This window comes from Lactuca virosa, chromosome 6 (genome assembly GCF_052849685.1).
Source record: "Lactuca virosa cultivar CGN04683 chromosome 6, Lactuca_virosa_CGN04683_v6, whole genome shotgun sequence".
NCBI classification, from domain to species: domain Eukaryota; kingdom Viridiplantae; phylum Streptophyta; class Magnoliopsida; order Asterales; family Asteraceae; genus Lactuca; species Lactuca virosa.
Window position 1 is genome coordinate 271,607,472 of NC_136431.1, and position 144,179 is coordinate 271,751,650.

At 36.4% G+C, this 144,179-nt stretch overlaps 8 protein-coding genes and 1 long non-coding RNA gene across 12 annotated transcripts; 1 reads left to right on the forward strand and 8 right to left on the reverse strand.

Moving 5' to 3' along the window:
* Positions 1 to 27,964: 27,964 nt before the first annotated feature.
* Positions 27,965 to 29,701, reverse strand: LOC145119554 (tropinone reductase homolog). The gene is made up of 5 exons (XM_079055226.1): positions 29,539 to 29,701; positions 29,201 to 29,408; positions 28,880 to 29,096; positions 28,685 to 28,791; positions 27,965 to 28,413 (listed from the first exon to the last, which is right to left on the reverse strand). Exons 1-5 carry the CDS (start codon positions 29,613 to 29,615, stop codon positions 28,222 to 28,224), a joined length of 801 nt encoding a protein of 266 aa, XP_078911352.1. The 5' UTR covers positions 29,616 to 29,701; the 3' UTR covers positions 27,965 to 28,221.
* A 10,676-nt stretch (positions 29,702 to 40,377) lies between these two features.
* LOC145121248 (uncharacterized) lies at positions 40,378 to 43,723 on the reverse strand. 2 transcript variants are annotated; one of them, XR_013714557.1, is made up of 7 exons: positions 43,050 to 43,723; positions 42,583 to 42,718; positions 42,202 to 42,281; positions 41,988 to 42,029; positions 41,394 to 41,491; positions 40,800 to 40,858; positions 40,378 to 40,723 (listed from the first exon to the last, which is right to left on the reverse strand). It is a non-coding gene; the product is annotated as an uncharacterized LOC145121248 (long non-coding RNA). The 2 variants fall into 2 exon arrangements; XR_013714556.1 differs by having other exon boundaries at positions 40,378 to 40,728; positions 43,050 to 43,722.
* A 427-nt stretch (positions 43,724 to 44,150) lies between these two features.
* LOC145120510 (ubiquitin-conjugating enzyme E2 32-like) lies at positions 44,151 to 46,475 on the forward strand. Its single transcript, XM_079056317.1, has 5 exons — positions 44,151 to 44,403; positions 45,130 to 45,261; positions 45,415 to 45,499; positions 45,566 to 45,729; positions 45,807 to 46,475. Exons 1-5 carry the CDS (start codon positions 44,296 to 44,298, stop codon positions 46,212 to 46,214), a joined length of 897 nt encoding a protein of 298 aa, XP_078912443.1. The 5' UTR covers positions 44,151 to 44,295; the 3' UTR covers positions 46,215 to 46,475.
* A 572-nt stretch (positions 46,476 to 47,047) lies between these two features.
* On the reverse strand, positions 47,048 to 47,647 carry LOC145122538 (uncharacterized). The gene has a single exon (XM_079058127.1). It carries the CDS (start codon positions 47,645 to 47,647, stop codon positions 47,048 to 47,050), a length of 600 nt encoding a protein of 199 aa, XP_078914253.1.
* A 1,984-nt stretch (positions 47,648 to 49,631) lies between these two features.
* Positions 49,632 to 53,911, reverse strand: LOC145120008 (Adenine nucleotide alpha hydrolases-like superfamily protein). Its single transcript, XM_079055795.1, has 4 exons — positions 53,602 to 53,911; positions 51,495 to 51,607; positions 50,799 to 50,917; positions 49,632 to 50,020 (listed from the first exon to the last, which is right to left on the reverse strand). Exons 1-4 carry the CDS (start codon positions 53,777 to 53,779, stop codon positions 49,948 to 49,950), a joined length of 483 nt encoding a protein of 160 aa, XP_078911921.1. The 5' UTR covers positions 53,780 to 53,911; the 3' UTR covers positions 49,632 to 49,947.
* Positions 53,912 to 62,148: 8,237 nt separating this feature from the next.
* On the reverse strand, positions 62,149 to 66,565 carry LOC145118989 (Nucleic acid-binding proteins superfamily). 2 transcript variants are annotated; one of them, XM_079054634.1, is made up of 14 exons: positions 66,450 to 66,565; positions 66,135 to 66,358; positions 65,698 to 65,887; positions 65,221 to 65,293; positions 64,935 to 65,082; positions 64,616 to 64,716; positions 64,328 to 64,468; positions 63,899 to 64,034; positions 63,678 to 63,821; positions 63,415 to 63,572; positions 63,261 to 63,335; positions 62,942 to 63,083; positions 62,583 to 62,843; positions 62,149 to 62,471 (listed from the first exon to the last, which is right to left on the reverse strand). In XM_079054634.1, exons 2-14 carry the CDS (start codon positions 66,354 to 66,356, stop codon positions 62,349 to 62,351), a joined length of 1,914 nt encoding a protein of 637 aa, XP_078910760.1. In that variant the 5' UTR covers positions 66,357 to 66,358; positions 66,450 to 66,565; the 3' UTR covers positions 62,149 to 62,348. The 2 variants fall into 2 exon arrangements, with proteins under 2 accessions (XP_078910760.1, XP_078910759.1); XM_079054633.1 differs by lacking the exon at positions 66,450 to 66,565 and having other exon boundaries at positions 66,135 to 66,438.
* Positions 66,566 to 93,854: 27,289 nt separating this feature from the next.
* Positions 93,855 to 94,415, reverse strand: LOC145122539 (L10-interacting MYB domain-containing protein-like). The gene is made up of 2 exons (XM_079058130.1): positions 94,098 to 94,415; positions 93,855 to 94,022 (listed from the first exon to the last, which is right to left on the reverse strand). Exons 1-2 carry the CDS (start codon positions 94,413 to 94,415, stop codon positions 93,855 to 93,857), a joined length of 486 nt encoding a protein of 161 aa, XP_078914256.1.
* Positions 94,416 to 96,744: 2,329 nt separating this feature from the next.
* LOC145120220 (uncharacterized) lies at positions 96,745 to 103,232 on the reverse strand. 2 transcript variants are annotated; one of them, XM_079056029.1, is made up of 8 exons: positions 102,629 to 103,232; positions 101,844 to 101,992; positions 101,575 to 101,701; positions 101,353 to 101,421; positions 101,095 to 101,193; positions 100,793 to 100,995; positions 99,187 to 100,711; positions 96,745 to 97,262 (listed from the first exon to the last, which is right to left on the reverse strand). In XM_079056029.1, the coding sequence occupies exons 1-8, from the start codon at positions 103,010 to 103,012 to the stop codon at positions 96,936 to 96,938; spliced, it is 2,883 nt and encodes a 960-aa protein (XP_078912155.1). In that variant the 5' UTR covers positions 103,013 to 103,232; the 3' UTR covers positions 96,745 to 96,935. The 2 variants fall into 2 exon arrangements, with proteins under 2 accessions (XP_078912155.1, XP_078912156.1); XM_079056030.1 differs by lacking the exon at positions 102,629 to 103,232 and adding an exon at positions 102,105 to 102,590.
* Positions 103,233 to 109,639: 6,407 nt separating this feature from the next.
* On the reverse strand, positions 109,640 to 112,130 carry LOC145122540 (uncharacterized). Its single transcript, XM_079058131.1, has 5 exons — positions 112,126 to 112,130; positions 111,269 to 111,968; positions 110,582 to 111,168; positions 110,269 to 110,467; positions 109,640 to 110,005 (listed from the first exon to the last, which is right to left on the reverse strand). The coding sequence occupies exons 1-5, from the start codon at positions 112,128 to 112,130 to the stop codon at positions 109,640 to 109,642; spliced, it is 1,857 nt and encodes a 618-aa protein (XP_078914257.1).
* Positions 112,131 to 144,179: the final 32,049 nt, after the last annotated feature.

A 144,179-nucleotide genomic window follows, 5' to 3' on the forward strand; every position in this document is an offset into this window, starting at 1 on the left:
GCTAAAATACTCCTACAGTATTTTAAGTTGTATGTTTTGTTCTTTTGATACCTTGTTGTATGGATACTAGGTAAGATTTAGGCCTGTTGCAATACCACAGTCACTCCCAAGCACATGTTGGTCATGTCTCGAATAAATATAGTTGATCAGGCTATATTGACCCTAGACATGATTACATAACTGCCCAGGTTTAACCGCAGTGTTCAACATCCAAAATACTTTTGTTTTGTTCTACTCATGATATTGTTTCTGGTACGTAGGTATTACTTCTATACTTTTTGTAAAAATACTTATATTTTTAATAGTATACTTTTAGTTCAGAGCACTTCGGCCCCTTAGTGTTTATAGTTGTATACCATGTAAGGTTCGGTATACTTAGTTCACTATAAACAATAGCTCTGATACCAATCTGTCACACCCCGAAACCAGAATGGCGGAAACATTCTGGGGTGGAGGACGTAGTGCGTAGTATCACAACAGTTGTATCATAGTAAGTGAAGTAAACACAACCATTACATTATAATATGAATATTCACATTGTTTGAAAACGTAGTTTGTTCATAACAGTATATAACAAAAGTACAAGACGTGACTCCAAAATGCTCTGTCTTCTCCAAAAGTTGGCAAGAGTACATGTCTATTGTTGCCCTGAGAATACAAGCAGTTATAAAATATCAGCATAAAGCTGGTGAGTTCATAAGCGTTTAGTTCTGGTGAAAGAAATGTTTCTTTGATCCTTTGAAAAGTGTTTCCCAAGAAAATCCTATATTTTCTTATAAAAGTTGTTTGATTATTCATTCGTTGCTTGTTTAATAGCCTGTTTATGTAAGGTTGAGTTATCCCAGGAAAATCCTATATTTTCCTTAAAAGTTGATAGTTGGTTATCCGTTCTGGTATGAGGTGTACAAGTATCTACCATACTTGTATCGTTAGATATAGTTTCCTTGAAAAACCATGTTTGCTCTCTGTGAGATGTATTAGCCTTATTACATAAATAAAACTAATAAATAAGTAGTGAACTAGATCCTAAGGGTATTACTAATGCCCTCTAGTAATCAAATCGGTTATTACTTTGAGGTTAGTTGACTTGTTTCATTATTACAAAAGTAAATCTCTGTTATCTAGGTTGCGAGTTTTATAACCATACATTAAACTGGATATGGCACGTAACGGAGCCAGTATCTTTTATGACTTTGTCACCCCAGGCATGGCTGCCTAACTGTAGCTAGCAGTTTAGGTGCGGGATAGTCAGTCCCGTATAGATCTATACACAATAGTCACGCTCTCCCTCCAAGAGATTCTGGTTATAAGGGTTAGTCCTACACTCACGAATCCGGTGGAGTGTTACCAAGGATGTGTCTCCAACTTAAAATAACAAATTTACAAGTAATAATATAGAAAATCCTGTTTATGTCTTTGTATGAATCCTTTGTAAAATATCACATTTTATGACAAGATCCACAAGTTTCTTTGCTTTAGTTTTGAAAACTGTTTCTACGAATTAATTTCTTAATCGTTTGGTAAAACTGTTTTCTGTGTTAAAAGCATACTGAACATATAATGAAATAACTTGAGCACAAGTTTCCTTGTACTTTTGCTTGTATCCCCCCCCCCTTGAAAACATGAAAAACTCGAAAAAAGCGTAGGGGTATGAACTCACTGTTTGACTTGGGATTCGAGTGTAAGTTGCTAGGAATTGTTGAGTGTCAAATAAAGCCTCGGACACAAACGGATCCTATTTAGCATGTAAAAGTACATATATACAGTAGGTGAGGGCATAACACTATTCGTTATGGAAGGGAACCACCTTAGGGACTAGGAAACACTTAAAACTAAGTGTTAGAATCACATTCGATTGAAGAGGGGAGTTTGCGGTCGAAAAAGGAGTGTACGGTCAAGGGTTTGCGGCTCAATAGGGTTTACGGCCCATATGTTTATGGCCCAAGTGTTTGTGGTCCATGGGTTTACGGCCCATGGGTTTACGGCCTATGGGTTTACGGTCGTAAACACTTGGTGAAAGATGCGATTTTCGGCGTTTTCAAGGTCCTTTCTAGCCTTCTGGAAGTGTTCTAAGCCTCGTTTCTAGGCTTAGGAGGGTGTTGTGGCAACTTTGCACCACTTAAATAGAGTTTACGGTCAAGGGAGATTGCCTTGGCCGTAAACACCCTTTTGGTCACAATTTCTAGATGTTTAACAAGTGATTCTTGTATCCAACAAGCTAAGAGTAGTGTACTTACGTAGTGGAAGCTTGAAATGAGGTTTTTAGCCACCAAGAACTAGTGTGTGTTCTTGGTGAGAGAGAAAATCTAGAAAAAGATGAGATTTATGATCTAGGAACATGGATTTGCCACTAGAAGTGAGATAGAAACACAATCAAGGTGAAGAATCACTTACATTCTTGAGGATCCTTGGGCAAATTCGAAGTTTGTAGAGAGAGAGAGTAGAGAGTAGAGAGAGAAAGCTTCTGGAGTGTGTAAAGTGAGAAATGAAGGCCACTCATCCCTTATATAAGGGTGAGTTTCGGTCAAGGGGTAAGGTGGAGGGTTTACGGCCGTGAACAGGGTTTACGGACGTAAACAGGGTTTACGGCCATAAGCTGTGTTTGCGGCCGTAAGCTCCTTTCGAAGGGTTGTTTGGCCGGATGCTATGCTTTGACTTAGAAAACCTCGATTTTGAATATGAAACTCGATCGAACTGAGTTTAGAATATTCCGGTAGACCAAAAATAATACTAACGTGAACGGAAATAAATCAATTCGGATTTATTTAAAACGTAAAGTCCTTCCCAAACTAAGAAATTTGACGGAATTAACTAAAAACCCAAATTTTATAAACGGAAAATGTTTCGGGTTGTCACATATAGTATGGTTATAACGACTCACATAGGGAGTTAACAACATTTCAACTTTACGGGAAAATTTTACTTTAAAAAGGGGTTTTATCTATCCAAAACTGCATACATCGTTTTAAGTATGAAATACGCACATACACTCGGTCTTGGGATTTAAGACTACACGACTTTTTATAAGGAAAATATTGGATGTTTCTTGGGTACACATTACAATTACAAACACGTTATAAGTACAAAATACGCACACACACTCGGTCTTGGGATTTAAGATTACACGACTTTTTATAAGGAAAATATTGGATTTTTCTTGGGTACACATTACAATTACAAACACGTTATAAGTACAAAATACGCACACACACTCGGTCTTGGGATTTAATATTACACGACTTTTTATAAGGAAAACATTGGATTTTTCTTAAAGTATACGTTACGTTTACAAATAAAGGTTTTCAAACTCTACATCCAAAAGCTTATGAACTCACCAACTTAATTGTTGACACTCTTTCAAAACTACTTGTATTCTCAGGAAACCAGTGAAACATGTAACCAATAGCATTTTGAGGATGGGACGCAAGACGTCAATTTATACATTTTTGTCATCATAATGTAATTGATTTTGGAACATGTAAACTCATACTATGGTGTAACTTTTTCAATTATATTTATGATGGTTGTATTTACTATGAGCACTATTATACTTGTTGTTGTGATACTATACATGAAGTCATTCCCACCCCCGGACGTTTCCGCCATCCTTGGTTTGGGGGTGTGACAGATTGGTATCAGAGCATTGTTTATAGTGAACATAGTATATCAAACCACATAAGATATACAAGCTATAAACACAAAAGGACTAAGATTCTCTGTTTTAAATGTTTTTCCCTACAAATATACTTTTAAAAATAATAAAAGCATTATTTTTATGAAAAAGTATAAGTACATACATGCATACCGGTATAGTGTCACGTCTAAGGAAAACGCGAAAGTTAAAAATAGAGGAGTTGTGCAATATGATTATACCTTGGGATATGCAATCAAGTCTGGGAGGAATATAACATGATCAACTATATTCGTCCGAGAAGTGACTAGTATATGCCGAGGAATAGTCATAGTGGACAACAAGTCTAACTTACCAACACCCATACAAGAAACACGTTAAGAATCAAACACAACCGTTAAAATACTATAGGAGTATTTTACGATGCTTAAGCCAATATTTCAAGATTCATTATGTGCCTCTTACACCCCTATTCTCGTACAGACGACATGGTAGGATTTCATTTACCCGGAGACCCCTACTTTCCGAACCAGAGCAATGGTGGTTGGTTAGAAGCAAAACCGTAAGAGGATCCCGAGGAAGTATTCGAGGAGGAGCCCGAAGAAGACCCCGAAGAAGACGAAGAAGAAGAGGAATTGGAGGACGAATAAGAAGAGGATGAGCCGAAGGAAGAAGTCATCAACCCTCCTTACATCGCCAGGGTGCTTGGGAACCGTTTTGGCTACAACGGGCCTGAGCCCCGTTGGGCAACAGTGATCGAGAGATGGAGCCGTCAGCAACGACAACGATCACCATTTGGCGATCAACGGGGTTACTACGACCTCAGTCATGGGGGACCGGCTGACAGAGCCCTCCCAGTCGTGATCCAGCAAATCACGAACCTAGGGGACCAGAATAGGGAAATGGCAAATCAAGTTCGGGATCTCAACGCTGTTGTAGAAGCCTCAGATGCTCGTACCAGGGACTTGGAAAGAGACTTCTATCCCATGGACCAACTCATCGAGGACCTTACCACCGCTCGGGCGAAGGTAAGGGAGTACCAGATAAGGCACGCCGCTCTCGAGGAAAGAGTGATCGCGGCCGAACGCCGAATTGCGGAGCTACAAGGAGCCTCGACCTCGTCTCAAGGCCCGCAAGGGACCAGCTGATACCACCCGCCTCGAGTAGTTCTTGCACTACTCACATTTTGTTATAAATTAGGTTTACGAGTATGTGTTGGGGCTACTCTTTCCTGCAAGTAGTTTTGACCCTGCATCTAAGTGATTACACTAGTTGAAGGGTCTATGTGCTGTCAAAATTTTCCGTTACGTTGATATAAGGTAGACCTTCTATAAGGTCAAATTTTCCTAAAAACATGTACTAAATTGTATCAAGGAAAATTGGCATGCATTTTATTTTATTGAGAGTTTACCTCAGATCTCATAACATAGCATTACAAACGATTTGCTTATGGTAACTCTGAGATTATTTAATATATACCTCGAGGTTATATGTAATTAAGAGGCGATCGCCTTATAAATGGTGAGTCCGCCTTGGATCCTGTTCCTTGTTTGGTTGTGGGATCAGGGCAGACTCAGTAAGTTCGACGGTCTATTGAACCTTAGTTACACACAACTAGTATACATTGAGTGGTCTTATGAGTGGATCAGGCATGGACCAAAGATTACAAGATTTCATTTGAGTCATTACTACTGAATTCATAAGTTTATTTATATAGACTCCTACTATGAATTGTTTGCAAACATTTGAAAAGTCGGGAAATACTATAGTTGAAAACTAATAACCTAGTTCTACGACACCCGACTTATAATCATTACTAAAAGACTTATACTCATTTCGCCTTTAAAATTCTATGACAGAAAGATGCCACCTCGTAGGTCTGCTAGACGTACTGGAAGAACACAAACAAATCCACCACCGCCGCCTCCCCAGTATGATCTTGTTATGTTCCAGGCTGCGGTTACGGCCACAGTGGCAGCTGCTATGTCCCACATCAGCATTGACGGTGCCAGGAGGACAGGGAGCGGTACTAATAACTCCACTCAAGGAGGAATGTTCCTACAAGGACTTCACAAATGGCAAACCCGATCCTTTCAATGGAAGCGGGGGCGTCATCGCCTTGATGCAGTGGTTCGAGAAGACCGAATCCGTCTTCGAGATCTGTGCATGCCTCGAAACAACCAAAGTCAAATTTGTCACACCCCCAAACCAAGGATGGCGGAAACGTCCGGGGGTGGAGGACTTCATGTATAGTATCACAACAACGAGTATAATAGTGCTCAAAGTAAATACAACCATCATAAATATAATTGAAAAGGTTACACCATAGTATATGTTTACATGTTTCAAAATCAATTACATTATGATGACAAAATAAACTGTTTGACGATTTAACGTCCCATCCTCAAAGTGCTGATGTTTTCCTGTTTCACTGATTTCCTGAGAATACACGTAGTTTTGAAAAGAGTGTCAACAATTAATTTGGTGAGTTCATAAGAGTTTGGTTTGAGGAAGAAACCGTTTTCCTTGTAAAAGCGATAGAGTATGATTTCCAGAAAATCCAATATTTTCTTAGTTAAGTGTGGAATGAATGCTCCTATGTTATGCGATAATGAACCCTAGAAGGACCCATAGATTCCTTCTATAATCGCCCAGCGTACATAAGTTATATAAAATTTAAGTTAAATAAACCGTTCAATATAATGGGTCTGCCCTAGGTCCACAACCAAATAAGGAACAGGAGATAAGGCGGGCCCACAAATTCTAAGTCGATTGTGACTAAATTCTTATATAACTCTAGCATATACACTTAGCAATTATAGCTGAAGTCTAACAATTCAAGATGAAATGTAGTTTTAATAGAAATATGTTTCCAAAGAAAATCCAATATTTTCCTTATAAAAGTTATGTAGTCCTAAATCCCAGGACCGAGAATAAACAAGTATTTTTCCATACTTAAAGTAATTCATGCAAGTTTAGATCGACATAAACTCGTTTAATTTAGAAGTAAACCCCTTTTCAAAGTAGAATTTTCCATGTAAACTTGAAAGATTGTTAACTACCTATGTGAGTCGCTATAACCATACTATGACGAAAAATAACCTGCACAACGTTTTTCAAACGTTAAGATACTATGACTCTTGTCACCCGCAGACCTGTCGGTCCGGCTGTAGCTAGCAGCGAGGTGTGGGGTGTCAATCCCAATATAGATCTATACACAATTATCATGCTCTCCCTACAAGAGACTCTGGTTATAACTTACAGGAATTGGGACCCCGTACTCGAACGTATGGGGAGACAATTGCCTCACAACCTAAGTTAACTAATTTACACATAGTTTGATATTAAACCTCTTCCGTGGAGGAAGTAAAATCACCTTTTATGAATAAATTAGTGATATGAAATCCTTAAACTATTACTATTATAGTTTATCATGTAGTATATGAAAAACCCATTCGTTTTGAGAGTAAAACCTTTTTCATGTAGTAAAAATCCATAAACTATGCTTATTGAAGTTTATTATATGTGTTCGAAATGAATGAGTAAACCTTATCATGAATGACTAAATTTCAGTTAATAATGATAAACTAACAAGAAAATACATTTGATATTTAGAACTTATTGTTATGCACTTTGCTCAACATGCTACAAAGTGTTATGAAAGTTGTAAGCTGTTAACTAGTTTTTAACCTTTCTACACTGTTTTAGAAAAATTATAGAAAAATCATACGAAGTCGAAAACTGAATCCGTAAATTCTGAGAGTTCACAAAATGTGTCTAGTTTATTCATAATTTTTATTATGATTTTTAGAAGTCTTTAATTTGTGTTAAAATGTTCATATTCACAGACTGGTCCGAATTCGTTTATGAAATGATAGGCAGTTTTGTAAAAATCACCATAAATCTTAGAAAAATCATATGGAGATGTGCAAGTAGTCATTTTAAAGGTATGAACCTGAACTATTTTCGTATTAAACAGTTTTGAAAGATATTAAGTTTAAGGTAGTCAAAACAGTCCGTTAATAAGACTCAACTTTACTGATGAAAGCTGTTGTTTGAGTTTAGTTAAGTTTTTGGTGTTTTAACTTGTATTCCCCCCCCCCCCCCCCTAAAACTTGAAGAAAACATGAAAATGTAGGGGTATGAACTCACCTTGAGTGATTTCAGTAGATGGATGATGGAGAAAAGAAGTTTTCAACTCAAGAACACTTGGAAGATGCTTGAAGATTTGAAGATCTAACAACAAATATGACGATATTTGTGTAAGCAATCTATGATTTGGATGAAGGATAGTAGAATATCTAAGTGTAGGAGGAAGATACTTACCAAATGTGGAGGAAACACCCAAGACTTGCCTTTGAATCTCGAATTTTTAGAGAGAGAGAGAGAGAGAGAGAGAGAAAGTGGAAGAGAGGTGTTTGTTCTTCTTGAGAAAGAGTGAATAAAGTTGGAGGAGAGATAAGGATATCTCCAGCTTTTGTTCAAGATTATGGCTGAAAAAGAGTGGGAAAGGGACAATGATTGACTAGGTATGGGTAAATAGTGACTGGGGGTTGTACTATGAAGGTATGGGGAGATTGCTTGTGTCCTTGTCCAAAGGATAAGTCAACACTCCACCTAAATATCTCACCAAGTAGATTTTATTCTTAGGCAATGATTTTCCCCAAAATATAGTTAAAATATGAATATTTAGGGTTTATTATGTTAAAATACGAGTTTGGGTGAAAATCTCATGTTAAAATCTCGAAAAACGGGCTCAAAACGCTAAAAATATTGAAAACCGGGCAAAAATTGCCAAATTCCGAAATTCAGGGTCGGAGGTTCGGTTCCAGCTCATAGAACCGAAAGTGGATGAGGAAACCGAGAGTAAGGTTCGGCTGTGAAGGGTCGCCTCTCGGACCGAAGGTGCGAAGGGAAGAGCCGAAGGTCAGGTCTCGGTCTTAGCAGCACTAGAACCGAAGGTAGGGTTCGGCTGGTGCATTGGAACCGAGAGTAGAGGGAACCGAGAGTGGAGTAGGAGCCGAAAGTAGCAATCTCGGACCAAAGGTCAAGATCTCGGACCGAAGGTGGCCTCTCGGTCCCTTAGCAGGTTCGGTTCTCAGGAGGTGGTTTCGGTTCTTAGGAGGTTTCGGTTCCTTAAGGGAGGTTCGGCTCCTTGAGAGGGTTCGGCTCCTTAAGGCTGTTTTTCGCGTAGACTTCCGTTTTCGAGCTGTTTTCATCTAATTCGAGGGTCGGGATGCCCCGAGTGATTATAAGAAGTTGAGAGAGATTTTGAGAGAGATTTGGGAGAGATTTGACATACTTGGAGAGATCTGACATACAGAGAGAGATTTGGGAGAGATTTCACATACTTGGAGAGATTTCTCATACTGAGAGAGATTTGGGAGAGATTTCACATTCATGGAGAGATTTCTCATACTTGGAGAGATTTGGGAGAGATTTGACATACTTGGAGAGATTTCTCATTCAGAGAGAGATTTGGGAGAGATTTCACACACTTGGAGAGATTTCTCATTCAGAGAGAGATTTGGGAGAGATTTCACATACTTGGAGAGATTTCTCATTCAGAGAGAGATTTGGGAGAGATTTCACATACTTGGAGAGATTTCTCATTCAGAGAGAGATTTGGGAGAGATTTCACATTATTGGAGAGATTTCTCATACAGAGAGAGATTTGGGAGAGATTTCACATACTTGGAGAGATTTCTCCTACTTAGAGAGTTTTGGGAGAGATTTCACATACTTAGAGAGATTTGAGGTAGAGAGAGATAGAGTGAAAGAGATTGGGAGAGACTTCTTTGGTGACCTTTTTGAGTGTTTGGCTTTGTAACGCAAGGTTTGTAAACCTCGTTAAGTCTTGTTATGATTGTTATATGCCCCCGAGGGTTAAGGAATAATGTTTTATCGAGTAGTTTCATCACTTGCCCTGATTAGGGTTTAGAATTTCCGAACACGTGAAAACTCTAAGTGATACTTTGTATTAAGGTTGCGAGTAGTACAATAAGAATCATAATGGAAACCCTAATATACAAGGGTTAGATGAGTTGACCGGTTTGACTTGTTGACTTTAGTTGACTTTGACTTGGCCAAAAATTGACGATTGTCACATCATCCCCCCGTTAGAAAGAATTTCGTCCCGAAATTAGTGTTTCGACTGGGACTTCAAAAATTTGGAGGAAAGATGGGGGAACTTTTCGTAGTATAAGAAATTGATATGGTGGGGAACAACCCGTCTGATGTTAAATAACGACCTTGGAATTTCTTATTGTAACTTGAGCTGAGTCGATTTAAAAGGAGTTATTGTTTTGGGATGATAGTGTATTCAATGTGTGCCTTTATGCTCCCTGTTTTATCCTTGGTATTACTACTATGAATATTTTATAATGTAGTTAGCGAGTACTAGCATTACGAGTGTTTCAACAATTTGTGACGAAATTTGCATTATAAGTCCTACCAGTTCTTTTATAATCGCTTGGTGTAAACTAGTCGTATATCATTAAGATTGCAAGGGCATTCGGATGGGTGACCCCGCCTTAAGCCCGCAACCAAACAAGGAACAGGAAATGAGGCGGAATCACACATTCTAAGTCCACAGAATCTTAATGATATATGAGCATAATGTTTACACTAGCCATCATAGTTTCACTAGTAAAAACCCTGCGTTTTTATATAGATGATAAGACTTATTCGGGTTTTGCCGTGTTCTCGAGATGCTTTCAGCCTTTCTCGAATTTGTACTAAGTCATAAGTGATAACTTCTCCTCGGAGCGTTGCATAGGGTCTGCCTTAGTGTTTCTCGTTTGATTAGATCGGTAGGGAACATATGGGTTCGGTTTACACGACTAGACTTGTTCGGATGATAGGGCGTTCACTCGCACTCCTGGGTAACCTGGTCCCGAAGTTCATGGTAGGACTCGTACCTGGTCCATCTATCATCAACTTGCGCATATAGGTCGTATGTAATTAAGGTTGGCAAGACAGTTGGATGGGTGACTCTGCCCCAAGTCCACAACCAGACAAGGAACAGGAAATAGGGCGGAAACACACATCTAATGTCCGTAGAATCTTAATTATACATTATCCTCGCGTATACACTTAGTAGTGATAGACTAACCGTATTCGTCCCAAGCCTCTGTGCTTGAACCTTATCTGTTGCATCTGTGACATTCCGTAAGGGTCTTCTGGAGTTACTTGTGGTAAGGTTTCGGAAGGTATAATACTCCTCTGGTTAGTGTTTTGGGGTTTCGCAGCGAGAGATGACCCGGAGGTCCATGTCGGATTTGTGTTTATGGGAGACGAAGATTTCGATATTCAGTGGGTTAGATGAAGGGTCCTTTCGTAGATGTTTAATCAGGGAGGTGAGGACTATACCAATCGAAATCGAATGATGACAACAGTATCTTTTTAGGTAAAACATGTGTTAAGCTGTATTCGCAAGAGGTGTTCGTTAGAGTGATAGAGTATCTTGTGTTTCTTTTCAGTGTGTTCCGTTTTATTCGATGTTATTATTACCGTGGATGATTCATACCACAGCAGCTAGCACTGGTAGTGAGTGTGTTCTGATAGCTAGTAATGATACTTTATATTATGATCCCCGACAGGTCACTCTATGATCGAGCGGCATATGCAAGTCGCTTGAAATTTGGTATTGGTGAAATCGTCGAGTGAGTGGCTCTACCCTAATCCCACTACTCGACATGGAATAGGAGTCAAGACAGACTTATTCGCTTTAAGTCTTTAGTATTTTGATTATAATTGACCCCGATGTATGCACAAAGTCATCACAGCTTACAGGTAATGATCCTAAGGTCATATACGAGCGTCTTTGATTTGATTTGAACAAGGGAGTATTTTAACTACTTTTTGAAAGACGGTAATTTTAGCAAGCATACCAAATTCATTACAAACATATGGTACTTAAACGTTTTTGTTTGTTGGAAACATTACAAAAGTCCTAATAAGGTTTCCTTGTTGCTCCTGCTGGTTTGTTCATCATACTCCTCCTGCTCCCCCGTCATTCTTCTCAGTTGGACATTCTCTCTTGAAGTGTCCCATTTCACCGCATAGGTAGCATCCTCGGCCTACCCTGGTGTTGGTGGTTGAAGCGAGGTGTTGGGTCTGGTTTCTGCAGAAGCGGGCAGTATGTTCGTTCTCGTTGCAGTTTTTACAGTGCATCACCCGGCAAACCCCATTGTGATGGAAGCCACACTTGTTACACTTTGGGAGTGATCCCTTATATGGTTTGGTCGGTGCTTGGGTGACAGACCTTGTGGCTAGTGTCGAGGCATGTGTCGTGACTGATGTTGTAATGGAAGGGGTAGCCATGGGTTGTTGTCTTTTAGCGAATCTTTGAGATAGGTTGCGCTCCTTTTTTTTCCAAAACTTTCGTTTATTACTCTTAGGTTTGTGGTCTGAGGCGTCTTTGTTGGTAGACACTCGCTGGTGTCCCTTCTTGTTGCGGCAATTAGTATTTCCGGCATCGCTTCCACCTCCGTTGGCTTTGTTAGCATTGATTTGCGCCATGGCGGCTGTCACGGCTGTCGTGACTGCAGCTTGAAAAGTAGCAGAGTCTATCTGCAGGGTTGGCGCCTTGCTAGTTGGTTGGTTGTCTCTTGGTGAAGACATAGTTCTTGCCCAACACGCTTAGCTGAGGAGTTCTGATGGGGTCCGGTGCATTAATGCTGGTATGATCGCACCCTATAGGTCTACAAAGAAGGCACCTTTCAACCAAAATGTTTAAAGGTGAGACGATAATGAGTTTTTAGAATGGCTATACGTCGCGAGTTTTCTAACTAAGTTTATCTTAGTTCAAATTGTAACGTATTTCGGTTGTTTATGGTGTTCTGAAAATAGTTCATAACGAGAGTCTATCTATGATAAACTTATGAATTTTAGTAGTATTGCTCCCAATGAAATAATACGCATGCCCCTTTTATTTGTATGATTTTAGCATATTTAGTTTTTAGAGGAAGGTTTTGAGCCTGATGCAGGTCCACACCACATCATTGCAAGAAAAGTTTGGACCGCAAATAAATCTCTCGACTAGTGTAATCACTAACTCGCGGGGTCGGGCCTACACCTGGAGGGGAGTAGCACCAATGCATACTCATAGACCTAATCTACAAGGTCTTGTGAGTAGAATGAACTCTACTTACGATAATACGTCTCCAAATGCCGATTTGTTGCTGCTGATGGCGGCTCCATCCCTCGATCAATGCTGCCCAACGGGGCACAGGTCCGATGGAATCGAGATGGTTCGCGAGAGCCCAGGCTATGTGAGGAGAGTTGTTGACCTCTGACTCCACCTCCGACTTTTTTCCTCATCACTCACTAACTCTCCGGGTTCGGAAAGTAGGGGTCTCCTGGTATGTAAGATCTTGTCGTGATGTCCGTGCGAGAATAGGGGTGGAAGAGATAATTAATAGACGTCTAATCCTATAATTACTTATATGGGGTGATCCTTATTAGTCACGTCTATAATCACATAGTGCATACCAGTTATACATAATCTGAGATAGAATAGACCTTCGAATAAATGACTCTACTCTAAGTCCACAACCAAACAAGGAACAGGAAATAAAGCAATAGTCATAGATTCTGAGTCTATAATATCTTTAATTATGTATAACCTTAGCGTATGCACTCAGTCATTATAGACCTACTAATAGGGATCTTTAGTTTTCACATAAGTTGGTTAGAGAATCACCAAATACTCCTATAGTATTTTAATGTTTGTCTTATGTTTTCGATGTTTCTTTGTAGATAGAATTGGTAAGTTTTTAGACTTGTTGCAACACCATAACCATTCCCGGGCATATGCTAATCACTTCTGGGTTAGACATAGTTGATCAGGTTATGTCATTCCCAGACCTGACTATACATCCCCAAGCCTACTTGTGTCGTTCAACAATCACCACTTTTGTTTTGTTCTAGAATGATGATGACCTTAGTATGTATGCATGTATACTTTTAACAAGAAACTATTTATTTCCAAAAGTATAGTTATTTGAAAATGTTAAATCAGAGACCTTAGTCCGAATGGATTTATAGTTTGTATATCTTATGTGGTTCGATATACTTAGTTCACTATACACAATGCTCTGATACCAATCTGTCACACCCCCAAACCAAGGATGGCGGAAACGTCCGGGGGTGGAGGACTTTATGTATAGTATCACAACAACGAGTATAATAGTGCTCAAAGTAAATACAACCATCATAAATATAATTGAAAAGGTTACACCATAGTATATGTTTACATGTTTCAAAATCAATTACATTATGATGACAAAATAAACTGTTTGACGATTTAACGTCCCATCCTCAAAGTGCTGATGTTTTCCTGTTTCACTGATTTCCTGAGAATACACATAGTTTTGAAAAGAGTGTCAACAATTAATTTGGTGAGTTCATAAGAGTTTGGTTTGAGGAAGAAACCGTTTTCCTTGTAAAAGCGATAGAGTATGATTTCCAGAAAATCCAATATTTTCTTAGTTAAGTGTGGAATGAATACTCCTATGTTATGCGATAATGAACCCTAGAAGGACCCATAGATTCCTTCTATAATCGCCCAGCGTACATAAGTTATATAAAATTTAAGTTAAATAAACCGTTCAATATAATGGGTCTGCCCTAGGTCCACAACCAAATAAGGAATAGGAGATAAGGCGGGCCCACAAATTCTAAGTCGATTGTGACTAAATTCTTATATAACTCTAGCATATACACTTAGCAATTATAGCTGAAGTCTAACAATTCTAGATGAAATGTAGTTTTAATAGAAATATGTTTCCAAAGAAAATCCAATATTTTCCTTATAAAAGTTATGTAGTCCTAAATCCCAGGACCGAGAATAAACAAGTATTTTTCCATACTTAAAGTAATTCATGCAAGTTTAGATCGACATAAACTCGTTTAATTTAGAAGTAAACCCCTTTTCAAAGTAGAATTTTCCATGTAAACTTGAAAGATTTTTAACTACCTATGTGAGTCGCTATAACCATACTATGACGAGAAATAACCTGCACAACGTTTTTCAGACGTTAAGATACTATGACTCTTGTCACCCGCAGACATGTCGGTCCGGCTGTAGCTAGCAGCGAGGTGTGGGTGTCAATCCCAATATAGATCTATACACAATTATCACGCTCTCCCTACAAGAGACTCTGGTTATAACTTACAGGAATTGGGATCCCGTACTCGAACGTACGGGGAGAGAATTGCCTCACAACCTAAGTTAACTAGTTTACACATAGTTTGATATTAAACCTCTTCCGTGGAGGAAGTAAAATCACCTTTTATGAATAAATTAGTGATATGAAATCCTTAAACTATCACTATTATAGTTTATCATGTAGTATATGAAAAACCCATTCGTTTTGAGAGTAAAACCTTTTTCATGTAGTAAAAGTCCATAAACTATGCTTATTGAAGTTTATTATATGTGTTCGAAATGAATGAGTAAACCTTATCATGAATGACTAAATTTCAGTTTATAATGATAAACTAACAAGAAAATACATTTGATATTTAAACTTATTGTTATGCACTTTGCTCAACATGCTACAAAGTGTTATGAAAGTTGTAAGCTGTTAACTAGTTTTTAACCTTTCTACACTGTTTTAGAAAAATTATAGAAAAATCATACGAAGTCGAAAACTGAATCCGTAAATTCTGACAGTTCACAAAATGTGTCTAGTTTATTCATAATTTTTATTATGATTTTTAGAAGTCTTTAATTTGTGTTAAAATGTTCATATTCACAGACTGGTCCGAATTCGTTTCTGAAATGATAGGCAGTTTTGTAAAAATCACCATAAATCGTAGAAAAATCGTATGGAGATGTGCAAGTAGTCATTTTAAAGGTATGAACCTGAAATATTTTCATATTAAACAGTTTTGAAAGATATTAAGTTTAAGGTAGTCAAAAAAGTCCGTGAATAAGACTCAACTTTACGGATGAAAGCTGTTGTTTGAGTTTAGTTAAGTTTTTGGTGTTTTAACTTGAATTCCCCCCCTAAAACTTGAAGAAAACATGAAAATGTAAGGGTATGAACTCACCTTGAGTGATTTAAGTAGATGGATGATGGAGAAAAGAAGTGTTCAACTCAAGAACACTTGGGAGATGCTTGAAGATTTGAAGATCTAACAACAAATATGACGATATTTGTGTAAGCAATCTATGATTTGGATGAAGGATAGTAGAATATCTAAGTGTAGGAGGAAGATACTTACCAAATGTGGAGGAAAAACCCAAGACTAGCCTTTGAATATCGAATTTTTAGAGAGAGAGAGAGAGAGAGAGAGAGTGGAAGAGAGGTGTTTGTTCTTCTTGAGAAAGAGTGAATAAAGTTGGAGGAGAGATAAGGATATCTCCAGCTTTTGTTCAAGATTATGGTTGAAAAAGAGTGGGAAAGGGACAATGATTGACTAGGTATGGGTGAATAGTGACTGGGGGTTGTACTATGAAGGTATGGGGAGGTTGCTTGTGTCCTTGTCCAAAGGATAAGTCAACACTCCACCTAAATATCTCACCAAGTAGATTTTATTCTTAGGCAATGATTTTCCCCAAAATATAGTTAAAATATGAATATTTAGGGTTTATTATGTTAAAATACGAGTTTTGGTGAAAATCTCGTGTTAAAATCTCGAAAAACGGGCTCAAAACGCTAAAAATATTGAAAACCGGGCAAAAATTGCCAAATTCCGAAATTCAGGGCCGGAGGTTCGGTTCCAGCTCATAGAACCGAAAGTGGATGAGGAAACCGAGAGTAAGGTTCGGCTGTGAAGGGTCGCCTCTCGGACCGAAGGTGCGAAGGGAAGAGCCGAAGGTCAGGTCTCGGTCTTAGCAGCACTAGAACCGAAGGTAGGGTTCGGCTGGTGCATTGGAACCGCGAGTAGAGGGAACCGAGAGTGGAGTAGGAGCCGAAAGTAGCAATCTCGGACCGATGGTCAAGATCTCGGACCGAAGGTGGCCTCTCGGTCCCTTAGCAGGTTCGGTTCTCAGGAGGTGGTTTCGGTTCTTAGGAGGTTTCGGTTCCTTAAGGGAGGTTCGACTCCTTGAGAGGGTTCGGCTCCTTAAGGCTGTTTTTCGCGTAGACTTCCGTTTTCGAGCTGTTATCGTCTAATTCGAGGGTCGAGATGCCCCGAGTGATTATAAGAAGTTGAGAGAGATTTTGAGAGAGATTTGGGAGAGATTTGACATACTTGGAGAGATCTGACATACAAAGAGAGATTTGGGAGAGATTTCATATACTTGGAGAGATTTCTCATACTGAGAGAGATTTGGGAGCGATTTCACATTCTTGGAGAGATTTCTCATACTTGGAGAGATTTGGGAGAGATTTGACATACTTGGAGAGATTTCTCATTCAGAGAGAGATTTAGGAGAGATTTCACACACTTGGAGAGATTTCTCATTCAGAGAGAGATTTGGGAGAGATTTCACATACTTGGAGAGATTTCTCATTCAGAGAGAGATTTGGGAGAGATTTCACATACTTGGAGAGATTTCTCATTCAGAGAGAGATTTGGGAGAGATTTCACATTCTTGGAGAGATTTCTCATACAGAGAGAGATTTGGGAGAGATTTCACATACTTGGAGAGATTTCTCCTACTTAGAGAGTTTTGGGAGAGATTTCACATACTTGGAGAGATTTGAGGTAGAGAGAGATAGAGTGAAAGAGTTTGGGAGAGACTTCTTTTGTGACCTTTTTGAGTGTTTGGCTTTGTAACGCAAGGTTTGTAAACCTCGTTAAGTCTTGTTATGATTGTTATATGCCCCCGAGGGTTAAGGAATAATGTTTTATCGTGTAGTTTCATCACTTGCCCTGATTAGGGTTTAGAATTTCCGAACACGTGAAAACTCTAAGTGATACTTTATATTAAGGTTGCGAGTAGTACAATAAGAATCATAATGGAAACCCTAATATACAAGGGTTAGATGAGTTGACCAGTTTGACTTGTTGACTTTAGTTGATTTTGACTTGGCCAAAAATTGACGGTTGTCACAAAATTCGCAGCTTGCACTTTCACCGGTAGGGCCCTTACTTGGTGGAACGGCCACGTGAAATCTCTGACACTCGTCGTGGCTAATTCGAAACGCTGGGAAGACTTGAAAACTATGATGTTGAAGGAGTATTGCCCAAGGGGTGAAGTGCAAAAATTAGAGCAAGAACTGTGGAGTCTCAAGATGACGGGCTCTGACCTTGCAGCTTACACTGCCCGATTCAACGATCTAGCTCTCCTCTACCCAGCGATGGTCACTCCGGAAAGCAAGAAGGTGGAGCGATACCTCTGGGGATTATCTCCCCAGATTCAAAATAGCGTGTTGGCCTCACGGACAGCTACCTTCGACAGTGACAAGGAGTTAGCACAACAACTCATTGATCATCGGGCCATCCACGTCACTGTGACAACCACCTCCGGTCAAGCAAAATGAGGGAACAACAAGAGGAAGTTCTGGAACAATAAAAAGAAACAACTGGAACAGGACCCCACCAAGAGGCAACAAACTGTTACCATCCATGCTGCCACTACTCCTTCCACTCCAGCACCACTAAGACAATATGTTGAATCCCTTCCCAAGTGCAACTTTCACCACAACGGTCCTTGTCGTGAACTGCACTGCAAAAGCTGTAACAAAAAGGGGGATACCGCCCGTTTCTGTAAGGCGTCTGCCCAACCAGCCAACCCGGCCGCCAACGCCAGAGCAAGTCGAGCATGTTATGGTTGCGGGGAAACTGGGCACAACAAGAGGGACTGCCCAAAAGCTAGAAACGCAAACGCCGGCGGTGTCGGAAGGGTCTTGGCCTTAGGGCAGGGAGAAGCAAGGGAGGATCCCATGGTGGTTACCGGTACGTTTCTCCTCAATAACTCATATGCATGCATATTATTCGATAGTGGAGCGGAGAGGAGTTTTGTTAGCCACAAATTCAAACAATTATTAAAACAAAATCCCCAAACACTAAAAGATACATACGTCATAGAAATGGAAAATGGAAAGACAGAAAGCACTAACGACATATAATCAGGGTGTACCCTCACTCTAGACAATCACTCATTCAAAATCGATCTATTGCCGGTATCAATAAAAAGTTTTGACATCATCATGGGCATGGATTGGTTAAGCTCAAATCGTGCTGACATTCTGTGTTACGAAAGGGTCGTTCGCCTTAATCTGCCGAGTGGCGAAACTCTTGTCGTCTACGGCGACAAACCCAGTGCAAACCTACAAATCATCTCTTGCGCCAAAGCCCAAAAGTATCTCCGCAAGGAATACCACGCCTTCTTAGCCCACGTAGTGGATAAGAAACAAGAGGTGAAGAACGTCAAGGACATTCCGGAGGTCTGCAATTTCCCTGACGTATTCCCAGAAGACCTTCCCGGAGTTCCACCCGCACGACAAGTCGAATTCCGAATCGAACTAATCCCCGGAGCTACCCCCGTAGCCAAGGCGCCCTATCGTCTAGCGCCAGCCGAGATGCAAGAACTTTCCAGCCAACTAAACGAACTGCTGAGTAAAGGGTTCATTAGACCCATCTTCTCTCCTCGGGGAGCACCAGTTCTGTTTGTGAAAAAGAAGGATGGATCGTTTCGCATGTGCATCGACTACCGCGAGCTAAATAATCTTACCATCAAAAACCGATACCCTTTACCCCGAATAGACGACCTATTTGACCAACTCCAAGTAGCATCTTACTTCTCAAAGATCGATCTGAGATCGGGATACCATCAACTACGGGTTCAGGAAGAGGATGTTCCTAAAACGGCGTTCAGAACTCGGTACGGTCACTACGAGTTTGTAGTAATGCCCTTTGGGTTAACAAACGCACCCGCAGTGTTCATGGATCTGATGAACCGGGTGTGCCGGCCTTACCTAGACAAGTTTGTGATTGTATTCATAGACGACATTCTGGTCTATTAAAGGAGCGAGGAAGAGCATAGCCAACATCTACGACGGGTATTGGAGACACTAAGGGCGGAGAAGTTATATGCAAATTTTTCGAAGTGCGAATTTTGGATCCGAGAAGTGGACTTCCTCGGTCATGTGATTAGCGAGAAAGGGATACATGTGGATCCCTCCAAGATCAAGGCGATCGAGAACTGGTCAGCACCAAGGACGCCTACAGAAATCCGCCAATTCTTAGGCCTTGCTGGCTACTACCGAAGGTTCATCCAAAACTTCTCCAAGATTGCCAAACCACTTACCACCCTAACCCAAAAGAATGTGATTTTTAGTTGGGGAGAGAAACAAGAAACCGCTTTCCAAACACTAAAGCAGGCCCTGTGCAGCGCCCCGATTTTATCCCTACCCGAGGGAACCAAAGACTTTGTGGTCTACTGCGACGCATCAAACCAGGGTCTTGGGTGTGTGTTAATGCAACGAGGAAAGGTCATTTCCTACGCATCGAGGCAATTTAAAATGCATGAGGTCAACTACGCCACACATGACCTCGAATTGGGAGAAGTAGTATTCGCCCTAAAGATCTGGAGGCACTACCTTTACGGAACAAAGTGTACCATCTTTACCGATCACAAAAGCCTTCAGCACATCCTCAATCAAAAAGAGCTCAACATGAGGTAGAGACGGTGGGTAGAACTACTGAATGATTACGAGTGTGAGATTCGTTATCACCCAGGTAAAGCCAACGTGGTAGCTGACGCCTTAAGTCGAAAAGAATACTCGGTTCACCGAGTAAAGTCATTAACCATGACAATCCATTCGCACCTGTCCATGCAAATCAAAGAGGCCCAGCTGGAAGCTTTGAAGCCTGAGAATGTGACAGGTGAGGCATTAAGAGGAATGGATAAGAATCTAGAAGTCAAGGACGACGGAGCTCGTTATCTCATGAACCGAATTTGGACACCGAAATTCGGTGGGTTCAGGGACGTCGTCCTGAACGAAGCACACAAAACTCGATACTCTGTACATCCCGGTTCGGACAAGATGTACCTGGACCTGAAGAAACTCTACTGGTGGCCGAACATGAAAGCCGAAATCGCTACCTACGTGAGCAAGTATCTGACTTGCGCCAAAGTAAAGGTAGAGTACCAAAAGCCTTCGGGTCTACTACAGCAACCTGCGATACCCGAATGGAAGTGGGAACGAATAACCATGGACTTCATAACCAAACTGCCTAAGACAACGGGTGGTTTTGATACCATTTGGGTAATCGTCGATAGATTGACCAAATCCGCGCACTTCCTGCCAATAAAGGAGACCGACAAGATGGAAAAATTGACTAGGACGTACATCAAAGAGATTATACGACTACATGGTGTGCCGATATCCATTATCTCTGATAGAGATAGTAGATTCACTTCACGGTTCTGGCAGTCCTTACAGAAAACTCTAGGGACCAGGCTAGACATAAGTACGGCCTACCACCCACAAACCGACGGGCAGAGCGAAAGAACTATTCAAACCTTGGAAGATATGCTAAAAGCTTGTGTTATTGACTTCAGTAAAGCGTGGGATACCCACTTACCACTTATTGAATTCTCGTACTACAACAGCTATCATACTAGCATCAAGGTCGCGCCATTTGAAGCTCTTTACGGCCGCAAGTGCAGATCACCACTGTGTTGGGCTGAAGTGGGAGATACACAGTTAGCAAAAGGGCAAGTCCCTAACAGCACCCTCACTGGCCCTGAAATAATAAGGGAGACTACGGAAAAGATCGTACAAATTCGAGAAAGACTGAAAGCATCTCGAGATCGACAAAAGAGCTACGCTGATAAGCGACGCAAACCCTTGGAATTCCAAGTTGGGGACCGGGTGCTACTGAAGGTCTCACCATGTAAAGGAACGATACGTCTTGGTAAACGTGGTAAAATAAGGCTCTGTTTGATTTGTGTCTGACCTAGTCGAGTCAGACGTTCTTGGCTGACTAGGTTAGATGTAGGTGTTTGATAGATTAATTTTGGTTGTTTGACTCACAAAGAAATATCTGAGTGGGTTAGAAGAAAAAAAGGAGCTGAGCGAGAAAGGGTTTCTACGTTTCCAATTTTACCCTTGCCTTTGTAGAACTATCAGCGCCTCCATCCCCTTCGGTTTTTCTCCTCTTTCAACACGTTTTTCTTCTTCATAGAACAATAAGATCCTCAATTTGAAGTTTCGATTTTTATGTTCTGATTTGAACAACAAGAATCGTTGATTTGAAGGTTCGATTTTTTTGTTCCTCTTCTCATCAGGTAACTTCTTTTCTTGTTTAAAGATTCGTTTTTTTTTTATCTTTTTTGTTGTTCTTTTCCTATTTGGTGTTCCGATTTTTGCTATTATATAGCCGATTTTTGTTGTTTGTTGCTGTGTTATTGTTTGCTGCTAATGTATAGTTCCTTAAGACTGATTGGGTCATATTTTTGTTGTTTGAATTTCAGATTTTTGGTGTTCTGTTATTGTTTTTTGTTTGTTGTTATGTTGATGTTTGTTGTTTTGGTCAATTTGCAAATTAGCTGTTTGAATTTCAGATTTTGAAGCCTTTGTTTGATTCTTTAACAATTGATGAAATTTCAGATTTTGAAGCCTTTGTTTGATTCTTTAACGATTGATAAAAACGAGTGTTTAGTAGTTAAAATGAGTGAAATATGGCAATCTTTGAAGTCTGTATTTGCTTCAATAGTTCTTGCATTGCCTAGTGGACAAGAAGCTGGACAAGAAGCTGAGATTTTAAATGAATGGTTAGAAAATAAGCATATTTGGTATTTGTGAGAATTTTGAAGCCTTCATGTAATTGTTGTTATTATTGTTGTTGTTTTTTATTATTATTGTTCTTGTTGTTGTTGTTATTATTATTATTATATTGCATAGAAACGTGTAGACCGTAGGGCATCGGGGTACCATGGTCATTTTGCATCGGTCAGCACATTCAGTCAGATTTCCAATCAAACAGCATGATTTCTTACTCAGTCAGAATTTCTTACTTAGACAGACCTTTCTCAGTCAGCAACTATCAAACGGGGCCTAAATCCAAGGTACATCGGGCCGTTCGAAATCCTTGCCAGGATTGGCCCGGTGGCATACAAACTTCAGCTACCCCAAGAACTTAACAACCTACACCCGACCTTCCACGTGTCAAATTTAAAGAAGTGTCTGTCTGACGAGACTCTTGTGATCCCACTCGAGGAAATCAAGGTCAACGAGCGTCTCCACTTCGTAGAAGAACCGGTAGAAATCATGGATCGAGAGATCAAGAGAACAAAACAGAGTCGCATCCCTATAGTGAAGGTCCGTTGGAACGCTAAACGAGGACCCGAGTTCACCTGGGAACGCGAAGATCAGATGAAACAAAAATACCCACACCTCTTCCCAAACGCCTGAAGTCCCAGTCAAAACGCTAATTTCGGGACGAAATTCCTTCTAACGGGGGGGATGATGTGACAACCGTAAATTTCTGGTAAAGTCAAAGTCAAATAAAGTCAACAAGTCAAACCAGTCAACTCAATTAACCTTTCGTATGTTAGGGTTTACATTATGCTTACTTTGTACAACTCACTATCTTAATATAAAGTATCGCTTAGAGTTTTTCAATGTTCAGAAAATCTAAAATTCTAAAAGGAGTAAGTGATGCGACAACTCGATAAGACACCTTTAAGTACCCTTCAGGGGCATATAACACTCATAACAATGCTTAACGAAACCTACGGTCCTTGCACTACGAAGAAAAACACTAATAAAGGCCCCCGGCAAAGTCTCTCTAAATCTCTCCCATTCTATCTCTCTCTCTCCCAAATATCTCTCTCTATCCCAAATCTCTCCCAAATATCTCTCTCTATCCCAAATCTCTCCTAAATATCTCTCTCTATCCCAAATCTCTCCCAAATTTCTCTCATATCTCTCTCAAACTTTTATAAACATCCGTACCAACCCAATCCTTTCCTTTGTTAAAAACAACTCAAAATCGAAGGAGAAAAACCAAAAGAACCCTCTTGGTCCGGAACCGGACAATTTCGCACCTCCCTCAGCTTCGGAACTCACTCACTCCGGAAAGTGGCTCCGGAATGCCTTGCTTCGGATCATCTCGCATATGACAGGAGGACTTCGCCCGGACAGCCTCGCATCTCGGAAGCCTTGGATCCACTCCGGAAGCTGCAGACCCGCTCCAGAATCGTAGAAATGACTTCGGAATTTCCACCTTTGACTCCGGAATTGTGATTTTGACTCCGGAACCCTCGCAAATCCGAGCCCCACTCCGGATTTTCAACCATTTCGGACTTTTTAGTGATTTTGACTCTGGAAATTTCCTCATACTTGTAATTTTCATGACTTAAACTCTCCAAACTCATATTTTGATGTATAAGACCCTATATATTCATATTTTAATCACTTTTTAGGGGAAATCTTAATCTAAGAATAATATCTATTGTGTAAGATATGGACGTAGAGTGTTGAATTTTAATAAAGTATGACACAAGCTATCCTTCATGCCCACTTATGACAACCTTCAGTCACTATTCCTCTCTACCTAGTCAACTACTTGTCCTCTCATACTCCCTCCAGCAAGAGATCTTAATCAAAAGCTGGAAAACTCTCATCTCTCCTTCCACTTTACTCACTCTCTCACCAAGAAGCAAGCACCTCTCTTTCACTTTCTCTCTCTAAAAACTCGAGACTCCAAGGCTGATATTGAGCTTTTCACTCACTTTTGGTAAGTATTTTCATCCTACATTTGAACAATATTCACACCTTCACTCAAATTATGGATCTCTAATAACAAATATCGCCATATTTGCTCTTAGATCTTCAACTCTTCAAGCACTTACCAAGTGTTCTTGACTTGGAAACCTCTTCTCTCTAGCATTCATCTAAGGAAATCACTCAAGGTGAGTTCATACCCCTACATTTTCATGTTTTCTTCAAGTGTTAAGGGGGGAATACAAGTTAATACACCAAAAACTTAACTAAATTCAAACAATAGCTTTCATCAGAAACGTTGAGTCCTATTCAAGGACTGTTTTGACCATCTTAGACTTAATATCTTTCAAAACTGTTTAATATGCAAGTAGTTCAGGTTTATACCTTTCTAATGACTACTTGCACATCTCCATACGATGTTTCTACAATTTATGGTGATTTTCACAAAATTGTCTATCATTTCATAAACGAATTCGGACCAGTCTGTGAATATGAACAATTTCATAAACGTTAGAGACTTCTAAAAATCATAATAAAAATTACGAATAAACTAAACACATTTACTAAACTCTTAGAGTTTATGGATTTAGTTTTCGACTTCGTATGATTTTTCTATGATCTTTTTAAAACAGTGCAGAAAGGTTAAAAACTAGTTAACACTTTACAACTTACATAGCACTTTGTAACATGTTGAGCAAAGTGTTTATCCTTGATGACTCTATCTTTTACATGTGTTTTCTGTTGAGTTACATAATAGAAATTATTCACTGAATTGTAAGGGTCCTTTATCATTACAAACATACTAGATGAAACATAAGAAGTATAGTTTATGGGTTGTACTTTTCAAACATACTACATAAGAAGGGGATTTATTTCCACCAGACAAAAAGGTTTTATATTCAAACCACACGTAAACTCGTTAACGTAAGTTGTGAGACAATTCTTCAATTGTACTCTTAGAGTACGGGTTAAAAATTCCTATAAATTATAACCAGAATTTCTTGTAGGGAGAGCGTGATAATTGTATATAGATCTATATTGGGATTGACACCCCACACCTTGCTGGTAGCTACAGCGGGACCTGTAGGTCTACGGGTGACAAAAGTCATAGGATCTTGACGTCTGAAAAACGTTATAGCAGGTCCATTCTAGTTATAGTATGGTTATAACGACTCACAAAGGGAGTTAACAACATTTCAACTTTACGGGAAAATTCTACTTTAAAAAGTGGTTTTATCTATCTAAAACTGCATACATCGTTTTAAGTACGAAATACGCACAAACACTCGGTCTTGGGATTTAAGACTACATGACTTTTTATAAGAAAAATATTAGATTTTTCTTGGGTACACATTACAATTACAAACACGTTATAAGTACAAAATACGCACACACACTCGGTCTTGGGATTTAAGATTACACGACTTTTTATAAGGAAAATATTGGATTTTTCTTGGGTACACATTACAATTACAAACACGTTATAAGTACAAAATACGCACACACACTCGGTCTTGGGATTTAAGATTACACGACTTTTTATAAGGAAAACATTGGATTTTTCTTGAAGTATACGTTACATTTACAAACAAAGGTTTTCAAACTCTACATCCAAAAGCTTATGAACTCACCAACTTAATTGTTGACACTCTTTCAAAACTACTTGTATTCTCAGGAAACCAGTGAAACATGTAACCAACAGTATTTTGAGGATGGGACGCAAGACGTCAATTTATACATTTTTGTAATCATAATGTAATTGATTTTGGAACATGTAAACTAATACTATGGTGTAACTTTTTCAATTATATTTATGATGGTTGTATTTACTATGAGCATTATTATACTTGTTGTTGTGATACTATACATGAAGTCATTTCCACCCCCGGACGTTTCCGCCATCTTTGGTTTGGGGTGTGACAGAACTGCTAATTTAAAGAAACATATAGATTTACTTCATAAATAACATTATGAAAAAAAAATATTCTTAAAATAAAATACATAGTTTCAGAACATGAATGTAAACATCCATTAAATGGTAATTTTAATTTATATTGCTTCAATATTTGCAACTATTACAATGTTCCTAGTCTGAATAGTTACTAAACAACCATTGTTTATAACCAAATACGAACTAGTTTGCTCTCTCCCTCAACCATATGTGCAACGACCCTCCAAGAGTTCCTTTCGTTCATTTTTTTTAATAAAGATGGTGGAGTAAGCAATGACGTGAAGTAAAGAAATCGACGGGAGTTACGTTGTTACGCATATTCAATTCTTTAATTGAATCCAATTTACAACTATAGCACCTGAACTTTGATACATATTACAATATTCACCCAAACTATATTGAATATGATTTCCCCTTTTTAATTAACTTTAAACTAGTGGTGTACACGGGCAAAGCAGTGGCGGCGAATAGTTTTTTTCGGCGATATGTTTCTTTTACAAAAATATTATGTTCCAAAAGAAAGTGTATGTCTAACACAAGAGAATCCAACTTTGGCGTTATCTATGTCCATTAGACTTTGACGAGCTTGACTTGTTTCATCCACTGCTGTTAGGTCTCTCTCTAACCAAGATATCTACCAACTCTCTCATTTCGTGTATCAACTAGACGACTCACAACTTGTCTAACAGCAAGATGTTCGTTTTTAACTTGCCTCTATTTTCAAAACATCCAAGGTGAGTCTTTCAGTATCACCCTTCGATAGTCTACGGTTGAAACTCCTTGACCACCTCCATAAAAAATAGCCATCGATTACCTTGAGCCCTCCATCGCTTGAGACAATGAAACCTCACGCCTCCTCGTTAGACACATGCTCACCACAAAGCACAAATGATGGAAACAAACCCTCACTAAAAGTAAATTGGCCTTTCATGACACGTATTGTGTGTCATAAAAGGGTACAGATGACATGCAAATACGTGTCATAAAGGAAGACAACACGCATTTGCGTGTCGTAATCTTACAACGCGCATTTACGACATGCATTTACAATATGCAATGTGTGTCATAAAGGGGTATAAATGACACGCAATGTGTACCATTAAAGCCCTTGTCATAAATTAAGATGACATGTATTTGCGTGTCATAAACTTCGGCAGCCATTTACAATACGCATTTACGACACATATTTATGAAACGCATTTACGATATGCATTTATGACACGTATTTACGATACACAATTACGACGTTCATTTACACATAATACAAAAACACATAAACAAATATATACCAAAATATTTAATTTCATCCAATAACATCATGTCAAACAAGTTATCAAAAATATTGTACACTACATGTCAAATGCTAACTAACATTTAACATTTAACAAAAATATTGTTTGTCAAATACTAACTACCAACAAAAGATGACCATTCTTCAGGAATTTCATCAATATGCATGCTATCAAGGAAAAATTATTGTTTTGTAGTGTTTTAAGGATTTTGGGTTATAAGCCTATATAGATGAAATTATATCTGCCAATTACATGCTTTCCTAATCGAATTATAGCTTAAGAAAGAAACGTTTCACCCACTTATATCATCAATTTTAGTAGAGAAGATAAATATATTCCTATACATCCTCTCACTCATATAAACAAATAACATGTGGAATACACTGAGTCCCTCATTTAATCTTCTCATTTGATTTTGATTTTGATATTCATTTTGATCTAATAAATAGAAAGATTATAAGAACAAAAGATAAATTGATATTTAATTTCTCATTATTTTAATACCGTGTCTTTGTTGTTTTTTGGTTTGAGCTTCCACTCAAATTTCTCGTGTTGTGTGTTTTGTGATTTTGGGTGCTACAAGTATCATTGTTATTACAACAATATACCGATGGGTTTTATGGATATCAAATTCAATAGTAGCTTCTCCTTGAACCTTGTAATGTTATATATGGCGTAGTTTTCTAGCTTGTCGATAGTATAATGATCAGCTTACGATTTGAACCCACCAGCTGTGTATCCAGCATCCACAACAATAACTTGTCCAGTAATATATGATGCCGCCGGGAGGCAAAGGAATGCGACCAACGGAGATATTTCATCAGGTTCTGCCATAGATGACCGAAGTGGAGTGCGAGCCATCAGTGCCCCTAATGCTTCAATATTTTTTTCATCAACCTTCTCCTGTTTCATTATAACATACATTAAACGGGTTCTAGACTGTAATTAATGAGTCAATATATACACATGAAATTATGTATGTTTTAGAATGAATCATAGCCAGTTCGAAAGGATGCATCTGTTTGTTATGATTCACGTACAGCCAAAGACATCCATGCATGGCATAAGTTTCAATAGTTCCAAAAGCAAGAAAATTGCAGTATTGCAAATCTAAAAATCTTTGAAAAATGATAGTGTAATTAAGTGTGCTGCGAAGACCTTTTAAGGTTCTTACGGAGTTCATAATGGTGGTTCTGACACCCCATGGAGCGACAGTATTGGTCCGAATATTGTCTTTTGCCCACTCACAAGCCAAATTCTTGGTCAGCTGATTGATAGCACCTGGAATGAATTATCGATTTAACCAACGATATTTGATTCGTCTTTTATTCTTATAAAAAGCTATTAATTGAATAGTTTAATATATGACCTTTAGAGGCTGCATAAACGGACATGGAAGGAAGAGCCGTAACACCAGAAACGGAAGAGATGAAAACAACACTAGCATCACCGGATGACTTGAGCAGTGGGTGTGCTAGCTGAGTCAAATGAAATGGAGATTGAAAGTTCGTCCCCATTATAAATGTGTAATCTTCGGTTGTGTGCTCGGTTGCATCTTTAATTCGGGTAACTCCAGCATTGTTTATCTATTATAAACAAAAAATCGATATTGAAAAAATTAACACGGGTTATATCAATTTCTATTGATTCATAAATATCTAATTTAGTTTTAACTTTTAACACGACTTACAAGGATGTTGAGTTTGGCATCAAAAATGGAAGAGACCGTGTTCATGAGTTCCTCCCTTTGTTCTTTAGAAGACAAATCACAAACCGAACCAGTAACAACATACCCTTTGGCTTTCCATTCTTCCAGCCTTTCATTGATCTCTTTTGCATTTCTAGAACACGTATGTATAGATGCACCGAATCCTGCTAATTCCTCCACTATTGAATAACTACAACAAAAAGAATTGAAAACATCTAATATTCTAATTAAAACATGAATTTAATTACTATCGATCATCAAGTAAATGTTCGACCCGTAGTTTACAATAGAAAAAGCAGGCAAGTAATAAGAGGACTAACCCAATGCCTCTGGTGCCACCGGTGACAAGAGCAGTCATACCCTTCAGAGACCATCTTTGCTCTCGACTACTAGCCATCCTCTTCAATACCGTAGACTTTATTATTTATTTTTTTTCTCTAGTCGCTATGTGTGTGTAGTTTATATTCATAAACCAAACCTCAATTGAGGTCATGACAATTGCTTCTACCTATAACAATAGAAAGAAGTCAAAAAATAACTAGTGTGTAGGGTATTCTCCGCCTTGTAACTAATAAAAAATTAAAATAAATTATATGCATATGACTATATATTAAAATTTTAATGCAATAAAATTAAATATATAAATCAATTGGCGGCAGCTAGATACCTACCATTTCCTACTATGGAAGTTGTTGTTTGCGTAATTTGTTTTATTTGGAGAGCCGGCAATCTTAGGCAGCGTCGCGTCAGTTTGCTTTCTTTTGGTAGCATTGAGATTAGCCGGCGAAATATGTTTGATTTGTACACAAACTAGGGAGGTGTATTTAATTTTCTTTCGACAGAATAGTTCCATCGGTAATTACCACATAACGTTGACAAAAAGAGTTAGCCCAAAATTAGCAACGGAAAAGCATCAAATTATTGGCCGAGTTGGAACCATGGGGGTGCTTGCGATTTTTTTTTTTTGAAATTTTGAAATCATTTCCTACGGATTCCCGATGGAAACTAAAAAAAATTGTCGTTATTCCGTTGTAAAACTCCGCTTAGAAAAATGGTTTGGCCAAGATGCAAACTTGGACCAATTATGTGAGCATGAGTAACCACTTGCCGATTTTCTTATCAGGGCTCATTAATTTTCATTTTTTCTCATAAAAATTTAACATACATTCTAAGATAACTCATTCGTTGGTATTATGTCGTAAATATAATTAACTAGGATTTCACCCGCCGCACGTTGCGGCGGAAGTAATGGATTTAGAAAACTGAACTCTTTCAGTAGTAAAATAGAAACTTCGAATGATTTAAGTTGCGAAAACTACTAAAATCAGGGACCAAAACCATGCATAAAAATTTAGGAGGGCGTGAGTTGTCAAAGCATAAAATTCAGGGAACAAATCTATGTCAAGCGAAATGCTTAAAAGTAAGCATGAGAGCATAAAAAATATTTACATCAAAAGGTAAATAAATTCCACCAAAACGTAAAAAATAGTTACGTTGAAACATAGACAAACTAAAATTTATACCAATACATACATAAAAAAGCAAGTAATTTTTTTAAAAATTAACGAATGAAATTTCTAAATTTACGTCGAAACGCTGACCACTTCGAATTTATACCGATACATATATAAAAGTAACACATATTAAATTAGTTTTTTTATATATAAATTAACGAATTTTACAAACTTAAAATTCAAGAGGTTTAAAATGACATTTTACAAAGTAGAGGGGTGGCAACCGTATACAGGGGTAAACATATTAAAAAATGGAGCGGGTTAACGGAAATGATATTTTTCAAAATAAATTGGTGAAATATGTACATGAATTCAAAGTATAGGGAGTGAAAAGGAAAATTAAAAAAATAGTAGAAGTGAGGAAAAGAAAAGAAAATAGCACAGACTTTTGTATTTAGAAAATGTCATTAATTGACTATGTTTATGCATATATCTTTTTATGCATGTTTGATAAAATTAGTTTTTCATATCCTAAAATAATTTTGTACAAAATAAACATCACATGGAGTTTGGTTTTTCAAAATTGGACATAAGATGTAACAAATTATTATTTTAAAAATAAAACTCGGTTTTATAAAATCGTTAATAACGACAAATTTTGAAATACTCCATTATAAGTTTTAAAATGGTGATTTTTGTAACTTATACAAACTTCAAATATATAAGTAATAAAATGAAGTTTTATTAAAGATATAAAAGGTTCAAACGCATTCAAAATTAATATCGGTTATTAAAATTAAATTGCGTCAGATTATATAAAAACTAGCTTTTTATATAGAACCTTTAAAAGTAATTTTCTTTTGAAAATTGATACCTGTTGGGTTATGAGCATAACATCATTCCTATGGTGTTCAAGCAACCCTAATTGCTTTGATCTAGGTTTTCTAATTTGAACATACAATATTGAATACCAAAGCAATAAACCCTAATCTAGCATGCTTATTTCGAAATAGACATAATAAACAAGTTAGAATGATTACCTCAACTTGTTATGTAATAATAACAAGAACTCCTTGACCTTTGAAAGCTTAGTGCCTCAAATGTTGCACCTCTAATGGAATCACAAACACTTAATGCAACAAGATGACTTAGGAGAGAGAAGGAAATCGGCTAGGGCAACTCCAAGAAGCATAGGGCCGATTTCCATATACTAAGGGATCTATTTATAGTTGAGGCTATTAGGGTTTTATGGTGGAAACCTTAATTTCCTTGCTTATGGCTTAAGCAATCCATGGAGCCCATCTAGAAAGCCCTTGGACGAAATCCTTTTGGACTCTCCATAGATTTCGTCCAATCCCTTTCTATTAGGAATTCATAGCCCAACTAGCAACTATCAGATAATTGCAACATCAGTCCCCTATATTTAATCAGTCTCTTTTAATCACCAAATTAATTTCCGATCAATACTAATTAAATAATATGATTTCCAAATAATATATTAATCTTGTAATATATTAATAAAACCATTTTGAGTACAAATTTATTATTCATATAATAAATTCTACTCTCTCTCCTCTTGTCATCCTATCAAGTTGCATGAGTGAAGGCAACCCAAAAGGATCATGCTCATAATCGGGTCAAGTACATACCAAAATAGTTATGGGCTTAGACACCAAATCCAACAATACCATGGTTTATTATATGCATGTAATAACCATGATATCATATGTTTTTAAACTATAATTATAAACATATAAATACCTTTTTTACAAACCTCAAATCTATGCAATCCTTTTGAAAAACACATGCACGTCTCTTGTATGCACTAGTGGGATAAAGGATGCCTAACCGCTTAGTGTTGTCTTTTGATGGCCGGGGTGTCTTCGCGATTTCTATAACCAAGTTATAGGCCGATTACACAAGTTTTTTAAATTGGACGATTTGATCGGAAATATTTTGTGATAAATGATACCTAAGCAAGAGAGTTATAAGGCATAGATAGGATCAAACATTTCTAATTAAATTTGTTATTAGCGATCCCATAAATCTAGGAATTATATAGTAAGATATAATTGATAATCGATATCTACCGAGTTGAATTCAAATGGATGGGATAAAGGATACCTAACCATTTATTTGTTTTGCAACTTGGGTCCTAGACTTTGATAATTAATATTTTTGGAAACTAAAATGGTATTAATTATTAAAGATTAAATATTGAAAATACTAAATGAATTTTGTTGAAATTTTGTAGTTAAATAATTCATTCTCATTATCATGAATTGTCATTTTCTTTAATGACTAAATGAAACAATAACATTCAATAGATACAACTTCGATTAATGGGTTCATGTCTTAAGAGACAATCTCGTGAGAGATATGAAATTGTATACACTTAAAGCTCCTAGTCCTAAACTATTTGCTTTGAGCAATAAGCCTGAACATGATACCTAGTAAAGACACCACCGTGATGCTTAAGATGCTTCTAACATCAAGCTAGGAATAGTTATTCATGACTTCTAGGAAGTCTTGGATAATTTAAACATATATCTAATGATATAACAGGTCAAGCAATATTCCAATAAATACAGTGATATTTTATTTAAAACTAGTTTAAACATTGGAATCATGCAAAGCTAAAAGAATCACCTTGTGTGATCCAGGAGGCCCATGTTTTATGGACTGAACACCTTTAAGCCCAATAAATCTACTAAACCCACATGGATGAATCTTGTTTCTTTTAAGAAGAAACTAGACACTGGAAGACGACTTACTCCTCTTATTTGGAAAGAAAGTCGGAAAGAGACTAGTACTTCTTGTATCTACTAGATAGAACTCATATTTTTCATATAACACTTAGGTACTTGGTACTTAAATGTTAATCTAATATTTGTAAATGGCTTGCAAATGTTTATTGAAGAGTACCAGCTGAGCACAATCAAGTTGGAACTACACTCTCGGAGTTTAGTTTATTATTTATGCTTAGGATATAAATTACTTGTAATGTAAAACAATATTTGTTTTGGAACAAAGTATGTTTTAATTTAGCATGTCTAAATTTATGTCTCAGTTATTTTATTCAAATTTTTGATCATTTACTCAATCGTTTTTCATAACGATAATATTCATATTCTGAAATGATTAACTTCTATTTATGAGACTAGATCTTTTAATAGAATTATGAAGTAAATATCAACATTTTATAAATAAAATTAAGTTCTATATGCAAGTACTTTTGACTTAAACTTGTTTTAAATCAAACTCATCTTTGGCATTGTTATCTTTATTATATAAATGACATTCACATATTCTAACTTCAAGAAAGGGATCTTTGAAGGCAAATAATGTAGTTTATTTGACATATATGAACCTTATAACTTCATTTCTAATGAATGTCTGAGATTAAGCACAAGATACCAAATTAACTTTATTAACAACTATAGTAGTTTTAATTATATTTTACGTGGTAAAGCATAATTGTGAAATCTTGTTTGAAGGTTTCAAAAGTTGAGATGCAAACCGGTAAAAACCATCTAAGGTCTTAATGATAATAAATGATTAATTAAATCTTACTTGGTATGATTTACTTTCTAATCGGTAGAAATATCCTCCTTTAATCTTTTTGGGATAATACTTTAATCACTATTAATTGTATCTTGAATACAAAAACCAACTAATAAGTAGATTAAACACTTTATAAGATTTAGTATGGAAAGGCTCCATCATCATCTTACTTAATGTTTTGTGGATTTGAAGCTGATGTTGGACTAAAGCTTCTAAACCCAAAATCTGCTAAACACATATTTGTATAATACTCTAAATGTGGCTTAGATTATTATATGCAAACCTGCCAAGAATAAGTCATCTTATTCTTGTGAAAGCTAAGTTAGTATAAAGCAAGCTTCTAATGACAAAGCGAGTGGGAGGTACATGAAACTTGAAGCAGCTCAAGAACCATAACCTTATGTAGTAATAGTTGGCACTAGTTTTAACAAGGATCGTTAAAATTGAATAATATCTATTCACAAACACAAATTGTTCGCATTAATGGTAGAATTCATCTGTGACTTGAGAAATGTGGAATCTCTCATTGATGATATTTTATTGATGGTTTCTGGAAAATCCATCAAATACCAAAATGCTATGTCAGATCTCGAATCTGATAAATGACTTAGAGTCATGAACATGAGATGTAATCCATGTATGAGAATCAAGTATGAGCTTGATTAAAATCTGTCCCTATAGCAAGGCTAGAAGGAGTAAATAATTATTCTAGAAAGAATAAATTACATGGATAATCATACACATTTAAAGCAAGACTTGTAGTAAAAGTATTTTCTCATACTCGTGTCATTGACTGTGGTCTTCATCATACTCATGACATTGACTGTGATCAAACCTTTTTCACAGGTAGCTATGATTAGATCAACAAGGATATTATTTGCTATAAATTCATATTCTTAATATGAGATATAGTAAATAGATTTCAAGAAATACCATTTTTCTTAATAGACATCTACTGGAAGATATCTATATAGATTAGCCTGGAGGTTTTCTTAATTTATGTTATCCTAACAAAATGTGTCGATCTTGAGATCCACTTTTGGATATAAAGCAAACATCTCAATGTTACAATCATCATTTTATGTAAAACCACAAGGTATGTTTTTATATCAAAATGAATAGAACATGTGTGTTTACTAAGAACTAGTAGGAGCATAGTGAAATTCCTAATCTTGTATGAATGAGACATACTTAATCATTTGAAATCACATTCCGACTAAACAAGGACGTTTTCACCTTGACTCGAAAAGTATTTCTAAAATGAAAGACTTAGGAAGGAGAAGAGACATTCTTGGAATGTAAAATCTATAAGAGATAGATAAAATGAATGTTAAAAGTTTCATATCCTTATACATATATTGGCAATATCTTGAAAGGGATCAAGACACAAGATTCTTTTGGAGAATTCTTGGCATTGTCATATGGCACCATTTTGAGCTAGCCTCAAAAGTACATAGCTCATAGGTTTGAACTAGATGACATGATTTATATTCTATTTGCTTGGCAAATGAATTCATCATTTACGCCATATTATGCATAGGACATGGTATTTGATCATGCTGTAAGCATGTCATAGGATACTAATTGAATACATGGTTAAGTCACTGGATGACTAAGAGAGCATTCTAAGAGTACTTTAGAAGAACTAAGAGAATGTATATGAGACAATCAGTTTAGAAAGAATCTTTATGGAAAGAGCTACACAAGATGTTAATTTCTAAACAGATATAAATAATTATGAGTTATAATTGGATTTTGACTTCATTATGGAATGAAGGGTAAGTCTTGTTGGAATGAGGTCCAAGCAAAACATAATTTACTACAAAATAAGAATACACTACTTTAGAAGTTGAATTCAAATATGATTGGATGAATGGATCATTGAAAAACTATGTTGATTTCTGCCATTCAAGGATCACACAGAAATCTTTGTAACTTCAAGAGTATACTTAATCAAGCTAAGAGACTCTATGTCACGAAAGAACACCAATCATATTCTCCAAGATATTTAACTATACCTAGAGTAAAGTTAAGTATAGAGATGATAGTATTCACAGAATTCACACAAATTAAATTTTGTCAGATCCATTGATAAGGTCATTCTTTTGAGCTAAGTATGAATGGTCATACTTCAGCTATAAGACTTTATTATTCTAGAAATGGGTTTTGATTTGGATTTGGTATTTGGATATTGTAACATTATAACAACAACTATTAGATAATGTTATGATATATTGGGATATAGTCATCACATTTATACTTGTTGTGTTCTATATTAACATGTTTAATCCATGAATAATGTTATTATTCTACAAGTTCATAGTCGGTTATAATTGTGGGAGCAATTATGAAGTAAGACTAATATGAATTGGATTGGTTGACTCTCACTAGATGAAAGTAGGCAAGTGGTTGTAACCAAGTTTCATAGGTACTTGTCAGAGAACTAGTATTGAACTGGCCCGCATCAAGATCATCTCATGGATCGCTATCGTGAATGATACTTGATTAAAAGGTACTATCTTTGTATCCTTAACACCTGAGATACATAGTAGGACTTAAGTATATGGAGTACTATGCTTTGATAATGGACAAATGTTGTTCCTTAATCGGGCAGTTATAAAAGCCATTTTCAGGTATGGTGTGGACTATGCAAGAGGCTTATGTAGTCAAGATGGGATTTGTTCCTCTTATGTGCTGAGAGTTAGACATCTAAGGCGCCTTACCAAAAGTTGAACAACTAATGAGATTGATCGCAATCTGAATCTCATGTTCAACATGATGCGTGTGTGTGTGTGTGTATATATATATATATATATATATATATATATATATATATAGAGAGAGAGAGAGAGAGAGAAAGAGAGAGATGGGGGAAGAGAGATATAGTATGTTAAAAGTGTGAGGTGGGTTGAGGGTTGAATTTCAATTTTATTTTTTCTTTTAATAAAAAACATTAAAGTAATTAAAAAATGAAAAAAGAAAATATCAAGGGCAAAATCGTCATTATAAAAAAGTTCAAAAAAAATTTGACCAAACTCGCAAAAAAATGAAAATTTAAACCTGTGGTACTAGTCCAAACCTTTTTTGAACCAAAGTGGCAAGTTTTGTGTGGACACTAAATTATGAAACTTGAATGAACTCATGGATATGGATGGGTATACAAACAAAATTCGTTCATCAAATTTGGGCTCGAATTTAGTATTTAGGATATAGCATGGATAGGCAACACATGAAAATTAAAATATTATGCTTTATTCTTGATAGAACTTCAAAAGAGTCTTGAAATGTCTCCTAAAAAGGATTGATCAGTTTTGGATCTAACTGAAAGATCTAGTATGCTTAAGAGTCATATTAAAGTGATATTGCTAAATAACATATGATACTAATGGGTCACACTAACAACAACTTGATACAATTGATTATTTATTAGAAATTGATTTTAATAAATATTCAATAAAACTCTTATAATTAAATTGGAAATTATTTATTTCATGGAAATAATAATTTTTATTAGCAAGTAACATTATATTATTTCATATGGTATGAATTAATAAGTCATGCACAACTTTTTGGACTAGTTGAAAACTTTTTGTCTTTTACTCAAAAGACAAAGTTTATATTTTATAAACCTTGAGTTTATAAAATTTAAATGAACTTTCTTCTTCTTTATGCAATTTTCGAGATTTGCATAAAAAGAAAAAGTGTATGACTTGTTTAATCATGCTTTAAAGGCATGGGAGACATGCTTATGACGTTGGGGACAAGTTTGCTTAAAGTGCTAAGGACTAATGGTTAATACATTCACTTTTTGCATATAAATAAGAGGCTTGCATTTGGCTAGAATGCTCATACTTCACTTCTTGCAAATGGCCGAAATCTCTTCCCTCTCCCTCATTCTCTCTAGTTTTGGTTAGAAAACTTGAAGAACACTTGCATCTTCAAACCTTCTTTAAGTTCATATTGGTTATGAACTTAAAGCTTAAGGGTTTAAGAGTTTTGGACTAGCATGTACATCAAGTTGAGTCATTGTTGGTGTCTCAAAGGTTCTGCATTCTTCATCAACTTCCAAGCCTCCCAAGAGGACCCAAAGAACTACAAAGGTTGTTATTTCTTCACATCTTCTTTGGTTGGTGTTTTAATCTTTCTATAACTTGCAAGAAGATCATTGGTGGGTATAAAATGTTTATATTATTTCAAAAAAAATCAAAATCTTTCGTTGCCATATTTTTCTAGTTTATGAAACTATTTTTGAACTAAAACCCAACACTAACAAGTTGTGTTGAAAGCTTCAACCAAAATTTTAGGCTTAGACTTTGCTTGGACCAATAATATAATCTGATATAATATATCTCAATAGCTAAACGGTGGTCAAATTAAAATTTAAGGTCTTAATTAACACAATTAGAATTTTGGGAAATCTTCGAAATAGTCCTAATATTTTACTCTAATTTACGAAAAAGTCTCAAACTAAAATTTGTTTATGAAAAAACATGAATTACCGGTAAAAATAATTATTTGATCCATTTTTCCTGGTTTACCGGTTTCATTATTTACTTGGTTCCATTAAAGTCTCATTATTTTACCATAATTTACAAATAAGTCTCAAACTAAAATTTAGTGATGATTTGGCCATTTTCTCCATGTAACATACATATTACATGTTTCATTGCTGACATTGACACATAATCATTAAATAAGTTGATGAGATAGAAATGTTGGGCCATATAATGTTATGTTTACCATAAAACTTGATATCCTGATGTATTGTATATTTTTTGGAATATAAAATGCATCCACTAAAGACTACAATAATTATATAAACTAGTAACAACTTCGTCGTTTTTTAATTTTATAAGAAATTTCAAATTATCTATCTAATCTTATGTAACCCAGTATATCCATCTCATCAACTCATTTTCAGCCCTTTTTCTGGAAACATATATTTTACCGGTTTCATTGCTGACCTGGATACATAATAATAAATAAGTCGATGAGATAAATATTAAATTTTACGGTAAACTTAGCATTATATAATTCATCGTATCCATCTTTTCTGTTCATAAATGACTAGGCATCCAGATCAGTAATGACATCGGTAAAATGTATATTAAATTGAAAAAAAAATGGTGAAATCATCACTTAATTTTAGTTTGAGACTTATTCGCAAATTATGGTAAATAATGGGTCTTTAATGGAACTGGGTAAGTAATGAAATTGGGAAAAAAAAATGATTAAATCGTCATTTTTACCGGTAATTCATGCTTTTTTTCGTAAAAAAAAATTTAGTTTAGGAATTTTTTGTAAATTAGGATAAAATATTATAACTATTCCGAAGATTTAGGAGAAAAATGATGACAATTTTGAAACTTTGATGATTAAAAAATCAATGCTCCTTGAAGATTTTAAAAATCATATAAAAAGTGAATGGAATCATATTAGTTCACCATCTTATGATCCACCATCTTGCAAAACCGATCTATTGAAACTTATATGTTACAAAGACTAATATATGCGATCTATAATATATTACTAGAAAGGTTACCCCCGCTATGCGGTTACCCCCGCTATGCGGGAGCCAGAAGCTTTCAATGTTGTTTCCGAATTGATAAATATGACAGACATAGAAAGTGCAAGGATGAAAAGTCCGGGCTTTGCCCTGGACAAAAAATGTAAAAGTTTTGACTGCAAGGACCAGAAATGTGAAAATGGCTAAAGAATTAAAGGGGTAGAAATTAGCAACTTTTTAGAAAATGGATCAAAGTTGTCAAACCGTTAAAGTTTTGTGGCCAAACTTTAAATATTAAAAGGTTCCAAAAAAATGTAAAAATATTGATTGCAAGGACCAAAAGTGTCAAAATGGGTAAAGAATAATGACCAAAGTTGCCAAAAAAAATCCAAATTTAGTATTCCTAACTTCCAACAATAATACAGGGACCAATTCTGCCAAAAAAATAGGAAGTTGAATGAAACACAAACAAAAGGACATGAATAAATTAATTAAAGAAGTACATGGACCGGATATGTAAATCAAGGGACCAAACTTGGACAAAGTATCCCAAGTTTATTATTCTTTTCTTCCACAACTTTAATATATATACTAGAAAGGTGTCCCCAAAGTTTGGGGGGGTTGGAAGGTGTCACTTGAAATGGTAGCCACAATAAAGTACATTACTATTATCTGCAATTCGTCTGTACATTGCTATTTCTTAATTTTATTATTACAAATGAAGAGGTTTTCAAAGAATATTGGTTCTAACAGTTTTGATTTAAGAAAATTTTGAAATCTTGTCCTTTGACATGAATAACATCCACAATTGATTTCCATTCCTCCACTTGTTCCCCTGTTTATGTAAACTCCCATCTTTTTTTGTTTCTTGTTGGAAATGAGCAAGCATAGCTTTCGAAACAGCAGTTGGTAATTTCTTATGGAAATGTAATAAATGTGAACTCCTACGATTACAACTTATCATCCCTTGTGTACCATGCGCTTAGCTTGCAAAATAATGGAAAATAAACATAAAGATGACTTAAAATTGTTTTGAATGTAAAAATATAAAATTTACCTCCTCTGTAATGGCTTGAATGTATATGCTCCGACCATGGAGCATAGTGTCCTGTATATCTGCACATAAGTCATGAGGAGAATTATTTTTCAGTTGATTAAAACTACATATATGTAACTTTATATTCGTAAATTTGTTATCTTTATTCCGAAAGCTGGGCTACAATACCAACAATTTGATTGAAAAATCAAGACGTGGGTCCATTATGTTTAACAATGTTGTTACGTTGAAAAAAAAAGGATGTTAAAACATATAAAAGGGTAAAATCGTCATTTACAAAAATCTAACAATCAAGGAGTAACTGTAACTTTAAAAAAATATGCAGTTGAGCAGTGAAATTGTAGGGTTAACAAAACAAACCAACAAATTAGTTCCTAATCCTTCAAATTATAAATTCAATTTTGTAGTCATTAAACAAAAAACAAAAAGGTAAAAATCTAAAAATGTTAATGTTGGTCATTTTATTTATAACTCGTTTAAATAATCAGATTCATTCAAACACTTAAATAATGACTTAATTTTTTGTTATAACTCGTCATCTAATGTGTGATTATAGTTTAGGAAATGCATATTAATTGGTTAGTGTTAACATACTTGTCCGTAATGGCGAAAGAGAGTATAGATCTGCATGCTCATTTGGGGTAAGCTGTTATTCTAACTTAGGAATGTGTTTCCCTTGAGTACTTCTACCACTGTAAACACAAACAAAAAATTCAAGTATAATGAGAAAAATACCCCTAGAAGAATAGTAAACTTTTGGGTTTCGTGTGCCTCACAGTGAGCCCAAAGTTCATACCTATCGAATCCACTTTCACAGACAGTCCTTACATGTGAGAAGGGTAAAAAGGGTATTATAGGAAATATATAATCTTGAAGTATGCAACTATCTAACAATTTCATTTATAGAAACCACATTGTTCTTATCTAAACTGAAGAAATATTCTTTAGCCTTACTCCATTGTTGTGACCCATTTGCACATTTACCAAAATTGTAATGTAAATAAAAAAGAAGTTGTAAAGGCTAATAACTATGTAAAAAAATGGACAACAATCTTTATAAAATATGTAGAAAATGTTGTTCTACTTTCATAAAACAGGAGGTGATGCTGAGACGTGTTCTTCAGTAAATGGCAATCAAAACTGCTTAAAAAATAAAGATTACACAATAAATGAAAGCAACTAACTAACCTTTGATGACTTCTCGTCAGATTCAACAAATGATCATGGAGCCTGCAAAAATTAAAATGCATACATTCAAATGTCAATTCTCTAAAGGATAAAGTAATCCATATGGTACGTTATCTATCCTATTCAGACGACGGCAGAAAATGAAAGAACTACAAATTTAAAATCAGTTAAATTACATTAATTTCTCATATTAACATCTACATATATGACATACCTATATAAAATGAACAAAAGAAGATCAAAAACCTTTAAGCAGCAGTAATCTCAAACATAAAAGGTTTAAAGAGCCTTTACCTGAAAGATAAGAATGCAGACAAAGAGAATTAATAAAGTTTAAAAACAGAGTACTTTTTATAAAGATTATGTGAATCAATGTTTGCAGCATAAACTGTAACTTGTAGCCAGCAAGAACTCATGTGGATTAAAATCTATGCATTGAACCTGGCCTTCATGAAACTTGAAATCATGTAAAAGCTTTCCAGCGGTTAAATCCCATAGTTATCAAAACCGTCAAATATTGCAGACATCAAAGTAACATAGTTAAAATTTACAAACAAAGTGACATTTTTTATAATTAAAAAAAACGATATTTTACCTTCACACTGTTGTCCTCTCCACCAGATACCACCCAACGACCATCTGGTGTAAATCTTGTTGCATTGACCCCACGTGGGTGACCTTTGTATGTATGTATACATCCTTTTCGTCTTATGTCCCATATTTTTAGATATCTAAGTAAAAAAAATAAACAATGTCAATGAGGCAATACATCGAACACGTTATGTGCACTTACAAACCACAAAAGGAATCATGAGTAAGCAAATAGAGAGGAGAAATTTAGTGCGATGAAGATTTGGAAATGAACTAAAAACCACTGGAAGAAAGCCCTTGAATAAATTCAAAAACTCAACAAAAAAATCGACAGAAGTAATTAATAACGAACAAATATTTTGGGAAATTGCTAAGTTCACCGAAGATGTGAATCAACAACTGGAATACAAACCCCTTTCCAGTTCTTTGAAACATACATCAGAAAAAAATGAAATCAGACATTGATCAAACCTGAGAAGCTTTTCAACTGATGTGGACCCGGAAGTACCGAAGAAGGAGGGAGCAGGCAACGACTGTGAAGCCGAATCTTCTTCATCTAGAATTTGGGTGAAACGGAAATGAGGAGTGGGATGTGGAACAGTGGGAGACGGCGGTGGAGACTTTGGGATTTTTGAGACGAAGGGGAGGCACAAAGTTGGTGAAAGGGCATGGATCGGTAGAAGGAACTGCAATTCCAAGAAGAAAATTAAAAGCGATGGAGGATGGAGTAGTTAGGCGGTGGTCTGGAGGAAGGCAGAAAGAGTAGAATGATCTGGAAGGAACTGGTGGCGGTGGCGGTGGCGGTGGCGGTGGCGGTGGCGGTGGCGCCGAAGAAGCAGTAACTGGTGGCGGTGGTGGTGGCACCGCAGGTCAGCAAGCAGGAGGAAGAAAAATGAAAGCGGTGGAAGGAACTGGTGGTGTGATAAAGAACGAAGCAAGGCGTTTGGGATGGTGGGGCGGTGACCATGGTTGAGGCAGTATACCCACGAACAGTACCTGTGGTCGCGGTCGTGCAGCCAGACGGCTGCATGAAGTAAAAGAACCATCGACCTGATGAAGATGATAAAAGGAAGACGGTGGAAATTGGAACGGAGATAGATAAAGGAAGACAGTGGAAGGATCGGGAAGGAATACGCATAAGCCTGTGGTAACCCAAGGAACAGAAACAAAAATAGAGGGACCGGAAATGTAATTTAAGGGACCAAAATTGGGCAAACTATCTTAAAACTTTTCACAACTTTAATATATACTCCCTCCGTCCCATATTAACAGTCCACGTTTCTTTTTTGGTTTGTCTCAAAATAATTTTCTACTTCTAAAAATAAATATATCTTTTACCATAATACCCCTTTATTATTAGTTAAATTACAATAAAATTAAATGCAACTAACATAGAATAAAATACAAGAGAATTGTAAGACTATCATTTTATTTAATAAAATTAATGGTAATTAATGTTTTCTTAAACTGTGTGTTTTTTGTCAGGGGACTATTATTTTGGAACGGAGGGAGTATATAATAATAATAATTAGCTCACCAGTAACCGTTTCCCACGTAGAAAAGTGATAATGTCTTAACTGTTAAAGTAATGCTTCCTGCCTTTTTTGGATATAACCTTTTTCATATGAACTTCCCGTTTCCCTAATTTCCCCTTCCATTTTCCTCTTCATCATTTCACTAGAATCGCCTACAGATCTATTTGATTTCAGTCCAAGAAATGGGTGATAAGTACAATATGAAGAATCCGTCGGTGAAGAGGATTTTACAGGAGGTGAAAGAAATGCAATCGAATCCATCTGATGATTTCACGAGCCTTCCTCTTGAGGTAATTCGATTACAATTCAGTAATTCTACAAAATAACCTATCGTCTTTTCTCTTCCTTTATAGATCCATCCAAATAATCTGTTTCTTCATTTGGTGATTACGTTTAATTCCGCTTGAATTTCGTGTCAGTTTAAATCCGAGGTGGATTTTGATTTGTTAAGAAAACATCAGAATTCAGATTCCACTTCTTTGAATCTCTATCTTTGTAGCTAAGTGTAATTACTAATTTTTCTCAGTTATCACTTCATAATCATCCTAACTTTAGGGTTTTCATGACTTCAAAGCGTCGAATTATCTGCCATTTTACTCCAATTTTGATAGTGATTCATATAGTTATAAAGGAATCCTTACTGAGGTTCAAAAAGCAGGGAAGTTCAAGTTCTAATTTTCTAAATCAAACTGGGGTTCTCTTGCTACATGGTAGTTTAGGTTGTTCTCTCCTTCAAATGAGTTGGAGGGGTTTTGATAATCAGTTTATACACTCACTGATAACTGATTATTCTTATTATTATTTTGACTTTTTGGTTCCTTAGGGTTAAAATAATTAAATATTTTAGAAACAAGAAGTCTTTGTCATTTCCTTCGTTGGAAATGCTTCCAAGATTTAATAGGAAAAAACACACAAATAGAATGATTGTGGTCTTAAATTTGTTGCAAGATTCAAACCATCTTTGCGTTGGAATAGATTTGGCATTAAAGTGTTAGTATTATTTATTATTTTTGCAGGAAAATATATTTGAATGGCAGTTTGCAATAAGGGGACCAAATGATACCGAATTTGAAGGAGGAATTTATCACGGCAGAATTCAATTGCCTTCTGAATACCCATTCAAACCACCATCATTTATGTTGTTGACGGTGATATTTGATATTTCTTTCTTAATTATTGAATTCATATTTCCCACAAAAACAAAAATAAAAAAAGCACTTCTACTTTTACTATTTACTAGTATTTAGTATTTACCCACTGAGAATAAGTGTAATGATTTAAAGTAATTTCCATTGTTTCAGCCAAATGGACGTTTTGAAACTCAAACCAAGATTTGCTTAAGCATATCAAATCATCACCCTGAGCATTGGCAGCCATCATGGAGTGGTAATTTATTTATTTATTTATTTATTTATTGCATAATAAATGTGAGTTAACTCAATTATGTTGCAGTTAGGACTGCTTTAACAGCACTTATAGCATTTATGCCTACAAGCCCAAATGGAGCTTTAGGATCATTGGATTACAAGAAAGAAGAAAGGCGTCTTCTCGCACGTAAATCTCGTGAAAGCGCCCCTAAATATGGTACTCCAGATCGTCAAAGGCTCATTGATGAGGTCATCAATCACATCCTTAATTCTTCTTCTGAATTTTAATTTCAGTAAAGTTCACTAAATATCTTGTGATTGTTCAGATTCATGAATATATGATCAGCAAAGCACCACCGGTCCCTCAGCAGACCTCTGAAGATGCTATTGCTTCAGAGCAGCCACCACCTGCCGCCACAGAATCCGCCGGTGAAGCTCCGGCGACTCCTCAAAACACCACCACGGAGATCACCGAAGATGAAAATGAAGAAAACCATGAGGCTAACATGGAAGCGGAAGACCCTAGGGTATCAAAACATGTTGTACCTTCTGCATCATCTGTTGTACACACGGTGGAACCACGGGGGCAGGAGGTGGTGAGGGTTCAGAAAAGCTCCGATGACCGCCTGTTCACGTGGGCGGCGGTTGGGCTGACCGTTGCTATTTTGGTGCTACTTTTGAAGAAGTATATGAAAGCTAGCGGATATGGTGCGGTTTTTGTTGATGAGTCATGAAATATTGATAAGTAAATCTCTGATTCATGATTATTACTCGGTGTGTTGCCATTTATGATATGGTATTATGACAGGAGATTTAATAATAATATGTATATGAGAAAATGATTTAGTACATATAAAAGAGTTTTATAGTGAGAATCGATGGATATGAGGTGTAATGTTTTATTGAGTTGTACCTTATGCAGTGGAAGTTGTATTGGAATTGGTAATATTTTCATATTTTGAATAGAATATGGCCTTATGGAAGGAGTTTCAAAATCTTAGTGATACAAAATATGCACTTGTTCTTTATAATTATTAGAGAGTGATCCTTAAAATATGGTGTGTAATTCTTGGTCTCGTTTCTTTTTTGTCATGGGAAGGTATATAAAATATAGAACTATCAAAATTCTTTTTGGCAAATTTTAATAAAATGTTTATTAATCATATATTATTTGTAGGCGTGTAATATATATCATTTTGGAAATTGGTTATTTGGTTTATCTTCTTCTTTTTTGGAAGAATATATTAAAAAAGCCACAACCTATAAAGGAACAAGGCACGTCAAAAGAAAACAAACGAAGCGATTACAAAATATTATTGAAAGGAGAAGAAACCCAAACCGTCCAATTACAATTCCCATGAGCCCCATATGCTTGATCCAACTAAATACAGTGAGCATGTTGTCCACCAACTTCGAGGGGAAGTATGGATCTTGTTAAAGATCATATCGTTTCTCGTCTTCCAAACGCACCAAAAATAGCCATAAATAATAGCTAACAATTTTCTTTTTTTGGGACAATTGCCCCGGATCGCAGTAAACTTGACCAGATCTCCCACTGATTGAAAGTTCAACCACGAGATGCCACACCAATTAAAAATCCACCTGTCGTGAGAGAGCAACCCAAGAGAAAGTGTTCCGTGTCATCGAGCTCAGAATCATAAAACTGACAAGAATTGTTTGGGACATTTATACCCCTACAAGATAAAGCCATCCCCGACGGGATTCTGTCGATACAAGCCCTCCACACAAAGAAAATAACCTTAACAGGAACCAATTTTAACCAAACAGTTGGATTAAGAGTCGAGACAGTCAGCTTTGAATCTATTAGATCCCACAAATCATGAACATAAAACCTCCCATCATTGGAGAGTCTAGACCTCCAAACATTCGACTCACCATTTAGCATAAGGGAGTCCGTAAACCCCCTTAACTCCTGCATCTCCACTACTTCCTCAATGCTGCTAGGAAGCCTCTTCCAAGCCCCAACCAAATTGCTGTCAGCTATTCTCTCAGCAATAAGACAAGACCTTTTCTTGTCCAGATTGTAAAGAGAAAGAAACCGAGACGCGAGCGTACCAAAACCGGTCCAGTTGTCTAACCATAAAACCGGATCCAACTTGAATTTGGAACACAGACCAATTTCTTCCATTGAAGAAACAGCCCTCATAATGTTGTACCAGATCCTTGGATTTTTTTGGCCAGAGAGTCATCAACATCAACAGGCTTTCTATTGGTATTGTGAATACCACAAACGACACGCCTCCAAAGAGATTTGGGCTCGTTTTTAAATCTCCAAACCCACTTAGATAATAAAGCCTAGTTCATCGCCGTAAGAGAGCCCACCCCAAGTCCACCTCGGTCTTTGGGCCCAAGAACCACATTCCAAGCCACCCAATTTATTTTGTTCTTCTCGTCATTTCTGCCCCAAAGAAATCGCCTACGAAGTTTCTCAAGAATCTCTATAACGGATTTAGGGGCTTTGAAAAGAGAGAAGAAAAAAAACGATAAACTTCCAAGAACCGACTTAACAAGAGTTAAGTGTCCTCCAAAGGATAGTGATTTGACCTTCCAAGCAGAGAGTTTAGAATGAACTTTTTCAATAACGGGTTGCCAATTTCGCTTAAGACTCATATTTGCCCCTACCGGTACCTCTAAATACTTGAAAGGAAAAGAAGCTGCTTCACAGCCAAGAATCCTAGCACAACTTGAAACTTCATTGCTTGAGACTCTAATACCAAAAACCTTAGATTTATGAAAATTTACTTTCAACCCAGACGCGGCATGGAAACACTTAAGCACACGAGCAAAATTAGCAAAATTCGAACTCACCCAATCTCCAATAAATAACGCGTCATCGACATAAAACAAATGAGATAGAACGGGTCTACCATTAGGGATTTTTAATCCTTGGAACAAATTTAATTGACACGCGGTTCTCAACGCAATGTTTAAACCCTCCATGGCTATGATGAAAAGAAACGAAGAGATCAGGTCTCCTTGTCGGACACCTTTGGTCATGAAAAACTCTTTTATAGTCGAGCCGTTGATTAACACCGAAGCTCTAGAAGATGAAAGATAACCTTTTATCCATAATATCCATTTAGCTCCAAAGCCCATTTGACTCATGACCGATTCAAGATAGCTTCAATTGATGGAGTCAAAAGCTTTGTCAATGTCGACTTGGAACGGAACACATAGTAAACACGCATACAAATTTTAACTCATGATTGATGTGTATTAGTTCCATCCCCAGGACACATAGTAAACACAAATACAAATTTATTGCGACGATGACTTTTATACGAAAAGTACAAGACTTCATGTAATATATAAATTGTTATATATTTAATATAATGATTTACATTTAACTTAGAAAATATATATATATAATTACCAAAATTTAATCAAGAAGTTTAAAATAAGTCATTAAAAAAGATATTTAATTTTTTTATTAGGCATATAAATTTTACATTTTTATTCTAGCAAGTTTTCATAATATAAAGTTTTTTAGAAATTAAAAAAAAATAACAAAATATATTGAGAAAATGCTCATTTTGCCATTCCTATTTTGTGTGGAATGAATCATTCTGAATATTTAAGACTAACTTTATGTTATATTAAAAGTGATTTTATTGATAAAAGTTTAAATTTCAGACTGACACTCAGGATTCCAGAAAAGAAAAAAAAAACTTTTCCGAAATTATAGTACGATAGAGAAAATGCTTTGTTTAACAAAAAGTGAAAATATATAGCAAGTAAATATGATACAAAAGCTTAAAATGTGATATTTAATTAAAAAATGGATGATATTAGATATTTATAAATAGTCATTTCAGATATTAGCAAAACGAGTTTTTGAAAAGTATTGATACAAACCAGAAAAAAAAAATACGCATCATATATTTTATCCGGTCTAAAATGCTTCGATCCTTACTCGGAGACAAATGTCAAATACATTTATTCTAAACAAAGAATTAGTCGTTTTTATTAATATCCCAATTATAATGGTTATATTTAAAAAAAATAATAATTTAATAAAAAGTATATATACTATTATATCACTAAATTATTAAATATACATATTAAGGATATATCCAACAACAAGCTTTTAAGAGATCTTTTGATTTTATTTTTTTTTTAAAACTCAGAAATAAAGAAAAATTTGTTCGAGAATTTAATCAAACCCTTCTATACAAATAAAACCTACCGCTTCCACTTGTATACATTTTACGTTTTTAGCATATACACAAAATTGAAAAAAAGATTTGATCCATTTTCCCAATTTTTTTGTGTGGAGGTTGGTAAGTGATAGGTTATATAAATACGAAGTAAAAGAAATTCTACATTACAAATTTATTAACGAAACAAAGATAATCACAAAGGACTTCTTAATAAACACAACCAAAAAAGCAGAAACGTGGCATTATTTGATATCTTTTGATGGGCCCGCTTATGCATCTGCCTGCTTCACGACTTCACGACAGTTACGGGGCAAGAACTATGGTTCACTACATAGTTGCTCACACTGCCCAAAATAGCCCTGCCAAATTAAACAAACACCATATATGAGAAGTTTTTTTTATAAATAATAAAGGATATATTTAGAGAATTAAAAAAAAAAAAAAAAAAAAAAAAAAAAAAAAAACTCAATAAATTCATTAAAATGCAAGTCTGAGTAGCTTTATAAAAAGCTAGTTTATTAGCTTTTTTTGATTTACCAAACATGACAACCTAAAAAAACTCAAAATATAAGCTAGCTTTTAAGCTTGTTGTGTCATGCCAAATATAGTCTTAAACTCTTAATTAATGAAAGTAGGATGCTATGATAAACAAATCAATGTAAGCTATTTTTGCATTTTAACAATGTGAATCCATAGAGTACCCAACATCACTCCATTTTGTAAGATTGAAATGGCATTGTGGAAGTTTGACAAAGAGTGAAATACATAATAGCACAATTTACTTTCATCATTGTAACAATTTAGACAATTGTTTACAATAGTGGTTAAACTATATATATTTTTTTTTACGGTTTAAAAGGCTATTTTTTCCCAATTACCGGTTTATAAAAATAGTAAAATACAGAAAAGCACAACATACTTAACATTTTATTGATATGGGCTCCAAACTAGTACTCTTTATATAATTGTCATAAAAATAGATAAAATGATGAAAGTACATTGTGTTTTTCTGTCTTTAATGGTGATATCAGAAAATGGTTTTTTTATTGGTAAAAGAAAGTAAAGTGATGTTAACTACAATAGAAAATTATTTAGTGACAAATGTACAAAGTGTAAATATTTTGTTATATTAGTTACCTCTTTAACTTGCCAAGTCCTCGGTTCCCGACAATAAGACAGTCTAACGGGATATTATCAACCGCTTCACATAGTTTCTCTCGAGCATCTCCCCAAAAGATTTTCAGCAGAACCTCAACCTGCACCCGTAGATATATATATATATATATATATATATATATATATATATATATATATATATATATATATAAAGCTTTTCACATCCAATTCTAACGCCTTGTTTCTTTTTTTAATTTCAATTAATTAACTAAATGTGTGGATAAGTGATGTTTAAAAATATTATAGAAATTCCAGCCAAATTTGACAAAATGGAATGAAAAGTAAAATTGATTAAACAGAGAGTTTCTTCTTTCTTGCATGATGTAGAATTTAACGGGGGTTGAATGGCTTGTAGTTAAAATTGATTAAATAGAGAGAGTTGCAGGGCCATTGAACCATTCAATGAGTGAATAATCTATTTTAAGTGAATATAAAATAATTTAAACCGTATTACTAGTTACTAGTAATTTAATGTAGACCATATAATCGACTAATATCATTATTTAATGGAAAATCACAATGATTCAACCAATCCCAATTTAGATATCATAATATTTAAATATAGTTATAAAGTGATATAGATATACAAAATAAATAAATAGTATCCTTATATGGAAATCCGTTGAACTTTCAAAAAAAAAAAAAAAAAAAGGTTACCTCTTTCTGAGTTGCAGCCAAACTAACGATTTCTAGTGTTTCTGGGTCAGGCTTCGTCCCATATTTCTTGGTCACAAGCTGGGGATCACGAAACTCCGATAACGGGATCAAAGCTGTAAAGATAATAGGATCACATAAACATTATTTGAAGCAAACTATACGAAAAATCAACAATAATTAACAAATTATCTGACAAATCGAATCAATTTATTACAAGAAACAAAGGCGTCATCAAAAAGAGCTAGCCAATGATTACGTAATCACACGGAAACGAAGCTACTAATGAAGAGTTTTTGACCAAGATGGTGTTTTTGAAAAAAATATTTACCAAATAGGTGTGGTTTTAAAAATATTTACCAAATAGGTGTATTTTTAAATTTTTTTATTTTTCTTAAAATTTCAGTTTTTTTAATCATTTTGCTGATTTTTTTATCATACATTTTTTATTTTATTTTTTACTTTTTGTTATAAAAAAGGTGTTTCTTTTGTTTATATACATCAAACAAGAGAAAAAAATGGTTTGTACACTGCTCAACGGTTTAGAAAACAAAAAAATGAGAATGTTTTTTTTTCTAATTTATTATTATTATAGTATCTACATAAGAAATAAAAATCATTTTCTTATTGTTTTGTATTATTCGTTGAGTTTTTTTTTCTTGTTGCATCTAAACTCTAGATATACAAAAAGAAAAGAATTGTGTATTTTTTGCTAATATATACCAAATCAATTGAAAAAAAAATTGTTTGCTGGTCTTGTTGGTTTAAATTAAAAAAATTATTGGTACAATGTTTTAAGTACAAACCAACAAAAATTTTAACAAATACAAAACAAAATAAAAAAATATCTAAAATAGCTTGGTTCGATAACCATTATTTGAAAAAAAATTAAAAGAATAAGACATAAAGTCGAATAAACCAAACAAAATATACGAAAACATATTCAATATTTTTTTGTTTGGTTCATTCGACCCTTTTTTCTTTTCAGATAGTGGTTATCGAAATAAGCTATTTCGAAATTATTTATTTTGTAAGAAGCAATTGTTGGTTTTGTAAACATTATACCAACACTTTTTTAATCTAAACCAACAAAGACTTTTTATAAAAACTAACAAACAAATTTTTTTTTTCAATATGAACCGATAAATATCATTTTAAGTAAAAACCATCTGAATAATTAATATACTAATAAACTGGAACATGGGAAAACAATTCTAAAATCAAACAATTGATTTGGTATATATTATTTTTAAATATATACATGTCGTAACAAAAAAATAAGAAAAAAAAAACCATTCATTTTTTTTTGTGTTCTAATCCTTGGAGCAATGTACAAACCATTTTTTTTTCTTTTTTCTCTTATTTGATGTATATAAATAAAAGAAACACATTTTTTATTGCAAAAAGTAAAAAAGAAAATAAAAAAAAAGTATGCTAAAAAACAGCAAAATGATTAAAAAAACTGAAATTTTAAGAAAAAATAAAAAAATTTAAAAATACACCTATTTGGTAAATATTTTTAAAACTACACCTATTTAGTAAATATTTTTTTCAAAAACACCATTTTAGTCAAAAAAAACTCTACTGAAAACCAATCAAAAGCGTCATCAAAAATAAAATTATACTAGAAAACGAATGTGTACGTGGTAATCGACTCTTTTTCCTTTTCTACATAAAAAAATAAAAAAGAAAAAGTTGTGGCTGCTGAATATTATAATAATAATAATAATAATAATAATAATAATAATAATAATATATGACAAATGGAATCAAAAATCTTGAAAAAAAAAACGATAATGATGAAGAAATAAACACATAATAATTAGGAATGAAAAAGAAACATCAAGCGTATTTTTCCTAACAAAAACTCATAATTAACACTTGAACACGGTTTAATCACATAATCTTTTCTTCAAAAATACGAATCCAGCAAACTCAAACAAAAGTTTCATCACTGATCCCACACACAAACAAAAGTTGTGGCTGCTGGATTATAATAATATAATATATGGAAAACGGAATATGTAGAAGAAAATTAACGATGATGATGTAAATGTAAAGAAACACATGAATGATAAATGATAATGAGGAATTAATTGAATTAACGTACGAGATCCGGTGACTTCCCAGAGCTGGATCTCGGTTCCTTCTTCACGGCCTTCAGGGAGAATGTTGACGAGGATGAGATGATCGCCTTTCTTCAAAACGTTATCCACCGCCCATTTCACAGCGGCTCTGCTACAAGCCGAGAAATCCATCGCAACTCCGACCCTTCTCGCCTCCCCCATCTCCTACTTTCTCTTTCTCTCTCTTTCTCTCTCACACACACTCAAACACCCTACTGCTTCTCTCTCTCTCTCTCTAAAAAAAACAAGTGTTGTCTTGTATGTCGTGTCGGAGAATTGTGTGGTGGTCCGGTGGATGATTTGTAATATATATGATGAAAAGTTATTCGGTGTGACGCGACTCATGGACTTACTCATAGGTCTTCTTTTGAACTTGTATATCACGAAACATTATTGGTATCTTTTTGTAAAATTAGTAGATATTTTATAATTTATACACAAATTTTATAAGTGTGAAAATATTAAGGAAAAATAGGTGTAAGTTTTTGAATATATATTAAATGTATAACAGATAGAAACTGAAACTTCATTTTTTTTAAATGTTGTTAGAAGTAGGCTTTTGAATTAAAAGCGCGTAAGTTAAAGCATGTTCTTTTCTGTTTATAAATTGGTAAACTGCATATTAGTGTATCATTTGGGATTCACAAGACATTTACTTGATTGCATTAGAAAAAGTATTTCTGTATTTTAATTACAAACATGATGGTTCAGGAATCAAGCTTTTTTTTTATATCTAAAATGCTCGTAATAATTATGGATATGATATTTTAATGACAAATGTCAATATTTTTTTATATGTGGTATACACTAAAAAAAAGATAAAAGTTGTACCTTTATGTAAGAATATCAGATATCTCTAGAAATATTGTTTTTTTTCTTGACTCTATATAGTCTATGAACTAAATGACAAAAAATTTGACAAGCAAGCCAAGTTGTGTACTATAATAATATTCGATGGCTTAATTATTAAAGAGAAGAACAAGTGGCATAAGTATAACCACTAGTCCACTACCAGGGTTGCCTAATTTCATTGAAAATATTCTTTTATTTATTTAAGCACTAGGAATAAAAGATTAAACTGTGTATTTCCAATAATATAATCTATTATTCATTATTGATCAAAGTTAGTTATTAGTTTTAAGTAAAGTAATTGCATCTATTTAGGATATGGCAAAGTCTAACAACGAAGAAACAGTCATTGTAGGCTTAAAATTAGTACTCAACAGAGGAGCAAAAAAATCGCTAGTACATACGATTTAATGTTAAACCACGTCAATGGGGGTATATAGGATGCTAGAAAATATGCAATAATATTTGGCGAAAGTGAAAGAGCAAATCTTGATATTGATTTAATCAACACACATTCAAAACTGAAAAATAATTGGGGGTGACTGTAAATGGCAATAAAATCTACCCTTTAAATTATGACAAATTCTTAAACAGAAACTGTAAATATAAGAAAGTTTTATGATAAAAAAAAAAATTTACAATAATTTATTTTCACATTGCCTACTTTTTTTATGATAATAAATTGTCTAAATTAATTGATGTCCACTACTACAAAAACTGATTTCAAATAGATAAATGATAGATTATGAATGTATAGATAAGTATAGAAAATAAATTTCTCATAATTTGATATGAAGTCTTATTTCCTTATATATGCCCTATGTAACATTATATATCGATCGAACGTCAAGAGGAGGTAAGAGGATTGATATCTTCCATTTTATTAAAGCATTATTATACTTATTTATTTTTATTTTTATTTTCTTTTGCACTCTTCTCCCTTCTTTTTTTTTTCTTTTACACTTTTCTCCCTCCTATCTCCTCTCAATCGACAGCAGTAGGTTCTTCACGGACGATGTTCCTATAACAGTGGTTCTCTTGATCTCGTCAAGTTAACGCCTCATATTCCGACCATGTTTCTGCACCCACGGTTCTCTACATAGGGTCTACATCTCCATCCTTAAATCACATCAATAATGGAAACCAGAACAACAATAATCGCAACAACAATCGCATTATATAGGATCCTTATCTGCAGGAGCTTCCAGGAACCCTAATTGAGTTCCTCAAAAACTGTCCACATGTGGAAGGTTTTGGAAGCCTTCCTTTGTTTAACTTTTGAACAATTACAGTTTAGGTTTTTGCACCTTTAATTAATTCTAATTAACTCATAATTAAATCTAAATTAATTTTGATTAATTATTAATTAATTATTACTACTTACAATTAATATATTAATCATATAACATATTAACAAATCATTTATTACAATTTATTAATCATATAATAAATCAATAAATCAACCTTTCTCTCCAAATGTCATTCTATTCGGTTACTAGTTATGAAGGCAACCCAAAAAGGACTTTGTTTCTAATTCAAGTATATATAAATTTATTTATGAGCTTAGACACCTTAATTCAACAGAAATATCTTACAATCCCATTCGTTTTCTATGATTACAAACCTCAGAGTTGCGATTTTAAGAGTCTAGAAGGCGGTCGGAGGGCCGTTAAGCTGATATGGACCGAAGATCTCAATGATTCGAGAGCGGATTCATGATGGGAATCATCCGGTTTGCTTTTATGATCACGATCAGTATTCCAATTGTTTTCCTACTTTATTTACTTGGATTTAGGTGTTAAAACTTTTTGCTTTGCATTTAAGATTATATGAATCATTGAGATTTTTGGATTAATTTTCTTTTTGGTTTATTTATTCTTATTTAATTTATTATGTTTTCTTGATAAAAGATCATTATGTGTTAAAGTCGTTTGTTTTACTATTTATTGTTGAGTAATTCATAGATTAGACAATCAATCTATCTAAGTTTGCTTGAATCATATTAATTTTACATTCATAAAATTGGTATGACTAGTTTTTGATCAAAACCTAGGGTTGAATAGTAATGTCTGTAATTTTAATGTGTAAGAATACATATGGTGACCATTCGTGTGTAGTAGCTTCATGATCTTTGATGCTAATAATTCAAGTCTTTCATAATATAAATTAGACACTAATTTTTAGGATAATTAGTTTACTTGATCACTACAATTAAAAGTCTCAAAAATCAAAGGATTAGTTGTCTAAACCCGGAAACTAGTCAATTTAGGAATCGGTGAATAATGAATAAATAACCATTGCACTGAAGTATTTTTCCAATATTTTGAGATGAAATCCGATCGAACCAAAGTACCTGAAATGATCCGTTTACAATTAGTTTATCTAGTTAACTTAGTTATTAATTTAATAGAGCTTTCATAATCAAAACCCCATCTTTTATTGCTTTCGTTTATTTAATGTAACTTATAATAAAAAAAATTATATTATTAATTCACCACCATTCCACCTGAGTTCAACACCCTTACTTATCAAAACTATATTATACTCGATCAGGTTTACTGCCTGTAAGTTGTGGTTTAGATGCTATAGACTAGGAATTATAAATAAAAAACAAGTGCATTAAAAATACACACCACCGGTTATTAGTTCTTTGTATTATGCAAAAACAGCCCGATATTTTAACCAGATAGATTCGGTCGGTTCCTGGTACAAAACTAGTTTCGACGATAATTTTAAAAGATCAAATTGTTTTATTTTTTCAGCATTTCAACAGCTTTTTGTAGTCTGTGAAATATTTAAAACATGTATATCTCATTCGTTTGAAGTCATATTGGGTTTTTTATAACATTTAATTTAATGAGTAATTTCATTATTTTTAGTTACATATTCAATGCATTACAGTCCCCTGAAGTCAGGATATCAAGGCTGGAAAATTTTCAGCTTTTTATCATTTTTAGTTTTTCCTTTTCTACATTATGATTAATCATAATTCATTTTTATGTATTTTTGAAATAGAAATCATATGAAAGGGATCTTGGTAGCAGGGTCGGTCCAAGACAATTTGAGGCCCGGGGCAAAATACATAATGGGGCCCTTCATGACATCTCTAAAAACTTTTATTAACTAAAGAAAATAATACAATTGTAGGGTGGGGATTCCCCAACTATAAAAATAAAAAAAAAAGCTTCCCAACAGGATCAAAAGCCACCAAACAGCTTAACAACTATTAAATATAAAACAACAAAGAAACATTATGAACCCTCCTAATACATAAACATAACAAAGAAAAACTAAAAAAATTACATTTAACAATTTTTTAGATGCAAAGTTATCGATTATTCTATCAAATTCAATATCATCTAGCAAATCTTTCTTAATTTGTAATGTGGCAAAACTATTCAATCTTCTTAATTTTCTAATCTGCTGTAAGAAAGTGAAATGCAACAGAAATCAGAAATACAACAAGTATCTGGAATTTAGAATGAGACACTGTAAGAACAAGAATCAATATTTTGCATCAGATTAAAAAAAAATCGAATTTAAAAGTCTAAGATCGAAATTTGTATAATTATATTCAATTGTAAGAAAAAAAATCGAAATTTGAATCAGATTAAACTTACATAGATTCAGAAATCAATTCATGATTTGAGTCTTTGAATTCTTTGAGTCTCAAACTTCAGAATGATTCAATCCTTCATAAAGAAACAAAAAATAAAAAAACATAGGGGTATTTCAGAAATTAGAACTAACTAAGGCTATTTCTGATTCAGAAATTAGTCACAGATTCAGAATAAATTCAAGAATCTTGTCTCCTGCTCTATTAATTTCAAAAATAAGAATGAAGAATCGCTTGATGCACTCTCGGCTCTCAAGGGAAAATCGATTAGAGATTCATAGGGGATGGAAGAAATTGTGAGATAATGAGATTTAGAAATCAGAAAAGAAAAAAAAATCAGAAGAATAGAAGTAACCGTTGTGTGGAGTCTGGAGAAGTGGAAGCGGTACATTTGGAATCTCCATAGAAATCGTTGATAGCCTTGGAAAGAGGGATTTGTGAACGCACGCTCGACATCTTGCTCCCGCTTTTTGGTTCCTCTCGTATATTATAATTTGGCCTGATAATTAGTGGACTAGGCTAAAAATAATGGGCTAACTCAATATAGCAAATGCAAAATGGGGGCCCTTTGGTATTTGGGGGCCCGGGGCGGTCGCCCAGCTTGCCCAGGCCCACGGGCCGGCCCTGCTTGGTAGAGTATCGAAAAATTGGGACTTCAATATGATTACAGGGATAGTGACATTTCTTGAAAAAATTAAGACAAAAACGGAGATAACAACCTTGTAACAATGTATTTGATCTAGTTCTACTCATCATATAAACCAAGTGAGCATTGTGACATTGTAACACACTGATTCTTTACAACAAAAGATAAAAGCATATGTTTTCGTCCCAATTAAAAACTGATAATAAAACATCATGTATATTCCTTTTGAAAACGCTTGATTTAGAGTAAGCAACGGAAGTCTTTCAAATAAATCTTTTAAAAAATATTAAACATAATGTGGATGGTGCTGCAGTCAGATCGCATTCTTCCATTTTTTTTTACCTTAGAAGGTCTCGAAAATATTAATAAACGATGATAAGCTTAAAGCTTAGTGAGTAAACATAGTACTAATCCATTATATTAAGTATATATCACATAACAGATAAATACTTATCGTATAAATTTGAAACACATATTTTTGGTACCAACCCTATACTGTCACTTTACCTTATAAGGTCACTCATGACAAACTATGATCACTTTCCCTTATAGGGTCACTCATGATCATTCTTTAACTTTGATCACTTCCCCTTATAGGGTCACTCATGATCAACATATATATACAATTCAACACTTTTATAGATACAGTGAACATAATAAATGAGTTAGTGCAATTCACTTGATCAGTCTTGAATCAACTAAGTAGGTTGGTTCAAAGACAGGCACAACAACGCGTATCAACCTATAATGCTATACCCGGTTACTGACTATTTGATCATAAAAACTGATATCTAAATTTTTCATTAATCTCACAATACTGGATTGACTATCAAATAAGGATTGGCCAGTCAAGACAATCGGAAGGCAAGACCATTTCGGCATATAGTCTTTCTGAAATCCAACAACCACGTCGATATGTCCATCCTAGACATCATTCTCGTAAGTAGACCAATCGGTATTTTAATTGGAATTAATGACTAATCTAGGAGTGAGCATATTAACCGAAAAACCGAAACATAATCAAATTAATCGATATAACCGAACCATTACTAAAAGATATGGTTCGGTTTCTAATTTTGATTAACCAAATACATATGATTCTGTTATGGTTTTAATCTAAAACCGAACCATTATAAACCAAACCGAACCAATAATATTAATAAGTGTTTTTAATAAAATAATAAAATATAATATTAAATATATGGTATGTAATTATATTAGGAACTAAAAATCTAAAGATTAATATTTGGAGCTAGATATAATAAGTAATCTTCTATCAATACAATTATATATACACAATCATTCACTTTTTATAACGATAGACTTTATTTTTTCAATTTTTATAGAAAATTATTTTATTTTTATGTCGTCTTTGACCATTTTGGTTAACCGATATTAACCATTAACCGACTAAAACCGTTAACCAAACCCAATATTAACCGCTACCAAATGGTTATCGAAATACATTAACCAATTATAGTGGTTATGGTTCGGTTTTGACCAATAACCGAACCAAATCTCCCCATACACACCCCTAGACTAATCTTATATTTGTGGGGTTCATAACAATGACTAAGAATATCTTCAGTTATAGTTAAGAGTAAGTGTAACTTAATCGGCTGACGAAATCTGAAGGACTGTGAGTGTAACTTCGACGCTTACTTTCTTTTCTTTTAAAGACCTTTCCAAAAACTTTCAGCGTTTTGCTAACGATACTCTAGAACGAGAAATCAAATCACAATGGAGAGAGAGAGAGAGAGAGAGAGAGAGAGAGAGAGATTTGAAGAGGTGCAATGAAATGAGGAGCACAAGTCCTCTATTTATAATGCATTTAATGCCAGTAGTTGGGGTGGTTGGCTGTTATATTTAATATTTGTTGGTGTTGGTTTGAAAGTTGCTATTTTCTCATTATCTTCGATAATTGTAACTTTCTCATACATGTTCCGTTTTTGACGTTCTTTATATCAATTATTTTGTATTTTCGTCTACTAAAACTTTCCTTTAGATCATTTTAGCTAAACCCAATATATTTTCACTTTATATTTTTATAAACAAAAGCTTATACTTTATGAATTTAAAAGTGAAAAGAGGATGTTACATACATTTAACAATGTATTAGTTATAAACATACATGTGAAAGTGCTATAAACAAAGCTTGAATAGACTAAAGATAACAACCTCGTAATAAATAAACTAACTTTATTATTAAAAAAAAAAAAAAAAAAAAAAACTAACTTTCAATAGGGTCTCAACGACTTGTATCATATGCAACAAAAACTGTACCGGTCCAATGGGTAAATGAACCAGAAAGCCCAAGAATCAAAACCGGTGCCGGACTTGGACTTGGAGCTGGTAAGCCTCTACAAGTCCAGTTCATGGTCCACCCACTTCTGTGAAACCACTAAAACTAGTTTCAGTCCGGTCCAAATGCTCACCCTAGTAAGAACCTATCGAAACACTTTGAATCCTTGTATGAAAAGCTAGGGGAGACGAAATATACAACCCTTAAGTTTGTGGATGTGGGTACCTCCACAAAAAGGGAAGAAGAGCCAGTTGAAGCACATGCACAACAACTAGAGCCCATGAATTTGTCTGATTCAGAAAGGGTTGCTAATGAACCCAAAGTTGATATTCCACCCTCTACGCAGAAAACAACTCCAACTCAACATATGCAATTGATTACATCACCTCTCCACCGCAAAATGAAGTGCCAACAACTCCTCCAACGACATCCAAAGCTACAAGGAAAAGGATCCTTACTGATGAACCCCAGTCTATTCCTTTACATTTTGAGGAGAAAAATGATTCAGGGGTTGAGGAAGCCAAGAGGAGACAAGAAGAAAAGGAACTGCTGGTAGCCAAGAAACATCAAGAGGAAGAAGATCTGATGACTGCTAGAAAATTGAATGAAAAGTTTCAACAGGAAGGTATGTTGATGATTGGACTTTGCTGACAAAGGAGAGAAACATATTAATTGCTTATCATCACAGCCACAGGTGGAGCGAATCAATGGAGAAAGTATGATCCGACAACATAATCAAGAGATGCATAGGATTCAAGCTGAGAAATTTCTGAAGTCCCGACAATTTAAGGTTTTTTTTTTTTTTTTTTTTGGGAGAGAGAAATGATGGTTGCTCATACTGTCAGACAAGCAGACTTCCTATATACGAATCCTGCTGATTTCACTATGTTAGGGAGATGGTTTGAAAATAGATATATATATATATACCTTTCCCTACACTGCTCTTTGAAATTATCATTGAAAACAGTCGTAAATTCCCTTATCTTCATCACTGAAAATAGATGTTATTGTTTATTGTAAGCCAAATAATTATCTCTATGAATCACTTATCATTGTTTGTAGGACCTTAAATTGATCCTATCATCATCATGTTACAGTGGTTTAAAAAAAACAATTCAAATTCTCAATAGTAATTTATTCCATGATAACAGAATATATAACAAGACTAATTTTTAATGATATCATAAAAGCATTATGGGTATAACATAAGTTATAGATTTCCAAGTCCTTAGCGTTACAAATAGCAACTAAAGTCGGTTTGTTTTCAATTTCATTTTGTTGGATGCTAAATAAAACAAAAATAAAAAGATTTGATATTTTAGTCAGACTTCAATGCCTGAGTGATTTCCCAATTGGAGATATTATCCGCTGATCCCGAATTAACCAATGCAACAATGAACCTCTCATGCTCAAGAGAAGACGGATACATTATTTGCTCTTCCTGTCATTATTCATTTACAAATAAAATAATAACACCTTCAATAAATGCATTACTTTGTATTTAAATAATAAATATTTTGTATATAGAGAAAATGTAATAATAAAGAAATACCTCAGGCAAGTTGTAGAATTCATCAGGAGAAATTTGCAGGAGCTCAGTAGCTGTGTGGTCTGTGCACCAGGCTATAACTTTCCCTGTATCATCTGCAATCGTGACTTTTAAATGGAAACTATGGATGACATCATCACAGTCACAACCACAGAAGCTGCAGTGGGACCCACGTTTCTTTGTAACCGTGTGTCCACATAATGAGTGACAATATCGTAAATTTACATCACAGGGTTCGATGTTTTCTAGCCAAATTCGACACACCTGAAAGAGTGTATATACAATTACACATATAAGCATGTATTATTAAATATAATGTAAAATATGTGAAGATATAAAAAGGGAGAAGAAAGAGTAAATACATGTGTGTTAGTTTTGGGTGATAGTGATAGATCTGAAAGTGTGGAGGATTTGTGAAGGCATGAAGAATTTAGCAAAGCTGGTAAGCAACTGAGGTTAACAAAGAAAGATCCGCCTTCTTTCTCATGCCATGAAACTTCGATACTGATTTCCATTAAAAAAAAAATAACTTTTAGTTTTCGGGATATTAATACAAATCTTTAGATAGGTATACTTTTTTTTCACAGTTTAAGTAAATCTTTAGCTCAAAAGTCAAAGGTTGACTCTTTTTGTTAAACACAAAAATAATTTAGTAATCAACATGATTTTATATGTTCTCACCTCTTGTGTTTTGTCACAGAGCATGTTAAGCCAGCAATGTATACTGTGTGACCAATGCTTAATTTCCCTAATGACCTAATAAGAGACATCCAACAGATAATAAACTATATGTTTTCTTGATGGGAAAAATTAAAAAGAAAAGAAATAATAATACCAAGATTTGAGAAAATGTAGCTTAGCCCATATTCCTCCAGTTGGATCTTGGATTCTCAACAAGAATATGGATTCTTGATTATTTGTGGTTTTAATATCTGTAACTGTGCCATAGATGCTTATGCTAGTCATCTTGTCTCTAAGATCACCTGCAAATAACTGTAAAAAAAAATGAAATGCAAAAATATCATAGAAATGCACATATCAAAGATTTTTCAAATATATTGTAATTAAGGCTAAAAAGTAAACATCAAACTTACTTACCCTGAAAGGGTAGCTACTGAAGTCAATGGCTCCCCGAGAATCACATGGCAAGGTCACCTGAGAAACTTTAGGTCCTTGACTTGGATCAACTGCAGTCAACACTTTTGACCCTTGATAATGATTTTGTGTTGATGCCACAGATACCTAAACAATTCCTTGTTAATAAAGTTACATTTTTAATATTTTTTTTTTTACAATGGTGGACAAAAAAGATTGATTACTTGTTCTTCATGTCGAATGAAAGGCACCATATAGAGTTGAGTAACACTCCCATATTCCAGAGATATTTCTTCAGATGAATCCATTTCAATACAAGCTGAAACAAATGGTCGATCCAATGCTACCCAACTTCCTACACTGCAACAAACTTCATTACTGATTATATATATGCACAACAATAAAATGATCATTTACTCATATTCAACAATTTATTCGGTCTAGAAGGTTTAAATGGTCATTCACTCACATTCAGACAGTTCATTAAGACGAAAAAAGAAAGAATTATTACGTATACACAGTTACTCCAGATAGAGATATTGTATTAAGTTGTTTAAGTTGAAAAGAATAAAAGTTGCAAACAGTTGAGAGATAAAGGGGTTGATATGGTCTTTTTATAAAAAGAATAACAAATTAAACAGGTGTTAATTTACCTGAAAAGATTGGCAAGCATGATCTGATCACCCCATAGTACAAATTTTACCCTGAAATTATCATTGTCTACAAGAGTAATTTGTTTCCTCTGCAAGCTACCAAACTTCCCCTGAATTTCTAAACATCCAATCGACTCGATCCTGTACAGATTAAGCAATAAAATTGTTTCAACTTAATTATTAATATAAGTATGAAGTCTCAAACATTGTTCATATAAATTCCAGTCTTCAAGTCACTAAATAGAAAAAAGGGTAATATGGTCAATTTGGTGTCGGCTAAGGCTTTACCTAGCATATAAAGAATACGAGATTCCTGCATCAACAGAAACTGAAGATAAAGAATCAGAACAGAATTGTGCTGCAAGCAGCATTGCGTCATCATCTTCATCCTGTAATGTTAATCACCATTGTCAAATGACCATTTTACCCTTGTATTATACACATTTCATATCCAAGATTGCTTCCCATAATAAACTCTACTCCTTAGAACTATTTTAAACTGTCTAAAGATATGCAAGTTGTCTTTTTGGAAAGAGTATTTTAAGAATCTAATAGATGGAGGGATCTAGTATTTATAAGTGGGGCCCACAGTAAGTTTAGGAATTACCTCATCTAGGATTATGAGTAGATATTCTGTTGGTAGAAGACGTAGGCGACCAGATCCACGAGAGGTTGTTCTAAGATAACATCCAGTAAGGAAAATTTCTCTCCCTTTCCTCAATATTCCATTTTTAAGGTCAGCCAAGTCATAAAACCTGTGTTAAATGCTACTGATAAAATATTATAAACCAAGAAAATCATGTTATCAAAGAAATTGCCACTTGATACTTCATACTATTACTAGTGTTTTTTTTTTTTTTTTGAAAAAGTACTATTACTAGTGTTACTGTTACCTGCGATGAAGATAAAGATCAATAGTATTGGAGCTCCAAAAATCTCCCAAGGTAAGCATGTAGAAATTTGTCCCTAAAGAAAACAATTGATCATCATCATAATTCACACTATTTGTTTTGCAACCACCCCTTGTAATTTGATCATTTTTTTCCTGTAAATCCTATTTTATAACTAGAATAAAAGTGTCGTGAAAATCTACCCTTATACTATAAATAAATATACATTATTTTGTAGTGTAAAAAATGAAAAACAGATATTTGTTATTGTAGTGCATGTCCTGAAAAGAAATTGTAAGATAGTGCATACCCTGGTATGAGATCCTGGATCCTCACAACCAGAGTCTCTAAAACAACTTTGCATTCCAATTCTAAAAGCTAAATACTAACATGACATATCCCAATATGCAATGACCTTTAGGTTTTCCATACAATGTAAAGTAGCCTATTCACATTCAATGACTTGGGGTTTGAACATACCTGGAAGAAGAAAAGCATCAACTATGACAACCTCAAGAACATTAGTCAATGACAAGAAATTCTTTTCATAGATTGAATCGATTGTAACTGTGTTGGGTAGCTTTCCTCTCTTATGCTTCTTTTGCAACTGATCAATACATTCTGGCCTTTTCTTCTTAGAATACCCACCTCTTAGATTCTCAGCCCATGCCTAAAGACACAAGTTTCAAAATTTAATACAGAAATCACATTAAAAACCTTGGAAGCGCACATCCAAACGCCCCCAATTTACACAATAGCGGTTTGTTTGTCAAAGGAATGTGCTTTTCTTTTGGTTCTGTTGATACAATGATGGTTTGCATTTATAGTTTCTTCGATAAGAAATACTGAACCCAAATCTAGAATCCAATTAAAAAACAAAATTGAAACCAAAACTCCAAAAATTTGTTCCAGAGAACCTGCGATAGTTCAGAGAGGAGAATGGCGGGTGTGACTCCACTTGAATAAGCTTTACAAGTTTTGATAATCCGACCAGCAACCCAGCTCCAAGCAGGTCTACTAGATTCTTCATCAACTACATCTTCGTCATCCGCTGGGGATAATACAGATATCGAGTAATCCACAAATCGAAGGAAAGGATCATCTTCTACATCGTGATTCTGTTCTTGATCCACCTCCATGGCTGCCATGTTTAATTGATTGATCGGTATTGAATCCGAGGACTAAAATCAGTTATAATTACGAAAAATGAACATATGATTGATGATTTATACCTCCACTTTGGTTCTGAACTGTGACTTTTAACGATTGGCGGTGGAAACCCTAGTTTGGGTAGATGGAAATTTTGGCGGGAGTTTGGAGGGAATGGTAACCTTCTCCATTTGTAAAATGCAAATAGCACACGCCCTAATCAATTAAAGTCTAAATACATCGTTTTAATATTTTATTTTGAATTTAAGTGATTTAATTGTTAGTTTCGTAAAGACCATTTTATAGTTTTCACTTTAAAAATCCGAATAGTGAAAAGAGTGCATATTAAAGTATAAAAAATCAAAGGGGGTCACCAACATGTTTTTTTTTTAACCATACAGACTACATAACTGAAATTGTGTGTGTCGAATTGTAAGAGTAATCTCGGGACTAGTTTCTTTTGCCTTCGTTGAATTTGCCATTAAGTTTCATTTACTTATTAGTGTTACATGTTTACTTTGTATTTGTATTACTAGCATTTCTCATCGACTTGTTTACTTTCGAATACTTATGTATCAATACAATATTTATGTGTTTAGTGTTGCCCTCTTTATATTCATTATGGACCGGTGTTGCATAGTGTTTTATATGCAGAGATCATTTGGTGTGGGTGTGTTTATAATATTAATTTATTTTGTTTTTGTTTCTTCTTATTAGAGGTCATCTACTTATAAGGGGTCGTTTGATAGTTGCTGACTGGGTTAGAGCTGACTGGATTAGAAGCTGTCTGGGTTAGAAATGCTGACTGAGTTCATATCTGACTGAGTTTATGTTGTTTGATTATTTATCTGAATGGTTGTGCTGAATGAAAAAAATGACTATATTACCCTTGTGTTGTTTCTTGTGCTGGATAAAAAAATTATAAAAACACAAGTTATCATATAAAATCCAAATTAAACATACATTAATTAAAATCCAAATACAAAGTGTAATACAAAATCCAAATACAAATTGTCATACATAATAAAAAAAGGTACATCATTTAACGTGAACCATTTGAAAGTAACTGATTAGCAATCTGGTCACGCAAAGTAGTCATATAGTCAACGACTTCTAAACCCCATTCTATACCTTCTATGTTTTGGCCCTCACTTCCTCCACCACCCATATTAGGAGTAACCATAGTGTTTTGTTCAAAGTTCGTAAATAATTCATCTTCAATATCGTATTTCCTTATAAAATTATGGACCGCAACACAAGCAATGACTATGTCTCTTTGCACTGGAAAAAGATAAGGAGTCATTTGTTTTAAAATTGGAAATCTCGCCTTCAATACACCATAAGCATGTTCAATGATATTCTTAAGTTGTGCATGAGCATGATTGAACCTTTCTTCCTTTGTTAAAGCTCTGTTTCTTCGAAAATCGGCTAACCAATACCTAGTATTGCGGTAGGGAGCCATAAATCCACGGGTGTTGGTGTATGCGGCATCACAAAGGTAATATTTATCTGTAGATGATTGACAAATTTATCATATAAATAATTGTCACAACTAGCATTTTGGCTAGGAAATTTCGTCCTCATGTAAGCAATAACTATTGTGAGACTTGTGCTAACACATTAAAAGTGTACTTTATGGTTCCTAATGGACCATGGAAAGATAGAGTACAATTCTCACCAAGTATGTGAAATCTCTCCCAAATCTCTCCAAGTATGTGAAATCTCTCCAAGTATATCGAATCTCTCCCAAATCTCTCCAAGTATGTGAAATCTCTCCCAAATCTCTCCAAGTATGTGAAATCTCTCCAAGTATATCGAATCTCTCCCAAATCTCTCCAAGTATGTGAAATCTCTCTCAAATCTCTCTAAGCACATTCCTTAGTCGAAAACAGCTCAAAACCGGAAGAGGAAACCCCAAAATGACCCTCTTGGTTCGGAACCCTCTTAGTCCGGAACCCTCTTGATCCTGAACCTCTTGGTCCGGAACCCTCTTGGTCCTGAACCTCTTGGTCCAGAATGCCTCCTAAGGAGCCAAGAGAAGCCACATCCTCGGAACCCCCATGCTTCGGACCTCCTTACTGCTCCGGAATGTGTAAGCTCCGGAAGGCCTCGCTTAGGTCTACTTCGGAAGTCTGGCCAACCCTCGCATCTTCGGTCCGGACCTCCGGAATTGCGCAAAGGACTTCGGAACCTCGCCTATTGATTTCGGAATCCGAGAAGAGCACTCCGGAATTGCGAGATTTGCTCCGGAACTTCACTGTTTGCTTCAGAATTTACTCCTTTGCTCCGGAAATTTCATAAGGACTTCGGATTTCGCTTCTAAGCTCCGGATTTTTGCCATTTCCGGACCATTTCATCATTTTAAGGCATTTTGACGTCGGAAATCACACCAAACTCTCATTTTTCCTATCCTAAACCCCTTAAACCCCTATTTTATGCCAAAATTAATTATTTTAAACATATTTACATAAAATAAATGTTTGGGATTTAGGAAGATCTTATCCTAAATCAAGATAAGGACAAAAAGGTTGACCTTGTGATTTGATGAAATTCTCATTCCCCATGCAAATCACAGTATCCCATGCTTTACCCACCAAATAACAAAGCTTGGACCATCAGATCCCCATGCACCAAAGATTCCCTCCCTTTTCTTAAACTACTAGAACAACGACAATAGAAGAAAGATTGGGCTATCCATTTCCTCTCACTTCTCTCATTTCCTCTCAAAAGCTTATCCCAAGGGCAAGAACAAGGATCTTGCTGGAAGCAAAATTTCTCAAATCGTCCCTGGAGTTTTTCTAAAGTAAGTTCTCCATCATCTAAGATTTTACATAATTTTCAAGATGAATCCATATTAGTTTATTCATAATAATATGTGATAATCAACCTTAGGATAACATTCTTCCCAGAGAAGTTCCTCATCTCAGCCAAAAGTTTAAGCTTGAGATCTTCACTCCATAACTCCAAACAACTCCTCAACCAACTCAAGGTGAGCTTCATACCCCACCTTTTTTAATATTTTAATGTTTTTGGGGGAGAGTACAAGTCAAATCTTGCCTAAATACTTGAATAATTGCATGTATACGTATGTTTGTATGTGTGTGTGAAATATTATTAAATTATTATTTTAGTAATATCCTCATGAACGTAAGATTTCACAACTTCATAAGGAACAGAGGATACTTTGTGAACAAAAGAGCCTCCCAACTATTGGTTGTGTCCAACTTAACCCCTTGATCTATGCTTTCATGTCTAGAGATAAAACTTATAAAAAGGGACCTTGATAAGTTGACACTATTTCTAGTGATTTTCGAAAATGGGAACTTTGTGACTATTTTGCAAACTATCAGGGAGTATTTTATAAATATTCAATATAAAAGTTTGCATCAAGAAAATACACAAATAGAGCCTTTATGACAGAAATATTTGTATGTCATAAACTGATGTCGTAAAACCTCTGTGACAACCCGAAACTTTTTCGTTATCCTTACCCAGTTTCCGTTAATAAAATTTGGTTTTTTATTTAATTTCGTCAAATTTCTTAGTTTGGGAAGAACCTTACGTTTTTGTAACATCCCAAAATACGAGCCAAAAAATTCATTTTTGAAACATATACTTAGCAAACATTAGAAATAAAACATTCACTGATCATATCATTTCATAAAAATGTCGTGTGTCCGGAAACCATTTTATAAAAACATAATAATGTCAGAGTACAAATCCCAGAATAACTCATGATGCGGAAATCAATGTGTGTGTATGATGTGCCGCTACCGCGCCATCTCTTTCCCCTTCGACGAAGAGGTACCTGAAAACAAAACTATAAACTGTAAGCACAAAGCTTAGTGAGTTCCCTCATCGTACCACATACCATACAGTTACATAACATACATATATTGTCCGGCATATCTGGGTGCCCGACCTACCCCTTCGGTCCTCTCGACCGGATACTGTCTAGCATATCTGGGAGCTGGTCTCCCTTTCGGTCCTCTCGAACGGGTACTGACTAGCATATCTGGGTGCTGGTCTCCCCTTCGGTCCTCTCGACCGGGTACTGACAAGCATATATGGGTGCTGGTCTCCCCTTCGGTCCTCTCGACTGGGTACTGACTAGCATATTTGGGTGCTGGTCTCCCCTTCGGTCCTCTCGACCGGGTACTGACTAGCATATCTAGGTGCTGGTCTCCCCTTCGGTCCTCTCGACCGGGTACTGACTAGCATATCTGGGTGCTGGTCTCCCCTTCGGTCCTCTCGACCGGGTACTGGGGACTATTTCACCCCCTTACTACTACCACATAACACATTTATCACATAATCTATCTAGCATGTCTGGGCACGACCGCCCCTTCGACCCTATCGGCCGGTAATCTGGGGACTATCTCCCCCTACCGTCACTAGTACATAGCGTCATATCATTTTAGCACATAACATATCACAGGTAGTAACAACCCTAGATGAATATCACAGAGACAATCATCTATCATGCAACTCCTACTGGTGGGCCGGCATTGTGGCCGTAGACCCACCGCTACTGGAAGGTAACTCACCTCGTACAATTAGTCGCTGATAATCTGTGCGGGAAACCTCCGTCCGCTGCTGCTCCGGAAATCCTCCGGCTACAACCCCACAATACTCAGTTAGGAACTGATCTCTATACTTAGGGTAAAATGACCATTTTACCCCCAACCAAGTCAAGTCAAGGTCAAAGTCAAAGTCAAAGTCAACTTCCAGTTGACCCGACTCGCCGAGTTGGGCCGTCAACTCGTCGAGTCCCCCACTCTCTACTCGTCCTCATCCGTGCACCTACTCGTCGAGTTGAGCCGTCAACTCGACGAGTTCCTCTCCCATTCGAACTCCACATGAAAACTCATCCGACACGCCGAGTTGATGAACAACTCGTCGTGTTCACCTTCATCTGATGAACAACTTCTGTCCTCAACTCGCCGAGTTGATGAACAACTCGCCGAGTTCTAAGGAGATTGCCTTGGACTCGCCGAGTCCGTTCATGCACTCGCCGAGCCCCATTAACTTCCAGCACAATGGCTTAGTCCAGAACGTTGGGTCACTCCCTGGGACCCCCTTAAAACCTTTCCACACTCAACTGGGTTCTTTTGACCCTCAACAGAAAGGGCAAAACCCTTAGACTCGCCGAGTTCAATAGTGGACTCGCCGAGTTGGTCACGTCCATACCCTAAATCTTTGCTTTCTGATGTACATCCTTTGATCAAAAGATAGATCCAAGCTTCTACAATCGATCTAACACGTAAAGTTACAACCTTTACGTGCTTTCATGGGACTTTGAGCTCAAAAGGACATAAAACAAGCTCATATGGCACATGGAACCTTTCATGGGTGCAAAAGCAACCCAAATCTGCCTAGTGACTCTCTGAATGATGTCATTCAGAAGCTCAAACCCCCAACCACGTTTGCAAACATGGTTGGTGTCACACCCCGAAACCGATGGCGGAAACGTTCCGGGGCGGATGTGACGTCATGTAGAGTATCACAACCAATGTACATAGCAAGCATAGTAAACACAACCATTACATTACATAAGAAAGTTTTACATTTGTTTGAAAATAAAGTACTACAAGTTTTCTTAGATACATAGGTTAGAACAAAAGTAAAGACGAGTCTTCTATATGCTCCGTCTTCTTCAAAAAGGTTAGCAGGAGTACCTGTCTATGGATGCCCTGAGAATACAAGCAGTTTTAAAATATCAGCATAAAGCTGGTGAGTTCATAAGCGGTTTGTTTTCTGGAAAAAGATTCAGTTTCCTTTTGTTTCATGAACAGTTGATATCCAAGAAAATCCCGTATTTTCTTATAAAAGTAGTTTGGTTATCCCTTTGTTACACAATTTGAATTAAGAAAATACTGCAAATTTCCTTATGAAAATATGGTTTGATTTCTCGTTCGATGTACCATACAACCTTGTTTATGAAAAGTTTCGTTATCCCAAGAAAACCCTGTGTTTTCTTATGTAAAACATTCGTTGGTTATCGATTCTGAAATGATGTGTACAAGTATCTACCATACTTGTATCGTTTGAGTGAAACATACTGAATGACTAGTATCCCGTAGTAAGCATATTAGTTTTGACACGTACACAAAACTAATAAGTAAGTAGTGAACTGGTAGTAATCAAAAACAGTTATTACTAGAAGGTTAGTTCACTAGGTTCGTTATTACTTTATCAGTAAAATTCCATTATCTAAGTTGCGAGTTCCATAACCATACGATAGACTAGACATGGCAATAAGTGGTCCATCGTCATTTTATGACTTTTGTCACCCATGGACCTGACGATCCAACTGTAGCTAGCAGCAGGGTGCGGGGTAGTCAGTCCCGTATAGATCTATACACTCAAGTCACGCTCTCCCTCCAAGAGATTCTGGTTACGGGAGTAGTCCTCCACTCTCGTATCCGTTGTGGAGTGTTACCGAGGACGTGTCTCCAATCATAGGAATAATGAACTTTACAAGTAATAGTATAGAAAATCCCGTTTTATGAAATGTCATGAAATCCTTGTGAAATGTAAAAATGTAACATTTTATAATGAGTTCCACAAATGGTTTTGAAAACTAACTCCACGAGTTAGACAGTTGGTTAAAACGGATTTTCAATGTTTAAAACATATTGAACATGTAGTATTGTTATACGAATAAATCGATTTGAGCACAAGTTTCCTTGTACTTTTGCTTGTATTCCCCCCCTGAAAACATGAAAAACATAGAAAATGGTGTAGGGGTATGAACTCACCTGACGAGAATGTGCTGATTTTGATGCTAAGTATTCAGTTTAGGGCTTGAACACGCGTGAGGTTCCTATGTAGCATGAAGAGATACATAATTGTATCTAATTAGACTTTGATTTACCAAGATAGTAGGATAATACACTCCGGGGCACGAAAAACACTTCAATTCAAGTGTTAGTGATGGTACGGGTTGTATCTAAGGAGTGTAGGGCCTAGATAAGGTGTTTACTCTTCAAGTGTAAACCCTTAGGGAGTTTACGGTCCAAAGACAACATCCCCCATGAGTTTACGGCCGTAAACTCATGGGTGTGGTAGTTTGAGTGATCCAAGGTCTCATCTTGCACAAAGGAAGGATCTAGTGTTGATTCGAGGGCTTAGGAAATGATCGGGACATGAAATGGCCTAGGAAATAGGGTTTACGGTCATTGGACCACCTTTGTGGAGTTTACGGTCGTAAACTCAAGGGTTTACGGTCATTGGACCACCTTTGTGGAGTTTACGGTCGTAAACTCAAGGGTTTACGGTCGTAAACCCACCTTGGGGAGTTTACGGTCGTAAACTCATGGGTTTACGGCCGTAAACCACCTTTGCCCATGTTTGTCCATTTTCCAAGTGTTTTGGTGGTTTGTAGGCCATTCATGCAAGTTCTAGACTCAATTACAAGCCATGCAAGGTGTTTGGAGCATTAAAACACCTTTGGAAGGTGTTTACGGTTTTGGGAGACGTTCCCAAACCGTAAACTCATGTTTACACTTCTTTGGACATGTTTTAGGGTTCTAAGATCATTCAAACAAGTTTCAAGGCCATTAGACATGCATTGGAAGGGTTAAGGAGCATCAAAACCCCATTAAAGGGTGTTTACGGTTCTTGAATATTCAAGGACCGTAAACTCATGTTCATGGCCCAAAACTCATGATCTTGGGGTTCTAACTCCATGCATGTAAGGATCTAAGCATTAGAAGATGTTTGGAAGGGTTTTGGGGCTTCAAAACCCCCATTGGAGGAGTTTACGGTTTTTGGGAGGCTCCCCAAAACCGTAAACACGAGTTTGTGATGCATTTGGGAGTTTAAGACATGGATTTGCATGCATGTTAGGATAAACAACTAGTTAGGAAGGATCACTTACCAAATTGGAGCTTGAAAGTGAAGATTTCTTTGAGAGGATCCGATTTCTAGAGAGAGAGTAGTGAGAGAAAGTTGAAGTGTGGGAAAAGCTCAAATGGTGGTCACTCCACCTTTTTATATGTGACTAGAGTTAGCGACCCGGTGGGAATACACCCACACCGGCATTAAACGGAGCTTAATATTTTACCCCGGGTAAATGACCAATACCCGTGTTAGTCGTAGTCTAGAAATTTTCAAAAGATTATTTAGAGTGTTTTCACTCAAATAAATATTTCGTTTCAACCCATACGAAATTATAATAATAATTCTAAATGAATTATTTAATTTGAAAGTTAATGGAAAACCCAAAATAAAATAAATTTTATTAACGGCATGGGTTATGTTAACGGAAAATCTTTCGGGTTGTCATAGTTGGCTACCAAAATGGCTCATAAAAGCCCTAAATCTTCCCAAAGAGGGATCTAACAAATGAAAGAGCAAGGTATAGACTTTATACCTTCTGAAGACTGCAAATGATGCTCACAACTGAATCCTTCTAGCCTCCTCTTGATCCTTCAAGCTTTTCCTTCTTCCTTGAACCACAAAATCACCAAGATCACTCTAAATGCCTTAAAACTCTTCAATAACGGCTAGGGTTTGCTATGGGGGTCTTCTGGGAGTAAATGGGACGAAGGAGGCCGAGTTAAGGTGTTTAAATAGGGTGCACACCCCTGGATTAGGGTTTTTGTCCAAACAGGGTCTACTCGCCGAGTCCGGGGACCCGACTCGCCGAGTACATCACTTAAACCCCGCGTCCCACCCCACTTCTACTCGGCGAGTTGGTCCTTCAACTCGCCGAGTCCAAGACCCAAAATGCTAAACATTTAAAGATTTGATAAAAGAATACGTACCAAGAACCAGGTGTTACAATCTCCCCCACTTATTTTAGACTTCGTCCTCGAAGTCTGCTGCTCGATCCTGGAACAGCTCTGGGTAATGCTCCATCATCTCATCCATCGGCTCCCATGTCTATTCCGAGCCCTTCCGGTGCTGCCATTGCACCTTTACCAGCTCAACCCTCTTGTTCCTCAGATCCTTCGACTTCCGGTCGAGGATCGCTACAGGCCGCTCGATATAATTCAGGCTGTCGTCAACCTGAATGTCCTCCAAGGGTACCACTACTGAGTCATCCACCAGGCACTTCCGCAGCTGGGAGACGTGGAAAGTGTTGTGGATCTGACTGAGTTCGGCTGGCAGATCCAGCCGGTATGCCACCTTGTCCACCCGGGCTACAACCCTAAACGGTCTAATATACCTGGGACCCAACTTGCCCCGTTTCCTGAATCGGATGACGCCCTTCCAAGGCGACACTTTCAGGAGAACCTTATCCCCGACCTGGAACTCCAGGTCTGATCGACGCTTGTCGGCATAACTTTTCTGCCGACTCTGAGCAGTCTGAAGCCTGCTCCGGACCTGCTGAATCCTCTCGGTCGTCTTGAGCACCACTTCGGTGCTCCCCATGACCCTCTGGCCTACCTCACCCCAGCATATCGGGGTCCTGCACCTCCTCCCGTACAACATCTCGAAGGGAGGTCGGTCGATACTCGCGTGGTAGCTGTTGTTATACGAAAACTCAGCTAGAGGAAGATAGGTATCCCAGCTACCACCAAAGTCTAGTACGCACGCCCGCAACATATCCTCCAGAGTCTGGATGGTCCGCTCACTCTGACCATCGGTCTGCGGGTGAAAAGCGGTGCTAAAATGTAGACGAGTACCCAGCTCGTCATGGAACTTCTTCCAAAACTTGGAAGTAAACCGTACATCTCTGTTTGAAATCACGGAGACTGGCACTCCGTGCCACGCCACCACCTCTCGGATGTAGATTTTGGCCAACTTCTCTGCCGAGATACTCTCCTGGATCGGTATGAAGTGAGCGCTCTTGGTCAACCGATCCACGATGACCCATATAGAATCCACTCCCCGTGCGGTCCTGGGAAGCTTGGTGATAAAATCCATCGTGATGTCTTCCCATTTCCACAGCGGGATATCCAGCGGCTGCATCTTGCCGTGTGGCCTCTGGTGCTCGGCCTTGACCTTCCTGCAGGTCAAGCACCGCTCAACATACCATGCTACATCCCGCTTCATGCAGGGCCACCAATAGTCTAGACGAAGTTCTCTATACATCTTCGTTGCCCCGGGATGAATGGAGAATCGGGATTTGTGCGCCTCCTCCATCAGAACCTGACGCACACCCCCGTGATACGGTACCCACACCCTACGGTGTAGTGTCAATAACCCTCGACTATCATAGTCGAAGGAGGAAACCTGTCCCACAATCCGCTCGCTCTTTCGATGTTCCTCCTTCGTAGCCTCCTGCTGAGCCTCCCGGATCCGCTCCAAAAGCGGAGTCACCACTGTCATCCTCAGACAGATATCCCTGATCGGTGCCGCCTTGCGGCTAAGTGCATCGGCCACCACGTTGGCCTTTCCCGGATGGTAAAGGATCTCGCAGTCGTAATCCTTTACCACGTCCAACCACCGACGCTGCCTCATGTTCAGATTCGGCTGATCCATGAGGTACCTTAAGCTCTTGTGGTCCGTGTAAATCGTACATCGAACCCCATAGAGGTAATGTCGCCACATCTTGAGGGCGAACACAACCGCCCAAACCTGAGATGGACGCATCGCAGTACACAACAAAATCCTCCATGCCCTCTGGCAGGGCTAAGATTGGCGCCTCGCACAATCTCTGTCTCAGTGTCTCGAACGCTGCCTGCTGCTCAGGCCCCCAACGAAAGACCATAGCCTTCCTCGTTAGCCTGGTCAGGGGTAATGCTATCTTGGAGAAATCCTGGATGAATCTCCGATAGTAGCCAGCTAATCCCAGGAAACTCCGAATCTCAGATGGAGACTTCGGAACCTCCCATCTCATCACGGCCTCTACCTTGGCCGGATCTACCGAAATCCCGTTCTGGTTGACAAGGTGCCCAAGAAACTGCACCTCCCGCAACTAGAAATCACACTTGGAGAACTTGGCGTACAAGTTCTCCCTCCTCAAGGTCTCTAGAACCTCTCGCAGATGCTCCTCATGCTCCTCCTGCGTCTTGGAGTAAACCAAGATATCATCAATAAACACTATCACAGACCGGTCTAACATCGATCTGCACACGCGGTTCATGAGGTCCATGAACGCGGCAGGAGCATTGGTGAGCCCAAAAGGCATCACCACAAACTCATAGTGGCCATAACGCGTCCGAAACGCCGTCTTCTGCACATCCTCCTCCCTAACCCTCATCTGATGATACCCTGAACGCAAACCAAGATGCTCCCTGAAGCTGGTCAAAGAGGTCGTCAATCCTCGGGAGTGGGTAACGGTTCTTCACCGTTACCTCGTTCAGCTCCCTATAGTCTATACACATACGATGCGACCCATCCTTCTTCTTCACAAACAGAATCGGGGCTCCCCAGGGTGAACTGCTCGGTCGAATGAAACCCTTGTCTAACAACTCCTGAAGCTGTGTAGACAACTCCTGCATCTCAGGAGGAGCCAACCGATACGGTGCCTTGGCTATCGGAGCCGCACCAGGGACTAGGTCGATCCTGAACTCCACCTGTCACTCCAGAGGTATCCCTGGCAACTCCTCGGGGAATACATCTGCGAATTCTCGTACTACGGGCACATTGCCCACCGTCGCCCTACCCGCCTCCCGGGTATCCATAACATACGCGACATAACCTGCGCAACCCTGCTAAAGGTAACGCCTAGCTCTCGCTGCTGAACATAAGGCCGGTCCTCGTTGTGGCCTCTCGCCCTGAATCACCAGCTCTCCCCCACTTGGGGTCCTGATCCGCACCAACTGCTGCGCGCAGTCGATCACTGCCCCATTAGGGCTGAGCCAATCCATGCCTATAATCACCTTGTTCCCACGCAATAGAATGGGAACCAAGTCTACCAAGTAGCGCTCCTCAAATAACCTCAGCACACAATCTCGGAAGACCTCAGATGCTCGCACTGATCGGTCGTCCGCAATCTCGACCTCTAGAGGGCAATCCAACATACCCGAAGACTCAGAAAACTTCTTGCTAAGCGCAAGAGAAACGAATGATCGAGTAGCGCCCGAATCAAACAGTACCTGTACTGGGATACCGTTCACATGGAACGATCCCGTCACCACATCGGGTGCAGCGCGTGCCTCCTCGGTAGTCAGCTGAAATGCCCGACTCCTCACCACTGGAGCCTCTGCCTTGCCCTGCCGGCCATCGGTAATCCGCAGGGTCGCTGGAGCTGGCGCCTTTACTGGCGCTGTTGCTGTCAACTGGGGGCAATTGGCCTTCTTGTGGCCCCTCTGGTTGCAGTGGAAACACAGCAACTCTGACGTCTGTAACACGGGTGCAGGGGCGGTACAATCCCTGCTGAAGTGCCCTAACTTGCCGCACTTGTAGCAGCCTGACGATCCCAACTTGCACGCTCCCTCGTGCGTCTTGCCGCATTTCCTGCAGCGGCCCCGTCCCTGTTGGCCTTTCGGCCCCGCATCTGGTCCCTTGGGCTTTTTCCCCGAAGCCCCCATAACATGCCCCTCTTCCGCCTTTCTCTTCCGAATGTGCTCCAGGTCTATCTCCCTTTCCCTTGCCCTAGCAACCATAGAGTCCAGGGTAGGGCAAGCTGAAAAACTGACATGCTCCCGAATGTCAGCTCGTAGCATGTCATGATAGCGGGTCCTCCTCATATCCTCATCACCCGCGTACTGGGGCACCAGTAACGCTCTCTTCCGAAACTTGGCGGTGATCTCCGCCACAGTCTCCGTCGTCTGTCTCATATCTAGGAACTCCCTGGCCAGCTGCTGAAGCTCGACAGCCAGTGCAAACTCTGCCCTGAACCTGGTCACGAAGTCCGACCAGGTCATAGCCTCGACAGCCGAGGCTCCCAACGAGTCACCAACGGATTCCCACCAATCCCTAGCTCGATCTCTCAAACATCCTGCTGCAAATCTCACCTTCGACCCCTCGGGGCAGAAGCTAGTCAACTGTGCAGACTTAATGTCTGCAATCCATCGCCTGGCAGCTATGGGGTCCTTCGCCCCGTGAAAATCCGGCGCACCACTGCCCCGGAAGTCCTTGAAGGACAGTGTGCGAGATCCTGACTGGCCAGATGCCATGTCGCTCCTGAATGCCCTGAGGCGATCCTCCATCAACTCCACTATCCCTTCCTTGATCGACCCGAAGATAATGGGAGTCGAATCAAGGATGCCTCTGGTGATCTCTGACGCGATGAACTCGCGTAGCCTCTCGTCTATTGGCTCGGAACCTGATCCCGAACCCGATCCCTCTCCTGAACTGCCAACTGCTGGCCTCGAGCGTAGTACCACCATTCTCAATACATAACGACAACTGTCAGTGGTACTGATACATCTAAAGGGATCACGTCTACTGCAAGGTTCCTGGTCTCGCCTCAGCCTCCCTTAATTCAAGTACGGATCCTCTGCTTTCAGTAGTACGGGCCCATACTACCTTCCACATCTATCCGTACTTTCCTCAAGAACTGCCTCGACTCCACCAAGTCCCTACTACTACTGTTGATCTCATGCTAATCTCATCCTTTTTTTTTTTTTTAGGCTCGCCCTAGGAAGTCGCCAACTCACTCTCCGCCCTCAGCTGCATAAGAAGTCTCTGCTTTCTTCCCCTAACTAGCTTGCGAATACTATTACATATTACTCAGACTAGATAATTCTTCGAATGAGGGATCCTACCCTACAACGGTTGGACTCAAACGAGAGCTGCGAAATAGGGCTAGACCCAACCCTCTGAAATTATTTAGTCCTTGCAATATGTATCTTAACATATTCGTTTACTAGTTAGTGAAAGACAACTAGAACTCCTAAAAGCACATAGCAAGCGGCATTCGGACATTGAGTACACATAATCATGTATGTACTACTCTGGCTATCATATCGACTGATCTGTACTAGCATACACTGCTAAGCTCATACTATCAGGCATAACCTAAACAGGCTATCCTACTACTGTCTACTCGGTACTAGCATGCAATTCTCATAAAGCTGGAACACATAAAGCAGGCACATAAGGCATCATTCCTAGATCCTTAGTCCTATTCTAGCATGCTGTTCTACTGAAACTGAAACTGATAATCATAACATAAACTTGTATGGGTACTTTGGGGAAAACTTACTTGAGCTCGGCCGGTCGCGCACATCACACACCTCGTTCTTTCTCGAAACTCTTTTACTCAGTCTTTAGAAAATCATTTCTTTATAAAAAAAAATCTTTTAATCCCTCGATTTGAGTCCAGACATCCCCCGAAGGTGTGTCCGAATCCCTCAAACCAGGGCTCTGATACCAACTTGTAACATCCCAAAATACGAGCCAAAAAAAATCATTTTTGAAACATATACTTAGCAAACATTAGAAATAAAACATTCACTGATCATATCATTTCATAAAAATGTCGCGTGTCCGGAAACCATTTTATAAAAACATAATAATGTCAGAGTACAAATCCCAGAATAACTCACGATGCGGAAATCAATGTGTGTGTATGATGTGCCGCTACCGCGCCAGCTCTTTCCCCTTCGACGAAGAGGTACCTGAAAACAAAACTATAAACTGTAAGCACAAAGCTTAGTGAGTTCCCTCATCGTACCACATACCATACAGTTACATAACATACATATATTGTCCGGCATATCTGGGTGCCCGACCTACCCCTTCGGTCCTCTCGACCGGATACTGTCTAGCATATCTGGGAGCTGGCCTCCCCTTCGGTCCTCTCGAACGGGTACTGACTAGCATATCTGGGTGCTGGTCTCCCCTTCGGTCCTCTCGACCGAGTACTGACTAGCATATCTGGGTGCTGGTCTCCCCTTCGGTCCTCTCGACCGGGTACTGAATAGCATATCTGGGTGCTGGTCTCCCCTTCGGTCCTCTCGACCGGGTACTGACTAGCATATCTGGGTGCTGGTCTCCCCTTCGGTCCTCTCGACCGGGTACTGACTAGCATATCTGGGTGCTGGTCTCCCCTTCGGTCCTCTCGACCGGGTACTGGGGACTATTTCACCCCCTTACTACTACCACATAACACATTTATCACATAATCTATCTAGCATGTCTGGGCACGACCGCCCCTTCGACCCTATCGGCCGGTAATCTGGGGACTATCTCCCCCTACCGTCACTAGTACATAGCGTCATATCATTTTAGCACATAACATATCACAGGTAGTAACAACCCTAGATGAATATCACAGAGACAATCATCTATCATGCAACTCCTACTGGTGGGCCGGCATTATGGCCGTAGACCCACCGCTACTGGAAGGTAACTCACCTCGTACAAGTAGTCGCTGATAATCTGTGAGGGAAACCTCCGTCCGCTGCTGCTCCGGAAATCCTCCGGCTACAACCCCACAATACTCAGTTAGGAACTGATCTCTATACTTAGGGTAAAATGACCATTTTACCCCCAACCAAGTCAAGTCAAAGTCAAAGTCAAAGTCAAAGTCAACTTCCAGTTGACCCGACTCGCCGAGTTGGGCCGTCAACTCGTCGAGTCCCCCACTCTCTACTCGTCCTCATCCGTGCACCTACTCGTCAAGTTGAGCCGTCAACTCGACGAGTTCCTCTCCCATTCGAACTCCACATGAAAACTCATCCGACACGCCGAGTTGATGAACAACTCGTCGTGTTCACCTTCATCTGATGAACAACTTCTGTCCTCAACTCGCCGAGTTGATGAACAACTCGCCGAGTTCTAAGGAGATTGCCTTGGACTCGCCGAGTCCGTTCATGCACTCGCCGAGTCCCATGAACTTCCAGCACAATGGCTTAGTCCAGAACGTTGGGTCACTCCCTGGGACCCCCTTAAAACCTTTCCACACTCAACTGGGTTCTTTTGACCCTCAACTGAAAGGGAAAAACCTTTAGACTCGCCGAGTTCAATAGTGGACTCGCCGAGTTGTTCACGTCCATACCCTAAATCTTTGCTTTCTGATGTACATCCTTTGATCAAAAGATAGATCCAAGCTTCTACAATCGATCTAACACGTAAAGTTACAACCTTTACGTGCTTGCATGGGACTTTGAGCTCAAAAGGACATAAAACAAGCTCATATGGCACATGGAACCTTTCATGTGTGCAAAAGCAACCCAAATCTGCCTAGTGACTCTCTGAATGATGTCATTCAGAAGCTCAAACCCCCAACCACATTTGCAAACATGGTTGGCTACCAAAATGGCTCATAAAAGCCCTAAATCTTCCCAAAGAGGGATCTAACAAATGAAAGAGCAAGGTATAGACTTTATACCTTCTGAAGACTGCAAATGATGCTCACAACTGAATCCCTCTAGCCTCCTCTTGATCCTTCAAGCTTTTCCTTCTTCCTTGACCCACAAAATCACCAAGATCACTCTAAATGCCTTAAAACTCTTCAATAACGGCTAGGGTTTGCTATGGGGGTCTTCTGGGAGTAAATGGGACGAAGGAGGCCGAGTTAAGGTGTTTAAATAGGGTGCACACCCCTGGATTAGGGTTTTTGTCCAAACAGGGTCTACTCGCCGAGTCCGGGGACCCGACTCGCCGAGTACATCACTTAAACCCCGCGTCCCACCCCACTTCTACTCGGCGAGTTGGTCCTTCAACTCGCCGAGTCCAAGACCCAAAATGCTAAACATTTAAAGATTTGATAAAAGAATACGTACCAAGAACCAGGTGTTACAGTTTTAAATAAATCAATTCGGATTTATTTCCGATCACATTAGTATTATTTTTGGTCTAACGGAATATTCTAAGCTTAGTACAATCAAAGATTGGGTCCAAGAACGAGTTTTTCCAAGTCAAAGCATAGCATCCGGGCCAAACACCCCTTCGAGAAGAGTTTACGGCCGCAAACACAGTTTACGACCGTAAACCCTGTTCACGGCCGTAAACCCCCCACCCCACCCCTTGGCCGTAAACTCACCCCTATATAAGGGATGAGTGGCCTTCATTTCTATCTTTACACATCTCAGGAGCTTTCTCTCTCTACTCTCTCTCTCTCTCTCTCTCTCTACAAACTTCGAATTTGCTCAAGGATCCTCAAGTATGTAAGTGATTCTTCACTTTGATTGTGTTTATATCCTTATTCTAGTGATGAATCCATGTCTCATCTCCTAAATCTCATCTTTTTCTAGATTTTCTCTCTCACCAAGAACACACACTAGTTCTTGGTGGCTAAAAACCTCATTCCAAGCTTCTTAACAGTAAGTAACTACCATCTGTACTTGTTATCTACTAGAAACCATCGATTTTCGCCTAAAAATCGACCTGAAATGCATGAACTGAGTGTTTACGACCGTACTCCCTTCAATGGCCGTAAACTCCATTTTTGGTCGATTATTGACCTTTAAACTCTTCCTTGAACTGGGCACGAGGCTTAGAACACTTCCAGAAGGCTAGAAAGGACCTTGAAACACCAAAAATCGCACCTTTCACCAAGTGTTTACGGCCGTAAACCCATGGACCGCAAACACTTGGGCCGTAAATGTGACAACCCGAAATTTTTTTGCTTTTAAAGCTCAGCCAGTCAACCCAACAGAGTGTCAGACTCATTAGTAATGAGTTCTAACCTGATTAAAGGTCATTCTAAGGAGTTTAAGCCTAGTACACTTAAGGAACAAGTGTTAGAATGTACCTGCTGGAGACACTGTACAACAAATCAAGCCTTAACCCCATTGCAAGGAGTTCACGGCCACCATGCCCATGAGTTAACGGCCGTAAACTCATGTGGCCGTAAACTCAAGTCCATATATATGGCCCTTGATCATTTTCAGCCATTTCTCACATTCCAACCTCAAGAACACTCCAAATCCTCTGAAGTATCATCGAGTTCATCATCTTAGATCATCAAAAACGTAAGTGTTCTTTCCTTGATTTGTTGTTACACTTCATCTCCTAGTTACACTCTTTGATTCCATCCATGAAAACATTCATTTTCATCTAGATCTTCAAATCTTTAAGTTTCACCAAGAACACCAAGAACACACACTAGTGTTCTTGGCCAAAACCGACCATTTCAAGCTTCTAGATCGTAAGTACTCTTTCCTATACTTCATATCTACTAGGAAGCCTTGAATCACACCCTTGAAACATGCATTTCCTAAGAACATCTTGAGTTTACGGCCCAAGATCTCCCTTGGCCGTAAACTCAATGTTATGGCATGTATAGGCCATAAACCCTCCTAGATGCAAAGCTAGTGACCCAGAAACCTTCCTTGATGAGTATAGGACCTTAAACCACACTCACTTCATAATGTCCATGAGTTTACAGCCATAAGCTCCTTTTTTGGCCGTAAACTCATCAAAAGCCTCAATAGAGGTGGTCTTTTTCATACTAGGGTAGAGCAAAAGTCCCTAAAGCTTCCCTAGCCTTCAAACACCATCATATGCAACTTTGACCATGAGTTTACGGCCGTAAACTCCCTTGGCCGTAAACACTTGGCCGTAAACACCAAACCATGGCCTTAAACATTCTTTAGTTGAATCACATGTGATTCCAACACTTGGTCAAAGTGTTCCCTAGTCCCGTGGGGGTTTCCTTGCATTTGGTTGCTTCCAAGCACTATATTTATGTCAATACATGCCAATGTATGTCATTTAGGACTTGTTGTGTCTCGGGACTTCACTCGTGGGACTTCTCATCCTTACGCGCGTATTCGTTGAATCACCCACATCAGGTGAGTTCATACCCCGTAATGAATCTTTTAACTGTTTTAAATGCTTTAAGGGGGGAATACAAGTTGAACACAATGTAATTGTGTAATTGTTTGTTATAAACATTTTCAAAAGGATTACTTATGTCATTTATAAGTTGTCAAAACATTTCAAAAGCTCTTTTAAGGTTATGTTACCTTGTAGTTTTACCAAAACTCCGTTTTAAAGTGCAAGCATAACTTAGTAGATAAAAGAGTCTTTTTAATAACAGCTCAAGGAAAACATTGCTAGTAAACTATAATAGGTATAGTTTAGAGTCAGTTCATACACGAGTCAGAACACACTATTATGAGAAACAATACACACTATACACTATACAAGAGAGTATACTATACACTAGTACAAAGTGAACATTACTACGCTATACAAACATTTGGAATACTATAACTAGAATGTGACATACTACTTCTCGATACAACACTTCAATATGATATCACCTTGTAACCAGAGTCTCCTGGAGGGAGAGCGGGCATTGTGTGTATAGATCTATACGGGACAGACACTCCCACACCCCGACTGCTAGCTACAGTCCCAGCCGATAAGGCCAAGGGGTGATAGAATGTTACCTCATTACATATGACACCGGAAGGTCATGAGTTATTCAACCGTCGATCAGCATGGTTACATACAAGTTCACATTTAAACCTTTAATTAACCAATTAGGGATTAAAGGCTACTTTAGACTCCCCGAGGTGTATTGTTCATTTAATACCACCTGGAGTCTGCATTTCATTTCTTTAGACTCCCCGAGGTGTATTGTACATTTAATACTACCTGGAGTCTATATTTTATTACTTTATAACCAGCAGTGTCACTGCTGGGGTAAAACATTATCTTCCCTATTACATTTACTTTGTGATCTTCTCACATATTCATTAATGTATAAACTATATTTAGTTAATGACAGTCTCAATTGGGAAAATACATACTCATACAAGAAACATACATACATAACATTTGATGCCTTGGTAGAAGGCTACATTTAGCAGAGAGGACCATAATGCTAACCTTATGATTCCTTAATGTATACACCAAAGGATACATATATATCAATAGGATCCGACAGGTAATAGGATGTGTGCTCTCCGCTTCATTTCCTGTTCCTTGTTTGGTTGTGGGCTTGGAGCAGATTCACCCAGTCTATTACCTATTCGATTCTAGGTATATATGTCCAGTATACATTGAGTCATCATAAGGGTACCAGGTATGGGTCAAGTCATAGGACACAGAGTCAATGCACAGTTTTCTAGTACAAATCATACGGCCCAATTCAGAACGTTTGGTATACAAAACTAGAAACTTACCAGTTAAGGGTTTAATCCATTTTATTAATACCCAATAGATAGTTGGATGTGTCCCTTCCGCCTCATTTCCTGTTCCTTGTTTGGTTGTGGGCTTAGGGCAGATTCACCCAATTAACTATCTAATCGATATTAGATTATATATAGCCAGTATAAACTAAGTGATTATAGAAGTAATCACCGTGGTCACCATGTTATTATAAGAAATAAGGATTTTCTTAAAGAATCTTTTCATTCAAATACAAAGGAACTATTACAGTTAACTCCGTGAGTACCAGAGGAATACACCAGGGTTATATACAATAAGGATCTAACAACCAATGGGGTGTGTGTCATCTGCCTCATTTCCTGTTCCTTGTTTGGTTGTGGGCTTAGGGCGGATACACACAATCGATTGTTTGTTTACTCTGAGTTTTATGTAACTTGTGTCCATTTAGTACACATAGCAAGGATTGTAGAGTCATTTTTACATATCTTTCTTCAAGGCAGGAAATATAGGATTTCCTGGAGGAACAGGCGAGCTTTTCTAAACAGAACTTACAACTTATTACATTTTTCAACTACATTTTCAACAGCAGTTTACCACAACATTTTACAACTTACATCACTAAAATCTTATGAACTCACCAGCTTAATTGCTGATCAACTCTTTCAAATAACTTGTATTCTTAGGAGCCTAGTAGACAGGTACTCGCACTGGGATTCAGAAGATGGAGCATTATAGCTTCAAGTATTGATTGTTATTTGCTTATGTATTCTATGTTTTGTGAACACACCCTTTGTAAACACTTTCTTTATAATGAAATGGTTGTTCATTACTTTGCTTACTATGATACATGTCTTGTGATACTAAACATGACGTCCTCCACCCCAGAACGTTTCCGTCGTTCCGGTTTTGGGGTGTGACAGTAAACATATGGGCCGTAAACCATGTTGGGCCGCAAACCGTTGACCGTACACTCCTTTTACGACCGCAAACTCCCCATTTTCAAATCACATGCGATTCTAACACTTAGTTTCAAGTGTTTCCTGGTCCCTAGGATGATTTCCTTCCATAACAAATAGTTTTATGCCCTCACCTAATGCATATGTGTACTTTTACTTGCTAAATAGGATCTGTTTGTGCCCAAGGCTTTATTTGACACTCAACAATTCCTAGCAACTTACACTCAAATCCCGCGTCAAAACGGTGAGTTCATACCCCTATGCTTTCCGAGTTTTTCCATGTTTTCAGGGGGGAATACAAGCAAAAGTACAAGGAAACTTGTGCTCAAAGTATATTATTTTATGTTCAGAATGCTTTTAATACAGAAAACAGTTTTACCAAACGATTAAGAAATCAACTCGTAGAAACAGTTTTCAAAACTAAAGCAACGAATTTGTGAATCATATCGTAAAATGTGTTATTTTATAAAGGATTCATACAAAACGTAAACAGGGACATGGACAGAGTAAGAGGGTTATCTGGACAATTGGAAATACGTCGTGGGACACTCAACTACTCTTAGTTGAACCCTCTCGCAACAAACGGCGACCTATCCAGCATCAAGGCTACGCCGTTCGAAGCCCTCTATGGCCGTAAGTATAGATCCCCTCTGTGTTGGGCTGAAGTGGGCAACACGCAACTATTCAAGAATCAAGTCCACGACAGTACTCTCACAAGTCCTGAAACCATCCGAGAGATGACTGAAAGAGATCATACGAAAAGACTACGCCGATAAGAAGCAAGAACCCTTGGAATTCCAAGTTGATGACCCTGTCCTATTAAAAGTTTCACCCTGGAAAAAGCCTGATACGCTTTGGAAAGAGTAGAAAGCTAAATCCAAGAATACGTTGGACCGTCCGAGACCCTTGCTAGGATAGGTCCCGTAGCTTAGAAACTTCGTTTACCGCAAGAACTTAGCAACATTCATTCTGTCTTTCACGTTTCAAATCTTAAGAAATGCGTATCCGACGAAACCCTTGCGATTCCTCCCGATGAGATTGAAATCAACGAGAACCTTAACTTCGTGGAAGAACCGGTCGAAATCACGGGTAGAGAGATCAAACGAACGAAACAAAGTCGCATCCCGATAGTGAAGGTTCGCTGGAATGCCAAGCGGGGACCTGAATTCACTTGGGAGCACGAAGATCAGATGAAACCGAAGTATCCGCATCTCTTTTCTAATCCATAATTTGTATTCTATGTTAGAATTTTGGGACGAAATTCTCTCTAACGGGGGGATGATGTGACAACCCGAAACTTTTCCGTTATCCTTACCCAGTTTCCGTTAATAAAATTTGGGTTTTTATTTAATTCCGTCAAATTTCTTAGTTTGGGAAGAACCTTACGTTTTAAATAAATCAATTCGGATTTATTTCCGATCACGTTAGTATTATTTTTGGTCTAACGGAATATTCTAAGCTTAGTACAATCAAAGATTGGGTCCAAGAACGAGTTTTTCCAAGTCAAAGCATAGCATCCGGGCCAAACACCCCTTCGAGAAGAGTTTACGGCCGCAAACACAGTTTACGACCGTAAACCCTGTTCACGGCCGTAAACCCCCCACCCCACCCCTTGGCCGTAAACTCACCCCTATATAAGGGATGAGTGGCCTTCATTTCTCACTTTACATATCTCAGGAGCTTTCTCTCTCTACTCTCTCTCTCTCTACAAACTTCGAATTTGCTCAAGGATCCTCAAGAATGTAAGTGATTCTTCACTTTGATTGTGTTTCTATCCTTATTCTAGTGATGAATCCATGTCTCATCTCCTAAATCTCATCTTTTTCTAGATTTTCTCTCTCACCAAGAACACCAAGAACACACACTAATTCTTGGTGGCTAAAAACCTCATTCCAAGCTTCTTAACAGTAAGTAACTACCATCTGTACTTGTTATCTACTAGAAACCATCGATTTTCGCCTAAAAATCGTCCTGAAACGCATGAACTGAGTGTTTACGGCCGTACTCCCTTCAATGGCCGTAAACTCCATTTTTGGTCGATTATTGACCTTTAAACTCTTCCTTGAACTGGGCACGAGGCTTAGAACACTTCCAGAAGGCTAGAAAGGACCTTGAAACACCGAAAATCGCACCTTTCACCAAGTGTTTACGGCCATAAACCCATGGACCGCAGACACTTGGGCCGTAAACATATGGGCCGTAAACCCTGTTGGGCCGCAAACCCTTGACCGTACACTCCTTTTACGACCGCAAACTCCCCATTTTCAAATCACATACGATTCTAACACTTAGTTTCAAGTGTTTCCTGGTCCCTAGAATGATTTCCTTCCATAACAAATAGTTTATGCCCTCACCTAATGCATATGTGTACTTTTACATGCTAAATAGGATCCGTTTGTGCCCAAGGCTTTATTTGACATTCAACAATTCCTAGCAACTTACACTCAAATCCCGCGTCAAAACGGTGAGTTTATACCCCTACGTTTTTCCGAGTTTTTCCATGTTTTCAGGGGGGAATACAAGCAAAAGTACAAGGAAACTTGTGCTCAAAGTATATTATTTTATGTTCAGAATGCTTTTAATACATAAAACAGTTTTACCAAACGATTAAGAAATCTACTCGTAGAAACAGCTTTCAAAACTAAAGCAACGAATTTGTGAATCATATTGTAAAATGTGTTATTTTATAAAGGATTCATACAAAACGTAAACATGATTTTTAGTATTATTACATGCAAATTGTTAGTCTAAAGTTGGAGACACGTCCTTGGTAACACTTCCCCCGTATTCGAGAGTGTAGGACTAACACTTGTAACCAGAATCTCTTGTAGGGAGAGCGTGACTGTTGTGTATAGATCTATACGAGACTGACTATCCCGCACCTCGCTGCTAGCTACAGTGGGACCGTCAGGTCAAGGGTGACAAAAGTCATAAAAAGATATTGGCCCCGTTACGTGTTATATCAAGTCTAAGTATGGTTATGACACTCACAACCTAGATAATAGCAACATACATGTGTAATAATGAAACAAGTGAATTAACCTCAAAGTAATAACCGATTTGGTTACTAGAAAGTATTAATAATACCTTTAGGACATAATTCACCACTTATTTATTAGTTTTATTTATGTAATAAGGCTAATACACCTCACAGGAAACAAACAGGGTTTTTCAAAAAAACTACGTCTAACGATACAAGTATGGTAGATACTTGTACACCTCAGAGAAGAACAGATAACCAACTATCAACTTTTAAGGAAAATATAGGATTTTCCTGGGATAACTCGACCTTACATAAACATGCTGTTAAACAAATAACGAATGGATAATCAAACATATTTCATAAGAAAATATAGGATTTTCTTGGGAAACACTTTTTAAAGGATCAAAGAAACATTTCTTTTACCAGAACTAAACGCTTATGAACTCACCAGCTTTATGTTGATATTTTAAAACTGCTTGTATTCTCAGGGCAACAATAGACATGTACTCTTGCCAACTTTTGGAGAAGACGGAGCATTTTGGAGTCACGTCTTTTACTTTTGTTATATACTGTTATGAACAAACTATGTTTTCAAACAATGTAAATATTCTTATTATAATGTAATGGTTGTGTTTACTTCGTTTACTATGATACAACTGTTGTGATACTACGCATGACGTCACCTGCCCCCGGACGTTTCCGCCGTCCGTTCCGACGGTTCGGGGGTGTGACAACCTCCAACAACATAAGTAATGTTCTATATGTCATAAAACAGAATATGCGTGTCATAACCGGCAGTTATAAATTTATACAAATTATAACTTGACACTTTTTCTCTTGACTAAAATGACTTATTTTTCAATAAACGAAAAGGAACGAACACGAGCACCTAGTTAACGAGCACAATCAACGATATGGAACGAGAACCATATTTCTATTCAGTAAGTACGGATTTCTTAATTTATCTAACAAATAATGGATCTCTAACGATTGCTCAAAAGGTTGTTAATATTTTAGTCAGACAAATCTCAAAAGTACCTAAATATAAAAATATTAGTGTACGTCTAAGTCCTGTAAGGAGTTATAGCCAGAGTCTCCTGGAGGGAGAGCGAGAATTTGTGTATAGATCTATACGGGGTTGACACCCTGCACCTTCGCTGTTCGCTACAGCTAGACAGGCCAGTCTAGGGTGACAAATGTCTTTTCCAAACCGAGGGCGCCTGAGAAACACCAAAACAGGCACTCCGTCAGATTAGTATGGTTATAACGGCTCACTAGAATATGTTATGTCATCTAGAAATTTATGTAAGGAAAAACCTCATAAATAAATTTTGGCACGTTGTGTTGACCGTCCTATACATGATAAGTGATGGTCCGCATTTGTTGCGTTGACTGTCCTTTTTCATCGCGTAGAATGTTCACAATTGTCATGTTGATTCTTTCTCCTAACAAGTATAGAGTCGTTATACTGCTATTTTACAAATTAAAAAGCGTAGGACTCTATGGAAAACGTTTGTAAACAATTTAGAAAATGATAAACTAACCCACACATATACATAGTTGGAACTAGAACTTACAAATATTTTATAGCAGAAAATATAGGATTTTCTGGAGAAAACGATTTTCTACGATTTCGATAACGATAAACTAGAACACGCACTCAATTTTTCTCGATAAAAGGAACAAGATTTTCAACCATATTCTCTTTTTGAAAATAAGGGATTTTTTCTGGAAACGGTTGACTATTACTATTCAAAAGAACTATTCCCGTACACAGCTCGCTTTTACAAATCACACTACTTTTCAAAATCACTCCTTATGAGGATGAATAAAAGTAATGATATGCACACATATATCCATGATTTTCAAGGCTAGACTTCAAACGATTTCATAGAAAATATCGGATTTTCTGAAAGTACAATAAGAACGATTCTAAACAAGTGTAAACAATTTTATACAAAAATGCTTATGAACTCACCAACTTTTTAGTTGACGCTTTTCAAAACGACTTGTATTCTCAGGGATCTAGTAAGCAGGTAACAAGGGACGCGGATGCAGGACTATTTAGCTGTAGCTTGGAATTTTCTACTTATGTCTCTTTTGTGTCACTCGAAGAACAAATACAATATGTAAACAATGTAAGTTTGTTATCTCAATGTATGATGTTTGGATTGCTCTGTTTCATTTATATTCAATTGTTATGATACTGCACAATGAAGTCACCCGCCTCCGGACGTTTTCGCCGTCTGGTCCGGGGGTGTGACAATAATATACATAATAAAACATATAGTAAAGTTACAAACCTGGTGGAGGGAATGGAAATCCGGAAGTCAGGTTAAATGCAACTTCTTTCAAAACTTTAGAATCATGTGCTATGCCCTCCCATCCAGTCCATACAAAGGTGAATATCATATCAAAATTACAAATTCCAATTACATTTTGATAACATTCACCTTTCCTCTTCCCCTATAACGAGTTTGTTGATCAACAGGCACAACTGCATGTATAAGGGCCTATTTGATTTGAACTTACCGGGTCCGGTCAGTGCTGACTGCTGACTCGGTCAGCAGTCGGATGTTTGTTAATGACATATTATAGCTGATTCGGTCAGCCCATTCCACCCCATTCCACTTACTCGGTCAGTCCAAAAAAACCTCCTGACTGGAAAATAAGGTACGCATTTTTTTTTTGCCCTTGCTCGCCTCCAGCCTCCTTCGCCAATACCCTAGACAAATACTGATCCCCAACACCTGCTGATCGCCTCCATCGCCTACATCTTCTTCCGCGACTTCACCTCCTGCGTCATCTTCTCCGGTGACGACCACACAGCGTCGGTGAGGAGCTCAACTGCAGGTAATGTTTCTTCGGTTTTTTTTTTTTGCTTTTTTTTTTGAAATCACAAAACCCTTCATGTTTGTTGTCAAATTACTGATTTCATTCTGAAATCAAATTACATTTAAATCAATAATATAACAATCAATAACATAACAATCCATAACATAACAAACCGTAACATGTAAATACTAAAAGCATAACATTCCATAACATATAACATAACTGCACCTAAGAAAACAATCCATAACATAACTAAACCATAGCATACTAATGTCAAACAATGAACCATAACATACTAAAGTCAAACAATGAACCATAACATACTAATGTCAAACAATGAACCATAACATACTAAAGTCAAACAATGAACCATAACATACTAATGTCAAACAATGAACCATAACATACTAAAGTCAACCAACTAATCCAAACTTTCTTCCCGCATTTGTTACCCACGACTCACAAGTTGACAAGTTAAGGCGCAACCAAATTTTCCTATCGCCAGCACTTTCAGCAAATAACATAAGAGCAGTGGTGTATTTCGGATCATATTCTCGCCACTCCAAGCTTGTCAACTTCGCCATACAAGCATCCATCTCCTTGTCAAGATTATTTGCTTCCGTGAATGCTTGTGCAGCCTTGATAATTTCTTTTCCAACTTCTTTCAACTCATCATCAAGTGTGGTTTCTTTAGGACCATTTCGTTTGCCCCCCTTGTTTTTTGTCCGCCCAAATGATTCATCACTAGTAGGTTGAGGTACCGTTGAGCTTGGGGTATCTGGATGAGGTGCTGGCTCTTCCATCTATGTATCCTCAAAATCATGTGTACAGAAGGTTTCATTGGGATGAGGTAGTGTCGAAGATGACCCCCAACTGTGAACACCGGTCGAGGTCGCCCCATCAAATAGTTGGATACAAAGATTAGGGCAAGGGAGGGGTGCATTTCTCAGCTTATCTACATACTTGTTCAACTGTTTGAAACTTTAATAAATATTATTAAAGTAGTAAAAAAAATAATCTAATCTAAAAAATATGTATATATATACCTTCGCTTCCGCTTCCCATTCTTCATTAGTCATGTTAAAAGAATTTGTTACGGGATTGTAAAGATTTCCTGTTTTGTTTTTAAGTTTTAACCACACTGCATACTTTGCTTTTAAATAGTCGTATCGGTTTTTCATTTGTTTTTTTTCAACAACAAAATTATGATCTGTTTTCAATTTCTCCGCGACCAACGCCCGTGAGCTTGCTTTTAGGCCACTACCCTCCCGGCCATTACTTGTTATTTCTTGTATACACGCTTCCAAAAAAGTTTTGTCCACCGATTCCGACTTCCAACTAACCCTAGTTCTTTTATCTGTCATGTCTATTGTAAAAAAGAAAAAAAAAATAGCTAAATCATCCACATAACACACATTTACAAATAAATCAAGCATAAACAAAAACACATTATGAATTGATTTTATAAGCATACAACAATCTTTAACAATCTTTTATAAACAAAAACACATAAATGTGATTTCATCATATTTTTGTTCATTCAGTCACTAGTAAAAGGTTATTGAATATGTTATTTTTTATTTAAAGTTGTCATTAAACCTGATATCACATGTCCTAAGGACCAGTTTCATTTAAAATAACAAGATTACTGAAATTTCTTCCTATATATTTAGCATCTACAACCATGATGCATTTCACCTGTGCATCTCTACGAGTTACTAGTCACAAACCCAAAGGATTTTTTAATGTTGTATGGCCGTTTAACAACTATAGTAACAGCGTGTGTCAATGTGCTATACATAATATAATAGGCATATATTTGAAAGTAAAGCATACCAAATTGTCAAAAACACATTATGAAATCAGATTTCATAAACAAAAACAGATTATAAATTGATTTTATGCTAACCCTTCAATCTAATTGAATCAAAGAATAATAAAAGAAGTAATTTCAAACTTTGATTTCAGAATGAAATCAGTAATTTGACAATAAACATGAAGGGTTTTGTGATTTCAAAAAAAAAAAGCAAAAAAAAAAAACCGAAGAAACATTACCTGCAGTCGAGCTCCTCACCGGCGCTGTGTGGTCGTCGTCGGAGAAGATGACGCAGGAGGTGAAGTCGCGGAAGAAGATGTAGGCGATGGAGGCGATCAGCAGGTGTTGGGGATCGGTATTTGTCTAGGGTATTGGCGAAGGAGGCTGGAGGCGAGCAAGGGCAAAAAAAAAAAATGCGTACCTTATTTTCCAGTCAGGAGGTTTTTTTGGACTGACCGAGTAAGTGGAATGGGGTGGAATGGGCTGACCGAATCAGCTATAATATGTCATTAACAAACATCCGACTGCTGACCGAGTCAGCAGTCAGCACTGACCGGACCCGGTAAGTTCAAATCAAATAGGCCCTTATGCAGTCTCCTTACTTTTGAATAACGACTACCCATTATCCTACCTTTCATTACCATAATTTATATTGATGTTGTTGTTGATGTGTTGAATAATTTAGAATTTAGTTTGATAAAGTAATGAAATAATTGTTTGTTAATCAAATATAGCTTACTAGATATTCAAATTCACATATGATTATAAAAAATAATAAAAAATAAAAAATAAAAAAAAAGTTATTACGTGATACATAAATTCACATATTTACCAATAAAACCATAAAAACCAAGCTTTTAATCAAGCTTGTTTTATCATTGCATATTGTTAGATATTTTTGGAATATTTAACTATTGAATCAAAGTGTCACGATCTTCCTCAAGCCAAGCCCAAAAACACACGTCCAACCATCAAATCAAGATCGAATTTTTACATTTTAGTCTATCTAACTTGAGCTCATATGGTCTCGTTTGCATCTTTGCTCGCCAACCAATGCGAAGCCAAACACAAAGAGCCCTTTTCTAAAATGTCAAACACAAAGAGCCCTTTTCTAAAATGTCAAAAATAACATGGTTCAACTAAATAATGTCAATCACGTTTCTCGCACAAAAATAATAATAATAATAAAGAGCGAGTACATGTCTTGTTCTAACTTTCTACATGGGACAAAAAGTTACATGTGCTCTTATAAGGAGCCCTTCAAAGACACTCCATGTTTTGTTGTGTCCAATGTAACAAAAAAGAGTTTTGCCTCAAGATTTATGATAGATCCTTGTTGAATCTATCGTATACCCTAGGCATGCTAACAGATTCACAGCAACAAAACACTCAATAATACCAGAAAATTAGGATAGAATTCTCATTCATTTGAGAGGAATGGACTTTCCAAAAAAAGAACAAAGTTCTTAACAAATCAATTCTTAGCTGCCGAACAAAAACCTCACGAAGCAAATATATAGAAAACAAGACTCAGGGGAGTGGTCCCAAAACAGACCTGGGACAATCAGTGCTCCCACAAACAAAACAACCATAACTCCTAAAAAGACCAAGCTACCCCTAAATCCTAAAAGACGACCCCATTTTAGATGATGCCGCATATTAAAAGGGTATATTTACTTTAGGCTTTTTTTTTTACAATAAACTCGGTTACTACCAGACAGATTGAACATGTTTTTTAGGGCCATTTTAGATGAGGATGAGGGAAGGTATTCACATCTTTTATACATACGAGATATCAAGAGCAAGTTTATGTCCCATCTTATTGACAAAAGTTTATAGGATTTTGCTTATGGATGTGAATGCATGTCAAACAAACATGGACTAATAAACCCGTATAGAACACATGTAGAAGTCGATAATTCTTGTAAAAGTTTCTAAAAAACAACCTTCATCATAATAAAATAAAAAAAAAACTAATGAATGCCCAGTTATATCAAATAACAAAAAGAACAACAGGAAAAAAAATCTTGCCCTGTTTACCTTTGTGTAGCAAAAAAATTAAGGAATTTTAGTTATCTCCCCATCTCCGCTTTCTAGGTGGTCTTTGTGGTTTATTTGAGCCCTTTTCTTGAAACAAATCCACAACTCCAACCTTTTTTGTTGTTGTTGTTGTTGTTGTTGTTGTTGTGTTATCTGATTCCATTTTAGTGGTATCGTTAAAACGTGCTCTCCGTTTTTCCATTTTTGCCCTTGCCTCCAGAATCCGAGATTTATCGAGCCCGGTCTTTTCTTTATGATTATGAAACCTGTTTGCGTCATCTTTTGTGGGTCCCGTGTCTAGAATCTGACCTTCCTCATGTCGGTTGACTGCTTTTGTAATGTGCCTTTTGGAAGACTGCACACGACCAATGCCACATGTCAAGTGTTGATACCGTTTGTTATATGGTCAACCAAGACATGTATGTAATTACCAAAAGGGCATATAGGTAAATTCATTCAGATCTAATGAAGTTTATATATCATATCCTATCAAATCCACATTAAAAGTGTACCACAAGAGAATATCAAGGATGCAAAACTCAAAATAAAACATAATAATAACAGAGCAGTGTTGTTATTTTAACAGCTTAGACTAGTTTTGTGTAATGATATTTAATACATATACACATTAGGTGTAATGAGATATAAGTATCTACTTGATATAAGTAGGGGAAAACACAAAAGCATGTTAAAATGTCAGGCATACATTAGTGATTAGAAATTCAGAAGGTCAGAAATCTAAATATGGAAATAACATAACTAACAGAAATAATACGAATAAATAAGATAGACTGACCCATTTACAAGTGATATGTTATGACTAAAACTTTCACGTCAATGAAAATAATGATTATATCAAAAATAAGTTAAAGCATTAATTTTACGGTACCTCTCGAAATATTTCCTCCATTCAGAGCTTGCAAACTTGTTATCATGTGATAATTTGTCAAAAAAGAATAAAATGCAAACAGAGTAAAACAAGATTACAACCATGACAAAGTATTACACATTAAATGGACACAAATGTTTCTTTATAAGTAGCTAGCTAGCCCAACATTTCAAGAATAAACTGGCTAAGGCTAACAAACCACAAACACCTAAGACTTGAAGCAGCAATTAACTGGTCGATTTTGAGTTATATTTTATATCTAAAAGGCAAAACAAGAAAAATAGAAAAGAACAACCAAAATGGAAAGGTATTGAAAGAAAGTTGCACAAGTGTATTCAAATGCTTACAATCTTTTAAAAAGTTTAATTGAAATAATATTAGATTGTTATTTTAATAACATAGTTTTTTGTAATTATTATTTAATTCCCTTTTATGATAAAGCAACATGAACTTAGTATCCTAGCACCTGCAAAATCTACAGCTTATGACCAGGGCCTATTTTCTATAATAGACATGGCTAGGATCTGGCAATAGGATCCAAATGCAGTCATGATTAAACAAAAATTATGTAAATAAAATAATAATAATAATAATAATAATAGTAATACAATATTTAATTGATAATTGGGAGAACCACAAAAGCATGTTAGAAATGTTCTATTACAACAACATATCCTTGTCAGCATGCATTAGTGATTAGAAATTCAGAAGGTCCAAAAGCACAAGTGCAGATAAATTGGGGAAAAGTCTAAAGGCATGTTTGGTTTGTGGACTGTAACACTATTGGAATTCAAGATTCCATCCCATTGCTTGTTTGGTTGCCAAAATCAACGGAAATCAATTCCATTGGCATCACCATCCGTGGAGGAGGGTGCAAGGAATTCAATTCCATTCTTCTCTTTCTATTACTACACCAAAACATCCTCATCGTATACAATAAATGAAAAACATTTAAATATAGATAAAGATTCAAAAAGTAATTAATTATTATTGAATTCCATTCCATTTGTGGGGTAGAAGAGGGAAAGCAGATTAAGAAGCAAAGAGGTGCATGCTTGTGAATTTGAGTGTTTTTAGAATGGAACTGAATTCTATGGTTTTGGGATGGAAATTGGAAATGTATCACTCAATTCACTTGCAAATTGCAACCAAACATGGGACTGGAATGGAATTGAATTCCGATTCCAGCCAAATCCCGCAAACCAAAGGCCCCCCTAAACCCTAAAGCTAAGAAACAACATATACATGTATGTAGTTCCAAAAAACATGCAATGAAAGAAGTATTGCCCATATATGATATATGACATGACATATATTTTGATATAATATATACAATTAAATTGATACAGTAATAGTAATAGTATTTCATCATCAGTTTCCCAGATATTACCTTTCCTTCCCGAACAACCAAGCATGAATTCCTGCAGCTCGGTGATGGGTTTTTACCACTCTCTCCATATTTTTTTCCACTAATTACTTCTCTTTTCCGTTTATACCCCTCACACCCATCTGCTGCATTTTTTAAATCATCAACATGATCAGATCCATCAACCATATGTGAATTCATGAACACCCACTCATAATTCCCTCCATGTGTAATATCTGAATCCCTTCTCCCTCGGAATCTTTTTTCATGACTCCCTTCATACTTATCATTTGAAGCTCTTTCAAGCTTACATTTATGCCTTTTTATATATGGATCATCAAATGGTATCATAATGTCATCATCTTTCCATTGCATTTCAGGTTGCCAATGGTGGTCCCTACTTCTTACAACATCCACACGATCATCACAATCAACTGTGTAATCTTCTCTATCAAAAGGTTCAGAATCATCATATCTAAATCTTTCACTCAATTCCCCTTCATATCTCCTTTGTCTTCCATATAAACTACTTCTAGGCATCATGTCATCATGCCATCTTCCATTATTGATATGGGATTCTTCCCTTTTTGGCAAATGGTTATTTAGTTCAGAAGATGGACTACCAACCTTCCTCTCATTTCTTCCAGAGCCTCTAAATTTCCATCTGGTATATGCTTCATGATTTACATGTTCATATTCATGTTTTTCCATGTCATTATAAGCAAAAGATCTAAACTTTTCACCTTTTATATCTTGGGAATATTCCCGTTCAAGAAAAAATTCATCATGTATTCCTTTATGTCCAAAATGCACATTATTTCCTTTCCTTTTACCAAACTCATTCGTATATCTTCTTTGTTCATCATAATATTCCTCCTCTTCTAAACTTCTGAAAACGGGTCGACCCATTTTGGGTCCAAATCTTTCATAATCAGAAAACCTTTCACCATGGTAATAATCAAGAGGAGGTTCTGATTCTTTTGAATATAACATGCCTTCCTCATTATAAGGATCAAAAGGATGCAGTCTCTCATAGTCATAGGTCCTATGATTATATACAGGAGTATTGTGTCTTCCATGATATCTATGCTCCCCATGTTTTCTTTCTTCATCTCTTCTTCTTGAGAAGATGATGTCATCATTTTCATGGTGATATTTGGGTTTAGAAACTTTACGGGTCCTATCGTTATATACAGGACTATGGTATCTTGAATGATATCTATGGTACTTATCTGATATTTTCAAGCCCTCTGAATGATGATAACCAGGCTTCCGTGACCGAGTCAACTCAGTAGATGAACACCTCTCATGACTATAAGATTTCCACCTATCTTCAAATGATTTGCAATGGTTTTTAGGGCTCTTTTCAGCCTCTGATGATTCTGCAGGCATTATGGATAGGTCTGTGGTGCATGTATCCTCACCTGTTCTTTCCTTTGTGTTGTCTGAAGTTTTGATTGCTTCATCAGTTCCTCCTGAACATTGATGAATTTCATTTTTTTTAGAATCTTGTGTCACAGGCTTACTTCTACTTCTTCCATTAGAACCCCTAAACACATTCAAAACAAAATTTTAATTGGAAAAAACTAAAATAAGGTAAACACAAATAGCATGAGGTTATTGCTCTCACCTTTTAAGGGCATCTATATCAGTCTCCAAATGATTCCCTTCAATAGATTCATCTTCACTTGAACTACTAAAAGAAAGATGATCTGTTCTATCATCCCCACTAACATCTCCATGAGTAGATGCTTCTGGAACAGAACTCTCAAGATTACCTGATCCTTCTTTTACAGACTCACAACAATGTTCCTCTGGATCCACAATGGTGATCTGATACAATCATGTCATCATCAATGAAATAAGAGATGTATGTAATGTAGCTACTACAAAACCTCAGTCAACAAATAGGTAATAAAAAAAAATCCATACTTGTATAACATCTGAATCACGATCCAGTTGACGCCTTATATCCATGGATGATTGTCGTTCAACAATGCTGTCTTCTACCTGAATTGCCCTTCCTTTCATCTGAAACAATAAGTATGCAGTAAACAACCAAGAATTTATAAGGATTGTGCATTGATCTAGGACTGGAACTGATGTCAGTGGGAGAAAAGACGTAAATGCCCTTCTAATCCTCATCATCAAAATAGTGTCTAGTACACTTTAATACTTTATCTAACTCACCTCTGTTAATTGTGTAGGCTCTGACACTGGACTCCCACTTGACATTGGTCCTCTATGACGATATTCATCCTGCCAATAACATGACATAATTTTTCTCCATTAGAGGTTCTGAAACAACAATTACAAGAACCTTAACAACAAAAAAACACCTTTTTAAGATATAGAAAGATAGGCACTTTATTAAAGAGTTACAAAAGTTAACACAAGAATAGAAGTCTTTACCACTTGGTTGCAATAAAGCTTCCAAGTATCTTCATTCAACCCAAAATTGAAATAGTCTGTTATATCTGCTCCAGGATGCTTCCAAGGCTTCTGCTCAAATACATCAATATTTACATCTAGTATGCTCCTGTAAGATACATAAAGACATACACTTTAATAAAGAATCAATAAACAAATGTGAAAAGAATCTAGACATGGAAATAAAGTTGTATTTTTTACACATTACACATTGCACATTTGCACCTTTTTTTTGGATGTTCAATACTCACCTAGACCAGGGAAGTGAGAATCTTTGTGCATGTTGAGGTCCCATTGACCGCTGACTATACCCATTATCCTCCCGAGACAAATAAGCTGCTGCAACACTTCCATTTCCTTTTGATTCACTTCCATATGCTGCTGATTGAGATCTTGAATACTACCAACAAAAATACAATTAGAAATTAGAGCTCCAAGTTTAAAACAAAAACAATGCATTTCAAATCCTACACTTACATAGTTACATTTTTCCATTGGAATCAAATACTTACACGGTGTGTTTGGATGTTAGTTTTGAAAGTGATTGCGATTTCAAGTATCAGAAATCAATTAACTAAAGCAAGGGACTTGTAAGCAATGTTACATTTGTCCCAATCATTAGTTTTCTTACAACAAGTTCTTCCTTGTTTCTCCAACTCTGATTATTATCAAAAAATTCATATTCCATGATCAATTTTGCCTCAACACTCAAACCTCATTATTGGGATCATCATTGTGGTTGCAAGTCACAATAATCAGTTTAATCACAATCCACACCAGAAGACTTGGAAGTCAATTGCAATACAATCTCCATAAGAAACTAACTTCGAACAAGAATTTAACCAGAAATACGATGCATGTAACTTCAATCGAAACCTATAAAGCTAATATGCTCAATTTCAAATTGAACGTAAGCTGAAGTAAATTTGCAGACACCGAAGATGATTTCAATTGAACTATAAAGTTGGAGTTCAATCCATATAGTAGCATAAACTAATGATATGTACTCAAATAAAGTTCATGATCGAAAGAACACCTTGTACAGTGAATGCGAATTACCGACCGCTTTCCCTCCCGCAATTTCTTCTTTACCGATATTATCATCGTCTTCATCTTCTAACTCTCCACTCCGCAAATTTGTATTAGTCCGTGAAATTGTTAAACCCTCCCCATGCCTTACACTATCATCGTCGCTATTCAAGACGATATTCAAATCATCATCGTCGTCTTCGTCGTCCTCATCGCCATCACTTACTCCGTCCTCTTTATCACTACTCGCCTCTAAAGCACTGTTCCGCTTACCAGTTTCATCGCTTACAAACTGTAATAGAGAAAATTGTGGAGCAACATTCATGGCTGAGCTTGCTTCCACTTCAACATCTGCGTATAAATCGCCGAAATCATCATCCACGTCCTCCATTTCTTGGTTATAAAGATAAAAGTCGTTTGATTTTTTCACGAAATGGAGTGTTTTACCGAAGATTGTTGCATTTTAGCAAAACCCTGAGAGAAAACCTCTCACCCAACCACTCGTGTGGGTGAAGAACTGACGATTATGAAAGATTTAGGATACCGTGCACCCTTTATGAAATGTAAGGTGGTAATGTGAAAGATTTCTCTTGGAAAAACCCTAAAACAGAGAACCTTAGGCTTAAACCCTAATTATTATATGTTCACAAATATATCATTTTTCTGAATACGATTTAATGTTTTAACCAAATTTGAAAGGAACAATAAGAAATGAATATTATTTTTTAAACAATGTTATATTCTGTAATATTACGAGTTGTGCAACGACTTTCTATTTTTTTCAAAATTGAAAGTATTGAATTTTATAATCACTAAAAATTCATAAGATTATTGTTTGCGAACTATATTATATGTTATGGAGTTGTGTGGCTTGTGTTTGTTTAATGTGATACTAGTTGTTTTGCCCATGTAATTCATTTAAAAGAAAAATTAAATATGAAATTTAAAAATCTGAGAAATTTGAATTTATATGAAAAATTAAAAAAATATTGAATTATTAAAATTAAAGTGTTTTTTTCTTTTAAATTTAAACAAATAATTTAGATAAATAGATAAAAGAAACTAATGAGGCTTTAATTTAAAATTTTTGAAATTAGAAGGAAAGTCAATTAATAAAAATGATATATATTTATTATTTCATTTAGTGCAATTATTACATTTAAATAATGAAAAAAAAAACAAAATCAACAAATATGTCATGTGGAAAAAAAAATTAATTAAAAATAACCACAAAATGACATGTGGTCAAATCAATAAGAGTGTGACATGTGGCAAAAAGATTTTCATTTATTATAGTAGATTAGTGTTCTTCACATCATTATTTTTCAGATGTTTTTTTAAATTGTTTATTTTCTAAGTTTTCGTAGTGACATTGTTCCGCTAAAATACCATCTTACCAATTATTGTACTTTCAAACCAAATAAAATTCTTATGTGGTATTTTCAAGATATTTTCGAAACCTTATGAATTCTTGTAAGGATATATATTCTTCCAAATTCTAAATATATATTCTTCCAAACTCTAAATATTACTTCTATATCCTTATAAATTTTGATATTACATGTATATCTTTCTAAAAATATAAAAATTACATCTATATCCAAAATCAATTTATAATTAGAATTATATCAATTTTTATTAATTTTTTTATCTAATATTCAAATTTATATATTAGTTTACCGATTTACCCTTTTTATCTATTATTGATCGATTTATCTATCTTATGCATTACTACGTATCTTCTGTCCAACAATTCAACACTCCCTTTACTATATCCCTCGCATTCTTCTTACAGACCTCTACCGACTACACCTCTACAGACTACCACCACCTTCAATCACATCAACAGAGCCTTGAGTAAGCCAAAGGATTAAACATTGTGTTCTATTTGGGTGCCCAAATGATTGGTTATGGGTCTGTGATGATCAGTTTATCAATGATTTTAGCTTCAAAAGCGCAGACGAGGGGTTTGGACGGAATCGGAGTTGTGGCGGTGCCCAGCACCGGAATCAAGTCATATACAACAATAACATCTCTTCTGAAGAACCAATTTGAACTCTTCCTGTTGATAATCACGTCCGGGTGTTCTTCAACCAGGTTCGTTACCAACCATCTCCTCAATATGCACTTGAAGTTTTGTTAATCACAGACTGCTCACTCATGGTTCGACGTAATGCCCAAGAAAAACATCATGTCGTATAACATATTGATCGGAGGATTTGTGCAAAGTGGCGACTTGGATACAGCACGCCAAATGTTCGATGAAATGCCTGAAATAAATATTGCGACTTGGAATGCCTTGATTGCAGATTTGACCAGTTTCGAATGTAATGAGGAAAGCTTTGAGCCTCTTCTCCGAGATGTTGTGGGGTTTTATCCCGAGGAATTTACACTTGGCAGGTGAGATCAATAATCACTTCTTGATTTCTTTTCCTTCTTTTTTCAAAAGTTTATGCCTTTCTTACAACTAGAATTCATCAATGGCAGTATTCTTCGTGGATGTGTTGGCTTAAAAAGATTAATTGTTGGCCAACAGGTTCATGCCTATGCTATTAAAACATGAGGCGAAGTTATTGTAGGGAGTTCACTTGCTCACATGTACATCAAATCAGGAAGTTTATCAGAATGAGAAAAGGTGATAAAATCCATGCCCTTTCATATTGTGGTTGCTTATAACACACTTATATGAGGGAGAGTTCAAAGTGGATCTTCAAAAGAGATGTGTTTAGGCAATGTATTGAATGATGCGAAGATAATGGATTGGGCAAATCGATCAAGTCAAATACAACAATCACAATATGGAGTTGGTTGTTATATTTTGGTGTTATTGCTAGTCTTTTGTCAAAGAGTTACATGTTAGGTTATTTTTGGTTTTTTACATGTTAGGTTATTCTGTTTTTTATTCCACCATGTTTCTGGTGGTTTTTCTTTTCTCTCATATAATTTTGCAGCATTTTATTTTCTATCCATTGTAACTTTCCCGGCAAAAACTGGTTGTTAATTTAATGCATTTTAGCCATTTAAAAAATGAAAAGTTTGGTATTATATATTGATTTATTTCATAGTTTATAGCATTTGTAATACAGGTAAAAGAAAGTACGTTGCTATATTGGTATAAAGATTGAAGTATGTTGCTATTTCCTGTAGTTTGCTAATAATCTTAAATTGATGTTTTTGGTTATACGGATTCTTATGGTTATTTTGGCATAACTGCATCGATATGGTGGGGGGCTTGTTGATATAGAAACTATACGTTCTTTGAGTTCAATGGATCCAAATAATAAGCAAAGGGTAATTTCGTCCAAAACATCTATTCAATCTGCAGTGGCTGTTGGTCCTTCAATTGCTCATTTAGATGGTTACTATGTTGGTGTTACTTCAAATCGGTTTGCTGATGTTATTACAGAAACAATCATTTTGTCAAAAAAATAGTACAAAATTGGTCATATGCAGAAAAATAGTACAAAAATGGTCCTATGCAGAAAAACATTACAGAAACGGTCCTTATGGCAGAAAAATATTACAAAAATGGTCATTATGGCAGAAAAATAGTACAAAAATGGTCATATGCAGAAAAATATTACAGAAACGGTCCTTATGGCAGAAAAATATTACGAAAACGGTTCTTATGGCAGAAAAATAGTACAAAAATTGTCCTATGCAGAAAAAATATTACAGAAACGATCCTTATGGCAGAAAAATATAACAGAAACGGTCTTTCTGGCAGAAAAATATTACAGAAACAGTCCTTACGGCAGAAGAATGGTACAAAATGGTCCTATGCAGGAAAATATTACAGAAACGGTCCTTATGGCAAAAAAATATTACAGATTCGGCCCTTATGGCAGAAAAATAGTACAAAAATGGTCTTATGCAGAAAAATATTACATAAGTGGTACATGTTGCAGAAAAATATTACATAAGTGGTACATGTTGCAGAAAAAGATTACAGATATCACCACTGTGGCAGAAAACTATTACAAAATGGTCCATATAAAAAAAAACAATTACATAAATGGTCTGAAAACAAATATAAATAGATGATCAAATTTTAAACAATTTTATCCTAAGAAAAATCATTCCAAACAAAAAAACAAAGTACTAAAAAATCCATTCAGCAAGCATTAAAGTACTGAAATCTAATCAAACTCTTAACAAAAACTCATGATTTTTTGTGTTCTTTCATCTTGCTAGTGGATGCATCATCAGAACCTTGAGATGCGGGATTTTTGCAAGTCCTTTCATGGTGGCCAAACATACCACAACGCGGACATCTATGTCTTTTCTTGGGCTCATCATGTAACGAACCAAAAATCAAGGGTAAAATTTTCATTTTTATTATAGTCAAAACATATATATCTTTTAATCCAAGTACTCCAAAAACATTGCTAATTAAAAACATTTATCAGAGTTCATCCCAAAATCACTTATTGCGGAAAACATAGGTGTGTGCGCTGCGATCAAGCCGGGCCCTTCTTTTCCAATCGATGATACCTGAAACCAAAACTATAAACCGTAAGCACGAAGCTTAGTGAGTTCCCCAGAGCATACCCCACATAATCACATAAACCATATCAGTCACATAAGCCATGCATATAAACATATAAGGATGCCATGGAAACCCTCCAAGGTCTTACACCGGGTGCCATTGGAACCCCCACGTGGTCTTAGCTCACCGCCATGGGAACCCCCAAATGGTCTTAACTACCTGCCATGGGAATCCCCACATGGTCTTCACTACCCAAGGAAATATCATGTAAACTAAATGTACAGACATACTAGGATGCCATGGAAACCCACCAAAGTCTTACACCAAATGTCATAGGAACCCCCTCATGGTCTTAGCCTGGAATGCCATGGAAACCCCCACATGGTCTGATATCCAACTGCCTCGGGAACCCCCCGGGGTCTTCCATACACGTATCACCGAGACTACTAGTATATCATATAAACAACTAGTATACCATATATCACATAATAGGCCATGGGAACCCCCACATGGTCTTAACTGACTGCCATAGGAACCCCCACATGGTTTTCACATAAATACATAACATATTGACAGCACATTCGCAAATAACCACTGCATGCAAGAGTCACGAAGACAACTAGCATACTACATATAACTAATTGCCATGGGAACCCCCACATGGTCTTAATCTACTGCCACAGGAACCCCCCGAGGTCTTCCATACAAATGTCATACCAACATAACAATCCACATATCATAAAATGGGCCGGCCTTGGTGCCTTAGACCTATTGGTATGGTGAGAAGACTCACCTCACACTGCTGAAGTCCCGCGAATAAATCCCTGACTGCTGGCTGACTGATCCTCGTCCTGTCAATCATTAAGACAAAACCCAATTAACCATTTGGGTTTCAATGCATAACCATAAATCCACACTTGGGGTAAATGGGCCATTTTACCCCTAACCTAGCTTGGTTCAAAACCAAGGCCCAAACTCACACCCTGAAGGCCCAAAAAGCCACATAATCAACTAAGGCCCAACATATGGCCCAATTTTCCAAATTGGGCCCAAACCTCTACATGGTCTTGCCATGAGGCCCAATCCTTTTTTCAGTCCAATACACTTTATATTCTGATGGTCCAATAATAATCCAAACACTTAAGCCCAAAATGCTAAAAACCACTCGTGGCCCAAACCATGGCCCAATTTTCCAAATTAGGCCCAATTCCTTCCGGGGCCTTTTCCAACATCTCTAACAACCCAAAACCTGATGGCCCAACAGGGCCCAAGACAAACAAGTCCAACAGCTAGCCCACACCAAATCCCAATACTCATAACTCCATCTGATTGAGTACACAGGGCATACTCAGTTGTACGCTAAGGGTACAGGCTGTTTGGCTTGTATGTTGTGCGTACAGACTTGTATGCCCAACGTACTACTCCATTAAGCCAAATCCTTATTAAGCTCTTAATGCTTGGTCTAACAAGTCCTAACCATAAACCTGAGCCCCAACTAATGTCTAAACCCATAAAGTCACTGACTTGGTGACTTTGCATGCCCCCAACAAGACCAAATAGCATTCTACTTTCATGGAAATGGCTCAAACTCCAACATAGATGGTCTTAAACTCTAAAGGTGCCAACTTTATGGACCTTGAACCTCAGAAACACTAAAAGGGGCAACTCAAAGCTCCTGGAATGAAATCAAGACCACTAGATCTCATACTTGGGACCAAAATGAACAAAAACCTATAAATGGTAGATCTAAGACACCAATGATCAAGTTTAAAGCTTTATACCTTCATCAAGCTGAAAATGAGTCACAAAAGCCAGATCCATAAGCTTCTCCTTGATCCCCATCTTTGCATCAAACTCCGCCTTCTTGGAAGTGGACCAAACACTCCAAAAATGGACTCCATAAGCTCAAAATGCCACCATGAATGATTAGAGACGATTTCTAAGGTTTTAGAGACCGGGGGCTGACTTAGAATGAAGAAGGAGGTTCAACATTATGCTTATATAGGGTACAACTCTAAGATTAGGGTTTTCAATCTGACCCTCATACGCCTATCGTACCTTTTCGTACCGCGCACCCCGATCCAATCCTTGCATATACGCTACGCTTTCCTCAAGCTACGCCTCGTGTAGTTCTTTCTCTTTGATACGCCATGTGTACCACCTTGGTACGCCCCGCGTACTAGGGCTTTTCCCAAAACCCTAATTCTTCCGAAGTCTATAACTTACTCGATACAACTCCGATTCCAACCATTCATATATCCATAGAAAGGTATCGATACGCTCGACACTAATATCAATTCTTGTCTGCCATAAAATGTCCCGAACCAAAATCCACTTCCCATAAAGACCTGAGCTGACAAATTACCGAAATACCGTTTGATCCAAAATCTCAAACTGAATACCCGAGCAATCCAAGGCACATTATCCAACTCCAACTAGGTCTGAAACCCGACCCCTCAGGTATCCGTAGCTTGATAGAACTTAATCCTTGATCACCAATTCAAAATGGGAACAATTCGAAACAGGATGTTACACATCATGTGGTATAATTCTATTCTTTTTGGGTCGTCCAGGAGGTCGTTTTATAATAGGTGGGTATATCTTCTCGATTGTCTCTATATGCCCCCACTGATCCTTTCCCGACATTGGAGCAACTTCTAAAGCATACGTTTCTTTAAATTTATGAATTGTGAAATATGTATCAACATATTTGTCCCAATTATACTCCCTTGTGAAAGCAATAAACGTAGATGCATGCACACACGGAAGACCTTTAACTTGCCAAACTCGCCAACTACATATTTTCTCATCTAATATAACCTCCCAACTTTTACCCTTGTAGTTCACTTGTGCTCGATTGTCACTGCTTCTACAAACCTCAAAGTTACCTAAGTTCTACATGAGAAAATAAAACAAGAATAAACAATAAAAGAAAAAGTTGTTATTTTTTCACAATCCTAAATAAAAGAAAAATAAATAATACATGAGAAATTTCTTGACCTTACCTTAGAGATTCTCTTGAGATAGTTCTTTGCTTTTGGTACAAGTGTTCCTTTTCATTTGTTCACAATCTTCCTTTTCTTGTCAAATCATTGCATAAGCTTTTCTCTAATTGCAGCAAGGAGATCGAGCATCAGTTTATAACGTATGTCACCTACCCAAGAGTTAAAAGTTTCTGAAATATTGTTTGTAATATAATAACACTTGAAAAGTGTACCAAACTTGCTTCTACTCCATATCTTCTTATGGTTTTCATTCAAATATATAATTGCATCTTTACGCACACTAGCAATTTTGCTTAACAATCTATCATGCTTACTAACAGAGTAGGTCTTTGCAGCACCCCATAGCTTGGTCCTGAAATAGTCACCTCTAAAATGTTTCTTGAAGTTGCTATATAAATGTCTTATGCATTCACGATGCTCAACATTAGGATAAAACTGTATAATAGCTACTTCCAATCCTTTTTACATGTCAGAGGAGATAACAAGACCATTTGGTGTATCGATTGTCTTTTGTAGTGACCTGAGAAACCAAGTCCATGATTTTGTATTCTCAGACTCAAGCACACCATATGCTACCAGAAACATGCCATTGTTACCGTCGATACTTGTGGCAGCGGCTAGCACACCATTAAATTTCCACTTCAAATGACAAGCATCAATCCCAATGTAAGGACGACAACCAACAAGAAACCTCTTAGAGCATGCAGTTAGTGATATAAAAAAATGTAAGAAATGTTTCTTGTCACCCACTGTCTGCAAATCAATCTCCACAACAGTTACAAGGTTTCTTTGTTCAAGTTCCTGTTTGAAATCATATATAGTTACATAAGAGTCATCCCACTCTCCATGCATATCACTATATGCTTGTTCTCTTCCTCTAAAGACTCTCATATATGGTACGTCAACATTGTAGCTTTGCATAAGCCACTTTTTTAGGTTGGAAGGAGATATATCACCATTAGATTTCAGCTTGTCTGTTACAAACATCACTAATTCATCCTTGAGTTGCATGTTTGTTACCACACTTGTTACTTCGAGTACAAGAATGAGTTTCTACAAATTTCTTAACCTGCAAAATTTCATAAAAACATATAATCATGTTAAGAAAATAATAATGTCAATAAATTTAGTATGTCTTGAAATGTATACTTACTTCAAAAGTAGCTTCATCTTGTGTACGAGAAGCATGGATTCTCCACTCGCACTTTTTATCTTCACAACATGTCGTAAGTCGTGTCAAATCACTTTTCTTAATGACATATTGAAATTCATTTGTTATTGCACAATGGTTTAAAGCTCTTATAAAAGCAATCACATTTGGAAATTTAGAATGCACTTTCATAACTTGACTTTTACTGCTATATGCATCGATTTTGAAATTAGAATTTAGAAGTTCGTATTCATTATCGGAACTATAACGACTATGATAGCTTTCTTCACTTGGACAATTTGAGTCTGAATCATTTTCATCATCCAATTCATCAATTGATTGATCTTGGACACTAGATGGTTTATCCCTTTGTTGTGTAATTTTTTCATTCGTCACATAAATTGTTACTTCTTTCTCCTCCTCATACATGTTAAGCATCACCATGAAGTTTTCATCAGAATCGAGTTTAATAAAACATTGTTCTTTTGCATGCTTGTCAATAAAGACTATTGACAAAACAATATCATTTTTTGATGGATAATGTTTTTTCACCTCTTCAACCAGTTGATTCAAGTTGTATGAGAATATGTCTATATATAGACTTTTTCTAAAGCCGAAACAATACACTTGCCTACATGAGTTCCTCGCAAACCGAAAAAAGCCTCCATATTTCAGTCTAAGCTTGTATGTCCATGTTACTTGCCTGATAACCACAAAGAAAAAAACAGTTAATGAAATAAATAGGAAACATAAAATATCATCCATCTTGTAGGTATAAATAATTTGGTTGTTAGAATTATTGTGGAAACTTACTCAATTATTGGGGAGTGATCACCTATCTCCTATCTCAGTGTATCAACCTCATCATCCATCAAAATTAATCAAATGTAGTAATAGTAAGAGATGGAGAAGAAACTTTGTTTTGTGAAGCAAAAGTAATCGAATGTTGATGCATAATTAAGTGAATGCAAAGTCAATCTAATGAAAATTACAATTACTTCAAACAAGATCACATACCATTTGTGATTAAGAAGATACAGTGATAACAATAGATGAAGAACAAACTCTGTTTTTTGTCAACCTAATCTGATCCAACGCAGATAATAATCGAATGCAAAAATAATCTAATGCAAATTACAATTACTTCAAACAAGATGGCGTACCTACTGTGATTAAAAGTTGCGACCTGTGCTTAGCGTGGAGCCGAGATACGGTAACGAAGAAGATGATTGCAATGTTAAAGGCGCCTTAATCGAATTAAGAGATAGGAATATGTAATCTGTTAGGAAACGTGATTTAGTTTGATATCTAATTGAGAAAGGATGATTTAATTTGATTTAATTTGAGATTTAATTAGGAAAGGGTAAATTGGTAAACTAATATATAAATTTGAATATTAGATAAAAAATTAATAAAAATTGATATAATTCTAATTAAAAATTGATTTTGGATATAGATGTGATTTTTATATTTTTAGAAGGATACACATGTAATATCAAAATTTATAAGGATATTGAAGTAATATTGAAGGTAAGGGTTTGGGCATGGCACATGAGGGAAGCGATCTGTCTTAAACAAGAAGATTTTCCGTTAGAGTTTGGAAGGATATATATTAAATTTTCCCTTCTTTTAAAATGTTATTTAGACAATAAGATTTAGAAGCTCTATTTTTTCATGAATTTTGAATGTTTTCATTACTATAATGGTGTATAAACATTATATGGCACTTAATAAAGTGCTAAATTAAGTATATATTGTAACAAAATGTATTCAAAATTATTGTATAATTTTACAATATATTTTTAATAACCTTTAAAGTTTGCGACTACATGTCTTTTAGAATTGCATTTCATTATAAAACGAGTACTGATGAATTATATTGTGACGTCTATGTTGGTGTCCAACTAAGATGAAGATGACAAAGAAAACATCTATGACATTTGTGTTAACGATTAAGCAAGCCAACAAGTTAGTTGATTTGGACGACAACCTTTAAGGGATGATAAATTGCAGGCTTTGTATGCTTACGGGCACCCGAGTTTCTATCCACCTAAGAAGAAGTTGACATGTGGTTGGTAGATTGTGGAAAGTGTGCGAAACAACTTAAGCGTTTTTATCAGTGAAGAATGGTTGAATCAATAATAAGTATATGCCAACAAATATCTAACATGTTTAATGAGTTGTAATGAGGTACTAGAAATGTTTGATTCGAATTACTTTTCTAGTGGAAGGCTGAGTATTTGAGTGTTGAAAGTTGAATCAAAATGATTGACTACATGGTGGTTGGAATTTATATAGGTTTGTAGTGCATATCTTTTGGTGTAGAAACTCAAGATAAAATATATCTTCATTATTGATATCCACACGAGCAATGCAAACAAGTGCTAGAATCCAACTAACAAATCATTTAATGTAGCAACCCAGATTTAATATACAAATATCTAAGGGAAATATCAGAGTTTTTCATACAATTGCGGACTTCTACTAAAATTAAATCACTTTAAATCACAGATTAAATAACAGTTTTACAATAAAATATATTACATAAAAGAACAACAAGGAAATACACAAATAACATCCTACTATCTATTCACTGTCCTTGTGCTCCGATCTTCTCTTTTGGTACCACGACTGCTGCTACCTGAACCTACAAAACATAAAATCTCTACTACATCAGACAAACATGTCTGGTGAGTTATTCTTTCTACTTTTCCTATTTTTCTTCTTTCTCTTATTTCTCATACTATGTTATCTAATCTCTTTCCCTAATAGCATACACTGCTATTCTTTCTTCTTTCATCTATCTTCTCTATCTTTTTTCTCTAATATTTCTTTTCTACTCTCTCATCCCATCTATCGCTTTCTCTTTCATATACTCTGTCTCTCATACACATTTTTGTAACACCGTCTTCCCAGGTATCGTTCAATCGTGGCTTATATTATATAAAAGTTTTCATTTTAAGCGGGGCGTACCCTTGGGTACGCTCAGCATAGTTCATTAAAAGTGACAGGGCTCTTTTGGAGTACGATGGGCGTACTCATGTGGTACTCAGGGCGTACTCATGCAGATCTCAAACCCTAATTTTTAGGGTTTGGACCCTATTTAAAGGATCTTAAGTCCTTGAGGCCTCCCTCGTCACCAGCCCCCTCTACCCCAAAGCACCATTTTGAACCCTAGCCACCTTGTGAGGTCCTTGAGTTCTTAAAGTGATTCTTGGTGTGTTTTGGTGCATATTGAAGAAGAATGAGTCCATTGAAGAGGTCTTGGGAAGCTTGGAGCTTGTGGATCCAGACTTGGTTTATCATCTAGCATCTTCTAGAAGTATAAAGCTTTAAACTTTATAGATTTTTAGCTTAGATCTAGCCTTCAGTGATGTTTTGGCATGTTTTTGGTCCCATAGCTTGGTTCTTGTGAGTATTTGCTACTCTGTAACCCTTGAGTGTCTTTTTAGTCATTTCTGAGGTTAATAAGTCAATCGACTCTTGAGGATTATATTTCTCCTATGCATGAGTTATTGGTCATTTTGTGAAGTTATGGACCTAGGGTTTAGTTTTGGGCTCTATTAAGCAATGCAAAAGCTTAAAGTTATCGACTTATCAATTAAGACCTTCCCAAGATAAAGATTTGTGAATTAGACGTATAGTCTTTAGGTATTAAGAACTTAATATTAGGTTTGGGTATCAAAGTAATACGTTGGGCGTAACCCAGGAGTAGGCATGACGTAACGGTTTTAGCCCTCGAACCCTCTTATGTTGACTTCAGTATGCGGGGTGTAATGGAGGAGTACGCATGGCATACTCCCTTATGTGTAGTTAGGCCATTTTAGGCCTTGGGCGATGCTTAGTTGGGTATAGCTTGGAGAGGGTAGGATGGTCTTTTACCCTTAGAAGGAGAGATTATGTGTTGGACCTTTGATTTTCAGTTATTACCCTAACTATTAATTAGGGATTGGTTTTGGTTATGACCATCATGAGGACTGTTGTAGCAACAGCTTGAGTGTGTGACTTATCTATCATCGGATTGAGGTGAGTCTCCTCACAGTATTTGAGGGTTGAAGGCACCAATGTCAGCCCATTGATTTATATTATAGGATGCTAAATGTCTGTGTTAATCTTGCATGTATTGTACGTGTTTGTATGTATACCGGGCGGGGCATGATGAATGTGTTGGGCGGGGCCCATCACATGTCACTGACAAATTTGTACCGGGAAGGGCCCGATGTAGGATGGGGCCTGTTGTATGTATGGTATGTGGTATTTTGGGGAACTCACTAAGCTTTGTGCTTACGTTTTATATTTAAAATGTTTTCAGGTACTTTCGGTTCGAAAGGGAAGGGCCCGACTTGATGACACAACATCCATCAGTGTTTTGCATTTTTATGATTTTGGATTGTACTCTGGTAACTATTTTCTACATTGGCACACTTTGTTGGTTCTCAAAATGAATGGTTGATGATTTTGTTTGGTTTAAAATAAAAAAATTTACTTAGTATTTATGAGACGTTACAAGTTGGTATTAGAGCCTTGATTTGAGGGATTCGGGAACATTATCGGGTGTGCTTGAACTCAAACTGTGGAATTGGTAAAAAGAAAAAAAATTTCTAAAGGGTTTTTGGAAAAATGGGGTGTGATCCGTGTAATCGGCCGAGCTCAAGTAAGTATTTTCCAAAATACCCATACATGTTTATTTGTTGCGGTATGTGAATATGTGTATAAGTATGCTAGATTAGGGCCAAGGATTTGCTCAAAGTTGTATGTTAGGAGAGATGCCTTTTGTATGCCTACTATATGAGCCTCTAGAATTGCATGCTAGTATGGATTACAGATGATACGTTAGGTTGGCCTGCTAGACAGTGTTTTGGTTAGAACTTGATGCTCGAATGTTGTTTGCTTTGTGATTTTAGGAACCACTGTTAATACGAGTTAACTATCAAGAGAATATACTAGGTTACATGTTACAAAAGTTAGATAATTTTATAAGGTTAGGTTTCACTCTATTGTGTAACTCTTGTTTGAGTCCACCCGTTGTAGTGTGAGACCTTACAGCCAAAAATTATATAGTGTCTGTTGCATGTAATTATATTCGTAAGATAGTTAACGGGTGTCAGTAGGGGTTTCTTCTGCAGTTGAGGGCAGAGAGTGGTGGGAAGGGAAGCCTAGGAGAATCTTGGAATTATGTTATCTTGGCAGATGTGTTGTATAGCAGGAAGGAAAAATGATTAGCAGTAAGGGAGTCACTTAAGGGAATCAAGACGACTCTTGAGGAAAGTACGGATAGGTGTGGAAGGTAGTATTGGGCCCGTACTACTGAAAGCATATGATCCATACTCGAGGCAAGGGAAGTCATGAGGATACTAAGGAACTCGCTAAGTATGGGAATTCTTTGAGTGTTTTCTGATGATTGTATTTTTATTTTCAGTATGGTGGTCACTCGAGGTGGTTCAGGTCCTGGTGAGGGATCAGGTTCGGGTTTGGGAGCCGGACACATGGATGATTAGATACGAGAGTTCATTTCGTTTGAGATTACTCGTAGCATTTTGGAGCAGACGCATGTGATCTTTGGTTCTATGCATGACATTTTCTTCTCAAATACCACGTTATCTTTCTTGTCCCACCACTCGATCCTTAGGTAGCTTAATGGATCCATTGAACTGCAATAAGTACCATATTTTTGCAGTGCCCATACACTGTATACACATTATACTTACCTAGGTTCAATGTTACCATTTCATCAACTGATTCGCAACTACTTTGTCTCCCTTTCTCTTCATCTAATTTTCAACAAGAAAATTTCATGGGTATTTATCTTTCTTAGTCCTCAGTTGCTCACAAGCCAACTACTATGACCTTCTCACTTCTTTTTACCTACTTTTATACTTAATACATCTAAAAGATGTATTTTTACACACTTACTATTTTCTTACATTGGGAAGTCACACACCCCCAATGTTTTTAACTTTTCATCTCTAGATGACACCTAGTCATCTCATTCTATACTGGGAATCTACAAACAACCTTAGACTCTTCTCATAAGTTCACTATCTTCTCTCCATTCTATCTTACTTCATACTCTCTTTCTCTAACTATCCCTTATTACACAAAAGGTCTAATCCTTCTTCTTTCTCTGACAGTTACTCACAAGTAAGCTGTTATATAACATACACATATACATGTGCATATTCTTATGGGTCTATCTCTTTCCACCTTAGGAGCTAAACCTCATATTATTTGTCTTTATAAACATACTACCCAATTGTCCCCTTACTCTACATCTCTTATGTCTCTTACTCTACATCTCTCATGGGTCCATCTCTTCCCACCTTAGGAGCTACATCTCATCTTCTTTCTCTTTTATGGACATACTACCCAAGTGTCCCCTTACTCTACATCTCTTACGTCCTCATAAGTCTTGACCCGTCTTCTCGTCTTTATCGGCTCTTAACATAGTCACAATAGACACTTCTACTATATTTTCCTTTCTCTTGAGTGTACTGATGGGTTTTCTAGGTTATCAAAAAAATTCATGTGGCGGAAAACACTTAAAACTTTAAGTTCACATGCAACCTAGAAAGGATCTATGTTTTCTTTGTTGATAGCAATAAACTATGAACATCAAGAAACCCTAGAGAAAGGCTATGAAAATCAAAATTAACATAAAGATTATGGTTACAAACCTTTTGATTATTATAGCAAATAATCAAATCACATACTCTTGAAGTTCCTTGGAAAGCAATCACCAAAAGGATGATGCCTCTAGTAGCTCACACCCAAAGCCACAAACCCTATAATGGGGAGGAGAGAGGAGTTATCAAGGGAATTTTGTTCCTATGTCTTTTGGTAATGCGTTGAAAGAAAATTGCAAGCCAAGGAGTCATTATTATAGTTTAGGTAACTTGCAGGAAAAACAAGATTTGAATGAATTAAATAATCGATTTAATCATAATTCAAATCATTTCCTTTTATGCAAGCAGGAAGCTTCTGGAAACCCTAAGGAACTCCACAAAACCGTCCATGATATGGATGCTTCTAGAATTGTCTATTTTGTTCAAGTATCGGACAATTACAATTCACCCCTTGCACCTTTAATTAATTCTAATTAATTCCAGATTAATTCTGCTTAATAATTAATCAGTTCAAATTGATTTCTTATTAATTTATTAACCATATAAATTAACAAATCAATCATTTAACAATTGATCTCATATTAATTTATTAATCACATAACAAATTAACAAATCAAATGTTTATTTCCAATTAATATATTAATCACATAATATATTAACAAATTGTTTTCACATAATTTCCAATTAGCTTATTGATCAAATAATATTAGTCACGAGGGCAACCCGAAAAGGACTTTGCTTCCAATTACAATAGTATGTAGAAATGGGTATTCGAAGACTCTCAGGTATTCATTATAGATTTGAAGACCGTTATTACTTCGAGGGGGAGTTGGTCTTGATTGCACAAGCTCGTTTTGGAACTAAAGCCGGGACATCCATTCCTGACTTTGAGGGGGAGAATGTTAGGGTGCAAAGTTCTCCTTGGATGTGGCTTACCCTTTTGTGATGTGTAATGGGTTTAGCCTTTCCTATAATTAGGAAGTGAGTGGCTCCCATGTTATGTAAGAACTTGTATGACCCATTTTAGTGTTAGTTTAGTGAGAGAAAGAACAAAACCCACATGTACTCTTACTATTCTAATAGAGCTTAAACATGATTATTTACTCCTTGTGTTCTTAATGCTTTCATGATTCACAAGATCTTTTCAATTCCGCACATGTCATCATAATTTGGATCATTACAATTGGTATCAGAGCGAGTGTTCTTGAAGCTCTCAAGAATTGATCCATGATGACCACATGATTTGAGTGAATCTTCATTGTTGTGAGTTCTTCGTGATTAAGAGTGTTTGTGTTCTAGAAATCAAATTTATTCTTTGATTTGATCCAAATTTGTGTTTCTCTCTCTAGAATACTTATTCATATTCACTTTCTCTCTCTAGAAAATTTTCAAGTTCTTGTGATCATGGTGTATTTGGCTTATGATTCTTGGGTCTTTATGATTGAAGATGTCGTATACAAAGTCAATAAGAGTCAATTTTATGGGTTATTGTTGAAAGGAGGGTTGATTACATGGGAAACTTTTATTTCTTATGGAGGCTTGAAAGATGATCATGGAAGCTTGATATTTCAACCACTTTAGAAAATTGGAAGTTTGATTGAAATCACCATGAAGATGTTATCTTGGTGTGAAAATCAAAAGGAAGAAGAAAGAGAATTATTCAAGAATGAATATGTTTTTCTTATTGAATACCCAAATGATCTTCATGTTCTTAAGTTTGTTGAATTTCAAAGTTTGTTGAATTTCAAGAAATGGGAATTCAATGTGATTTTGATGAAGATGTGAAAGTTTTTTGTTCAATTGGAGTTCAAACTGATGAATGCCTGAGTTCTTGTGATTCGTTTGAAGGAATTGTGTCATATCGAAAGCCTTCAATTCAAGAAGTTCAAATGTATCAAACTCCAAAACATTTGATTCAAACCTGTAAAGTTGAAGTTGTCAAGAATGAAGTTGTTCTTGAATTCAAAACTTCAAGATCCAAAAAGATGAGAAAGAAAAAGACAAAGAAGATCAAAAGCAAGAACATATGGGTTTCTTCACAAAAATCTTCAAAAGTTGTTATGAATCGGAAATCTTTGAAGCAAATTTGGGTTCCAAAGCAACAATCATCAAGTGTTGCAATGAATTTGAATTGAAAACCCAAAAGTGTTTATGGTTCTTACGAAGATGATGCTAGATCGTTGAAGAACATGAAGAACGGTTTGTACAACACGCATCGTGAGTGGTACAATGTGAAGATTGGTGATTTTCTTGTTCCAACAAAAGAACCAAGATCTTTTGTGATTGATTCATGTGTTGCAAACAGAAAAACAATCATCAAGAAGGTGTCTCAAATTCTCAAGTGGATTCTAAAAAATTCATGTTGAGATCAACGTGAAGGATCAAGGTTTTTCTCAAAACTTGAATTTAATCAATTTTTTTTTAAATCGTGCGTTTCATTTTTCATTTTTATCATTTTGATTCATTGGATCTATTTTGTTTCAGACCCCATTGATGATCCAATAATATTTTTTTTATCAATCACCAAAATCTAAATTAAATTCTTATTTTTTTTTCTGTTCATCATCCACACTTCAAAGCCCAAAAAAAATTGAGATATTGTTCATCCAAAGTCCAATTCTATTGACGTAATACTGTTCATTTAATCATTTTGAAGCCTAAATTCAAAACATCTAATTTTCATTCTTGAAGTCAAACTATATCTCGAGTTTGCTGATTTGTCTGATATTCACCCGGTTTGTGTTTCTAGATCATATCAGTTCTTGATTCAATTATTTTTTATTAAATAAACCTGTGAATCAAGATTTTAGATCAATCGATTGTTCATGTCTCAAATTTAAATCTCGCATGTTTTACAATCTGTTTATTGATTCGAGAATTTATTAAGTAATTTCTTGATTCATCCACGCGTTCTATATCATCTAGATTCTAAATTCTTTATGCCTGATTTCTTCATTGATTCTGATTGTTGATTTTCACTATCAATATCATTGTAATCGATTTATGTTTTATGTCTGAATTCATTCCTTCGATTGTTTAATCTGAATTCTACTGATGAACATCGAAGTATCTTGTGAATCGATTTGACAAAACTGGATGGTAGAAGACGATGATGATGTCTATGAGATAATCGAAACTTCTATTGGAAATTAATCAATTTCATCTGCAAATTTGGAATGAAATTTTTTTGTTGTTTATCGAAATGAAAAGTCAAAGCATATAAAACGAAAGTCAAAATTGGAACGAATGTGAAAGCTGTGAATGCAAAGGTGATCGAAACTGTAATCAAGATAGTTGAATTCGATTTCGACTATTACCTGTAATCGTTTGGAAACGTTGGAATCGAGTGTTCAATTTCAATATTGAGTCGAATGGGAAGATAGATTTGATAATTAGTATTTGGAGATTTGATTTGGGTTGTTTGCTTTGTATGTTGAATGGGAAGGTCAAATTGATTGGTAAATCAACTTAGAGATCAACATGGCTTTGCAGTGGGAATTTAATGGTTCACATTGTTCTTTGTTTGGTCAATTTGATGCGTAACTAGCAAAGTCATCATACGAGATTGTGAATTGGGTTTGGATGTCGAACTCACATCGTTTTGGGTTAGTCAATTTTGAGGTCAAAATCAGTTTGCACATAAGGTTGCAATTTTGGTCTTCGCTATGATCGTGTTGGGTATTAGTTTCACATATAAGGACATATTTTGTAGGACTTCACTTTGGATCGTCTTTTGGGCATTGAAGTCGAATGCTTTCACGATTTCGATGTGTAAAACTTGTCGTTCGATATCATAGTGTCACACCCCCAGTCGAGGCGGTGGAATACGTCGGGTTGTGCGACTTAGTTCATGGACCACAAGCAAATTTGATATACATCGCAAGTTACAACAATAACATCATAGTAGTTATATCTCCCTTTAAGGTTCAAATACATGGTTCATACAATAATAATAATAAGTTCATAGATTTCCTTAACAGATAGGCCGATAAAACAAAAGCTAGATAAAACTAGGTTGCCCAAAATCCATGAACGTTTCTTCTGCTAAAAACTGGTTCAATGATCTCCTGAGAATACATGTAATTTTGAAAGTCAACACAAAGGTTGGTGAGAGTTACATGTTTTCTGCTAACTGCAGTAATGATACATTATAAGTCTAAAAAGCATTCAATTCGTAGTTGAAACCATGTTTGATAAAAAGATAGATCATAAGTAAATCTATACTTGAAAAGTTTGTTAAAGAGATAAACCATAAGTAAGTTCATACTTTAAATGTTCGATAAAGAGATAAATCATAACTATATCCATGCTTGAAATGTTTGTTAAAGAGATAAACAATAAGTAAATCTATACTTAAAATGTTTGATAAAGAGATAAACCATAAGTAAATCCATACTTAAAATGTTTGTTAAAGAGATAAACCACGAGTAAATCCTTACTCAAAATGCTTGATAAACAGAGAAACTGAATCCGTGGTTTCTAGATAAAGAATCTGGTTAATGCTTATAGTGAGTTCTATAACCGAGCTATGTGACTAGTTATAACCCCTTACGACGCTTCATTGGACGTCGTGGTTAAACTGAAGATAATTATCACCCGCTTCGATTGATCCATCAAGGTTGTAGCTAGCAACTGTAGGTGGGGGTGTCAACCCGTATAGATCTATACATACGTATCTCGCTCTGAGGATTAACGGTTATAGCCGAATAGGAATACTAAGTGGTTAAACTTAGGTAATAAATACTGTCTCACTATAAAGGCTATTAACTGTGTTATACGTTAAAGTTTCACTATAAAAGCCGAATAACTTCGATAAACAATGTATGTCACTCGCTTAAATAGATAATATGTTTCTCAAGTACATGTATAAATACCAAGATATGAGCGTTATAATTTATACATATATTTTCAACATATGTATAAAAACATGCAGGATATAGATACAATGATACAAAATTGATAAACATTTGTTGTACACGTTTATGATATGTATTTATCACATGAAATCAAAAAAATCTTATAACATATAATTTATGACATGCAAATTCGTCATGTAAAATCATAGTATTATAGGGTTAAATAATAAGATACATTTTCTAGTTGTAACATGTTTTAAATCATTAAAACATATGTATGTCATGATAAAAACTTGTGTACGATATATTATTTTGTCAAAAATGCCAATCATAACTAGATTATAAATTTAGCATGCATTTTTTTATTTGATATACAATGTATTCTCCCCCCAAAATAATAAAATGTTAAAAAAGGGCCGTAACACTCACATTAGTAGCATGAACGAGGTTCATGGTGTGAAACTTGTCGTGAAAGTCGTCACGTGACGTTCCTTGTCCTTATAGCGAACCACCGGGTATATTTAAATCACCTAATAAAATCAAAAGGGTACATTTGAAACTGGTTTGGGGTTGCAGGCCCTAAGTCGAGAAAAGAACAGATGCAGAAGGTTGCATCTGATGAACTAGGAAGAAGACAACTACTTTCGGCAGATGGCATAAATGGTCGCTGCAGTTTGGTCTATTAACAAAACTACCCCCAAACTCGATTAATATTTCCAATTTATTTTAATTAAATTCGTTTTCTAAAAGTGTCAATTTAGGCTCTATATTAATATTTCCAATTATTTTAAATAAATTGATTTATTTAATTATTTCTATAATTAAGGATTTTATTATTATTATCATTATTATTATTTATTAACCCTATTTTGACATCATTAAGCGACAACGAGCGTTCGAAGCTTCTCGTCAGTCGGTTCCGATTCGTCAGTTTTCGTGAATCCGATTTCGTCCGGGTTAAAAATACTAGAATAGTAAAATCAAATACTAGACCGAAATCTTGTTTAGAAACGTGCTCAAAATTTATTTACAAGGTGTATAGCTACTGTAAAACTAACCTATGTAATGTCCGATACCGGGTAAAATCATGTATTTACCTGTTTAAAAACTTAAAACGTGCATAACTTTCTCATACGATCTCCGTTTTGGACGTGCTTTATATCCACGGAATCCTGAGAACATGTTCTATCTAATTTTATCATCCATGGCCCTAATGTAGGTCAAATGCGGAAATTTGATTTTTAGGGCATCTGGTCTCACAGATTTTTGAAATGTTTTTTGTTTGATGACGACGGTTAACTTTTCGAGTGTTTTGAGGTATCCCAAAGGAACTTATAAGTAATATGATCTCATTTGTACTTAAAATCTCCTGCGTACTATGTCGTAGGTTCACTACATTGTGGTTCGCAGTAAGTTGACTGTCTACAGTTTTAGACCTAAATTTCGGGATGTCACACATAGACTGTAAGTTCGACCTGTGATGCTCTTTGATTGCGAGTTGGGGAAGAACACAAGAAGATGTCAAACACAATTTCGTTATGGATTTAAAGTTCAAACATTCGATGTATGGAATGAAATTTTGATTTGGGGTCAATCGGTTGAACTGTCGAACAAGAGCTTACGATGACCTTCGTTGTAAGGCTTGATAGTTCACTATTGGTTGATTTGGTTCGACATGAGGAAGTCACGCTTGGATGTCGAACTAACAACGATTTGGGAAATTGGTTTGAAGTCGAAATCAGTTTCGATATGGATTGCAATTTCGATTTGGGGATAGTGCGTTCGGGTTGAGAAGGATTTGCTAGTTCGATGTGTGCAAGTTTCTTGGTCAAGTATCTGGGTAGCGAATTGGGGAAGAAAGGAATTTTTCATGTCGAAACCCTCATCTTTCAGCAAATTGGCAATTTCACCCACTTTGAAATGGGGATAAAAATTGTGTTAAATGCAGAATTTTCGTTTCGCATCCCTAAAGTTTCAAAAAAAATTGGCAAAATTACCCAGTTTCGACATTGGGGTAATTTTCTGTGACATGGGAAAAAATTTCGAATCAGGTCCCTGAAGCTTATGCGAATTAACACTTTATGCCCAGTTTCGCATTTGTGGTAAAGTTTCACATTGGAAGCTCTTTTGGCGCAGGACCCGCAAAATTTTCAAAGTTGACACTTTATACCCTATTTTCGAAATTCTTGCAACTTTCACCCAAAAGTCGAAAATTTTCACAAAATTTGGAAAATTTTCTTGACTTTTCGTGATTGTTTTTCGTGCAAGATTTTCGCGGTTTCATTTTTGGCACACTTCGAGAGGGATATTCGTCAAGTTTATTCCTCGAGCGCTTCTCATCCTTTGTGGGTTTTATAATCACTTGTTGATTATAAAAGGGGGGGGGGGGGAATGTAGAAATGGGTATTCGAAGACTCTCGGGTATTCATTGCGGATTTGAAGACCAATATTACTTCGAGTGGGAGTTGGTCTTGATCGCGCAAGCTCGTTTGGAAACTGAAGCCAGGACATCCAATCCTAACTTTAAGGGGGAGAATGTTAGGGTGCAAAGTTCTCCTTGGAGGTGGCTTACCGTTTTGTGATGTGTAATGAGTTTAGCCTTTCCTATAATTAGGAAGTGAGCGACTCCCATGTTATGTAAGAACTTGTAAGACCCATTTGAGTGTTAGTTTAGTAATAAAAAGAACAAAACCCACTTGTACTCTTACTATTCTAATGGAGCTTAAACATTATTATTTATTCCTTGAGTTCTTGATGCTTGCATGATTCACTAGATCTTTTCAATTCCGCACATGTCATCATAATTAAGATCGCTATAGAATATATCAATTTAGTTATTGGCTTAGACACCTTAATCCAACAGTCTCCAACTTTGATAAGTCTGTAACTACAATTACAAGTATACACCTTGTACTGAACAACAAAGAGTGGTTTCGAAAACCACTGTCGAACTCTAATTCAAATCAAACGTTGACCCTAAGATAAGTGATCAACTATTCAATCGTTCTATAAGATATCATATGAACTAAGTCATGGATTAAATAATCAACCTCATGTTCATTTGTTTTGTTTCCTGATTTCCCGATTTGTGATCAAATTTAAGACTGTAAAATTGAACACATCAATTCAGTCCAAACCAGGAGCCTAGGTTTAATAGATCAACTCAAATTAGTCATACAATTCACATATCAAATCACACATGGAATAATCCTTTATAACATCCAATTACGAGATGTGTTTAAGCAAACCAATGCACAACTGAACTTTAAACTATGAACTATATATCTCTGCTTTAAGAATAGAATATATTATCGTCTTAGAACTACTTGTTATTAAATCCATGAAGTAATCTCTAAGTGTGGGTTTATCAAATACTTAAAATCTCTATTTTCAAAGTACTCATGAATATTGTAGCAATTCCAATTGCAATGTCTTAACATTAATCGACAATCTACAATCAATTCATGAGAATCTTAATTCACTACTTCCAAAAGTATGAACGACTGTGGAATTTTGAATAATATTAAAGCTACTCAGGGAAGTAAAACATGCAAAGTGAAACACAAGAATAAATTAATTAGCTATGACATCATACCCATTAATTATAAATAAATCCATGTTATTTAATCACCATAAAAATTATGAATTTATTCATTGTATAATGTTTTGAGTAATCAACTAACCACTTGAATTATAACATCAGTCATGCCATGTTGGGAACATGCATACCATACCTCTAGATGGTCCTTCCTTTATGAATAGATCGATTGGAAATTACTCCAATGAGGCTCATTTCATAATTCCAAATTCTTATCGCTATCTAAGATGTAGTGGAATTCATCTTTAGATGCATTGTTTTTCTGTGATGTCAAGGTTCTCAAGTCACAGAGACCGAGCCTTTGTGTGACAACCCGAAATTTCTATCTTGTACAGCCATTCAATTCAATCAAAGTCAGACTAGTTTCTGTTACCTTTTAGCCCTGTTAAGGGTCTGTTTGAGAGTTTCTGAGCCTAGTGTAATGTATGAATGGATGCTAGGATGAGTTAGCTTGAGATCGGGAGGATTAATTCGAACCAGAAAACCACTCACAAGGTGTTCACGGCCGCAAACTAGGTTCACGGCCGTGAACCACCTCCTATATAAATAAAAGTGACCCCTTTTTCTCGTCACTTCTCCTCCTCCCAACCGTGAACACCCCCATTCTCTCTCAAAAAGCTTCGACCGTGAACCCTCCAAAGCTCCAAAAACGTAAGTGTTTCAACCTTAAACTTGTATACTTGAAAGGTTACTAGATCCTAGCCTTGATTCTTCATGATTCATCACCACCTTCATGAACTTGAAGGGATCACGGCCGTGAACCCTTCATAGGTTCATTGGGTCGTGAACACCTCATGAGGCCATGAACCTCATGAGGCCGTGAACTCTATAAGGCCGCAAACCCATCCTTGGGTGGCCGTGAAACCCCTTCCACACTTCCATTTGTGAGCCTAACACTTCATTTAGGGTGTTTCCTACAATCTTAGGTAGTTTCCTATACTAGTTAGGAGTTATAACCACTAATTGAATACACATATATGTGTTTATATGCCTTATAGGATCCAATTGTGCTTCAAAACTTCAATTATGAACTCAAGCATCCTATATCTATCTTACCTTCCAGATGACTCACAATCAGTTGAGTTCATACCCCTAAACTTATCTTTTAAATGATTTTAAACGCTTTTATGGGGGGAATACAAGTAGAAACATTATAGTTATTGTATCAATCACATGTGATTAATAACTATCAAACAAATGGATTTCTTATACTTCAAAACTGTGCTATCAAACAAATGGATTTCTTATACATCAAAACTGTGTTATTAAACAAACTATTTCAAAACATTTTATAAACCGACATCAAGTCATCTGTAACCATTCAAATGGTTAAAATTCCTTTATATGTTAAAACTCTTTTATATGCTAAACTCTTTATCAAACTCTTTTTAAACTTATATATTGTCAAAATCATGTCTATATAGATATAGTTATATAAATAAGGTTGAAAGGGCTTAGGACTGATAACTCACTTTATTTCCTGTTCCTTGTTTGGTTGTGGACTTAGGGTATCGGTTGTTTGTTCGAGTGTCGTTTGGATCTTAGTTATATATTATGTATATGTGTATAGATATAAAAGTTCTTACATCAGCTCAACACCTTTGGGTAGCAAAGGTGTAGAAACATACTCAGTCATTCAAACAACATTACTAGTAAACTATAATAGGTATAGTTTAGAGAACTACTACTCACTATTTCTAGTACAATGAAACATACAAGAGTCAGTTCATACATAAGTCAGTTCAAACATACTATAACGAGAAACAGAAAGAACATACTATAATGAGAAACAGGGAGGAACATACTATACACTGTACAAAGAGAACATACAATACACTAGAACAGAGAGAACATACAATACTAATACAAGAATACTATAACATTAATGTGAGCCACTACTTCATGACATGACAATATACTGCTGTGTCACATTTTGTAACCATAGTCTCCTGGAGGGAGAGCGTGAATTTGTGTATAGATCTATACGGGATTGACCATCCTACACCTTGCTGCTAGCTACAGTGGGACCTGCAGGTCTACGGGTGACGAATGTCATACCATTTCGACGTCTTCGAACGTCGTGTTTTACTAGTCAATCAAGTATGGTTATAATCTCATCACATTTTACCTTAATTAACAATTGGTTTAAGGTAGTTAGTACAACGGTAGTTACTATATTCAATACTACAGTACATCTTTATTTTCCCATTATATTCACATTGTGCTCTTCTCACATAAACGGTAATGTAAACTATATTTTGGTAATGATAGTCATACTTGGGAAAAACACTCACTTTTACAAACGAACAAACATACAGAACGGTTGGGTCTTGGTAGAAGACTACATTTCATAATAAGTAGAAAATATAGGATTTTCTAGGAGATACAAACATTCACAACAAACATTTACAAACACTTTCATCTACAACTTCGACACTAAAATTCTTATGAACTCACCAGCTTAAATGCTGATCTACTCTTTCAAAATAACTTGTATTCTCAGGTCACCAGCAGACAAGTACCGATGACCAGGTTTTGAGAAGACGGAGCATGCTAAAGACTCGTCTTTTATTTTGATTCATATTTTGGTGTCTTTCAAACTATACAGAACACACTTGTATTAAATTATACTATTAATGCAATGGATGATGTTGTTTCTTGTTTACTATTATGCATTGATATGATACTGTACATGATGTCCTCCGCCCCCGAACGTTTCCGCCGTTCTGGTTTGGGGGTGCGACACTTTGACATTGCAGAATGTTCACTAGAACTTGTTACTAGAAACAATATATGGTTATGAAGTCTCAAATTCAAGGTATAATCCTTGAACGCTTCTCTCGCATTAAAGTTTCCAACTCACATGTAGATTTTGCAACCATCTCCCATTATGGAAACATCTCCATATTCTCATATGACCATTAATTTCGACCAAGAATCATCTCAATCCAAAACGTGTCACTATGGTCCTTTCCAAACAATATCATACTTCCAACTGTCCACAAGCAACCAATCTTTGGTAAACCTCAAAATGTTCTTGATAGTTTGTTCAATAACTATAGTTACATGAAATTATAATCCTTTTCACACAATGCTAAAAGCATTGGGAAAATTAGAATATATGAATATTATTACATATGTAACCAATCCTATATCTGAAGCATATGAGACTCGACTCATTATTACAAGGGTCTAATATATGTTCAATATCTTGCTATAATATTTCCATATGTAGAATATCTAATGTTGAAACATTTCAACATGCTATTCATATATGTCTTTCACTAAGTTTTATTAAACTATACAATCTAAACCTTTAGATTCGTAACGAAGTATGAGTCCCCTCTCCGTTAAGTCCATTATAGCGAAACATTTTCCAAACTTTGCAATTAGAAAAAACAAAGACATTGTTTCCTACGAACAATATGTCGCAATACCAGCATAACAATTATGCTCCCAATAGCTTTGACAAGTACTCAGAAATCAACTGGACTTCTAGAAATCAATAGTTTTTTTACTTTCTCATGGAAGTGCAGATTCCTATTTTGCGATGCTTCGTCAAGCCTCTAATTAGGCTTCGTAAGCTTATGTACTTTATCTGGATAGTGTATGTGTTCAAACTCTTTCAAGACGTGATAAACAATTTTCATGAAAGTTTAAACAATTCCTTGCTATTCCTCACAATTCGAAATATAAAGAGGGATATCATAATCATTTTGTGAATTTGAGAATGCAACTAATACAACCAATATCCGTATTGATCTTTAATAGATCCTTAAAATCTACCAGTGAAAGTATTTCCTCATAATCATTTTCATGAATTAGAGCGAAACCCTTTTGTCACTTAGATTCGAAGGTCCATACGTTCCCATCCATGTAGAATTCTCATTTTCAACCTATAGTTACAAGACAAGGTTTAGGACAAACCAAAATCAAATTTAGTTCTCCTTCATGGACTAAACTTCGCTTAATCAAAATTTCTTCCCTTATGGCAGCTCAAAAGGCTCACCCGTGCTTCCATGTTGTTAGCAGCTCACCTATATTGATCAATGTACTTTCATTGACAAACGTGCTTATCCTTTTGCAGTTAAATGAAGAACATAAAACTCATAGGTGTTGCCAACTCAACTGGAAGTGCACAGAAATGAGAATGTGTCAATAAACACAACAAGTTATCAACCTCAGGTAGCGTGCTAGTGATAACTAAAAGGACCATTGTTGGTTGACTCTTGAAACTCTCAATATGAATACGAATCCGACTGATTTCTTGACATATAAGTTTTCTATCAAGAAACATTCATTGACGAGCTAAAACCAATATTCAAAAGTTCATGGGGATTTCCGAGAAGAAAACACTTCATATAATAGGTCTCAATGTATCTTTTATTTCTCGATCAACAAAAACATCACATCTCCAATTCTAAATGTGCTAGAGTAAGAAAACATTATTACTCCACATATTACAAGGTGTTGTTATCCTTCTTAGTTTTAAAATGAGTTTCATGATATGATTCATAGTTACTAGAGTGTGGCTCTAAAACTTGATTGGGAAAAAAGTATGACTCATATGATGATCTAACCATTTATGACAATGTTCGATTCCTCTTCTTAGTCATACGATTGCACTAAGATGTTTTTGGAGGATTAATTGTGATACAATTCCACAATTACTAAGATGATCATAAAACATGATACTAAAGCACTCTCCTTTCTTTTCCGATTGAGGAATCTTTTATCTTTCTGCCTAATATAATCTTCTATTCATTATGCTACTCATGAACTTTTCAAAAGTATTAGAATTATGTTTAATCTCATAAACAAAACCATATTTATTGAAACATCAGTAATTCATGACGAATAGAGTTATCGTCCCTTGTGGTGGATTTGAAGAGTGCATATCAACATGTATTAGATCTATTAGTCCTTCACGTGCCACACATAATCATGCGAACAATGATTTAAGTCATAATTTTCCAATGAACAAGATTCTCATATATAATACAATTCGAATTGTACGATTCCAAGTATCTGTCTAGTTGGTGATGAGATTCTTTTCGATTGGTCAATTATGATATTACCACAAGCAATATCATAAGAATCAAATCCATAATTAATATTGATATTATTAGAAACATAATCAATACTTTTATTAATGTCATTGCAAGAAAATAAGATAAGGCAACTATGTAAACCAAAACATCATTTTATTGCTAAAAAGAAAATTGGAACTTGTCCTTACAATGCATAAAATGAAAAAAATATAGTTCTAGACATCTCTGAAGAGTAATAACAATCTATTAAACTATCCTAACTCCCTAGTAGTAGCTCCAAATTCTTACCATAGAACCATGTGACCAAATTCCATTTCCCATGATCAGACTTAGCTCACTTCGCTAAAGCTTCCTTCTTTCTTTTAGATCTTGCAATACCATCAAAATGAGATCATCACATTTGTTTTAAGAGTATAAGAATAGGAACTTATGGAGATAAATAATGGATGCACCTGAAGTAGAGTCGGTCGAATTGACTTTACCATATTTGTGATCCTTCAGGTACTTTGGGAAGCTTCACAACCAATGTCCATTCAATTGGTAGTAGAAACAAATGGACTTTTTGAGTTTAACACATGGAAAGATCCTAGAACAAGCCTTTCTTTTTACCATATGATCATATGGTTTGATATTGGATGAGCCCTTTCCATTCGGAAGAGAAATCTTTTTTGGACCACCACTATCACCATTTCCACTGTCCATGGAAACCTTGGAATTAGACTATATAAGCATTTCTACTTTAGTTGTGTTCTTAATCATTTATGTTTTAGCAACGATCAACATATGGGTCAGATCAATTAGGGTCACATCAAGATTCCTTATATGAAAGTTCTTAACGAACTAACCATATGACTCAGGAAGAGAAAGAAGAACCAAATCAATGGTTTGCTCCTTTGGGAATACGATACTCATTCTATCCAATTTGTCAATGTATGACTTCATTTTCAGAACGTGTCGAAATGTAAATTACCGAAATGTGTTTAAGATTAAGAGTACAAGTGATTCAGTCACTATCGGTGTCTGTTGTGCGATTTATACATGTGTATTTATAGCCTAGGTTGACTAACTAGATGTCCTATATTCTTGGGGTCCTGGTGAATAAGCCCTTGCACATTGCCTTGACTTGGTAACTCCGAGTTTTAAGTTTGACTGGAGCGATTCTTCAGTGTAGACGCATCTAGTGGTTACTATTTCAACACATGTGAATAATAAACAAGAAATATATTCGTTAATTTCGTTAGGAAATAATATTGGTAATATTTAGGATCCTGACTCGTTAAAACATATGTTTCAGGATCCTGAATCCACTTTAAGATCCGAGATCCTAGATATGTTTCAGGATCTTGACCCCTAACAATGCTCTTATTGATGTTGTAACTTAATAAAATCCAATTATTTATCGTATTATAGTGACTACTTTCGTTTACCTAGTATCACTAGAATAAGCTTATCTCATCCAATTTATATGGTTAGTCAGTTTTCCATTGCTCCTACTTTTGTGGAATAGGAAGTTATTCTTTGTATTTTGACATGTCTTTGTGACACTTAGTTTTAGAGCCTCCTCTTCCTATCGACATCTACTCTAAAGTTGAGTGCCTATAGTGATATTGATTGGAATATCGATCCTAATGATTGCAAGTCTACCATTGTTTTGCATTTTCTTAGAGATTCGTTGATCTCATGAAAAACTAAGAAACATGATGCTGTTTCACGGTCTTTTACAAAGGCTGAGTATCGAGTTATCTTTATGACTACTTAGGAAACTACTTGGTTATGTTGTCGTCTTGCAGATGTAGGTATTGATGTTTCCCAACCTACTTCTTGCTTTATAACAACAACAATGTAGTACAAATTTCAAAAATTTTGTTTTCAAGAGCGGACAAAAAATATTGTTACTGAATGTCATTTCCCTCGCCTTCATCTATATCTAGGAACCATCTCACTCCCACATGTTCTATTCACCTTCAATATTGTTGATGTTTTTGATGGGTTTTGAGCATTCTAACACTCCTATGGTGTACATGCAACCCTAGAAACCTTGGATCTATGTTTGACTAAGATACATGCAAATAATTATTTTTCCAAGGTTCTTATCCTAATTAGCATGGCATGGGATACTTGAATCAAATAAAACTAGTAGAATTACTTACCTTGTAGTAGTAGTTGATTGCTTGGAGTTTGAGAGCATAGCACCAATAATGTGGATGCCTCAAATGGAAGTCACAAATCACCACAAACTTGGAATTTTGAGAGAATAGTAATCACCTTTCTTGAAATCGACCCTCTTACTTTACTCACCACAACTAGTGTGATTTCAAGAACCAAAGCCTCCTTTATATAGTGTGGTGGATTAGGGTTACATCCATGTAAACCCTAATACCCATGTCTTTTCATTTCCATGAGATCCATGGGTTAAAGCTCCATGGAGTATCCATGGACTTTCCATGCAAGCCTAGCCCATTCCAAATAAGCATTAGCTCACACTATATAAATACAAGAGCCCATATTTAATTAGTCATACTTTTGATCTCTAAATTAATTCTAAATTAATTATAGATCAATACTAATTAAATAATATGATTTTATATTAATATATTAGGACTTATAATATATTAATAAATCATAACTTATACTATTCTCAAACGATTATCCATAAATTGTTCGGGTGAAGTGCAACCCAAATGGACCATGCCGGGTCGGGTCAAGTACATACCAAATATAGTTATGGACTTAGACACTATATCCAACAGTCTCCCACTTGGATAAGTCTAATAACTATAATTGCAAGTATGACTTCAGGAACCGATCAGCAATCGTAGCTCTTTAAACTCTGTTGAACTATGAAGCAGCATTTTAGATAAGTGATCATATAATCCTCTGTTCTAGATATCAGCCGGACAAATACATGGAACATGGTCTTGCTTATTGTCCAACATTTGTTTCCCGATTTCCGATTTGTTTGACATAGAACTTAACTGAACACATCAATTTAGTTCTGACCGGGCCCGGTACATAGGTCAAAACAAAATCATCGAGGGGCCCAGATATCGCTTCTAATCCAAGAAGGAACAGATAAACTTCGACTCATATGTTTGCTCTACTACTTGTTGAACTACACACAAAGGCACGGTTTATAACATCGAGTTACCAATGCGTTTTCGTGCAATCAATGCATAACCAACTCATAGGCAACAAATCATATCTCTAGGTTTGAAGACTTATATGATATTACCGTCTCACGATCACTCGAGATAAATTCCATGAAGTGATACAAGTGAGCGTGGGTTGAATCCAATACTCAGAACTTATGAGCACTCATGAGTGCTGTAGCCCCGCTTTGTCTAACATCTTAGACCTCTACAAGCCAACCCATGACAGTCTTGATTCATATCTACTTCCAACATATGACCGACTGTGGAGAGTTTGAATAATATGATATAAACCATAACATAATTATTCTGGAAGTCAAAACATGCAAAAAGAAATAATAGTAAACGATTGACAAAAGATAACAACACTTTACTCATAAATAACAGCTTTTATTTATCATCAAATGTCAATTACATTTTACAAATTTCAAGATTATCTAACTACTAAAACTAATATCATCCTTCAGCCCTATGCTCCGAGCATGCTGGAGATGCTTAGCCCGAGTCAGTCCCTTCGTGAGGGGATCTGCTGGGTTCTCATCCGATGATACCCTCTTTGCCACGAGGATTCCTTCTTCTATTCGATGTCTAATGAAGTGATATTTTCTGTCAACGTGTCTGGATCTCCCATGATCTCTTGGTTCCTTGGCTAAGGCAACCGCACTATTGCTGTCACAGAAAATCTCCATTGGCTCCTTTATAGCTGGTACAACTCCAAGGTCTCCGATGAAGTTCTTTAGCCATATAGCCTCCTTTGCTGCCTCGCTTGCTGCTATATACTCTGATTCACAAGTGGAATCAGCCACTATCTCCTGCTTGGAACTTTTCCAAGTAATTGCCCCTCCGTTTAGAGTAAAGACCCAGCCCGACTGAGAGCGGAAATTATCCCTGTCAGTCTGAAAGCTAGCATCACTGTACCCTACAACTCTCAAGTCCTCACTGCCACCGAGGGTAAGGACCCATTCCTTAGTCCTTTGTAGGTACTTGAGGATATTCTTTACCGCAGTCCAGTGTTCCTTGCCAGGGTTCCCCTGATACCTGCTAACCATGCTCAAAGCAAAGGCTACATCAGGTCGAGTACACGTCATTGTTGGATTAATGTCTAAGTCCATAACTATAATTGGTAAGACTTGACCCGACCCGGCATGGTCCATTTGGGTTGCATGGCATCATGCATTTGGATAGACTATAATGAGAGAAATAACACTTAAGGTTGGTTAATATATTATAAGTTCTAATATATTAATAAGGTTATTTAATTAGTATTGATCAAGAATTAATTTGGAATTAATTAAGTGATCAAAAGGAGACTAATTAAATATATGGGTTGATTGTGTAAATCATTCATTCTTATATATGTGGGCTTGTGATCCAAGATTCCTTATGTTGGACTAAGTCCATGGGGTGACCCATGGATACTCCATGGAGGTTAAAATCCATGGAGCATAAGGAATGGGTAAAGTTATGAGTTACATGGTGTAACCCTAATAGCCACCATATAAAAGAATCCCATGGCTCAAGAAATCGTGCACTAATGTGTGAGTGTGAGGGCTAGACGATTTCAAGGAGTGTTCAAGTTTCTCTCAAGTTATTCCAAGTGTATTTGGTGTTGTGTGAACCATTTTAGGTGTCACACTTGGGGCACTAGGCACTCAAGCTTCATGAAGACATTCTACATCAAAGAGGTATGTATTCTATCTTGTTATATTTATTATTTTGTATGCTAGATTAGGATAATACCTTGGATGTTCATAATTGTATGTATAATAGAGAAAACATAGATCCAAGGTATTTAGGGTTGCATGTACACTTAGGAGTGTTAGAATGCTCATAACCCAACAGTGGTATCAGAGCCTAGGCTTGTTTTCTTGTTATACTTGCAAAAGTAGCTGAAAAATCGAGTTGGATGCATATATTCGATTGTTTTGGCTGGAATTGGACTAGGAACATTACCCTAAGATGTTTTTGGACTTATAAACTTGTTTTTGATGTGGTAATGTTCATGCTAATCCAATTTCTAAGATAATTGTCATAATTTCAAGATTTGTATTAGTTTGTATGTTCATGCTAATTTCTTGAAGATTGATGATTTGAATTATCTTGTTCTTATGAGGTTCTTAGATTAATAGAAAAGTTGTGTGAAATAGTTGTTTTCAATCCATTTTAATCTAAGAGTTGATTCCAAAGTGTGTTTTTGTAACTTGTCCTCAAGTTATATGAAAAGTCACATTTAAGAATCATAAAACTCAAAAAGTTGGCAAAGGTTACAAAATGAAGAGTCTCTCCATTAAATTAAAAAAAAAGTGTAACCTTAATTAGTTCCATAAGTTACAATAAAAAAAAAGTTATTTTTCTTATTAATTAGTTTAAAGTCTTCCATAACTTATCCTCAAGTTATGGAACTTGAAGAGTTTTTTTTAATTAAAACTACTTTAAACTCATAAGTTATGGAATTAATTAGTTTTGAATAGTTTCAAAACTTGCCCTCAAGTTTTGGAATTTGAAAATTTTTCACTTATGAATACTTTAATTCCAAGTTAGCCCTTAGAATTTTAAAAGTTAAAATTCAACCCTTATACTTTATAATATTATAAGTTAATAATATTTATATATATGTATAAGAGTAAAGTCAGTCTTACCGTTAGTAGGCCTCATTCACGAAGCCGGTCTATAAAGGGGGTATAAGGTTACTGCCTATAAAATGGCAGTTTAATGGGTGTCCACTCTCACCCACCGCTTCCTTGACTGGTGGAGGGTCGTTAGCCGAACGGGTAGGACAAGGACTATAATTCTCCTTTCATTAAAAGTATTAATGATAAATACTAAGTAACTAAACTCTTATTAATACCCAATCTTAGTTACTTAGGAAAATGTGAATTTGGTGCTAACCCATGAAATTACACTTTGCACTTTGCTTAAGTCGTTAGTGGAGCGTGTGTGGTTAACCGGCACACTAACCTGGACTTAGCAAGGTAGGCAAAGGGTAACTTAATATTTATCATAGTATCGGTGGAGCGTGTGTGGTTAACCGGCACACTGATTAAGGGGTAAATATTAAGGGTACCAAGTATATTTGCATGGTTATTCACACCTTGTTTTGTGATCCTCGGCATCCCAGTCACAAAACCTGAAGGGCACACTCGAGATTGAAACATGCCTTTGAACAGTTCAATGAATCTCAAAGATCTAGGACTTTCAAATCCAATTAAAACCTAATATATTATTTCGTTTTTCATGGTGGAAATTGGTGAATCGTCATTCACCTACCTTCAAATATTTTATAGCTTGGATTACGTCATCCCTCTTCTAAGTTATAAATTAGTTTGTTGGGTCCTAGCCTTAATATTTCATATTGGGTGTCATATTAAGGACTTTAAATCAACTATCTTGAATATCTCCCAAAAAGATGTCTGGTCTAGACATTTATGATCTTCCCAAATCTCTTGAAACAAGCTTTCCTAAATGAAGATGATGTCCCATGGATATCATACTTCTTTCACCTCCTCCAATTATTCTCCCTAACCCACAAGTTCCTAAAAAGTTTAAGGTCACTCAAGCCCTATTGGCAAGGCAAGGTCAAGGTGTGATCACATCTTGGAGATGTAGTCACATATTGACAAGCCGGGAGAGTTGGGTGTCAAAGTCTTGAGAAAGTTGGTGGCTCAACTACTTTCTAAGTCACATAGTGAGTTCTTTTGGGAATCCTATGAAACAGACTAAGACAAGACCCTTAATGATCTTATCTATTTGCTAAGATCAACTTCCTAAAACGCTATGGACATTGCCAATGATGCCATTGGATATCCAGTAAAGCTCTCTCTTCCCAATGGAAAGGGATCGGCCATAGTCAACTCGGTTGACCCAATGGTAAAGAGAGAGGCGAAGTCTGAGATAGTCCCATTATCAAGGGTCCATAGGTAACTATTACCAAAGGAAGGGGCATTGGTTACGAAGCTGCCAAATTTACCTAAGGATGTTAAAGTCAATAAGTTTGGCTCTACTTCAGGTAAAGTCCATTGTCTAACTCTATTAAGTACATGCTGATTCTGATCGCGAAGATGGATTTCAATCGCATGGTTCGGTGATCAGAATTTTGGGCTATTACTTAAGAGTTATGATATTTATATTGCTTAGGAATAGATAACAACAAGGTTTTCATATGGATTGTAAGGATAAGTTTTTCCGCAAAGTTTTAAAATAAAAGAAAAAGGTTTTGATTTTATTTATTTTAAGTATCCTTACAATGGCATTTGTGAAAAGTTGTTGCTTATAAGATTCCATTGATAGCAATATTGGAAAAATGGATTTGATTCTTTCGGTTGTGGTAGTGTCTAATATTACCAAATAAGGAAAGATTCTCATCACCCAAGGTTCAATTGGACCGAAACTTGGAATCATGCAAGTTGTATAGTATGATGAATGAGAACTTTCAGCTTGGAAAATTAAGACTAATTCCTTATGTGAATAAGGAAAGGACTAAGGGATCGAGTACACATTCTTGTGCACTGGTCAAGTCCACCACAAAAGATCAAGAAGACTATTCGTCATGATTTACTTAAGTTCAGTAAATATGGTTATACTTATAAGTTTAAGTATAAGTCTGTAGCATTGGAGAAGTTTCAATGTGAGACAGAACGAATAAGAAGAATCAAAGTATGGCAGAAAGATAAAAGTTTCTCAAATCTGAAAAGATGGGAGAGTACTTTAGTATCATGTTTATGATCATCTTAATGATTAAGATACCATATCACAATTGGTCCTCTAAAGTCATCTTAGTGCATTCTTATGACTAAGAAGAGGAGTCATGAATTGTTGAAATGGTTAAATCAAAAAGATGAGTCATACTTCGTTCCAAAACAATTCTTAGAGTCATACTCCAAGATTGTAACTTGAGTGACATATCTTAAAGAGGGTTTGTTAACACTAGTCAAATGTAAGAGTAAAAGGTTATCTACTCTTGTACATTTGAAATTGGTAAGTTGTGATGTTTTGGATAAAACAGAGACCAACTTAGGCCAATTGTGTAAAGTGTTAGTCTTGATAAAGAATCCGCACTATCTCTTGAATATTTGACAAGGGAGTCTTATATGTCAAGAGGACAGTGGGAGTCTTAAAGCTCTTGAAAGTTTCAAGACTTAATCAAGAATAAAACCTAAAGTCCTTCACTAGCACACGACTTGAGGTTTATAACCTATTGTGTTGAAATTTTTGTGCCTATTCAAGTTGGCTTTGCATAGGAGTTCTGAGAGTTCTCAATTGGTTGCACAACTACTTGGAAGTAATGGCAGGCACCTGAGCTGCCAAATGGCAAGAATTTAAGATTGCACAAGTTTAATCAATATGAGTTTGGATTTGTCACTAACCTTGTCTTGTGATTATGGTTTTGACAAATTCACATGGATAAGAACACATACACTATTAAATCTAAGTGTCATAAGGTTTCTCTCCGATTCATGAAAATGATGGTGAGGAAACACTTTCACTAAGTAGATTTTAGCTAGATAGCAATTGTGATATTTGCATTCTCAAAGTCGTTAGTGGAGCGTGTGTGGTTTACCGGCACACTAACATGGACTTGTGAGAAGTGGCAAAGGTCTAAACAATTGAGACTATGATTACGGCATCCCTTTTCATAGTTCTAAAATTGTTTAGACACACATGTGAGCTATCTAAGAGAGGTGTATGATTTTGATAAAGTTTTATCAAAACAATCTAGTATCAGAAATCTGAACTTTGGTAAGAAAGTCAGCTGATTTCTGAGTACATGTCAAAGCTAGTGGGAGCATAAGTGTTATGCTAATAATCATCATGTTAGTGGGAGCATGATAATTATGACAAAGGTTGCAAGTTAGCAATGTTAATTATAGAAAACAAAAGTTTCAATTCGTGAGGTTGCAGGGGTTGAAAAAGTTGTTTTGCTATAATTAAGGGAGAGGAAATTATACTTCATTTCAATTCTAAAAAGCTTAGATTGAGATTTTAATCGTATTTAATCAAGGATATATATATGAATTTCATGTTGGAATGGCTCAACATAAGGAAATTCTATATATGGGTCCATTATTTGCGTTCTAAAATTCGATTATGATTACGACATCCCTTTTCATAATCTGAATTTTGAGAACTTGGCAAATTGAAATGGAAATATTATAGCAAAAGACTGGTTTAGTCTTTATGTGAGACATCATGAATCGTGTCCCATATGCTTCGGATATAGGATCGATTACATGTGCTATATTCATCATTTCTAAAATTTTCCAAATGCCTGGGGCATTATGAAGGGAAAAGGTCTAGAATTGGATATGACTAAAATGATTAAGCAATTGTCGAGGACAATCTAAGGTTTACCAAAGATTGGTTGCTCAAGGACAGTTGGAAGTATAATGTTAATTCAGGAAGGACCATATTGACATAATCTGTAAGGAGGCAACTCTTGTTCAGAAGTGATAGTCAAAATGGAATATGGAAATGTTTCAAAGTTAGAAATTATTCAATCTGTGTAAGATTAGGAAACTTAATGAAAGAAGGATGTTTCCAAGGAGTTGATCTCCTTTGGAATGCTCTGTAATGATTGTTGTCAAGTCTTTCTGACTTTGTGCATAATCATTAAGAGGATCAATGCATATAAGTTTAGAATCTAACAGATTTCAGTAAATGGCATGAATTTGGAATTCTTGCATTTGCAGTAAGGATTTGGGACTGTGAAAGGAGGATCATTGGAGTGATGTTCAATTGATCTATTTTACAAAGTAAAGATCATAGACAAACATAGTATGCATACTTGGTGTATGGCATGACTAGTGTTTAGAAAACATAGTGTACATGCTTGGAGCAGGGGACAACTATTGTTTTAAATTCAAGTATAAAGTTGATAAAACCGAAACAATGAATAATGAGTAATCAGTATGGTGATAAATAAAAGTGTTTATTTATATTCATAGGGTTTGATACCATATTTGATTAATTTATTCTTGTGTTTCACTTTTCATGTTTTGACTTCTAGAATAACTAAGTCGCTCTTCCTGAATGATTAAGTTATTCAAACCATCCACAGTCGGTCATATGTTGGAAGTAGATATGAATCAAGACTGTCATGGGTTGGTTTGTAGAGGTCCAAGTTGGTGGACAAAGTGGTGCTACAACACTCATGAGTGCTCATAAGTTCTGAGTATTGGATTCAACCCGCGCTCATTTGAATCACTTCATGGATTTTATCACGAGTGATCATGAGACGATAATATCTTATATTCTTCAAACCTAGAGATATGAGTTGTTACTATGAGTTGGTTATACATTGATTGCACGAAAACGCATTGGTAACTCGATGTTATAATACGTGCCTTTGTGTATGATTCAACAAGTAGTAGAACAAGCCATATGAGTCGAAGTTTATCCATTCCTTTTACCTTCGGGATAAAAGCGATATCTGTGGGCCCCTCGATGATTTAAAGATGATACATGTGAGTGCTTGGCCAAGCCAGGACTGATTTGATTTGTTCAATCAGTCAGTCATCATGAATCGGAAATCAGGAAACAACAAATGGACAGAGAGAATGATTGATAATCCATGTCTCAGTCCATATGATATCTAGAATGGAGGAATATATGATCCCTTATCTAATGGACAAGTCATTGACAAAGGTCAGAGTTCATCGACAAGGTCAGAGTTCGACAGAAGCTTTTGAGAGCTACGATTGTCGATCGGTTCCTGAAGTCATACACAATAATAGTTTTAGACTTATCCAAGTGGGAGACTGTTGGATTAATGTCTAAGTCCATAACTATAATTGGTAAGACTTGACCCGACCCGACATGGTCCATTTGGGTTGCATGGCATCATGCATTTGGATAGACTATAATGAGAGAAATAACACTTAAGGTTGGTTAATATATTATAAGTTCTAATATATTAATAAGGTTATTTAATTAGTATTGATCAAGAATTAATTTGGAATTAATTAAGTGATCAAAAGGAGACTAATTAAATATATGGGTTGATTGTGTAAATCATTCATTCTTATATATGTGGGCTTGTGATCCAAGATTCCTTATGTTGGACTAAGTCCATGGGGTGACCCATGGATACTCCATGGAGGTTAAAATCCATGGAGCATAAGGAATGGGTAAAGTTATGAGTTACATGGTGTAACCCTAATAGCCACCATATAAAAGAATCCCATGGCTCAAGAAATCGTGCACTAATGTGTGAGTGTGACGGCTAGACGATTTCAAGGAGTGTTCAAGTTTCTCTCAAGTTATTCCAAGTGTATTTGGTGTTGTGTGAACCATTTTAGGTGTCACACTTGGGGCACTAGGCACTCAAGCTTCATGAAGACATTCTACATCAAAGAGGTATGTATTCTATCTTGTTATATTTATTATTTTGTATGCTAGATTAGGATAATACCTTGGATGTTCATAATTGTATGTATAATAGAGAAAACATAGATCCAAGGTATTTAGGGTTTCATGTACACTTAGGAGTGTTAGAATGCTCATAACCCAACAGTCATAGCATACATGATCGATCCTACAGCTGAAGCATAAGGTATTCGACTCATTTCTGCTATCTCAGCGTCAGTACTAGGGCTTTGTGTCTTACTCAATCTGGCGTTACTCTGGATGGGTAACTCTCCTTTCTTAGAGTTATGCATGTTGAACCTTTTCAACACTTTGTGCACATAGGTGCTTTGACTAAGTCCAATTAGTCTTTTACTCCTGTTTCTCAAAATCCTTATCCCTAGGATATAGGCAGCTTCTCCAAGGTCCTTCATAGCGAAACACTTCCCAAGCCAGGACTTTACTTCCTGCATTGGTTGGGATGTCATTTCCTATGAGTAGTATGTCATCCACATACAGTACCAAAAAGCTGACTATACTCCCGCTAGCCTTGATATAGACACAAGATTCATCTTCACTCCTTGAAAAGCCAAATTCTTTGACTTTCTCATCAAAGCAAAGATTCCATCTGCGAGGTGCCTGTTTTAATCCATAAATGGATTTATCGAGCTTACACACTCTACTGGGGTACTCTGTACTGACAAAACCCTCTGGCTGAACCATGTAAACATCTTCAGCCAACTTTCCATTAAGGAAAGCGGTTTTGACATCCATTTGCCATATTTCATAATCATGAAATGCAGCAATGGCTAACAGAACCCTAATAGACTTAATCTTGGCCACTGGTGAAAAGGTCTCATCATAATCAACTCCCGGAGTTTGAGAATAACCCTTTGCAACCAGTCGTGCCTTATAAGTGTGTACATTACCATCCATGTCGGTCTTCTTCTTGAAGATCCATTTGCACCCAACTATCTTACGATCAGGTACATTGTCAACCAAGTTCCAAACTTGATTGTCATACATGGACTGTATATCGCTATCCATAGCCTCTTTCCATTTAGCAGCCTCAGAGCCTGCCATGGCTTCCGTGTAGCTGTTAGGCTCATCCAGATTTACCAGTGTGTTATCACTGATAAGTGTCTCACCTTCTGCAGTAATATGAAAACCATAATAATGCTCAGGTGCATTCCTAACTCTGGTGGAACGCCTCAGAGGTATAGATTCTTCAGTCGGCTCAATAGGAGTTTCCTCCTCAGGTTGAGGGCTAGGGTTTGAGGTTCCTTCACCACTTGAC

Excerpts from the sequence above, each read along its gene's own strand:
- LOC145119554 (XM_079055226.1), bottom strand. The coding sequence starts at position 29,615 with ATGGCTAGTAGTCGAGAGCAAAGATGGTCTCTGAAGGGTATGACTGCT. Across the intron at positions 28,792-28,879 it reads CGTTTATGCAGCCTCTAAAG|GTGCTATCAATCAGCTGACC; the intron begins GTCATATATTAA and ends AATTCATTCCAG. Across the intron at positions 28,414-28,684 it reads GAACCACCATTATGAACTCC|GAGAAGGTTGATGAAAAAAA; the intron begins GTAAGAACCTTA and ends ATAATGAAACAG.
- LOC145120510 (XM_079056317.1), top strand. The coding sequence starts at position 44,296 with ATGGGTGATAAGTACAATATGAAGAATCCGTCGGTGAAGAGGATTTTA. Across the intron at positions 44,404-45,129 it reads TCACGAGCCTTCCTCTTGAG|GAAAATATATTTGAATGGCA; the intron begins GTAATTCGATTA and ends TTATTTTTGCAG. Across the intron at positions 45,730-45,806 it reads GTCAAAGGCTCATTGATGAG|ATTCATGAATATATGATCAG; the intron begins GTCATCAATCAC and ends GTGATTGTTCAG.
- LOC145122538 (XM_079058127.1), bottom strand. The coding sequence starts at position 47,647 with ATGAGGGCTGTTTCTTCAATGGAAGAAATTGGTCTGTGTTCCAAATTC.
- LOC145120008 (XM_079055795.1), bottom strand. The coding sequence starts at position 53,779 with ATGGGGGAGGCGAGAAGGGTCGGAGTTGCGATGGATTTCTCGGCTTGT. Across the intron at positions 51,608-53,601 it reads CTGGGAAGTCACCGGATCTC|CTTTGATCCCGTTATCGGAG; the intron begins GTACGTTAATTC and ends TTATCTTTACAG. Across the intron at positions 50,021-50,798 it reads GGACTTGGCAAGTTAAAGAG|GGCTATTTTGGGCAGTGTGA; the intron begins GTAACTAATATA and ends TTAATTTGGCAG.
- LOC145118989 (XM_079054633.1), bottom strand. The coding sequence starts at position 66,365 with ATGGCAGCCATGGAGGTGGATCAAGAACAGAATCACGATGTAGAAGAT. Across the intron at positions 63,573-63,677 it reads TCAGTAGCTACCCTTTCAGG|TTATTTGCAGGTGATCTTAG; the intron begins GTAAGTAAGTTT and ends TTTTTTTTACAG. Across the intron at positions 62,472-62,582 it reads AATTCTACAACTTGCCTGAG|GAAGAGCAAATAATGTATCC; the intron begins GTATTTCTTTAT and ends GAATAATGACAG.
- LOC145122539 (XM_079058130.1), bottom strand. The coding sequence starts at position 94,415 with ATGACAGATAAAAGAACTAGGGTTAGTTGGAAGTCGGAATCGGTGGAC. Across the intron at positions 94,023-94,097 it reads AATGGGAAGCGGAAGCGAAG|TTGAACAAGTATGTAGATAA; the intron begins GTATATATATAC and ends AGTTTCAAACAG.
- LOC145120220 (XM_079056029.1), bottom strand. The coding sequence starts at position 103,012 with ATGGAGGACGTGGATGATGATTTCGGCGATTTATACGCAGATGTTGAA. Across the intron at positions 101,993-102,628 it reads ATTCGCATTCACTGTACAAG|TATTCAAGATCTCAATCAGC; the intron begins GTGTTCTTTCGA and ends TTTTGTTGGTAG. Across the intron at positions 100,712-100,792 it reads GATATAGATGCCCTTAAAAG|GGGTTCTAATGGAAGAAGTA; the intron begins GTGAGAGCAATA and ends GAATGTGTTTAG.
- LOC145122540 (XM_079058131.1), bottom strand. Across the intron at positions 111,169-111,268 it reads AAGATGAAGCTACTTTTGAA|AAACTCATTCTTGTACTCGA; the intron begins GTAAGTATACAT and ends AGAAATTTGTAG. Across the intron at positions 110,468-110,581 it reads CTTGTTATCTCCTCTGACAT|GACCAAGCTATGGGGTGCTG; the intron begins GTAAAAAGGATT and ends TGACTATTTCAG.